Source organism: Tamandua tetradactyla, chromosome 25, assembly GCF_023851605.1.
Source record: "Tamandua tetradactyla isolate mTamTet1 chromosome 25, mTamTet1.pri, whole genome shotgun sequence".
Lineage (NCBI taxonomy): Eukaryota > Metazoa > Chordata > Mammalia > Pilosa > Myrmecophagidae > Tamandua > Tamandua tetradactyla.
In genome coordinates, this window is record NC_135351.1 from 29,258,152 (window position 1) to 29,371,478 (window position 113,327).

The window sequence follows — 113,327 nt, forward strand, 5'->3', positions numbered from 1 at the left end:
CAATCATTCCATGCATGCTAACAAGACATTTGACAAAATTCCATATGCCTTTCTGATCTAAACACAGAATGAAGAAACATTAGTAGATAAGCAATCGATAGATATGTCCTTTTCATGACCATATGTGTATATATATATATATATATATATATATATATATAATGCTTACTGGTGAAATGCACTACTGGAAGCATACCTGTGAAAATCAAGAAGGAAGGAGGGTTGCCCATTATGGCTGCAATTATGTTTCTTAGTTCAGGAAGTACTAGCTAATGGATGCGAACAAGGAAGAGAAAGAGTGGTGCAGTGAGAAGTGACAGTTAACATTTACTGAGTGTTTTTTTATACTCGCAGTCCTTCCCACAATCCTCAATATAGGTTACTGTGCTTCCCTCTCTACAGAAGAAGAATGCAGGTACAGAAAGATTATGTGATTTGTCTAAAGCCAATAGCTTAAAATATGGTAGACCCAAGATGAAATGATTATAGAGTTGGAAAATCAAAGATAATCTAGTAAAATTAATAATTATAATAATAATAGAATACAAAAGCTAATCACAAAATATACAAACCACTAACTTGGCTATAATTAAAATTGAAAATTAATTTTATCTTTAGTTTCTATCACGCACATAGAAACTACATGTATGATAGAAACTAAAGATAAAAAATGTCTAGGGATAATGAGCAAAGCTGAGGAAAGTATAATAACTGCACCAAGGGATTCACTAGTAACTGCATAACATATTACCACAAATTTAACGGCTTAAAACAACACACATTTACTACTTCACAGTTTCCATGGGTCAGAAACCCAGGCATGGTTTGGCTGGGTCCTCTGCAAAGCTGCAGTCCAAGCATCGGATGAGGCTAGGTTCTCATCTGAGGCTTGAGTTGGGAATAAATCTGCTTCCAAGCAGATGTGGTATTGACAGCATTCAGTTCCTCGCAGGCTGCCTTGGGTTTTTGTCCACTGTCAGCCAGAGGCCACCCTCAGTTCCTTGCCATGTAACCTTCTATGTCACAACAGGACTTCAAGCCAGCAAGGAAGAGAGTCTCTAGCAAGATGGAAGTGATAGTCTTATGTCACATAATCACATGCCTCCATCACCTCTGCTGTATCCTACCTGTTGAAAGCAATCACAGGTCCTGCCCACACTCACAGGGAGGAGGTGCATAAGGACGTGAACACCTGGAGGAAGGGATCAAGGAGGCCACCTCAGAGTCTGGCACAGGGACGTCAGAAAAGTTAAAAGTGTACTCCATTTGTTCTATTTCAGGGATAATCTTATTTTAGAACAGAAAGGCTCAGTACAACATCAATATGTCCATCCTCCCAAACGTAATCTAGATATTAAAGGGTTTTTATTTTATAACTTGAAAACATGGTGCTAAAGGTCATCTGGAAAGAAAAACATTTTAGAATAGGCAGAAAAATTCTGAAAGAATGAATTATGAGAATAACCATAACATATTAAAATATGAATATAAGTTCAGGAATCAATGATAGTGGTATAGGAAGAGACAGACGGAGGCCTGAAAGAGAATTGCTGATTTTCATTGAAATACAGTGAATGATAAAAATGGTCAGTAGGGAGATGATGAATGATTCCATCAATGATAGTGGAACATTTGATTAGTAAAAAAATTTCCAGCATAGAATTTCTAAGTGTAAAAACTGAATTTGTTAAAATCCCCAAGAAAAAACAACTTACGTTAAGAAACCAAACCAAATACAACCAAAACAAACAGTAACCTTAGTGTGTAGATCAGAAAGGATAAAGGAACATAAAAATTAAAAGAGAAAAACTCAAATTCTATAGGGCAAGCCACAAGTTGGAAACTCCAATGAAAGTGATGTTGAATCCCCAGGAGAAGCAGACTGGCTGACGTAGAAACAGAAATTCTTTCTGCCCGCTGAAATCCTCAGCTCTCAGTTTACGGCCTCCAGCTGATTGGATGGGAAAGCTCCTCTCATTATTGTGGGCAATCTCTTTTGTGGTTCGTAGGTGCAATCAATGATAGATGCAATCAATTGACTGATGGTATAAATCCCTCTTGAAAATACCCTACGGTAATAATCAGGCCAGCACTTGCTTGACTAAACAATTGGACACGATAGCATGGTCAAATTGATGCTTGAAATTAACCATCACATCTACTTTAGTCTCTTTTTAATTCCTAACATTGCAAAGCCTCATTGGGGGTGAAGGGCAGAATTTCTAGGGTTGCATCATAGAAAGTTTAGGAACACTGGTACCACATTTCAGCCCATGGAGAATTTTGGCACATACAGATCCACAACCTAGATGTACTTTCTCCTTGTCCTCACTTTAGAGGGTGGCAAGGAACGTTCTTTCTCATGTGGATAAGCCTCTCCAGGTGAAGCTTGCTGAAGTCACACTTGGGACCCCATTTTGACACTCCCTGTGGGCACATTTTCTTCCCTTGACATCTTAGCTAATGCTCTCAGAGCTCCATTTGTCCTCAATGTGCTCTACACGATCACAGGTCCCATAATCATTGTTCCATCCAAAAAGTTTTGTCACCTCTATCCTGTATAAAGTTTTGCTAACTCGAACCTGCTGGAGCTGGTTCCTTAAATGGTCCATATGATTTAGAGAACTGACATGACTAGGGTAAGTTTTTGGAGGTACAACTTTTTCTTGCTCCCTCCCTGCCTCCCCGTATTTACTTTCTTTGCCCCCATAGGGCAAACACCAGCACTCATGTTTCAGGAAACGGGCAAGGAAAGGGATGGATCACTGTGGGTAGACCTCATAGCACAGTGACATGAAGGACAGTCTGGTGGATGAGAGGGGACAGAAATTTAAAATTAAGCAATGGAACAGGTTGCTCAAAATTCTAATGCCCAGTGTTTCCTTCATGCCCAGTGATCCCTTCCCATCTCAGCCTTGAGGCTTTTGGATGTCTCCATAAACTCTTCTTCCAAAATCATTTCTATTTATCCCAACAGTGTCCAGGTATCTGCTCTTTCTTTAGCTTGGCTGCCCATAGAAGCCTCCTAAGAATTTTCCAGACCAAATCCTGGTCACTTCACCATTCAGAATGTATTCCTTTTCTTTTCACTTATGCTCTTATTCTCCCCCACCCCCTCCACCCCCCATATAGTTCCTAGGTAAAGTGAATGGCCCCAACAATGAAAAGTCCTGTTGTAGACAGGATCATGGCCAAAGACACCTCTAAGGATAAGTCATCCAGGTGAATGGATCTGAAATGGAATAAGCTGGAGTCACAATTGGTGAGAAATAAAAAGCAAATCCTGCCACTCACTTGACTAAATGGGAATGGAGCAGATTACCATTTTTGCCCCCACAAAATGGAATGTTCTTATATATAAATATGATCCAGCTATTTGCTCAAAACCTTTCAATAATTTTTCATGCCAGTCTTTGTTTTTTCCTTGATTTTATTGAACAAATATTTATTGAGCACCTAAAGTGCCAAGCCTACTTCTAGGCCCTAGAAAATACCCAAGAGAAATAGGGCCCTACTCATGACTTTTCCATGGTTAACAGGACTTCTAAAGCCCTGGGCGTACTGACCTATCCAGCCTCACTCCATTCCTCTCTCCAGTCTGCTTCCTCCCACAGTGTTATGGAACCTCTTTCAATTATGAATCTGCCCATTTCCCTCCCTTTCAGGACGTTTTCACATGCTGCTTCCTCTACATACAATTGACTTCCTCCCATTCTTCCTTTGGCTAATTCTGTCAGATCCTCTGGCCAGCCCTCAGTTTAGTTATTACATCCTCAAAAAGTCACTTCTTTACCCCTGACGCTAAAATAGGACTATGTATAATCCCTTGTAGATCCTTGCTTGTCTTTCTTAGGACCTAGCATCAGATTTTTGTTATGATTGTACTGTATGCCCCCTTCCCCAGATCCTGAGCTCTATGAAAGGGGAGATTTTGTTTATTTTGTTCATCCCTTCACCTATGCGACCAGGCCAGTGTCATACACACAGTACACATTCAAAGGCTACAGGGTTGACTGAGTGAAGACCAGCAAGTTAATAGGACAGATTCATGTCCCAGCTGTGTACAATGGGGGACATAAAACAAAGGCAAACAACCTGGCCCTCTAGTCATACTGGACTCACTTTGAATTCTGATACTGCTACTTATGAGCTCCAAGACTGTGGAAAAGAAACTTAAGTCTGTTTCAGACTCAGTTTCCCTTTCTGTAAGTAAGGGCTAAATGCCTGGAAGGCAGCATGTCTCGGGTTATATGTAAGCTTCCCATTCTGCTTCTCGGAGAGCAATTAGAGAGGAGGGAAGCTGTGGAGAGGTCATGGCTCTGTCTTTGGATGGTGGCTTTATGCATAACCATTGATTTCTTTGCTCTGTGTGTAAAATAAATATCCCTTCTCCTCTGATAAGTATAAAAGGGAAAAGGAATGGGGTTGAGTTGAAGGCCGTTGTATCAACTGAGTGGATTTACATTTCCTCCTTGTAATTCATGCATCCATTAAACAGATATTGATGAAATACCTATGATGTGCCAAGTTGGGGCAGAAGGCTTGATAAAGCACTGGCTCTCTCCTTGAGCAGGCTACAGCTGTTGGAGGAAACAGCACATTTAAATATGTGATTATCTCACAGTGAGATTATTAATACAATAGGGACAAAGAAGGAGACTATGATCCAGACGATAGTGGTCAGACAAGGACGAGGAGATTATGTCTAAATCAAATACAATAAATAGGAAGGAAGTCACTGGTTCAAGAGTCTGGTGAAGATTGTTCCAGACCCAGAGAATAGCAGGCTTGAAGACATGGACCGGGGAGAGAGAGAGCACAGTGCTTACAAGAAACCTTCAGAAGTTAGGTTTCGTAGACCCTACAGTCAAAGGGAGGCACAGGCTGGGTCTTGAAGGACTTTACTTTTCCTTAAATGCTAATATAAGCTATTAACTAAGTTTAATTGGGAAAGTCACACGATGCAACGCAGGACTAGATGGTACCGAGAATGAAAGAGAAAGAGTCTGGGATCAGGGGACCTCGCTTCTCAGAGGAGTGCAGGCAAGTTTATTCAGAACTGTACTTCTTTTTATACTTTTGCTTATCACTTTTGGCAAGGTGAGCTAGTTCTTGCTAGTCTAAGTGTTCTAGTTTGCTAGCTACCGGAATGCAACACACCAGAGACGGATTGGCTTTTAGTAAAAGGGGATTTAATTTGTTAGTTCTTCAGAGGAAAGGCAGCTAACTTTCCACTGAGGTTCTTTCTTACGTGGAAGGCACAGGATGGTCTCTGCTGGTCTTCTCTCCAGGGCCCTGGGTTCCAACAACTTTCCCCGGGGTGACTTCTTTCTGCATCTCCAAAGGCCTGGGCTGAGCTGCGAGTGCTGAGATGAGGTATGCCGAGCTGCTTAGGCTGTGCTACGTTGTGCTCTGTCATTTAAGCACCAGCCAGTTAAGTCAAACGTCACTCATTGCAGCAGACACGCCTCCTAGCCGACTGCAGATGTAATCAGCAACAGATGAGGTTCACATACCATTGGCTTATGTCCGCAGCAACAAAACTAGGTATGCTCACCTGGCCAAGTTGACGACTGAATCTAACTAACACACTTAGCAATCTTGTTTTGTTTCTTTTAGTAAAACATGCTGTGTTAGTAATACTGTCATCTTTCAAGTTCAGCAAGACTGTTTATCCTTGGACTTTAGCACATACTTCCTGATCTTTACTTTTGCCTTTTAACCCTTAGCAGGCTGTTTTTCCATCAATGTAATTTATGATTAACAAATCCCCCAAGTAATACGATGCACAAATCAAAGAGAGAAAGAGTAGAGTCCTGGATATCAGTGAGGAACTGATTCTGGAGAGGAAAAGATGAACAGTTGAATTAAGGCAAAGCAATTAGAATGAAAAGGGCCATTCTAAAAGACATTAGCAAGATAGAGGCTGTAGGATTTTGTGGCTCATGTGGGCAATAAGAGAAAGTCAAAGAGGCTGTACAGCTTAATAATTAAGAACACAGGATCTGGAGCCAGACTGTGTAGGTTCAAATACTACCTGCACCATTTATAAGCTTTATGTTCCTGGAGAAGTTACTGAATCCCTCAGGATTCAGTAACTACCCCCCCACCCACCCCCACCCCAAGTAAGACATTTAGAAGACCGCCCAGAACATAGTGAGCATTGCACACACATTTGCTTATATGAGTTTGGTTAGTGTGTGGTATTGTCATGGTCAGGTTCATGTGTCAACTTGGCCAAGTGGTGGTACCTGTTTGTCTGGTTGGGCAAGTGCTGGCCTGTCTGCTGCGATGAGGACATTTCATAGAATTAAATCATGATCATGTCAGCTACATCCACAACTGATTCCATTTGTAATCAGCCAAAGGGGAGTGTCTTCTGCAATGAGTAATGCATAATCTGATCACTGGAAGCCGTTTAAGGAGGATTCAGAAGAGCAGGCTCTTCCTGTTTTGACTGGTGAGCCTCTCCTGTGGAGTTCGTCCAGACCTTCCATCAGAATCATCGGCTTCACAGCCTGCCCTGCAGATTTTGGACTCTGCATTCCCGCGGTCATGCGAGACACTTTTATACATTTTATATTTGTGAGCGTTCCCTGTTGATTCTGTTTCTCCAGAGAACCCAGACTAATACAGATATCATATCTTGAGTACATACTCTTGTCAGACACTGTACTAAGTGCTTTCATCTATTAACCCCTATAATCCTCGCAATTCCTGACAGAACAAAAAGCCAACTGATTTGCCCAAGTTTATAAAGCTAGAAAACAGCACATCTTATAGAGATTTGAGGCTAGGCAATCTTTCTCCAGTCATGCTGTACCCTCTATGGTCTGGACAGAACCCAGGAAGAGTAGACCTATAGGGCTATGGAAGACTGATAGTTGAAAAAGTTGAGAGTGACGTGCCCGTGAAAGATCATCCAAGTAGAGATGAAAGAGACAAGAATGTGGTAACATACTTGGCTTTGGGAGAATTATGAAATTAACAGTATCCACTGGAAGTTGGAACTACTCTCACCCAAAGAATATAAAGAAAGAGAAGAGAGAACTGAAGACAGAATCCCAGAGGTGACTGACAAAGAAGAAACTTGGAGAAGGGGAAAGTGAAAGTTGATGAAGGGAATTGAGAAGATGTCAGAACAGTGGGAGGAGCACCTAAGGAGAGGTTTGTCAGGGATGTCAAGGGAAGGAGGAGTTTCCTGAAGGGACAGTCAACAATGCTGATTGCTATTCAGGTACAGAGTAAGACTCTGTTCTAAAAATCCTTTCATTCATCACACTCCCCTCATCAATAGTCTGTGTATGGTCTCTTTTCACTCATACATTTATTCAAAACTGGCTCTATGTTGGGACAATGCTTTGATGCTTAACCAGGTCATTTACAACTCTGCCTTAGTCTTCACTTCCTACTTATATGACCCTACAAGTAAAGTTTAGGGCCTTCTCAGGTCTTTTCTGGACATTTGTCCTATCCTAGGCATGTGTGTGGCTTTCCAAGTTCCCTAGTATAGGTTGGAGCCTTTAATGCCCTAATTCCTCAAGGAATCTCTCTCCCAGCTTTTCTTCTGGGGCTTTTGGTGTATTGTAGGCCTCAACTGTAATTTTTTGCCCCAAGTGAAAGCAGGTTGTTCATTTGCTTGTTACTTCTTCCAAGGAATGCCTTCTGCATAGCTGCTGTTTTGCCCTGACAGAATTTTGAGTTAGTCAAAAGAAAGGCAAGAACCTGTGTCAGTCTTTCGGGCAGCCCCTAGACAGATCAAAACAGACAAATACAATTATTTGAGAACGAAGTCTGCTGTGCTCCTTCCAGAACCAGGGGTCATGGTCCCCCACTGGAAATGTGGATTCATGAAGGCTGCTGAGCCCGGAAGGGGAGCAGGGCAAGGGCAAATAAAAATGCCATAAAGTACTCCTCCTGTTTTTCTCTTCCTTTGATTCGTCATTCATTTGATTCCTCTAAAACTTTGACTATTTTTCAGAGTTCTAACACAGTTGATTCTGACAGTTTCTGCTCCTTGTGTGTGTGTGTGTGTGTGTGTGTGTGCTTCTGTGAAGGCATGGGCCCTTGGAAATGAACTATCTACTTGTATATTTTCACTGACATCTGCCTAAATTCACTAACTTTTGGATCAACTCAGTATTATTAACACTGAATTCAAAAGGGTGTTATATAAATTGGAAAACAACTCTAAATTTGTCAATGTCAAAAGCATTCCCTCAAATTTTCCTTTATGGTTGCAGCTAGTTTACATGATGCTATTGATTACAATTAAAATGTTCTGTATATTGAGTCATATAAGAAAAGGTGTACAATTATTATTATTGCTTTGCATTATTAAAAATTTCAGTTTTGACATAAACTGTCATGCTTCTCTAGCTAGGTAACAAATAAGCTTTTCCTTTCTTTGACGTTTTAAATTAGTTTGTTCATATTCAGTGTGATATCAGTGAGAAAACGTAAATCACATTGCCATGTTTTATCTTGAAACAAAAGCAAGCAACAAAAGGTTGTTTCAAGGAAATATTGGAGTTAGTAGGTTAATAAATCTTAGGAAAATTCCACCACAATTTAACCAATGAAATTTGCAAAGTACACAAAATCATTAAGTTCATTCTCATCAGTGTTTTGTTGATAAGTCCATAAACTGACGATGATTCATACACCTGCACATATAAACATGATTTTAACAACTGTATACATGGTACATTTCATACAGTGTGCTTAAGAAAATTGAACATAAGTTTTAAAATAAATATTAAACACTTGAATGAAACAATAAGGAAAATATTTTCCCTTGTTTTAAAATTACAATAAATTCGGATTTTTTTTACCTAAACTAACTGAAGTACATTCCATCATGGTAGAAACTAACTTCTTCATATCAAGCTGAAAATTTTCCTTGATGAATGTAAGAAATTGAAAAATATTTATGCCACAAATTTGATTTTTTAAGTTGCAAATTGACAACATTTTTTGTAAATTTGTTAAGCCTTTGAGGAAAAAATATGTACCCAAGTGTTAAATGGGCAATATTTCCATACCTCAGGAATACTTCAAAGCTAAAGAAAAACAATTGCAGTTTTTCAAATTTTGAATCAATTTATCTTTACCATTGTTGGAAAGGTTGTGTATTCTTTAATAATTGTTTGGTAACTTAACAGATGATCTTTCACTTTTTATAAAATCTTATTTTTAGTTGGTCCCGTATTTTTAAATAAAAATTGGATAACTGAAATAATTTCTCTTTACCTTCTTCCTTCTTTCTTTTTGTGAAAAAATGTAAGTCCACTTTATAGCTTGCCAAAATTACAAACTCAGATCTTGTTAAAAACCAATAATATTTTTTTGTTGGACATTGAATTTTATTTTAGGCAATGGATTGTTATCTTTTCGACTGCTGAGAGACAATTTCCTATCAAATTCACTATATGTTTGCTGAAAATGTCTCTTAATATTGTCCATTTAATCTTATTAAAATATTTTCCACCACAACAGCTTTGTAATTTTGTTCTGCAGCAGCATATTATAGCTGCCATTCATGATGAAATCTGTGATATACTTTCTTCCAGTCTCCTTTTTATATTTAACTGTTCTAGTTGTGATACTAGCTTTGCATCTCCACTTAATTCTGTGTCATAGTATGCTTTCATTTAAAAATTTTTAAGTTCATCCAAATAAGAACCATTTAAACAAATTAAATTATCAAATAAACATTAACTTTTATTAGTCATTAAAGAATTAAAATAATCAGTGTTTCTCTTTTATTTCCAATTACAATTCACATAGTTATCACAAATTCACTATATAAAATATTCAAAAACACACTTTAATGTTATATAGGAAAAAAATCATTGGAATTGAATTACTACCCTGAAACTCACCAATAACTTCATGAATATTCCAGGAGTTTAATTCTCAGAACCTGTCCAAGAGTCCGTACCAGAACTTCAGGGTGTCATGCCCCAGGTAGCATGCAGGAGGTAGAGCTAGGTATTCTTCCCTTTCCACAGGCCTAACACCCCAACTCAGAGTCACACTAATCTCCAATAGCAAACTTGGTGCTGGGACATGCTAGGTACCTGGATCCTAGGTGGGTGAGAGGCTAATGCCACCCAGTCACCCACTGAATGTGCTGTGGTGCTGCCTCATTTCCATCTAGAGCTTCATCACAGGTAGCTTTAGAGTCCACATTTCTACCAACAGTTTCTTCAAAGCATTCTAGGCCTTCTCTATCAGGCTTCTCACAACTCCTCCAGATTCTTCCCCTTATCCATTTAAAAAGCCATTCCAACATTTGTTTGTTATCTGCAAACTGCAGCAGCACCCCACTCTTGGTACCAAAATATGTTCTAGTTTGCTAGCTGCTGGAATGCAATATACCAGAAATGGAATGGCTTTTAAAAAGGGGAATTTAATAAATTGCTAGTTTACAGTTCTAAGATCAAGAAAATATCCCAATTAAAGCAAGTCTATAGAAATGTCCAATCTAAGGCATCCAAGGAAAGATACCTTGGTTCAAGAAGGCCGATGAAGTTCAGGGTCTCTCTCTCAAGTGAGAAGGCAGATGACTAATAGGGTTAGGGCTTCTCTCTCATCTGGAAAGACATGTGGCAAACACAGCATCATCTGCTAGCTTTCTCTCTGGGCTTTCTTTCATGAAGCTGCCCAGGAAGTGTTTTCCTTCTTCATTTCCAAAGGTTGCTGGCTGGTGGATTTTCTGCTTCTCATGGCTATGTCGTTCTGCTCTCTCAGAAGTTCCTTGCTTTCTCTCTTGTCATTCTCTTTTATAGGATTCCAGTAAACTAATCAAGACCCATCTGAATGGGTAGATACATGTCTCCACCTAATCCAATTTAACAACCACTCTTGATTGAGTCATATTTCCAGGGAGATGATCTAATTACAGTTTCAAATATACAGTACTGAATAGGGATTAGAAGAAATGGCTGCCTTCACCAAATGGGATCAGGATTAAAACATGTCTTTTCAAGGGTACATACATCCTTTCAAACTGGCACACTCAAGGTGGGAGGACCAACTGCCATGACTCACCCTACAAAGGCTCAGAACCCAACTTTGACCCTGCCAGCACCCAGGTCCCTATTCTCAAGGCACCATAAGGAATCAAGGGCATAGCAGTTGCTGGAGAGCCATATGTCTGCCAAGTGTTGGGGCATTGAGGCCTGCTGTACAAGAACGGAGACTTATGATGGGTATCTGGTATCTGTTTGGGGGGTATAAACGTCAGTTACCACAATTAGCCAGATAACAGAAATGTGTTGTTCCTATGAGAACTCTGGGCTCTGAACCTGACTGTGCCTCTCTGGGCAGAGATACCTCACATGTGTTCCTGTGGCTCCCAGATGGAGAGAAACAGATGAAGAGAAAGCCTGACTTCTCTGTACTGCACCAGAATGCATATCTTTTTCCTGCTGATTATAAAGTGTGCCATTTGCTCTAATAAACTTTAGCTCTGAGTATAACTTGTTATTGAGACCTGTGAGTTGTTTTAGCAAATCATCAATACTGGAGGTAGTCATGGACCCCTGAAACAGCATAAATACTAATATATTAGTGAAATAAATGAGGGCTATGAGGGACAAACTATTTTTTTCCATAGTTTCTAGGGAAATGGTTGGGAGGGCAACAGATTGTTGCTTCGTGAGTTACTGACTGAGTCTAGGCCTAGAACCAATCAAAAAATCAAAGAAACAATTTTTAAAAATTAACATAAGATAATGAAACACGAAGCCCTGCAAAAAGAAGTTATGCATGTTCCTAAATATCTGCAAAGGATTAAGGAAAATGTACTGAAAGCAAATATTCTATTTACTACAACAATAAAGTGTAGAATATTTATTAATGCACTAAAAATTCTAGGAAACTGTCAGAATGGAAATAGATAAACCTCATAAGAAAAAATGGAAATGCCTGAAAAAATAGAAAATGAAGATCTGTGTAGATGTTACTCTTCACCCTAATATTTTATGAATTCAGTACAATTCCAATGAAGTACTGGGAAAGTTTTTCTGAAACTTCACAAAATTATAAATTTTGCATGGAAGAATTGATGCACATTTTGTATAACTTTTTCAAGGAAAAAGGAAGGAAATTTGCCCAGATTGGATTGCTAAACTTTTAATAACTGCATGATAATTAAAATAGGAGTAAAAAATAGATAAAAAGAAACAAATAGTGAGTCCCGAGAAATACCCATAGACATAAACTTTCGTGTATTTATACTTGCATTTCAAAGTTAGATACTATTTGACTAACTGATAAATGGTGTTGGAAAAATTAGGCATCCATTTCTAGAGTAATATAGTTAGATAGCTCTGTGTCATACATTCTATATGAAATTTATTTGGACTATCAAAAAGTAAATAAAAATGCAATTTTAAAACTAGGAGAAAATTTGCAGACAAGGATTTGAAATATGAAGGCCGGAAAGTCCCTCTTCAGTAGAACACAAACCCTGAAAATCAATGATAAAATGCAGTCAAGGTTGGGAACTCATCCTTGAGAAACAAAGAAATCAGGGTCTAGAGATGGAAATGATAAACGCAAATGAGAAGGCCCAAGGTCCTATTACCACTTCACCACTTTGGTTTGCTTTCTGTACAATGAAGATACATCTGTTTCAGGGTTGGGGTAAGGGTCTGCTGCAGAAACCAAACAAGGGTTGCGTAGGAAGTCTCTTGAGCGTGTTTATGAAAGTATTATCTGTGAGGAAAAACAACACTTCATATTATTAAAACAACAAAAGAGGAGCATTTTTCAACAATTAATACATATTTAATTACCAATGAAATACTGCAACCAGATAAAAGAAAAATGTTTAAAGGGCTAACATGGTTAGACTATTCACAAAATAGAAAAGAAAATTATTGAAATCCAAGAGGAACAAGGGGGACGGGAGGGGAGGAGACAGGAAGGGAGGAGTGAGAAGAGAAAAGGAAAGGGAGCTATTCATATAAGCATCAGTTAGTCAATACATAGGCAGGCACTGGGAATCGAAACCAAGTTTCTGGCATGGCAGGCGGGAATTCTGCCATTCAGCTACTATGGCCCACTCTAGTTAATACATATTTTTATGCAAGTCATGACACATATTATAACAGCAGTAGAAACTGGCCTGAGAGTACCACTAGTAAAGCAGTGTTGAAAATGTAAATTGGAATATCCTCTATGGCTAGAATGGCAATCCTGTTTCTGGCCCCTCCAATCTGTCATATCCTTTTGCATTTAGGTGTTCCCTCTTCGTTCCAAACAACAGGCAGGGTCTTCAGTCCTCAGAGCCCCCTCCTCTTTCCAGTTGTCTTGCACCTCAGCCATCCTTTCCGAGTCTCCTGAACTCCTTTCCTTTCACTCCTGAACACCCTGATTCACTGAAGATTTTATGTGAACTTGAGAAATAATGATAAAATTTTCACCTTCCTGCAGTATAGCAGGCCTATGACCAATTTCTGATTTAACACTTTGTCATGGTTAGGGACAGCTGTCAACTTGGCCAAGTTGTGGTACCTGTTTATCTGATCCGGCAAGCGCTGGCCTGCCTGTTGCAATGAGGACATTTCATAGGATTAGGTCATGATCACGTCAGCTGCATCCACAGCTGATTCCATTTGTAATCAGCCAAAGGGGAGTGTCTTCTGCAATTAGTGATGCTAAATCTAATCATGGGAAGCCTTTTAAGGAGGACTCAGAGGAGACAGGTTGCATTCCTGCTTTGGCTGGTGAGCCTCTCCTGTGGAGTTCATCCAGGCCATCCATCGGAATTGTCGGCTTCGCAGACTGCCCTGTGGATTTTGGACTCTGTGTACCTAAGGTCACGTGAGACACTTTTATAAATTTTATATTTGCAAGTGTTCCCTGTTGATTCTGTTTCTCTAGAGAACCCTAACTAATACACACTTTATCAGCGTGAAAGTGGGTGACACTGCCCCCCTGGGTTTTGTTTCTTCACGTGTAATATTGGGGCAATAATCTGGGGCTGTTGTGAGAAGTGGTAGGCCCAAAGCTCTAGGCCTAACAATGTAAATGGGTGTTTTTGTTAATTTATATAATGACTGCAAAGCTCAGACATATACAGGAGGAATTCTTGGGCCACCATCATTTAATGTTTGTTGGATTCTGGGTAGATGAATTCCTTCTGTGGGCCTCCAGTACTCCAGAAAAGTATCCTGCCATTGTATTGACTTCTTAAAGAAAAGTATTTATTGCTGTGTGGGACATGGCTGCACATTTTGGTTACATAGAGAGCTTTTAATAACTACTGATCCCCTGCCAGATCCAAATTAAAAAGGGATGTAAATGAGGGAGTTCCAGAAGGAGGGTTGACATCCTATTCTGGAGTGTGACTGAAGAGACTTCTTCCTTGAGGGTGTCATTAGGTCCAGTCCATACTCCAAATGAGTTTCAGGAATGACTTCAGCATACACCTCTCCCTCCAACCTCACCAGCGTACACCCGCCTCTCCCTACTCGGGGTCCTGGGGGCGCTGCCACTCCTGCCTCTGATTCTGTGCTGGGACCTCCCACAGCTGGGCAGGACTTGGGGTCAGAAGATAGAGTCAGGACCTTTGCCATTCGGGTCCCCGCTCCGGGAGCTGAGGGCAGGCTCCCGGCCGGGCAGCCTGGGGGGAACTCGAGGCACTGCCAATAAGTTACATACCCTTTCCCTGCTGTTAGGTCGGGGGAATAGGAGAGGGCTCTGCGACCAGAATTGTGCCATGGCTTCAGAATGAGGAAGTGGACTATTACAACCAAAGCATTTGCAGAACAGACATCTGACCAACTCATTGCTCAACGGACACCTGACCACCCGTGACCCAACCCCCTTGCATAACGATCCCTTGCTTAATGTGCCGCCCCTTCCTGCCATCACCTGACCCTTGCCCTTAAAAGCTGCCTGCGCCAAAGCCCCCGTGCAGACTCACCTCACTCCATTTTGAGTTCGGTGAGCTCTGCCTGGGAGCACAGCCAATAAAGAGCACTCTCACTTAAAGCCATCTCAGTTTACTTTCTCTCCTTTGTTTACTCCGTCTGCTAAGCTTTCATCTTGGTGCTGAAACCCGGGAGAGGAGCGCGGGTGCTGCCTGCCTGGCCAGGGCGCCCCAGCTTCCTCTCTTCTCCTTCCTCCACATAGCCAGTGACCAGGGACCCTTCCACCCACAGCCACATCCACCACAGATTGGGTAAGTCCCTCCCCTCCCAGCCCTGCTGCCTGGTCTCACCATACTGAGAGAGAGCCTGTCCTTAAATTACTCTCCTAAAATCGTGAATTCACGTCAGGTTCTCTTCCGAGGGCTGAGGTGAACGGGGACGCCTGCAAGCCTCACACCCTTTCCCTGGACTCGAAAAGTTGTGGGGACGCCCCGCTTCTCGTTTCCCTCTTTCATTCAGGTCCAGGACCTGAAAGGGGCTTCAAGCCCGCTCATAAGAGCTCTAAGGACTCTCTCAGGGCGTTGGGATGCCAACACCCCCTGAGCCAGTCCTTTGTTCTTTGGGCCATTTCTTTATTCTTCGAGACCTCTCAGCATGGGCAATAAATCTTCTAAAACCAGACCTTTTACTCCTGAGTTGCCTACTGGCAAATTTACCCACACTAAACTTACTTCCTGACATCCGCCCCAAACGCCTCACTTACTTTTGTAAAAAGGCTTGGCCACAATATCAATTGGACAATGGTTCTCATTGGCCTGAGGGGGGAACTTTCGATTTTAATGTTCTTACCAACCTCCGTAACTTTTGCCAGAAAAATGACAAGTGGGCCGAAATTTCTCATGTCCAGGCTCTTATTCTTCTGTGCTCCCTCCCTCTCTTTGTACTCGGTCTCCTAAACCTTTCACCTGCCATTGTCATTGCCATGATATTTAAGTTAATGGGGTGGAGTTCCGAAACTCCTCGGTGACGAGTTTCCTATAAAAGATATTTCTCACGTTTGTTTTGTACCTCTGAAAGAGGAAGGCCGCAGCTCCAAGAAGCAGGACAATCCACAGGGTCGCGACAGCCAACCCAAAGTTGCAAAAGTCTCCCGCAAAGGATCGGGCGGCAAGGGACAGAGACCTCCTGAAGTCCAACTACCGAGCACAGCTCACCCAGCACCCCTCAGAGCCGCCCACCCCCAGCGCTGGCCCCGCCCCCAGCCTCTGCCGTCACCGCTGTGTCCAATGGCAGGGCGCGCGACCCACCCTTTGGCTTATGTAGTAGCGCCTCTGATTGGCTATCTGTCTGCTGCAGCACTGCCTTTCATCGTCCTTTCACCTAATTGGTCACTCCTCCTCCCTCAACGTGAGGGTCTGAGCGCTATTTCTCTGGTTTCATTTTCTTGGGTGATGGAGATGGAGACTAGGGTCTGATTCCGCCTGGGAGAAAGGAGTGAAGTCAGTTGAGAGATCGCGGCGCGGGTGGAGGGAGTACGCGGCTGGCGCTCGGGCGCGGTTAAGAATGTGAGGCCGCTGCGGACCCCAGCCCTGGCCTTGGAGCCGTGGTCAGCGCAGATCCCGAGCTCCCCTGCCAGAGGTCTAACGGAAAAATATACAGAATAATGTGACGGAAACCTGCGTGCTCAACCTCCAGGTTTTTAAAGGTTAGCATTGGACTGTATTTGGTTTCAGGTTGTATTTAAAGAGATAAAAGGGCTACGATCTTAACCGGAAGAACTTGTCTCCCAAGCCTGGCAGGGGCAAGGCAGCCACGCTTCTGAAGATGGGTTGTGTTCTCCCAGTGAGTTTCCATTAAGATATTTATGAAGTATTTTCCAAAATGTTAGATGCGGCATGACATCAACCAAATGAATTTTTAAGGGCAGTCAAAACAGTACAAAGTCCTCTTGCTACACTAACCCATTGTACCTATCCTTTGTCATGTGTACTGATTTCATTCTGTCTGTGTAGATGCATGTAGGTGAATCTATTCCACTGAAAGAATAAATCATGATGTATTCATATGTTCTCCTATTGACACACGTTTACTAACGTGTGTCAATAAATAGTTGTTTACTAACACAAGGTGGATTTTGGAGAAGAGCTGGCAGGGACTCTACCAACGTAGTGATCATACTGTTTCTTATTCCTGTGATTCTGTTTTTAAGACCCTTCCTTTGGCTGTGTGTATCTGATTTACCAGCTTCATATATTGGCTGCAGAATCTTCCTCTGTGGCGTGTATCTGGCACCCTACTTCCGTTGTACCTTTTCATTCTCTCAATGAATGATTCCCTAATTCCAACAACTACTGAGTACTACCAGTTACTCGCGAGTGGCTTATGCAGCAGCGGCTGAGAGTTTTCGTGTCCCACATTCTCCCTAACCCTTGGCATCTTCTAGCTTTATAATATGTGATATTTGTTGTTTTGTTTTTTCTTTTTTTAAACTAATAAACTGTAAGTTTCTTTATGCAATTGTTAGCATGCATTTTCTGTTTCCTCATCTGTAAAGTGCCAAATCATAGCTTTTGCCCATTTTTCTGAGGCTACTATATATCCTTGTTGATTTTTCAGATAATGTAGTTTAAACATTCATCATTTATTGGTTCTCCATATTTTAAATCTTCTCACAAATATATTAACTTCGTTGTAGCTTCCTTAATTGAACAGAAAACCTTATTTTTAATGTAATCTAAGTCATAATTTTTGCTTTAGGGCTTGTACTGTATTGAGTTTAGTTCAAGAACTTCTCAGTACCTGGTATGCAGGATGACCTCCTTTATTTTCTTTTACAAACTTTAGAGTTTTACCTTACACTTTTAGGTCTTTAATTTTTTTATATGTGAGGGGAAATCAGGGTCCAGTTTAATTTTTGTTATTCTGTGAGCCAGTTTTCCTGGTGCCATCTACAAACTATATGTTCTTTCCCCTTGATGTGTGTTGCCTCCTTTTCATATATTAACCCCCAGTCCACCCGAATCTATCTCTGAACGCTCTATTAATTTTCCAGTGTTCTCTTTTACAGTATGACACTCAGTACTATGACATTGTCATTTGGGAGGGATATTTTCTGTGTTACCCTATATATTTTAAAAACATTTTTTTATTAGAGAACTTGTGAGTTTATGGAAAAACCATGCAGAAAATACAGAATTCCCAAAATGCGCTCCTCACACAGTTTTCCTTATTATTAACACTTTGCATTAGTTGCAACTGATGAAAGAATATTATTGTAATTGTTAAATATATATATAAAAACTATAGTCCATGGTTTACATTAGGGTTCACTGTTTGTGTTGTAAAGTCTTATGGTCTTTTTTTTTAATTCTAGTAACATATATATGACCTAAATTTCCCCTTTTTAATCACATTCAGATATATAATTCAGCGGTGTTAACTACATTCAGTGTTGCTCTACCATCACCACCATCCACCACCAAAACTTTTCCATCAGCCCAAATAGAAATTCTGCACCAATTAACAATTAAGCATTAATTCCCCATTCCCTATCCCCACCCCAGCCTGTGATAAACTATCCTAATCTGACTCTGAATTTGCTTATTCTAATTATTTCATAAAAGTTAGATCCTACCCTATCAATCTTTTTGTATTTGGCCTATTTCAGTAAACATGATGTTTTCAAGGTTCATCCATGCTGTCACAGATATCAGAACTTCATTCCTTTTTATGGCGGAATAATATTCCATTGTATGCATATATCACCTTTTGTTTATCCATTCATCTGTTGTTATGGACAACTTGGGTTGCTTCCATCTTTTGGCAATTATGAATAGTACCACTATGAACATCAGTGTCTTATCCTATATTTTGAAGTTGATTTAATCATCTGTGAGCTTTTCTGTGTGAATTGTTCCCCATCACCTCAGTTCTAAGAGGGAGAGATTTTCCTTTCCTCCCAGACTTCAGGGTATGACCACAGTAGGTTTCAGTCTACCTAGAGGAACAGGAAGAACGAATACAAATGATTTTCAGGACATAGTAATCATAATACATATGCAAAAGAATCAATAAAAGTTAGGAATAAAAAGTTGGCCCCTCTGAGGAAGAGAAGACAGGCCTGAGCCAGAGTGATAATCAGGAGAGCACCTATGGTGAGACTTAAATGTTTCCTCCAATCCTTTCTTCTTCCTTCTGACTCAAAGTTAGACTCCTGCTAAGCCCGACTTATCACTGTTCATGACTATATGACTGAGTTCTGCTCAGTGGATTGTGGGCAAAAATGATGTAGTCCTTTCAAACCTGGCCCATACCAACCTACCATTCACAATACTCAAAATCTTCTTTCTGTTTAGACCCCTGAATTAGAGATCATCGCCAAAGCAACTTAGCCATGTACTAAAGATGTTCAAGCCACAGGATGGAAGGAGCTACATCCCCACGTCACCACTGGAGAACAGTTTTCCGCCAGTGGATTTGGAGACAAGCCTTCTCTAATACCCACTTTTAACTTCCAAGTATAATCCATTTCTTTGATTCTCTAAGCCTTTGTGATTCGGAAAAATTGTAAATTTTGGTCATGGGTAAATAAGGAAAGGGCCTTCATATAGATGAGACAAAGTAGATCAGGACAAGCATAGCGGCTGGAAAGCAGCAAGACTCTGAAGAGTAATGAAGGCCCTGCAAAAGAAAGAAACATGGTGCAGAAGGAGGCAGCTAAGGGAGGTGAGCAGTACAGGGATTCTTGGGGGTATGCTGACATCTACCAAGGACTGGCAGAGCTCTTCAGAGAAACTGATAAAAAAGGATCTATACATTCACAAAGGATGGAGTTCAGAAAGATGGGTAAATCAGGCATTAACATCTCCATTTTATTAAAGAGGAAGTTAAAGTTTATAAAGGTTAGAATGTTTGTCTGTACATAGCACAGTACTTAATTCATATTATATGCATAATATATATTTGTTGAATGAGTGAATGATTCACCAGCCTAAAACCTTTAAAGTAACATGAATATGCTCCACCAGAGGTTGTGAATGTGCCTATTTGGTGGTATATATAGGGGTGTGATGCTGGTAGTGAATCCAAGACAGACATGATATAGTTAGGTACCGTGTTTTAAAAAGTTTGAATGTTAGTGTATTCTCTCATCACTCCCTGACACCTGATACTTCACCCAGGTCACACATTTATATCTCCTTCCGGCCTCTTAATTATATGCGACCCCTTCCTCTTCACAAGTCTCCTTTCTGTCAGAGCCTACTCCCAACTCTATTGTTTTGCCTCTTCCTGCCACCATGTTCCCATCCTTTCCCTCCCATTGTCTATCCACATATGATCCCTGTGTTTTCTCAGTTTTTTTTAATTTGATTTTGTTTAATGTTATGAGCGTGAATCCTTAGGCAGCTATGCCACTTGTATAATGAATTAGGGAATTGAAGGAAACAGGAACAGAGCTGTGTTCAGATATACCTTCAACAAGTTTCTATTACACATATTTAATGATATATATATATATATATAAATGTGCTATATGGTTATCAGGTAAATAACCATAAGCAGTGCTCATAAATATTGACTATAACCTTTATTAAATGTCATATCTTAGTAATTCTGTTTTTACTAGCTACTATTAATTACTGGGCATCTTGTACAAGTCATTTTATTGTAATGTTTCTTCATCTGCTGAATGGGGGTTAGAAGACATCATGTTTAAGGAGGTTTACAGGTACGTGTCTAAGATCTGCAATTTTAAGATTACTGCACTGACAGATGAAACCTAAGCAAAGAAAGAGGGGAGAAATGTAGTGCGGGATAGAAGTTGCCTGAATTTTAACTGTGGCAAAATTCCCCCAGAAATATCTGTAAAAGAAGCCTAAAATCCTATATCTATGAGAAGATCAGTAGGACCAGTTTCTCTAGAAATCCTGAGGCCAGATAATCAATTAAAGCTTTATATCCTGTTCCTTTCTGATCACCATTCAAAATGTCAGCTTCTTGTCCTTATCTTCTCCAAAGTTTGCTTGCTGTGTCCTTATCTGTGACCCCAAATCCTGAGGGTCATCCCTTCAACCAAAAGAGATACCTGCAGTGCCTGGGGGATACTGTGTGGTGTGGTAAAGAAACTCCCTTATAGCTTTATCTCTTCCTGTATGCCTCAGACTCACCGCTGAGAGTGTTGCTTTCCAAGGAGGTCTCTCCTAAAGGATAAATAGTCTCCTTGGTTCCACAAGTTGAGAGGTGAGGATATGCCTTCCTTGTTCCCCAGTGTTATTTCCACACTTAAACTCGCCCACTGTTGGGGGAAATCCCCTCAGCTTAGGCCATTCAGTCTGACACCATGTTACAGTCTCACTGTCAGAACAATCTGGTCCTTCAACTGCATTCAGTAGCTTTGCCTAGTTCATGATGTTCCACCCCATTCTTGAACTCAGATGCTTGATGAACTCGGTGCTTATGTGGAAAATCCACCTAATTACCTGGAATATTGTTCCTCTAAGCTCCTGAATCACTTGCAACAGAATCACCTAGGATACCTGTTAAAAATGCTGGTTCTGAGGGGGAAAATTCAACTTCCCCAAGTGGAGAATTCTTTATATTCCCACAAGTAGTGAAGAAATTACAGCAACAGTCTGAGCCCCAATCTTGGGGTTTGTTTATATGAAACTTAACCCCGCAAAGGATAGGCTAAGCCTACTTAAAGTTAGGCCTAAGAGTCAGCCCCGAGAGAACCTCTTCTGTTGCTCAGATATGGCCTCTCTCTCAGCCAACAAGACAAGCAAACTCACTGCCCTCCCCCTCTCTATGTGAGACATGACTCCCAGGGGTGTAAACCTTCCTGGCAACGTGGGGCAGAAATCCTAGAATGAACTGGGACTCAGCACCAAGAGATTGAGAAAACGTCTATCAAAAGGGGGAAGAGAGAAATGAGACAAAAGAAAGTGTCAATGGCTTCAATGTGTCAATGCATCAAGTGTCAATGACAAAAGAAATGTCAAATATAGTTGAGAGGTTATCCTGGAGGTTATTCTTACGCATTAAATAGATATCACCTTTTTAGTTAAGGTGTAACAGAGAGGCTGGAGGTAAGTGCCTGAAAATGTAGAGCTGCATTCCAGTGGCCATGTTTCTTAAAGATGATTGTATAATGATATAGCCTTCGCAATGTGACTGTGTAATTGTGAAAACCTTGTATCTGATGCTTCTTTTTTCTACCTTATGGACAGATGAGTAAAACATATGGATTAAAAATAAATAAATAATAGGGGGAACAAATGTCAAAATGAATTTAGTAGATTGAAATGCTAGTGATCAATGAATGGGAGGGGCAATGAGTATGGTATGTATGAATTTTTTTTCCTGTTTTCTTTATTTCTTTTTCTGAATTGATGCACATGTTCTAAGAAATGATCATGAAAATGAATATACAACTGTGTGATAAAAATAAAGAGTGTTCATATTGTATGTTGCTTGGTTTTATTAATAAAAATAAAAAAAACTTTCAAAAATACATGCTAGTTCTGAAAGAATATATAAAAATTCTTACACTTCAAAAAAAGGACAAGAGACACAGGTAAAAAAAAATGGGCAAAGGACTTAAAAAGACATTTTCCCAAAGAAGATACACAAATGGCCAAAAGCTTATGAAATGATGGTCAATATCATTAGCCATTAGGAAAACGCAAATCAAAACTGCAATGAGCTCATATCCACATGAATGGCTCTTATTTAAGTAAGTGAAAATAAAAAGGAAAGGAAAGCATCCGGGTAAAATGGAATCCTTTGTGCATCATTGTTGAGAATATAAAATGGTCCAGCCACTGTGGAAAGCAGTATGGTGGTTCCTCAAAAGTTTAATATGAATTACCATATGACCCAGCAATTCCTCTCCTAGTTATAGTTAAAAGGAATTGAAACAGGATCTCAAACATATTCTTGTGCACTAATATTCATAATGGTATTTACAATAGCTAAAAGGTGGGAACAACCTAAGTATCCATCAATAGATGAGGGATATACAAAATATGGTATATATACACAATGGACTATTATTCAGCTGTAAGATGTAATGAAGTTCTGAGGCATGCTGCAACATGAATGAACCCTGAAAATGGTGAAATAAAGTACATAAGGACAAATACATTATGATTTCACTTTTGTGAAATATCTAGAATTAGGAAATTTTCAGTTAGAAAGTAGATCAGAGGTTACCTGGGGATGGGAGGAGAGGGAAGGAGGCATTGTTGCTTGGTGGGAATAGTGTGTTTGTAAACTGAGGAAGAGGGTGCAATGCAGGTTCTTGGGCCTCACCCTCCAGATTCTGATGCAGTAAGGTCTGAGGTAGGGCCCATCTGATTATTTTGCACAGTGGCGTGTGAGTATTGATCTCTTAGATGATAATTTCCCTGTCACTGCAGTGTACAACTGCTGCCATAGCCATGACTCATGGTGCTGCTGGAATCCAGCCATCAGCTGGAACCGGCCAAGCTAACATCTCTGAAATGGTAAATCCAACATTGCATTTTCCTCTCTACAATCTCTTCTTGTCCACTTCTCTCGCTCCATTACTCACATCATTTTGTGGTTTGACCTCTTCCAGCCCAAAGACACTTCTTTCTCTCAGCCCCATCTCTGCATTCTCTGCTATCCTTACTTCCTGGTCTGTCCTGCAGAGATTGCCCAGTCCATTTGTCCAGTGTATCTGTTGATGATATCCTCCTCTCCCTTGTTTACTTATCCTTGCATTTCACCAGTTGAAATTTTAAAAAAACTTTAAATTTTGGTCAGCTCTACCCCCAAGCAGCTGAGCTCTGCTGGAGAAATACCATTCAATATCCCAGATTCATGATCTGCAATTAGGACTATATCTCTCCCTAGAAATCCTACTGGGTTTTTGTGATCAGTTCTTTCCCCATGTTCTATACCAGACGTGCAATCTTCCTCCCTTCTTCTCATTTATGTTTTGCTGCCATGTCAGCCATTACCCTCATCAGAGGACCTTTGCCGTATTCATAGATAAAATCCAAGCCATTGATAGAAACTCTACAAGCTTAGAATCAGATTTTTCTATTCTTAGGCTCTGCTGAAATACAGGAGACAAGGCAGTGAAAGTTTTATCTTAAGTGGGGAGGTTTGTTTTGTTTTAATAACTAGAGAACAGAGGATGACAGAGATACATGAGAAAGAAACTTATTAATAAGCTTGCTTCTGTTCACCTGATAATGTGTGAGCTGCCAAAATTTCAGATTAGTCATTGTCTTGTCACTCATGTAATAATCCAAATATTATTTCACAGACCTGAAAATTAGTTTAGCCTAAGGGATCATTAATGCGTTATAGAACAAAACACATTTATAACATAACATATGGAGGGTGCTTATGTTTTCTTTGTCAGGAATTTAGAGAATGTTCAATAAAGTATAATAGAAAAATGTATTTGCTTTAGTACTTTTAAATATTTAGTCTTACAAATCTAGCCAACACAAAAATCTGATTAAATGCTGGTTCTACTAAAGTATACACTTGCATTTCTAAAGGCGGGGGAGAAAAAAAAGGAGGAAGGTGTCTTAGATAGTTTATTTTTATACTTGCATACAATAAATAAAATTTAAAAAAGCTTGAGAGGAACACTTTATTTCTACTCAATTAGCCTTTAAACATATAAAGTGATGGAAGTTGTATTAATCTTCCAAATCAAATAGAGTTTATTGCTTTATACATTAAGAAATTCTGGGCGGTGTGACAGTGGATCAGTGGCAGAATTCTCACCTGCCATGCTGGAGACCTGGGTTTGATTCCTGGTGCCTACCATGCAAAAACAAACAAACAAACAAACAAACAAAAACCTAAAAATAAATTAAGAAATTCTGATACAATCAGTACAGTAACATGATGAAAACAACATAAGTGGTCATTACCTTACAATATATTTAAAGGAATGAATTCTAAAGAAGGAAATGCCTAATTTAAAATATATATTAACTGTATTTCATGGAGTAGACTTTGGGAGAGGAATTATTAACTTTTTCATTTATCTTTATTTAAAATGTTAGTTGTAACATAATTATAGCTGCCAAAGTAATCTGCAGTTCTCTCTAACAAAACACATGAGTGACTTTGTAAATTTAATCATACCAACAAGTCTGAAGAATTACATAGTATTTAAATGATTATTATGAACATAGAGAAACCTATTTAAAATGTTTAGATAAAAAAACCAAAATATGAAATTGGAGAAATAATATGACAAAGTTTGAAAAAACACAGATTTGTAATGTAGAAAAGTAAGTAATCATTTTGGTTTGAATATTTTAAAAAACATTTTGAATGGATAACCTTTTCCCTGAACACTTAAGAACAGAACATGGTATTTAAAGGCCACCAACTTTCGCCTTTCCTGAAGTTGTCAGGGGCCTCCCTCTGCTGGGCAAATCTGGGAACACACTGAAAAATCCTCACTAACTCTGTACCAGATGAACACGTCCCTCTTGGAAGATATGTACCCTGATTTTGCCTATCCTTGTTTCACTTGTAGTCTAGAAGTATTGTGTGTGGTTTCTAGGAGGACTCCCTTTAGTTGCAAATCTCATCCTTGAATATTACCTTTTAGAAACATTTTCTGCGTCTATCCTGGAGTAGACTAGGTGCCCTGAGTACGGGTGGGACAGGCTCTCTGGTTGGTGGAGATTGAATGAGAGACATGGAAAAGGAGGAAGCCTAGTCAAAGGGAAACTGGAAATGCGGAGGTTGGAAACTGAAAAAATCAGCATGTCTGAGTCCGCACAAAAGGGTTTTAATCTCTTATAATATAATAAAGAAACTCCCTCAAGCTATTACAGTCTCTTTACCTAAGATAGGTTTTCTCTTTTTGAATAAGATATTTAGCAGCTATTTCAACGAAGACATTGAACTTCATAGGCTGGAGGAAGACGCTGCCTTCTCAATTTCTTCCAGACAAGTTCTGTACTAAGCAGCGTGGACCATAAGATAAGCCTATGAACATTTCAGGATGAACAAAGACGTTTCATCCTTGAATAATTAGTTGGGCATCTTCCCTGGTTTTCAGACTGTCAGGATAGGAAGAAAGAGATGCTGTTTCCCCAGGTCCAAAGGAGGAATAATCTAATGAGCCAGTGACATTTCTAGCCTCAGGGTTGTTCATGCTACAATTTCTTTAGTCTAAAAATTGAAGGCAATGTAGATGACTTCTGCATTTGCAGCTCAAAATGTGGTGGCTTCTTAGTTCTTGGTTATTTGTATGATCACTTGCAAAAAATAATGAAAGTTTATTGTGGGTGTGGAAAACATGACCCAAAATTGAGGTACAAAGTTTTAACGATTGTTGAAAGTGAACTAATGTATGATGTGGGAATATACCCAAGGAACATAGACAGGGCTGTTAAAAGAGCATGTCTCTGTCTCGTTCCATTGCCACTTCTTTCTCTCCCTGGCAGCAAGCTTACATTGCCCATTACTTCAACCACTTGTAGTTTCTCCAACTCTTCCCTCGTTGTCTTTCTATTGTACAAGCATGGCTGTGTCTCAACCATGAGTAAACTTGTCTTTTCTGCACTTGTACCCAGGTGGCTGAGTGTGGCTGGAGAAAAACGCCAAATTTTGAAGTTCGGGTCAATATAAATCCTGGCCACAGACCTCACCCAAGTCCTCTTTACTGCTCACAAGACTGTCTGAGTTCCTTAGTTTTGTTCCATTTCTACTCTACTCATTCAACAAATATTTGTTCAGCACCTACTTTGTATTAGGCACAAATTCAGGCATTGAAGATTCAATGATGAATAAAACAGTCTCTGCCTTAATACATAGTATATATTAATTTTTTAAAAAGTTACCAAAAAAAAACCAGTCCCGGCCCTCATGGACTTATATTCTATGTAGAAGCTGTTCCAGACATTTCCTCTCTCAAACTCTGAGCCCCTCATATACTCCTCCTAACACCCACATTCACCTGCTATCTTACCTCCTCCTTCAGGGGGACAAGAGAAACCTGTGGTAGAATTCCAACTTTTACTGATTGTGTTTTGCCATCTTTTACTCTTTCAGTCCTGTAAAATGGAAGAGTGCTGTAGTAGGGTTCCAACAGGAAAAATTTAAACCAAAAGGTTTAACTGATGAAAATATAATGAGGGGATTGTTTATTAAGTTGTGTATGGGGTTTAAGGGAACAACTAGGGGTGATGTGTTAGTCAAAGACCAGCAACAGTGGCAATTAGATTCCATCTTGTGCAGGTTATGAAGCTCTAGTCTCTTCTATCTGTGGAGTGATGACAGAGCTGGGACTTGCAAACCACATTTTTGCTTTGCCAGCTGCCTTCCTACTAGGCTCTGCCAGTAGAAGGCAGTAGAGGAAGCCCGCAGGGCTGAAAGAGTGAGGAGGAACTTTGTGCTTTTGTGTTTGCTTTCATGTTTGTGGGCATCACCACAGTAAGGGTTCTTTACCCTGGCAGTGACAATTGAACCCAGTAATAATGGGGAGTTCCAGTTGCCATATTTTCTATGCACCTAAAATCAGGCGCATTATGCCCCTACAGATATCCCCAGACCAGTTGGCCAGTGCTCCCTCAAGAAGTCTGCATCCTCGTTCTAGCTTTGTTAGAGGTGTAGCTTTTTCCTGCAGTTACTATCTCTGATATTTCCATCCCCTTTTTACCTTTTCAATTCTCTAATAACCAATCAGCAGTCATCTATGTAAAGCCCTTTTTGCTAAATTTAAGTATGATTTCTGTCTCCTGATTGTACCTTGACTGATATACCATCAGGTCTGAAGAGGCAAGGGGAAAGGTCCATGTACCCAGATCCTGGTGAGACCTGGGGCTGTGGAGGAAGGGCTGCCCAGCAGGAACTGTAGCTGCAAAAGAAGATATGTACTGTCAGAACCTCAGAGAGCTGAGGAGAAAATGAAGACTGACTTCTCTCTCCTTTGGCCCTTTAAACTCCTGTGGGGCCTTCTGTAGGAACCCAGCTGGAGCCAGAGGGCAGGTATACCTCGCTGCCCTCTGGCTGGAGAAGCTAGTCTGCTGGGGCACAGGGCAGATCAGAGAAAGGCTGTACATGGATCTGGGTTGGGAGCAAATACTGAATAACCAGATTAAGGATTCTCCTATCACGACAAATTTATATAGTTGTGGCTTGGATCCCATCACTTTCCTCTTTCTCACAATTTACGCTTTTTTTTTCCTTTCCACTCTCCTGTACCTATACTGTCCTTCTGTTGACTTATTTCTCAGATTATTTAGACATAACTCAGTCTGTCCCAATTAAGAACAACAACAAAACAAACCTTGAACCAAGGTATCTTTCCCTGATGCCTTAGATTGGACATTTTTATAGCCTTGCTTTAATTGGGACATTTTCATGGGCTTAGAACTGTAAACTTGCACCTTAAAAAATTCCCCCTTTAAAAAGCCATTTCATTTCTGGTATATCACATTCTGGCAGCTAGCAAACTAGAACAGTCATTATGGACATTTTTTATTTCTGAATCTAAATCTAAATGCTTTTGTAGTTATCATCTTCCACCCCTACTGGACTCCTCGTTTTTGTCTCTCCTCTTGACTTCGGACTTTCCTATATACTCCTGCTTAGAGAGAGTAGACCTTGCATTTCTTTCAGCTGTAATCCACTGCTTTTACACTAGATACTGTTGGTACCATGGTTAGGCGTGAGTGATGAGAAGCATCGTATAATCCTATGCCTAAATCTCATCTTTTAGAGGACCTGTGTTCTGGGACTGTGTTCTTCACAAGTGTTCCTGCAGTGGCAGAGCTTTGCCCTCTCCACCCCCAGGGCCCTACTCCCTTCTCTGGCTGCAGTGTCCCCAATCTATTTTCTTGAAGCTCTGACCCATGTTGACTAGTGTTTGGATCGGGAAGCCTAGAGGAGGCTGGAGGGAGTAAGATTTCTTTCCCCCAGCTAGAATAAGGCTCTGGCAAAGTTTCTCCTGGAGAGTAGGCCTTTGTTATAAAGATGGCTCTGGATGTATTTCACTATGATTAGTCCTCCCATCCCACTGCTAGAACCACAAAAGGTCTTTTTCAGATCTTCATTGCGAGAACCTGGGGGAGTTCCTGGTAGTAAAGTCCCCAAGAGTGTGGAGCTCACCTAAGATTGGCCTCCAGGAGTTTCTTGCTCTTATAGTCCACACTCAGCCTTCAGCAGTTTGTTAAAATTAACATTTAAGTGTTGTTAACAATTTTCTCAACTTCTGGGTTTTCACACACTTACAGTTTCCACCACCCTGCTACTTGTGGTCTGTAGCAGATATTGCTCCCTCTATCTGCGCCATGGATATTGGGTTTCTCAGAATTTGTCTCAGCTCCTCTACTGTTCTTATTTCCTAGGAAATCATATCCAACACAGGATCTGACATCTCCCATCGGGAGCTCTGCATCAGCTCCTCTTTCATTGTTCCATTCTTCATAAAGGATACCTCCATCTACCTCTTTACTCCAGCTAAAAAACATAGTTTCACCTTTGATCATGCCACCTTTCTCATTCCCACATCTAAGCTGTTGATTCTACCTCCAAATTATCTCTTTAACCCATTGCTTTTTCTCTAGTTTAACTGCTTTCCTGCTCTAATCATCATCTTTCCTAGTGCTGCTGTGACGTGTTCTTGCCTCCAATCTTTCCTCATTCAATCCATTCACTCCACAGCTGAATTGTGGACCTATGCCATAGCAAATATGACAAAATATATAGGTAAATATAAATTTACAGTCCCAACACTAAGGAAACATACTGATCAGTACTTAACTGGTGAACAATAAAAGATGATACGTAGCAAAGTGATCAGTAGTTTTAAGCTTTGGGTTCAGTAAAAGCTTGTTCATGGCCTTGAAATACATAGCATTTGGGGCTTTAAGAAAGAGGAGAGGGAGGGCCATGGTGGCTAGGCAGGCAGAGTTCTCGCCTGCCATGCCGGAGACCAGGGTTCGATTCCTGGTGCCTGTACAAGCAAAAAAAAAAAAAAAGAGGAGAGAGGGAATTTCATATAAGAAGACAAAACAAAACACATAACACAAAACAAGACTTTGTTGTGATTGTTTCAGCAGGATCATCACGTGAAATCTCCTAGCATGGACAATTCTGACTCAAGTGTTGGGATGGGGAGTGTGGGGGACGAGGAGTTGGAGGAGCTGAGGAGTGGAGACACTGAGGTCATAAACTTGGTGCGCAATTTCAGTGAAGGCCTTGTAGACTTTAAAACAAGTGCTGAGGGACAGCTATGCTTTGGGTTCCAGGGGTCCAAGGCAGAGGAAACAGCGCTCACTACTTTAAGGAATGTCCCTCAGACAGCTAGTTTCATGTTTTAGGGAGTCAGTTTTTGTGCTTTGGAGAAAGAGATGCTTGATTGATGAGCAAAGCATTTAGGAAAGGAATTGCTACACATCTGGACATGAAGCTGGAGGACTCCTTGAGGGCAGGGCTAATACTCTCAAAGACTGTCCAGGAAGAAGGTTTCCAGCCTGTACTGTAGACCTTCCTCTCTACCACATTCGTGCTGAAGTGGAGATCCAATTTGAGATCCATTTTCCTCAAGCTAAAGTAGAATACTAGACTGCTTCCCATGCTTTTTTTTTTTTGTCCCAAGCTCTTAGCTCTTTAGATAGTCTTCCTTCTCTCAGGGAGCTTTTAGGGCTCCCTGGTGTACATGGATAAATTTCCAAACTTCTGGGAACGAAATGACATCTCAAGATATTTGTAAGCCTTCCCCAAGCCCCATGCCAAATTATTTTTTGATCCTCTGTTCCTATTTTTGAATGGTATTAAAATTAGTGTGTATGGGCAACTGTTATTTGAACTTAGATAAGCTAAAAACCTTATAAAACTACAAATCATAATAAACTTTAAATAAATTTTCCAATGAAGCAAACAGAGCCAAATGATGTTTAAATGACATTAGTACCCATTAGAGACTCTCCCTCTGGGAATCTATTCGACTGGTTTAACCCAGAAATCTCATCATGGAGCTTTGAACATGGAGATCATGGCAAAAAACCTTGGTGAGAAAGTGCCCAGAAGTGGAAAGTAGAGTACTGATATTTAATGAGAACGTTCTCTGAAACTAGTGATGAGTTGGTAAATGTTCAACAGTCAGCTTTTGGGGAAACAAATTAGAAAGTATCCACATGCCACCCCCAGAGAACCTCTTTTGTTGCTCAGCTGTGGCCTCTATCTCTCTCAGCCAACACAGCAGGCAAGCTCATTGCCCTTCCCCTCTCTACGTGGGACATGACTCCCAGGGGTGTAAACCTCCCTGGCAACGTGGGACAGAAATCCTAGAATGACCTGGTACTCAGCATCAAGGGATTGAGAAAATCTTCTAGACTGAAAGGGGAAAGACAGAAATGAGACAAAATAAAGTGTCAGAGGCTGAGAGATTTCAAATAGAGTCAGAAGTTATCCTGGAGATTATTCTTATCCAGTATTTAGAGATCCCCTTTTTAGTTTATGGTGTATTAGAGTAGCTAGAGGGAACCTGAAACTGTAGGGCTGTGTTCTGGTACCCATGTTTCTTTAAGATGATTGTATAATGATAAAGTTTTCATGATGTAACTGTGCAATTGTGAAAATCTTATGTCTAATGTTCCTTTTGTCTATGTTATGGGCAAATGAGTAAAAAATATGGATTAAAAAATAAATAATGGGGGAACAAAGGTTAAAATAAATTGAGTAGATTGAAAAACAAAGGGATTACATTAGGTTTCTCTAGAGAAAAAGAAGCAACATGAGATTTTTTTTCTCTATACATATATCTGTGTAAATACTAGGAGATTTATTATAGGAATTGGTTTATGCAAACATGGGGATTGGCAAATCCATACTCCATAGGGCAGGCCACAAGTTGGAAACTGATAAAGGTGAAATTGAATTCCCCAGGAGAATCTGGCTGGCTGAATTAGAGACAATAATTCTTCTTTCTGACTTCTGAAATCCTCAGTTCTGGTTTTAAGAGCTCCAACTGATTGGATGAGGAGACTTTCTTGATTGCTGAAGGAAATTTCCTTTGTTAATTGTAGATGCAATCAGCCTAAGATGCAAATCCACCTGCAAAATATCCTGACTGTAACAATCAGGCAAGAGCCTGCTTGACCAAAAACTAGATACCATAACCTAGCCTTGTTGATACATGAAAATAACTCACAGGGACTCCCCAGGATCTCTTGAGAGGGAAATTTGTTTATTTGTTCATTCATTCAAACCAAGCATTTGGTAGGTAACTAAAAAAAAATGTACCCACATACATATACACACACACACACACACACACACACCTAAACCCTGATTTGTCGCGTTTGCCTGTTTCTGTATTGTAACTGCTCCTGTCCTAACTGATTTTAAACTGCCAGTATGAAAACATGGAATTGGGAAGAGATCCACAGTAGCACATCATATGGTATTTCCATTGTACAGATATAGGAAATGTAAACTATTTTCTGAGCAAAGGTATAGTAAATGTGATAGTCAGGTTCATGCATCAACTTGGCCAGGTGATGGTAACTAGTTGTCTGGTTAAGCATGCACTGGCATATCTGTTGCTGTGAGGACATTTTGTGGATTTAAATCATGAGCGCACTGGTTGCATCCATGCTGATTACATCTGCAGTTGGCTAAGAGGAGTGTCTTCTGCAATGAGTGATACTTAATCTAATCACCTGAAGGCTTTTAAGGAGAATTCAGAAGAGAGAATCTCTCTCTTCACTTCAGCCAGCCAGCCATCCTCCTCTGTAGAGTTTGTTTAGGACCTTCATTGGAGCTGTGCGCTCATGGCCTACCTTACAGAATTTGGACTCTTACGTCTGCACAGCTGCATGAGACACCTTTATAAATCTCATATTTACAGATACCTCCTTTGCTTCTGTTTCCCTGAGAACACTAACTAATATTCTAACTCGTAAGTAGAAAGGTTTGAGTATCTATTAACTTTTTTTGAAATAAGCTATGAAATTATATAATTTGGATTTTTAAAATGTTTATAATGGCTGAAGTTAATAACTGGCTCACAAAATGCCTGAAATTTTAGCAGTCTGCTCTCTCAAGCCAGTATGATCTGGTTCTAGCACAACACTGTGACCACCACTGTGCCAGGAGATATTTTACAGCCAAGAAAACCTAGTCTCTGAGTGTCTTTGTTTTCGAGGCTGCTCAAAGCAAATACAATTAAATGGGTTGGCTTAAACAATGGGAACTTGTTAGCTTACAGTTTTGTGGTCAAGAAAATGTCCAAATCAAGGCATCATCTAGTTGATGCTTTCTTGCTAAGAACCGGCTGTCAGCAATCCTTGGCTCCTCTGCCATATGGCAAGGCACATGACAGCATCTGCTGGTCTCTCCCTTCTCTTCCTGGTTTCCTTGATTTCAGCTTCTTGCTTCTATGACTTTCTTTCGTTCTGTGTATTCATTCTGTTTATAAAGGACTCCAGTAAGAGGATTAAGATGTACCCTGAATAAGGTGGGCCAAACCTTAACTGAAGTATCCTCACCAAAAGGTCCTATTTATAAAGGGCCCACAACCACAGGAATGGTTTCACTCTGAGTACATGTTTTACAGCTTTGAACCATCACACTGAGACATTCAGCAGACTGCACAAATCCATGGCCATGAAGTGGCAGAGCAGATATTTGAACCTAGAGCTTGCTACCCTCAAGGCCTGGACAATTTCTGTCCCCCCGCAGCCTTTCAACTGGCCTGCAGTATCTCCTTCAGGACTCTAATTCCATATTGTCACTGAGCAGCTGTCCTCTGGGTACTTGATCTCTCAAGTTGGCCTCCCTCCTAGAGAATGCCTAGACCAGCCAGGGTGCAGAGCACGGTGAAGCCAGTTACTTTTTCCAGGGCCCAATACTAAATAGATTTTCTAGGTCAAACCGCTTTTGGGGAGGATGAAATATTGTATATCTAACCCCTGAGTAAGCAGAATAATGATGTGTATGGTAGAGTGAGCTGAGGAGCAAACCTAGGAGTCTCGTGGTACAGTAGCAACCTTTGGGCTTGTTTGAGCATCAGTGGGTCCCCATCAGCACCCCATTACTCTATTGTGTAGCCCTTCCTCATATTCATCTTCAATTCCTGAGCTACTTCACTTAGCCCTTACTTGGGCCTTCTATCCCTAGGCTTCTCTGTTTGTGACATTTACTAAGGAAATTTCAGACTTCCTTATCATGTTAATGTTTGAATTTCATTCAGTGTGTTGTAGCTGGGCAAAGTAAAAGCCTGTGACATATTACTTTACTCTTACTTAAGGAGCTCTTTGTTCCATCTTTGGCCCTAAGAGTATCCTCTTCTCACAGTGCACTGATACCATCTTCTCCCTTTGAAAGGAAATAGAGGAACCTTGGATGATGAAACAACAAGGACATGAGAAGCAGTAATTAATTGACATATATTTATTGAGCACCTACTGTAGTTACTGTGCCAGGTGCAAGGGGTACTGAAATCAACCAGACAGACACAAATCCCTGCCCTCATTTAATTTACATTCTAGTGAAGTGTGTTAGTTTGCAAGCTGCCGGAATGCGAGATACCAGAAATGGAACAGCTTTTTAAAAGGGGGAATTTATTAAGTTACAAGTTTACAGTTCTAATGAAGTAAAAGTGTCCAAATTAAGGCACCAACAAGAGGTTACCTTCACTCAAGAAAGACCGATTGGTCTGGAATACCTCTGTCCGCTGGGAAGTCATGTGGCTCGCATTTGCTGGTCCCTTCCTCCTGGGCTTGCTTTCAGTGTCTGTCCATGTGGAGGTTCCTCACTTTGCGTCTCTGGTGCTGGCTTTCAGCTCTTGGCTTCCCTTTGCTCTCTTGAGGCTCTGACTTGCTTAATATCTCATGGTAATGTCTGCCTGGCTCCAAGCATCTCCAAACATCTGTGTCTCTCTTCTCCGAAACAACTGTTCTCCAAGCATCTAAATCTGCTGTCTGCGTCAACTCTGAGGCTTCTGTTGTTTCTGTAGGCTCTGTTGTTCCTGACTCTCTCCAAAATGTTTCCTCTTTTAAAGGATTCCCGTAAACTAATCAAGCCTACACAGAACGGGTGGAGTCATATCTCCATCTAATCAGAATGCCACACCCACAATTGGGCACACCACATCTCCATGGAGATAATCTAATCAGAGGTTTTCAGCGTATATTGTTGAATCAGAATTGGCTGCCTCCACAAAATTGAATTAGGATTAAAACAAGGCTTTTCTGGGGTACGTAATACTTTCAAACCAGCACATAGAGGATGAAAGACTATTAATAAACAAGTAAATACATATACTTATCTCATATGCTAGATGGTTGAAAGTGCTAGAAAGAAAAATAAAGCCAGGAAAAGAGTTGGGGTGTGCCTGAGGTGAGGCCTTGACACTTTTAAATAGGGTAATTAGAGAAGATGTGGCTGATAAGATGATATTTGAGTTATACTTGTGTGATCTTGGGGAAAGAACATTCCAAGTAGAGAGAATAAAAGTGCAAAGGCCTTAAGGCAAGCTCGAGTTTATGGAGAGCTCAGGGAACTGCCAGGAAGCCAGTTATGGTCAGAAGTGTAATAGGACCAGGAAAGTAAGGATGGGTGGGTGCAAAGATGCAGATTATATAAATCAGTATATTTTAAACTGCTGGTCGTGACCTATAGTGGCCATTAAATCAATATAATGGGCTGCTTCCAGCATTTTCTTTGTAATAGAATAGAAAATAGCACATAAATTTTTCAAGGGAAAGAAAGCATTGTTTAATGAAATATATATTTTTTTGTTTTGTTTTTGCATGTGTTTTGCTGTGCCATATATTTCTTATTCTAGGTTGAGTTTTATTCTGGGTGAGAAGGGACACTGTTGGCAGGGTCTGAGCAGATGAATGACATGCAGGATTATTCTGGCTGCTGTGTTGGGAACAGACTGAAGAGAACTGAACAGACTGAAGTAGTAGCAGTAGGAAGGCCAGTTGGGAGACTAGTACCACAGGTCTAGGGGAGAATTAAGGAGCTAGAGTGACCATTTTATAAAATGGGGAAGCCTGCAGGAGAAAAGAAGCTTGGAAGGAGATCCAGTATTTGATATAAAGAATGCCAGGTTTGGGATGCTTTTTTGACATACAAATGATGTTGTTGGAATTGGCATTTGAGTATAGGAGACCAGACTGAAGATGTATATATGGGAGTCATCAAAGCACATGGCATTTAAAGCCATGAGACAGGATCAGGTAAGATCAGATTGCTTAGATAAAGAAGAAATCTAGGACTGAGCCGTGAGGTGCTCTGAAGTTTGCAAGTCAGAGAGAAGAGAAGCCTGTTAATTTTCAAGCTGCCGGAATGAGATATACCAGGCTTTTAAAAAAGGGGAATTTAGAGTACACGGGTGGTTCACTGGTAGAATGCTTGCCTTCCATGCAGGAGACCGGGTATGATTCTCGGACAGGGAATTTGTTAAGTTGAAAGTTTACAATTCTAAGGCTATGAAAATGTCCAAATTAAGGCATTGAGGGAAAGATACCTTAACTCCAAAGAAAGGGCTGATGAAGCTCTGGGTTTCTCTCTCAGCTGGGAGGGCACATGGTGATGTTTGCTAGCTTTCTCTTCTCATTTCATAAGGCTTCCGTGGGGATGTTTTCCTCCTGCTCCAAAGGGCTCTGGCTGTATGAGTTCTGTTGGTTCTGGTGGCTCTAAAGCTTTTTCCAACATGGTTCCCTCTTAAAAGGTTCCAGTAAGCAGCCCCACCTTGAATGGGTAGAGATATCTTCATGGCAACCATCTGTTCTAGTTTGCCAGCTGCCGGAATGCAATATACCAAAATCAGAATTGCTTTAAAAAACGGGAATTTAATAAGTTGCTAGTTTACTGTTCTAAGGCTGAGAAAATGTCCATTTAAAACAAGTCTATAGAAATGTCCAATCAAAGGCATCCAGGGAAAGATACCTTGGTTTAAGAAAGCCAATGATGGGTGGTCCACGGTGGCTCAGCAGGTAAGAATGCTTGCCTGCCAAGCCCGAGGACCCAGGTTCAATTCCCGGTGCCTGCCCATGTAAATAAATAAATAAATAAATAAATAAAAAGAAAGCCGATGATATGATGATATTCAGGGTTTCTCTCTCGTCTGGAAAGGCACGTAGCGACCATCAGCTGGAAGGGCACATGGCGAGCAAGGCGTCATCTGCTACTTTCTCTCCTGGCTTCCTGTTTCCTGAAGCTCCCCGGGAGACATTTTCCTTCTTCATCTCCAAAGGTCACTGGCTTGTGGGCTCTCTGCTTCTCGTGGTTTTGTCGTTCTTCTCTGCTCTCTCTGAATCTCCTCCTTTCTTCAAAATGTTTCCTCTTTTATAGGACTCCAGAAACTTATCAAGATCCACCCAAATGGGTGGAGACATGTTGTCACCTAATCCAGCTTAACAACCACTCTTGACTAAGAGTGGTTCATCCAGGGAGATGATCTGATTACAGTTTCAAACATATAGTATTAAATAGGGATGATTCTACCTATATAAAATGGGATTTTGATTAAAACATGGCTTTTCTAGGGGACATACATCCTTTCAAACTAGCACACCATCTAATCAAAAGTTACCACCCACAGTTGGGTGGATCATATCTCCATGGAAACAATCAAAAGATTCCGCCCAGCAATATTCAATGAGGAGTAAAGGACAGGGCTTTTCTGGGGTACATAATAGCTTCAAACCAGCACAAGAAGTTACCAGTTTTAGTTTCCTTGGATGCTCAAGCAAAAACCATGCAATAGGTCAGTTTAAACAATGGGAGTTTAATGGCTTATGGTTTTGAGGTTAGGGAAAAAAGTCCAAATCAACGCATCATCAAGGCCTGGAGACTGGTATTCCGGGGCTGGCTGTCCGCAATCGTGCTCCTGGACTCTGTCACATGGCATTGCACATGGCAGCCTCTTTGGCCACTCCCTTATTTTCCATATTCTGTTGATGTTCAGCTTCTGGCTATTTCCTCTGTGGCTTTCTCTCCATCTGTTTGAATTTCATTCCCTTGTAAAGGACACTGGTAATAGGATTGAGACTCACCCTGATTGAGGTGGGCCACAACCTGAACTGAAATAACCTTATCAAAAAGTTCTACTTAAAATGGATTCATACCTACAGGAATGAATTAAGTTTAAGAGTATGCTTTTCTGGGGTACATACAGTTCCAAACCACCACAATACCTGAGGAGCAGTTATGAGGGTGATGGAGCCAGGACAGGGTAGAGTCTTGGAAGCCGGGTAAGGAAACTTTTGAGGAAGAAGTAATCAGTTGTATCAAATCCTGCAGGAAGGGCCAGTAATGAGAATGTGGACAGACCCTGTATGTATTAATGTGGAGATCACTGGTGGCCTTGCTATGAGAAGTTTCTGTGGCATAAAGGAGGCAACTGCCTGGTTGGAATAAGGAGGTTTAAGAGGTAATGTAGAAATGTGAGAGGAAGAAAGGCAGGGAAGAGTTTTTGCATCTCAAAAAGAAAGCAATGGGGAGGGTAAAGAATAATCCAGGGACACTCCAAACATTTTACAGTATCTTCCTCATAGTCTTTTTACCTGCAGAGTCCTCCATTATAGACCTGAACTATAGTTCACTCACTCAGGCATTTTCCTGATTATATTTTGGTTGTTTACCTAAATTTTAACTATTACAGATAGTGCTTCAGTAAAACAACCCAATGGACCCCTCGGTTAGTATTTCTGCTAAGGTATCTTTAGAATCAATTCCTAGATGTGGGAATTCTGTTTTCAAGGCTAACTGAATATGTCATTTTATTAGATGCTGCCAAATACCCCTCCACGGGAACAGTACCAGCAGTGAAAGAGAGTGCTTTGCTCTCCATAGGCTCACTCACGTGGCAAATTGTCAGACCTTGCAATTTTTGCCAATTTGAGAAAAATGCAGATTAAAACTGCACTGAGATACCATTCTCAGTCTAGTTTTAATCTGCATTTCTCTTACTATGAGCAAGACTGAGATCACATTTATTTTCCTTTTCTGTGAACTGTTGTCATTTCTTTTGCCCATTTTTTCCCTATAGGTTGTCTTTTCTGAGTATTTAGAAACTACATATTTGTGATATTAGCGCTTTATCTGTGATATGAGTTGCAAATTTTTTTCTCAGTTTGTCTTTTCCTTTAATGCTGCTAGGTTTGAGTCAGGGAAATTTTCCCCATCCTCCAAATACGAGGTTATTCACCCATATTTTCTTCTAGTAATTACAAAATTTTGAGTCATTTTAGACTTTATCCTGGTGTACAGTTTAAGGAATAGATAAAATTTCAGCTTATCTTTTATTTTTTAAAAGGTTTCTCTTACTTGGTTTGATTTGCTGCCTTAATCGTACACTAAATTTTATATACACTGGGATTTTCTGTGCTGATTCATAAGTCTGTGTATTCATTTATCAATACCGTATTATTTGATTTTCATTCCAAAGCATGAATATATAATGCAAATTGACACAATCACTTTTAAAAGAGTTTGACATTATGATCCAGCAGTTCCATTCCTAGGTATACAAACAATGGCTATGTGTGAAGATGTGTACCAAAACACATGCCCAAGAAAGTTCACACATTGTTTATCATAGTCCCATAAGGGAAACAATTCAAATTCCACCAATAGTAGAATAGATAGCTAAATTGTGGTATAGTCACTCAATGGAATACTATACAACAACAAACAAGGAGTGAGTCACAACTGTACACGGTAGCAAAGGTCAGTCTGCCAAAACTAATGTTGAATGAGGCACAAAAGACTACATATTGTTTGGTTTTTATTTTATATAATTTTGAAAATGGGAAAACCAAATTACTGCGTTAGAAATCAGGACAGTAGTAACATTTAGGGGACATGGAGGGGTTAGTTATTGGAAGCAAGTATGAGGAGGTTCTGGGAGGTCTGGCTTATGTTCTCTTTCTTGACTAGTATTTATTTCTTGATAATTTATTTATTATTATAATTTATTTCTTGAATGTTCACCCTGAGACCATTCATTGATCTTTACAGTTCTGTTTTGTGACTTTGTATTGATATATTATTCTTCTGAATTAAAAAAATATATTACAGTCTTGTACTAAGGAAAAGTTTTCAACAAAAAGGGTTTTAAGCATTCAGTTTGCCTTCTGTATAGATGTTAGATCTGATATAATTCTGTGGTCAGAATCTCAAGAAGTTGGAAAAAAAAGGGAGCTTTTTCAGTTTTCAGACTTTTTTTTTACTGTAATCCCCAATAAGAAATGCATTCTTCCTCATGACCCAGCACATGTCATATATATGCCTGTTAAAAGAAAAATTTTTCAAACAATTTAGGATCTTGCAATTTTATTGAATGATTCATAAACAGGCAGCATCCCATTCAGGAGTAGAAGGGAGCTCTGCCAAAGGTTGGATAAGAAGTGCCTATATAGGGCAAAAGTGGTAACAAGTAAGGAAATGTTCTAATTGGCTGACATTAAGTTTCCATTTTACATAGGATGGTCTGGCAAAATAGGGAGCAGATATACATTGATTATTAGGTATTCTTGTCCATTCTGATAAGCTATCTCTACTGGACTGAAACTGGTTTATTACCAGGTATAACTTATCTGTAAACCTGCAAGGTACATTCCATTTTCTTAAAAAAGCCCCTGCTTGGTGTGACGGTGGCTCAGTGGCAGAATTCTCACCTGCCATGCAGGAGACCCAGGTTCAATTCCTGGTCTCTGCCCATGTAAAAAAAAAAGGGGAAAAAAAAAACCCTGCCTAGTCAATTTTTTTTGTCTTCTGGAAAATCTTCTGGGAAAGGAGTCCCTCCAGGCAATGTCCAATGCAGGGAGTCATTTTATTTTACTTAACAGTCCTAATGACATAAGTGTCTGAAACGTAAGTTCCAGCAAGCCATATTTAATTTAATAATATGGCACACACTAACATGATCTTTTTCTAACAGGTTATCAGCTACAAAAGCATTGGTCTAATCCAACCTTATTATAAGCAAATGTTAGCACAGATTTGTCCATGGGAAATGGTCAGAGCCAGGTCTCCCGACCTATGATGTTGAATCCCTCAGAACTCAGTCCTTTCTTATCTCTCTAACATCTTCTGTACCTCAGTGACCCCTTGTTTCCCTCATCCAGCCTCAGGCTTTAAGTACCATCCCATATACCAATGACTTCTAAGTTCGTAACTCCATCTCAGCTTAGTTCTGTCTCACCAAAATTACTCTTGTCAAGGCCACCCTCAAAATGCCAAGCTGTTTTTACCATTCTTAGATTTCTACTCAAGTTGAACTCCCAGCATCATTTGACTCAGTTGATCACTCCCTCCTCCATTTGGTCATCTCACAGACCCCATAAACTTTCTGATCCACCCTTCCCACACTCAGTCACTCAATTTTGTAGATGACAATCTTAGGAAAACTCCTTTCATCCTCTAGTTCTCTGAGCTACATTGAGTTTGAGGATTTACCATCTAAAACAGCCCAGAAATGAAGGTATAAAAACTATATGATCATATTATACATGAGGAAAACCTAGCAGTCATTCAGTTTTTTTTTTAAAAGTAAAGCAAAACAGGAATAGAAGGAAACCATTTAAATATAACAGAAATGCTGAAGATTAATAATAAACATTGTTCTACGGGACAAAACACTTCATAACATGTACTTAAAACCAGGAACTAAAGAGGAATGCTGTTTAAATCATTATTATTACACTCTTTTTGGAGATTTTATAAGTGCAATGCAAAAAGAAAATGAGATGTTTGGTATCACACTGAGGTGTGGGGGGTTAGAAGCAATAAATCAGACCCGAGCAAGGAAAAGGTATCCAGAGTCGCAAGATCCAGGGTGGAAAGTCCCCAAGAGTTAAAAATTAACAATGATCATTGTTAAGAAACTAAGAGAATGGGATGTATTTTACAAGAGCTAACGGCATTTTTCTGCTTCTGTAGATAAGCTTGCTTGCTTACAGCTGCAAACCAAGATGTGGCTCTAAAAAGATAATGCCCCTTTCCTGCTTCTGTGGATCAGCTTGCAGTTTTTGCCTTTATAAGCCCCCCTTGAGAACCTCTCGGGGCTGCTCTCTGAATCTCCCTTCTTGGGGGTTTCTGATGTAGCAGGCAGGCCTTTCCATCTTTCTGGTTTAGCTGTGGTCTCTGTGAAAAATCCCCAAACCCCCTCTCCTTGCAGGCAAGTGAGATAAGGCACATCTCCTGGTATAGAAACCCCCTCCCCCAGCCTTCAGGAACTGGTAAAGATGCATGTAGGCAAAAGAAGACATTTCTGGGGTGGGGGCCCCTCAACGGTTCTCAACTTAAATCAGCCAATTGTGTACCTTGTCTTTAACATGTCAAAAAGTCTATAAAAGTTAAGGTTGCCTTTTGTTCGGGGCTCAGACTTTTGAGGTGACTTAGCTGGGCCCTCGTGCGCACGAGCTAATAAAACCTGCTTCCTGAAACTACGGATCCTTAGTCTCAGCCTGTTCTAACTTCGCGGAACATTCCTGAAGGCCTGCGGCCTCGTTCCTGGTTTTCGCGCTACATTGAGGCAGTCGCCAGCCAGCTAATAAAGACTCCAAATTGGCTTGCAGTTTTTTTTTTGAATTGTGTGGTCTCTCTTTTGGTGCGTCCCACAACAGAGGAAAACAAAAAAAAGGATAGAATTATTTATTTTGCTCATGACAGAAAACTGAACGAGTTATTGTTTAAAGAGTAAAGAAAGAAAACTAGAATTAGTTACAGAAATTGTAAGTTAACTGTACGTTTCTTTCCTCTTAGCAATTAGATCTAAAAAGAAATGAGAAGAGTATTTTATTCACAATAGAAATAAGTCTATAAATTAGTAATAGAATATGAAGGACATATGAAGAAACCATAAAAACTAAAACAAGATCTGAACAAAAGAAAATTTTTCTTGGCGGGGGAGGGGAGAATGGAAAGAAAATAATGTCACAGCTCACAAAAATAAATATAATAAATTTAAATGCAATTACAAATTAGAACCCAACAGGGGTCTTTTGGATATTGGCTGTGTGAAGTTAGAACGGTAAATAGCTTTATTAATCATCTTAATTTGCTTAAACTTCCATTTCTACTCAGGAAAATACAAAGAAGAAAAAAGCAACGGAGGCAGGCTGACATACCAACAATTCTTTGCAGTGCTAATTAAGACCCCTACGTCCATGGGAAAGGAGGAACTGTAATAAACAAGTCTAGCCAAGTCTGCTTATCTTCAGGCAAGCTCACACCTACAAATACCTGGCAAATGGTCCTTGAAAATTTATGACCCAAGGATGTTCGGCTCCGGACAACTCACATAAATTCACATACTCCTTGCCTCCACCTTCTTGTCCCTCCATCCACTTTCTTTGTTCTAAGTAGCTATATAAACTGTTTTCCCGTTGTAAGTAGTATCCTGCTGGCAATGGTGCTAGCAGAGCCCCGTGCCAGATTTAGGTGTCTTGCTGCTAAAAACAAGAGGGCCATTTGGAAAACGTAGTAAAGTTTATTAAAGAAAGCAAGAAAGCATACACATTAAAGAGATAATGCATTTGTATTCAAGGGAAAAACATGCACTGGGTAGACTGAGTTACCTTGCTTTAAAAGGTTTTTGTTAATGGCAGGTTTCCATAGTAACCTTTGAATACTAGGGGCTTACAAGGTTTGTATTGACCAGGTGCTAACAGGGCTAGCATTGTTTCAGGAAGCGATATCTACTGATGCTTGTGGCCAGCCCATCGTGTATCCAAAATTTTGTCTTTGGGCAGAAGTTTAACAATTTTACCATCTCAGGCTTTCTGTAATTAACTAAGAGTTTGCTTTGGGCCCATGATTTTACAAGCTTTTATGGTTTGGGGAGGTTTCAAGGGTTGTGAGAGCTTTGGGGGCTTTAGGGGAAATTTTTTGTCCCATGATGTTTGCAGTTTGCATTAATTAAAATTCCTTTGGAGCTAGATAAGAAACAAGGGACTTACAGTAGTCTATTAACTCTTTCAGAACTGGATAGGAAACCAGGGACTTGCAGTTGTCCTATTTTATACTGCTGTTCTAGTCTACCAAAACTGCCAGAATATAACACCAGAGATGGATTGGCTTTTAATAAAAGGGGATTTATTTAGTTAAAAATGTATAGTTTTTCAGAGGAAAGGCAGCTGTGCTGGTTTGAAAGGATGTCCCCTAGAAAAGCCATGTTTTAATCTAAATCCCATTTCGTAAAGGCAGAATAATCCCTATTCAATACTATATGTTTGAATCTGTAATTAGATCATCTCCCTGGAGATGGAACCCAATGAAGAGTGATTGTTAAATTGGATTAGGTGACGACATGTCTCCACCTATGTGGGTGGGTTTTGATTAGTTTCTGGAGTCCTATGAAAGAGGAAACATTTTGGAGAAAAAAAAGGGAGATTCAGAGAGAGCAGAGAATGCTGCAGCACCATGAAGCAGAGAGTCCACGAGCCAGCGACCTTTGGAGATGAAGAAGGAAAATGCCTTCCAGGGAGCTTCATGAAACCAGAAGCCAGGAGAGAAAGCTAACAGATGATGCTGTGTTTGCCGTGTGCCCTTCCTGCTGAGACAGAAGCCTTGACTGTGTTCGCCATGTGCCTTCTCACTTGAGAGAGAAACCCTGAACTTCATTGGCCTTCTTGAACCAAGGTATCTTTCCCTGGATGCCTTTGATTGGATATTTCCATAGACCTGTTTTAATTGGGACATTTTCTCAGCCTTAGAACTGTGAGTTAGAAACTTATTAAATTCCCCTTTTTAAGAGCCATTCTTTTTCTAGTATATTGCATTCTGGCAGCTAGCAAACTAGAACAGCAACTAATTTTCAACTGAGGTTCTTTCATACATGGGAAGGCACAGGGTGATCTCTGCTGGCCTTCTCTCCAGGCCTCTGGGTTCCAAAAACTTTCCCCAGGGTGATTCCTTTCTGCATCTCCAAAGGCCTGGGCTGAGCTGCGAGGGCTGAGATACATGAGCACTCTCATTTAAGCATCCAGCCAATTAAATCATACATTATTCATTGCAGCAGGCACATCTCCTAGCTGACTGAAGATGTAATCAGAGACAGATGATCTCCACATGCCATTGGCTATTGTCCACAGCAAAAGAACTAGGCATCTTCACCTGGCCAAGTTGACACCTGAACCTAACTGCCACATGTCCACCCCTTGTCAGCTTGGCAATTACACACATCACCTTAAATATCAAAGTGGCAAAAATTCTCTTCGGGTTGTGGCCCTTTGAATCTCAAAAACAAGTTATCTGGTGCCAATATGAAAAGGAGGACAGTCACAGAATACATGTTTTCATTTCCATAGGGAGAAATTGGAAGGAACACAGAAGTCACAAGACTCAAACAGATCTGAAAACCTACAAGACAAACTCCATTGGATTTCAAAGTCTGAAAGTCATTTATCCTTTGGCTTTAGATAGTGGCAGACCCACTCTTCCCAAGGGCCTATACAGTGGCCCACCTCTTTCCAAATCAACCTCAGGGACATCGAGGGGACCATCTTTTCCTCAGCTCCACCCTCTCCAGGCATCAGGGCCACACCTGGGTTCTCTGCCATTTCTGGGGCACACGCTCAACCCCTCCATGTGGTGGCAGCCAGGCTCTCCCTAGTCCCCAAGGAGTGTGCTATACATTTTCCAAGGCCTGAGGTGGCAGAACTCATCCACTGCAACGAGGTGAGAGACTCATCCTTTGCCTTCAGGGCAAACTCACCCTCTCCATGTATATGGGTGGGTCCACTATCCTGGCCGAGGTTTCTTGGCTTCAGACCCAAACTTCCATGGTTCTCACTCTGCAAACTCCAATTTGTCCCCTTTGCGTCCCCCTTTGTCCACATTGGCAGTGGTTCCATTTACACCAACACTCTCTTCAAACACTCCAGGACTTCTCCACCTTTCTCTTCACAGTTCCTCCAAAATCTTCCCCTTATCTATCCAAAATACTGTTCCAACATGCCTGGTATTTGCAAAGTGCAGCAGCACCCCACCTCTGGTAACAAATCTGTTCTAGTGGACCAAAGTTGACAGAACGTAACACACCAGAGATGGATTGGCTTTTAATAAAAGGGGATTTATTTAGTTAAAAATGTATAGCTCTTCAGAGGAAAGGCAACTAACTTTCTACTGAGGTTTTTCCTTACATGGGAAGGCACAGGGTGATCTCTATTGGCCTTCTCTCCAGGCCTCTCTGGGTTCCAAAAACTTTCCCCAGGGTGATTCCTTTCCGCATCTCTAAAGGCCTGTGCTGAGCTGTAAGTGCTGAGCTGTGAGTGCTGAGATGAGGTATGCTGAACTGCTTGGGATGTGCTACATTGAGCTCTCTTATTTAAGCATCCAGCCAATTAAATCATACATCATTCATTGCAGTAGGCATGCCTCCTAGGTCACTGCAGAAGTAATCAGCGACAGATGAGCTCCGCATGCCATTGGCTCATGTCCACAGCAAAAGAACTAGGCACCTTCACCTGGCCAAGCTGACACCAGAACTTAACTACCACAACTGCTTTAATGCCACTTTTCTTTTAGCAGTAATTTTCTTTTAGTTCTACTTCCATGTGTGTCACTTAGTTCAGTCAACTTATTCTGCACCTTGGTTTTCAGAGTCTTTTCGACTTTACAGCTACAATGATTTAAAAGCTTATATGGAAGTACAGATATCCAAGAATAGCTAAAAAATTTTACACAACTATGAATGGAACTTCTTTACTCTGACATGAGAGCCATGGTACTAAAATTAGTATGATTTTGACAAAGAAACAAAAAGAAAACAGCTCAAGTAGTTGTGGAGCTAAATTTTTACATATGTCCATACATAGAAGTGAGTAAGAATGCAGAAACAGATCCAACTGTATGAGAATTTAAGAAATAAAAATTGTACATTTCAGGTCAGTGGGAAAATAGATGTATTTTTAAATAAATGATGTTAGAACAACAGGCCCTCCACCTGGGTGAATGTAAATTTGGGATCTTAAATTACATTTAAAAGATTCTAGATGAATTAGGGACAAAAAGTTAAAAAAATTAGAAAAAATATCTAGGAGACTGTGTAAATAATGGAGGGGAGTGGGGATAGCTTCTTATCCAAGAATGAAAATTAAGAAGCTATAAAAGATTGTGAGCCATTGATTGTATACTTTGGATGGACTGTATGTAGGTGAAGATATCTCAACAAAAAATATTTTTTTAAAGCTGTAAAAAAAGATACATTTGTTACTATGACATTTTTATATTAAAATATATATTGTACATAGATCATTGAAATCTAACATATGGAAAATACACATTAAACAAAGAAAATACATTTTAAAAATACCAATACTATCTGCAACACAGGTTGTAATATAAAGTTGGATATTAACTTTATAAAATATATTAACTTTTAACATATAATAAGCACAAAGTATTAAGAAAAAGACAAACAGCCCAATAAAAAATAAGAGGTATAGGCAGGCAGTTCTCTGAAGGATATATTCAAATAGCCAACAAAGAAAGGATGCATTGGTGGCCAGAATAATGCAAATCAGTAACAATGAGAATATTGTACTCTCTTTAGTCTGGCAGAAAATAAGACCACACCTACTGGTTGGAATGGAGCAGAGGAAGGTATCTCATTCATGGCTGGTGGAAATGAGTTATTCTTAAGATAAGACATCTATTAAAATTTAAAATACATTTTGACCTAACAGTGTTAGTCCTGGGTCCAGGTCAGCAGCAGTAACTAAATAATGTGAATGCCGATCAATAGGAAAAGAGTGAATAAATTATGGCGCTCCATGTGAAGGACACTGGGGGGAAAAAAGAAAAAAAGATACCAGTTGTTCTAGTTTGCTAGCTGCCGGAATACAATATACCAGAAACAGAATGGCTTTTAAAAAGGAGAATTTAATAAGCTGCTAGTTTACAGTTCTACGGCCGAGAAAATGTCCCAATTACAACAAATCTATAGAAATATCCAATTTAAGGCATCCAGGGAAAGATACCTTGGTTCAAGAAAGCCAATAACATTCAACGTCTCTCTCTCAGCTGGAAGGGCATGTAGTGAACCTGGAAGCGTTTGCTGGCTTTCTCGTGGCTCTACAAGAAGGGACTCTCCAAAATGTTTCCTCTTTTAAAGGATTCCAGTAAGCAACTCCACCTCCAATGGGTGGAGACACACCTCCATGGAAATCATCTAATCAAAAGTTACCACCCACAATTGGGTGGTTCACATCTCCATGGGAACAATTAAAATGCTCCCACCCAGCAATATTGAATGAGGATTAAAGAACATGGCTTTTCTGGGGCCCACCACAGATTCAACCGGGCACACCAGTTAACTTGAAAGGATTTTTTAAAGTTCTGTTGAAAGAGAAAAGCAAAATGAGGAAGTATAATTAACACCTCTTGCTGATTGAGTGGGAGGAGGGGAAGATAATCGAAAAATAAAAATTAAATCGTGCCCGCGTATAAGTAGGTGTATATAAGAGACCAAGTTCATAGGAAAACATAGATGGCTGCAAACCAGGTTGCTTAAGTGGGTTGGGGGAAGGAGGGAGTAGGGTTGGAGGGAGCCAATCATGAGGGGAAAAAAAACAAAAAGCACTTGAAAAAAAAAAAATCAACCGATTAAGAAATATATGCATATGTAACAATTTAGTTCCACAATTAATTGAGCCATTCTAAGCAAAAGTGAGTAATCTTGCTCATAATATATATTCAAATGTGGAAAAAAAATAGAGATCATTAAGATGTGAATATCAGAATTAAAATTGCAAAAGCTTAAAGGGGCAATTCTGCCAAAGGGTTTCCAATGGTACCACCAAGTGTTGAAAATCCTGCAAATGAAATATGATGCGGTTGGACACAAGAGTGGGATTTTCAAGTATTACCCAATCAGGGCAGTTCTGCTTCTAAAAACATTCTAGAGAACCCAGGTAAAGGCTTTTTGGCCTTCAGCTCTAAAACTCCATCGCAGCCAAGCTCCTTTGTCCCAGTCATGGCCTGAACCAAGCACTTGCACACAAACTCACCCACCGCAAGGCGGGTCACAAGCAACACCCAACTGCACTCCTGGAGCTTCTCCATGCTGGGGCTGCAGGAGGTGTGCAAGTCCTACCTGGGGCAGCTCTTCAAGGTCATCAACTTGTGCGCTATCCACACCAGGTCAGTCATTCCCACGACAGCTAGTCCACAACACCTGCAGAGGATTTGGTTAAGCTGTGGGCTTAGCTGATAACCCAAAAGTATTTTTTTTCAGGTCCATCTTCTGGTTTCAAAATTTTCCACCGTCAACAACAGCCACGAGAAGGAATACTAAACCATAAGTGCTGCGATACACACACATCCAGTCTGGGCCAGGAGCTCGACCATGAGACACTAAGTAGATTTGGGTTTGGGGTTTCTGGGAATGTATAAGTTACCCCAGTGATTCTAATGTGAAAGCAGACCTGCAACACCAGAGAAACTAATTAGGTTAAGAGCAGAACATTGCTGCACACCTGGAAGCATTCAAGAATTTTTAGAAATGCTGGTTTGATCTCAATTAGGACTAAGTGAATTGGCAGCGTGGCCTAGGTGCCAGAAATGTGACTGGGGAGCAAAACTTGGTTTGAGACCTTAATATGGTGACACAGCAAACCCCCTAGTTTACAACCGACTGAAAGGGCCTTTGCGCGAAGCCCTTTTTTTGAAGTGTAGGTGGCTCTTAAAAGAGCCGTTGGTTTAGTTGAAATTTTACTTTTTCTTAGGTGCTGTCTTCTTGGGCTTGGCAGTCTTGGGTTTAGTCACTTTAACCTTAGCTCCTTTGGGTTTCACAGCCTTAGCCTTAACTGGACTCTTTGGTAGTTTCTTAGCTTTCACAACTTTGGGCTTCTTGGGACTCTTGGAGGGTTTTCTTGCCGCCGCAGGCTTCTTAACCTTTTTCGGAGTCTTTACTCCTTTCTTGGCAGCAACACCAGTGGATTTTCTAGGCTTCTTAGAGGTGACTACTACCTTGGTTTTTGCTACTGCCTTTGTGGTGTTGGGCTTGGCTTCCGCCACCTTCTTGTTGAACTTGAAGGAGCCCGAGGCACCCGTGCCCTTGGTCTGCACCAGGGTGCCCTTGCTCACTAGGCTCTTTAGGCCCAGCTTGATGCGGCTGTTGTTCTTCTCCACGTCGTAGCCAGCGGCCGACAGCGCCTTCTTGAGCGCAGCCAGGGACATGCCGCTGCGCTCCTTAGAAGAAGAAACTGCCTGCATGATCAGCTCCGAAACCGAAGGCCCCACGGGCTTCTTCTTGGGGGCGGCGGAAGCAGCCTTCCCAGGCTTCTTTGCCTTCTTCCCAGCTGGCGCCTTTTCTAGAGCTGTGGAAGCAGCTGGAGCAGGTAGGCCGGCCTCTGACATTCTTGCAATAGAGTCGACAAAGCACGACAACTAAAACCTGATTAGCAGGAGAACGCAAAAGGCGCGGGCGCCGAGTATTTATAGGTCGAGGTCGCGCGGTGATTGGTGCGTGCGGACGCCCGCCCCCTGCAGCCCCAAAGCTCTCTGCACCATCGCGGATTCTCACCCGGTCTTTCCGCAGGCAACAGGGCCGTTCGAGTAGTGCCCTCCGTGCGCAGGCGCACCCGACACCGCGCCAGGCACCCAGCGCCCGCCGGCACTACCACCTTGAGACAGGGTAGGTGGGGCAGGGTTGGCCTCTTTGCTGACAACTAACATCAGAAGCAGCACCTTCCCTCTCTAAAAGCAAATATTTATATTCTCGGTTTGGTTGGGTTTGGAAATAGAGGCAGGCAACCTAAATTCCAATCCCGTAAGAATCCAAGGAGTTTTCCATCAAACACCTAGATAAAGCGCTGGAGAGCAAGAGGCTCGTTTCTAGCTTGTAAGAAATGTAAAACATAGTGTCTTCAGGATCAGTTCGAATTGGTGGAGGAAAACAAGGGGCGTAGGCCTTGTCTGCATGTGTCAGAAACTGTTCTCATCAACAACCTTACTAATTTATTCCAACATGTTGAGGAGTGAGGTTAGAGTGAAGACCTTTCATGTATTTTGGCCAAAGAGATCAATCTCAGAAAACAGAAGTCTGTCATCGCAATGAAGACAAACTGCAGGTGAGGAAAACTAATAGCGTGAAGGCAGTTTCTGTAATTGCAAGTTATTTCTGCTTTCCAACGCACTTCATTTCTGAGGCTCGTCGGTGACTTTCATCCTTACAACACACTTCAGGCCGCAACATTTATATCCCTGCGTGCTCAGTGTCAGCACGTGCTATTACCACAGTTGCAGGATCGGTTCATTACCTAGCAGTTATTGAGCGCTCAATACCGAGGATACGAGAGGCGTTAAGTAAGCGCACAATGGACAAAACGGTACCCTAACAGGTATTGTGCCCTGGGTTTATGTCACTTTGGTGAAAAAGCGAGGGCAGAGCGTTGGGGTAAGATTTTAGGGCAGTAATTCATTTGCAAGGACCAAGGTACTAAAACGATCTCACCTTGCTAATCAGAGACTAGAACATAAAATTAAGTCGCCGTTCGACCAGCCTCGGCTTCCACTTTCCGGGGCGGAAAAACCGCCGGGAGCCCCAGGAAAGACGCTGTGACGTCACTCCCGCGCGGCTGCGGGTCCCAAAGAAGTCCGCAGGTTGGCCTACGTAAACCGGAATTTCATCAACCTAAATTTATCAGTAAGCTTGTTGCTAGCAACATCAAGAGCTTTGGAAGATGTAGTAGTGCCCAGTGCTTTCAAGTAGTGAGCCTAGGCACATCTCCTCTAGGTTCTTTTTCCTCCCCCAATTTTCTTAAGAGCCTATATTTTCTAAATGCACTAGGAAAGTGTTAAAAAAAAAGGGGGGGGGGGGAGAACAAAGGTACATTTATTTGAATTTAGTTCATTGGAAAGTATCCGGATATACGTCTCTTCCAAGATTAAGGAATTTCGCCTAATATTTTTAAAATAAAACGTTTAGCAGTATAATAACCGAGGCATCCAATAAAACGTAGTTTACAAGATAAAACACTTCTAATTAAACTGACGAATGCCTTCTATGCTATTTTTCATGTAAATTAGGTTTTCTGCCATCTGTTTCCTTTGGACTAAACTCCGGCCTTACATGCTCCACGCAAATAAAGGACGCTATATCTGCTTTTTTATTGGCTACTGTGTAAAATGGTCTATAGACCAATGAAAAGGCAGGATTCGTCCTACTTCCTGTCAGTACAAAAGTCCCAGTCGACGCTGCTTTTCTTTAACTGTTACCTTGTTAAAAATCTAGAGTCATATTTGCACAATGCTGATCTTATGTCCTCATTGCTGGGTCTCATGTTTGTGTGGGTTTTGTCTGCCGATTACTGTGCAAACGCTGTTACACCGAGAGAATTGGGAGGGTTTAATAGCATTCTTGGCGGACTAGAGTCCTGGAGCGAATGTATGACGGGATGGCGTGCTGGTAAGAAAATTGAGGTAGAAAACACAAAGGGAAGATAAGTCTGATAACTTCTCGCACTCATTTCTACGTTTCCAGAGAGCTATGAAAAGGTTAGCACGTTTTTTGAGCCGTCCGTTCTTGTCCATAACTTTTGCCCTTCTGAGACTTTGGATTCTGTTTGTACCGTTAACGGCCGTTTTGCAACTGGCGAGCTGCCCTAGGTTTTTTAGAATATTGGTTGAGCCTTGTATTTATGAAAATTAGGAAAGGATATATAAGGAGTGTCATGACAAATGTGAGCGCTAATATAACTTACATTTGTGCTCTTTAGGTTTAAATAAAAGTTTAAGTTCAGTCAATGTAAGCATCCCAAAGGAATTCAATTTCTGTGAAATGTTGAGACGCTTCTAGCAACGGGTAGACGATGAACAGGGATATGTAGAGGGTACCTTTCACGGGGGAGGGGAGAAGGCAAGATTTCTTTTTTTTTTCCGAGAACTATAAAAGATGTTATAGAATTGGGAGTACTACTAAACCATTGAAATCAAAGTCTTCAGTTTTATGAAAAGATCACCATCAAACTGGTGAAAATCAGATGGACAAAGGAACAAAAGGAAAAACAAGTTTGAAAATGCTCTGGTAGACTATAGTAGCCAATGAAACCGCCATTTCTGTGCAGAGAGGATTAAAAGGTAGGCCAATCAGAATGGTCCATGGTATTTAAAATGTTCTCTCATCCAATCACTACACCTCCAGTTCTATAAATAGTAGTCAATCTCCCATAAGTGTTCGTTCGTTTGTAACTGCTTTTTTAGCATGGCTCGAACCAAGCAGACCGCTCGCAAGTCCACAGGCGGCAAGGCGCCACGCAAACAGCTGGCTACCAAGGCCGCCCGCAAGAGCGCGCCGGCCACGGGCGGCGTGAAGAAGCCGCACCGCTACCGGCCCGGCACCGTGGCGCTGCGCGAGATCCGCCGCTACCAGAAGTCCACCGAGCTGCTGATCCGCAAGCTGCCGTTCCAGCGGCTGGTGCGCGAGATCGCGCAGGACTTCAAGACCGACCTGCGCTTCCAGAGCTCGGCGGTGATGGCGCTGCAGGAGGCGTGCGAGGCCTACCTGGTGGGACTCTTCGAGGACACCAACCTGTGCGCCATCCACGCCAAGCGCGTCACCATCATGCCCAAGGACATCCAGCTCGCCCGCCGCATCCGTGGGGAGAGAGCATAAGTTTATACCTAGCGTTACTACGTGCAACCCAAAGGCTCTTTTCAGGGCCGCCCACGTTTTCAAACAAAATGGCTGTAGAAGACACTTACCTTACCCTTGAAATAGATTGCAGGGTGTATGCTTAAGACGTGTGCAAACGAAAAACCAGTTCTTTTGCTGGGTTAAGCGGTTTTTTTGAAGCACTTAAAGAGCTAGCCAGCAAGTTTGAGGCAAGTGAGAATTGGTCTTTAATGGCACTAAATGTAGATCCTAATTATGAAAACGGACAAATACAAGTTAAAAGGGTTGGGATAAAAGGGCAGGAAAACGTTAAAAATGTCCAATTTGATTATGATAGTTAATGCTTATGTATTTCTAGTTCAGATAGTATCTTTGGAATCGGGACGCGTTTACTTTTAAGTCCCTAAAACCCCACACAGAACAATGTAGCTTGTTAAAAAAACAGAAGCCAGCGGAGCTGAGTCTGCTCCACTTCCGCCAGGTCCTAGCCGACTGTAGGCGCTTTAGGGGCGGGGACTGTTGGCGTCAGATTTCGCGCCTGCACGCTGGCAGTTCTGTAAGTCGCTGGGAGAAGGGCGGAGAGAAGGGAGGGGAAAGGAGGAGAGTTGTTATATAAGGAGCGCCTGACTGTTCTTCTCTCATTCACTTGCTGCTCTTCTCCCAGCAAGTCATGTCTGGGCGCGGTAAGGGAGGAAAGGGCTTGGGGAAGGGTGGCGCTAAGCGCCACCGCAAGGTGCTGCGCGACAACATCCAGGGTATCACCAAGCCCGCCATCCGCCGTCTGGCCCGGCGCGGCGGCGTGAAGCGCATCTCCGGCCTCATTTACGAGGAGACCCGCGGGGTGCTCAAGGTGTTCCTGGAGAACGTGATCCGCGACGCCGTCACTTACACCGAGCACGCCAAGCGCAAGACGGTCACCGCCATGGACGTGGTATACGCGCTCAAGCGCCAGGGCCGCACTCTCTACGGCTTCGGCGGTTAAGCGTTCCCATTTCGTTACCAGTGTTATGTATTTTTCAACCAAAGGCCCTTTTCAGGGCCATCCAAGTGCTCAAAAGAGAAGCTGTTAACATCACTGAGGCATGTGGTTGGAGTCTTGGCAGGTAAATGGTGTAGAAATGGTTAACGCATTGGCGTATATCTGATGAACCGCGTGTGTTTTTAATGAAAACATTCCTCATATGTACACATTCGGAATTGCTTAAGGCTAAGTCTCCCAACCTAGCAGTTTTGCCCCCACTCACTGAATAGGAAAAAATTTCTCCAGTAATTCGCTGCGGTTACCAGCGGACAAAGAAACACTTCGTCCAATCAGCGAGCGTCAGCCCGAGCTGTCTTCCAATCAGGGTTGATGAGGTAATGCAGCGGTTCCCTGCTGAGAATGGGGGCAGGGCGCAAGGGGGAAGTCCCGATGAGAAAATGCCCGGACCGGGTTTAGAAAAAATTTTAAGCTTGTCATTCACGGATTATGAAATAGATCCAGAAACATCTAAAAAGGCCCCACCGTCACCGTGAGCATAGCGCTGAAATTGTCACTAGAACGATAATTGTCTCTAGATTTTAAAAAAATCCGGTGGTAGGCAGAGGAGGAAAATAAGGATTCCGCAGACTGCTAGAATCCCGAGGGCCACTGGGGTCAGGACCAATTAAAATCTGGTTTAAGGAAGAAAAGACGCCTCCCTTTCTGCGCCAACACAGCATTCCTTCACAACCGCAGGGGGACGCCACGTCGCTTCTTCAACTTTTCACCCTTCACGGGTCACCGTTGAACTACCCGCTGCTCGTTCTCTTCTCGCCGACGCCCAGAAATCCACTTGCCAAATGCAGTGGACACTGCTTTTTTCTCGACTACTGGGGTTTTAGTCTCCATTAAACATTCTTCCCTTTGATCCTTAATTTTATCATGACTCCACTTCTGATTTTCCTTTCTTTACTGCTCTCTCTCGCTATCACTACTTTTGTTATCCCAGTCTCTTCCATAACATTACCTGAATTTTAGAACATTTATCTAGTACTAAATGTACTCCATAACATGACTTCTATAGAGATCCCACCCTCATCCATGGCTTCCATTTTTTTCTGACTTCCCCTGGAACCATTATCTGTTTATCAGAGCATCCGAAGCAAACTAATCTCTCCCAACCACCCAATCACTAGAAATCATCTCAGGCTAAAAACCCAACGAGTTCAATCTGTCTCCCAAGTCCCACACCTTCTGCCTTCTAAATCTCTCTTGCATCTGCCCACCTCTTTCCCCAGTCCCGTTGCCACTACCAGGACTCACTTGCACAGAGTCTTCACAAAATAAGAACAAAACAAGAAAAATAGTGATGTATAGGTATTATCCCAACTAATAAAATGGAAAAGCAAGTTCAAAGAGGATAGTTGATGACAGGTCACAAGGGACAAAACTAGAAATACTACTTAATAAGTACTAAGTATTACTTATAATAATACAGTTGGGCACTTTTAAGATGTTTTCCTGCGTTTTCCGTGCTCCTAAATATATACCTAAAACCAAAACCAGTTATGTCCTTCCTCTTTCCACTACTGCTTGAGCACCTCTCTTTTCACTTCGCCCAACACTGGTCCTCTTCTATATAAGGTAAGGTTGAGGAATATCTGAGGATTATGGGAATACTTATGTGGAGTGCTTCAGCGGGGTCCACAGCTTTGGCTTCGGCTCAGGCCTACACAGAGGTTCCGTTTTGGGCCCCAAGGGCCCTTCTCACTCTTGCTCAGAAACCTAAGTGCTTACTCAGAACCTCCCACGCAAGTTACTGCTCCATCTCCAGTTCTGATTGGCACTGGGGACACCCAAGTCCCTTGGTGACTTTCTCTCTCTTTCTGTCGTGCAGATGTGTGGAAGCCCCGCCTCTGATCCTCAGAGATCCAGTATAGGCCCCTGAGCTGTGGCCCCAAAGAGTATTCCCACTCTTCTATTTCCTTGTCTTCTCCTTCCGTATAATGGGGTCATCAGAATCTATTCCTCCTAAAGACACCTGCTTGGCTGCCTATTGTGCCACCTCAAACACCTGGATCTACAGGGCAACATCAAACCTAAAAAGTCTTATGGTATTCTATGTCGGCATGGCCTCAATACCCTCTGGAGAACCAAAATCGGTGGCCAGAAAATGGTACTTTTGATCACAAAATTCTTGCAGACCTAGACAATTTTTTGCAACAATCTGCAGAGTGGGATGAGGTTCTAGATGTCCAAGCCTTTTGGACATTTACATGCACCACTGATATATTTCCCTTGGTAAGAGTAGATTAATTAATACTTTTTTATTAATTCTCCATGGACTAATTCCTTCTCCTTGCTATTAATTAGTCTCACTTCTTTCCAGATTTTTCCAAAGATGTGGACAACCCCAAAGGCATACTTAGAGTCAGTGTAGACTATGCCTTTCTTTTCTTCTAATAAATGTGAGGGCTTGGTTTAATGCATACAACTCACAAGTTTGAGTTGACCAATCATCAGGCAATCAACTAGCTTCCCTTCCTTCATAAATTAATCCACCCACAGTTACATAACCCTTGTGCCTCTTTCCCCCCACAACCCTATAAGACCCATCTATGAACAATTTTTCCCCTGAATGTAAGGGGAGATTCCCCTGGTCAGGCCAAACTTGGGTTTGATACTCAATTAAGTCCAAACAGTCATATTCAAGGGCTTTCACCTGGTCAGGCCCTTTCCAAAGAAAGGAGACAGGATTTAAGCTGTTGTCTATGATTAAAACCAAGTTATCCCTCTCCATTAAGATTGTCTCATACTTCAGGATTCCTCCCCACCTTTTGGGATAAAATAATCCTGAACTGATAAGGCATGCTGACCACTAAAGTTCTTCTCCAAAGGTTAGTTTCCTATTTTCTTATACTAAGAGAGCAGTTGCTGAAACAGCCTGAACACACCTGGGCCATCCTCTGGAGACAGGGTGCAAAAATTTAGAAAGAAAGTCTGTGGGTCTCTTTTGGCTTCCCCAAGTTTGGGTTAGTACCCCTAATGTCATTCGTTTATCTACCGCAAATGATGGAAAGGCTTCTCAAGGAAGGGGAGAGCTACAACAGGAGCTTGTACTAGTGCCCATTTGAGACCTTCTAAGGCTCCTACTTCCCCCTCCCTCTATTCTAAGTTGTCAGGCTCTTCCTCTAACAGTTTTTGGTGTAACCCTTTAGTTTGAGAGGCATAACAATCTATCCACAATCTACAGTACCCCACTAATCCTAAGAACTTCCTTAGTTCCCTCTAGGGAACTCCCTTAGATCCCTCTAAGGGAGTTCCCTCCAGGGAAGAGGCAATCTAATTATGGCCTGAATTCTCTCTGGATTTATTCTCCTTTTTCCTTCACTTATGAGATGGCCTAAGTATTTAACTTCCCTTTCCACAAACTGTAGTTTATTTCTTGATACCCTTAGTCCTTGGTCCCCTAGGAAATTCATCAGGTCCTTTGTCATCTGGGCAACCCCCTGTTTTTCTTTACCCGATATTAACAGATCATCTACATACTATAAAAGGGTAATTTCAGATGGGATTGAAAACCTTTCCAACACTTTTTCTAGTTCCTGCCCAAAGAGATTGGGGGACTCTGTGAAGCGCTGTGGGTAGGACTGTCCACCTATATTGTTGCCTCCTTCCAGTAAAGGGATTTTCCCATTCAAAGGAAAATAAGTCCTTACTCTCCAGATCAAGGGGACAGGTCCAAAAGGCATCCTTCAGATCTACTACACTGAACCATTTATGATGGTAGGGAATTCTGCTAAAGAGGGTATAAGGGCTAGGGACCACAGGGTGTTTAACTGGAACAATTTGATTGATGGCTCTCAGGTCCTGTACCATCCTCCAGCTGCCATCTGCTTTCTGGATGGGAAGAATGGGAGTATTGAAAGGGGATATACAGGTTTCCAAGAGCCCATCCTGAAGGAGACCTTCAATAATGGGTTGAAGTCCTTGTCTCCCCCTTCAATGTGATGGGATACTGTTTTTGAAAACAACCTCCCCTTCCTTTTTCATTTTAACTTTTATGGGGGAACTTGCAACCCCACCCCCCACCCCATTTCCCTTCCTCACCCATACTTCTTCATGGATGTCTTTCTCATCTTCCTTGGTAAGCAAGGCTAAGACAACTTCTATTTGGCCATCCCTTACCTCCAGGCCCAGTCCCATGGGTACTATCAGGTCTTTTCCCAATAAATTACTCCCAGCTTCTAGAATGTACAACAGGGAACTTATAATTTGGTTCCCTTCCCAATAGATATTAGTAGGTTTGAAAATGAGGACTTTAAATCCTTCCTCTTTTACTCCCAAATCTGTGAAGGAGCTACAGAGAATTCAGTCCCCTTTGGGATGTGGTTCACAGAAGATTGATCTGCCCTAGTGTCTACCCAAACTGTAATTTCTTCTTGATATGGGCTCACCTTCAGATTTACCAAAGGCCCCCAGTGGGTGCTTGAGACAAAATTCATCAGGAGTTATCATCTGACCTTCGTTCTTCAAACTTTCTTTAAACTCGGGCACTCCCTTTTAAAATGACCAGGTTTCTCACAATGATAACACCCTGCTGAGTTCCGTGTCCACCTCTCTCCTTTATTTCCTCTGGTCTGAACACTTTCTCTCTCTTGCCTCTCCTTGTCTCCTCCCTGCTTTATCTCTAATCTCTTCTTGACTATGTGGTCGACTGTGCTTATCATGACTTTAGCTTTCTGTTTCTGTCTCTCCTCCTCTTCTCACAAATACTTTCTGGGACTCTCTCAATAGCTCTTCCAATGGTTTATCCATCCACCCATCTATTTTCTGAATGCTAGGCCAAGACTCCTTCACGCAGTTGACCTTTAATATTCCTTGGGCCCATATCAGGGTCCATTCCTGAGTGCTTCCTTGCCTGGTCCCTCAACCTTTCTAGGTAAGCAGGAGTCATGTCTTTTTCTTGGGCCACCTCAAAGGCCTTATTTAAGTTCTGAGATTTCAGTACCACCAACTTTATCCCTTGTATAATGAGGGCTCTAAGATGTCTCATTTCTTCCCTGTTCTCCTGATCATTATTATCCCAACTGGGATCTACATTAGGGAATTTCTGCTCTGCTGTCATCACCCCTTGTCCAGGTGGGTGCTGCCTCTCCTATTCTCCCATAGCTGCCCTCCTCACCATTCCCCTTTCTTCCACCATGAAGAAAACATTTAAGATGGACATAAGTTTAGACGAGGTATATAAGCTGGGCCCTAAAAATTGGTCCAGTTGTTCAGCTAGCCCTGCTGGATCATCCATTGATGATTTCATTTCTTTCTTAAAGTTCCTCACTTCTGTGCTCTTCAAGGCAGCGTTTATGTAACCAATTTCCTCTGGTACTTCTCTCAGAGGCTATAGAGACTCAGCAGGCCTATGTTCCCTCACCCTTTTCCCTCAGGAGCCCCCAGAAATGGAAAATCCGATATATCTTTCTTACATTGTTCCAACTCCTTCCTCAGTGGTTGCTGGGTTGTTATGGGTGGAGCAGTTGGCCCTGTTTGCCCGTCCTGCTCCTGGGGGTGGGGGGAGATATGGGTTAGTTTTCTTGGGCCTTCGGGCTCCAACAGTCCCTAGCCCAGGAGAGGACAGGGTGGGGGAAGGCTCAATAAAGGATCCCAGGCTTTAGCTTCTAAAGATTTAGCTTCTGGCTCTGGGGTTACCTCTACAGGATAAGGAGGAATCCCCTCTCCCTTTAGCCAAAACACAACATAATCCAACTCATCTTTAAAGAAGGGCTTCTCATCATTAACATGAAGTACATGGTTGGCACAAAGCCAATCATCATCTGCTCGGTTTTCTGGCCAGAATATATCAGGTACACAATGCTTTCTTTGGTCCAAATTTAACAACAATATTTAACCATTTCCTTTTTCTCCTTCCCCATTGTTTGATCATTATTGGCCCAATATTTTAACATTCTCCCTAATGGACTGTCCTGGGGAATGTCCCAGGGGGGCCTCTACCAGCACCCCTGCCCTTTCTTCCCTGGCCAGCAGGCTGTCTATTCCCCATTCTGAGTCTTGCCTAAGTCCCTTTCCCTCAGCATCATTTCACTCCATCCTTCAAAAGCCCCCTTTTCCTTGAGGAGGTGGTTTGGGACTTGGTGGTTGCTTAGTGCATCTCAGACACACACACTCCACCTCAAACTCATCAGTATCCTTCCCAACCACCAAGACAATAGTTAATAGCCATTTTCTTACCTTGATCCATGCACAGAGTTTCCTGGTCACTATGAGGCAGCCCTTCCTCTTTCTCATCCACAATCGATTGATCCAAGCATCTGGTCTTGGGTGTTTCTAGCTATTGGAAGTGGGCCCCAAATGGCGGAGTCTGAAATCACTTAATCAATGGAGTATCACCTCCCACTGACGTTCTCTTATTTCAAATATGGCACCACCACTCACTAAAAAAAGTCTACTCTCCTTTCTAGGCCTAGTTAATTTTTTCCATGTAAGGATTCCTAACTTTGCCATCCTAACCAAACTCCTGTATCAAGCATCCACAGGATCACTACTGGAGCCAAAAAACTTAATGGCAATGCATCTCAAAGCATTCAACCAGCTAAAATAAGCCTTAGCCAAAGCCCCAAGTCCTAGTCCTACCTAACCCTCAAAAACCTTTCACTTTATACACACATTCCAAGGATGGGTTCACATTAGGAGTCTTAACCCAACAATATGGACCCAATCACCGTGTAATTGCATACTTCGATGGCCTGCGTGCCTCAGGGCCCTTGCAGCTACAGCCAATTATCAAAGAAAGCCCTAAAAATGATTCCATATGTTACTATTACAGTTGCATCAAGCCATGCTGTTGCTTCCGTACTAACCCATCAAGCTATTAATAACTGTTCCCCCTCCAAGCTGCAATTCCTATATGTACAACTTCTACTAAAGCCTCAAATACACCTTCAAAATACCCCCACAATACCCCAATCCTTCCACTTTATTACCTGTAACCAGTGAAATCCAACATAATAACCTCTCACACGATTGCTTAAAAATAGTTGACTATGACTTACACCCATTTCCCAATATACAGAGTAGTCCAATATCTCATCCCACTGACACCTGATACATTGATGGTAGTGCCTCAAAGGGCCCCACAAACACTGCTGGATATGATACAATTTCCTCCACTAAAGTCATAGAGTCTGGCTCACTTCCACCAGGAACCACCTCTCAGCAAGCTGAACTCATTGCTCTTATTCAAGCCTTGACCTTAGCTGCAAATAAAACCATTAACATATATACCAATTCCGTTCCATATCATACATTCACACTTACCTATCTGGCAAGAACAGGGTTACCTCACTTCAAAAAATTCAGTCATCATCAACAACTACTTAATTCTAAAACTTTTATAAACAGCATGGCTTCCACAAATGGTGATAGTAATCCATTGTAAGGGTCACCAAACAAAAGACAATCCATTAATAAAGGCAACCATCAAGCTGACACCAAATCCAAAGCACAAGCTAAACTTCCATATTCTATACCGGCCCTAACACACTTCTCCATGACCACCAACACCCCCAATACTCACCACAGGAGCATAAGATTTCCCCCTAATGGGCACCTCCCTAACTCAGGGATGCTACGTCCTAAACAACAAAATCATACCGCCTCACAACTAGGCATGAAACACTCCAACACCTTCATAATCAATTTCATTTTGGTGCCAGTATGGCCACCCTCCTTTCTCAAAACAAAAACTATCTATCTCTCACTCCACTCCACCCTAGAAAACATAACGAAACAGTGTACAATATGCAGACAAACCTCCCCTCAAGATGCCATGAGTCCACTATCCTTTCCTACACGTCAGTTTCAAGGACAAATATGAGGGCAGGACTGAGCAAATAAACTTCACCCACATGCCCCGTGTGTGATCCCTCAAGTACCTATTGGTACCCATAGACACCTTCACAGGGTGGGTAGAAGCTTTCCCCACCTCCTTCAAAGGAGCACATAAAGTTGCAGAAACCTTAATTAAAAAAATCATCCCCTGTTTTGGAGTTCCCTCTACCCTACAATCCAATAATGGGCCTGCCTTTATCTCTCAGATTACCCAACAATTTACAAAATCCCTTGGGATAACATGGAAACTGCATATCTCCTACAGGCCACAGTCTTCAGGAAAGGTAGAAAGGGCCAGTTGTGTTATAAAACACCATCTAACCAAATTAACCATACAAACCCAACTGCCTTGGCCAAAACTACCTCCACTGGCTCTCCTTAAAATACACTGTCTTCCAAGAAAACCCCACATGTTAAGTCCCTTTGAAATTATGTACAGAGACCCTTAATCCTTAGAGGCAGCCCTTCCACTACTTCCAACATGGGAGACTACATCCCAGCCTTCTCCATAATTAGAACTTCTCTTTGAGACTGTGCTAACCAGCATCTACCATTACCATCGCAGGAACCCCCTAACACCTCCGTCATACCAGGAGACTACGTTTATCTTAAAACACTCATAGCCAAGTCCCTACAGCCCAGCTGGAAAGGTCCATTCCTAGTTATCATAACTACCACAACTGCAGCAAAATTTATGGGAAAAAGCTCTTGGTTTCATTTGTCATGTTTAAAACTTCTACCACAACTCCAAAATACACATACAAACATAGACAAACCAGAAACAACTGCCAAACCCACACCATCTTATTTAGCTACTCGGACCCCACCTCCATAAAATGGCCTCACCTCCATAAAATTTACAAAAACAGCTGAAGAACATGAGCCTTCCAATTCTCCCTAACTCCTATGCTTAACAATACAACCCTCACAAATTTCCTTACTTCCGACTACAAAGGACGGAATCAATATCACCCGAAAACACATGGAGGGGAGCCATGTCTTAGGATGGAACCTCCCACCAGCCTTCTCTGCTGTGTTTATTATACATTCAACCCTTATACTTTCATTCCTCCTACAGATCACTGTTGTAACCTTCTTAGAAATACTTCAGCTATCATATTTCCCTAAAACTAACTTTACCCTCCTCTGGTGGCACCCCCATCTAAAACAAAATACTTCCATCCTACCTTAATAACAATCCCACGAACAACTTTTCCTCTCTCCCTTCTTACAAACAATTTCCAATAACTTGATCTGGATACCCCTGGATGAACTCCCCACGATACATAGCCTTTTAGAATATATTTCTGATCTTTGGTTACAAAAAGATCTGCAGAAATTCATACCCATTCACATTTACTTTTACTCTATCATTCTCATTCTCCTGACACTCAACCTGTTAGCTCCCTTCTCTACACAATGAAACTCCAGGCAATACGAATATTTTTAACCACTATAACCACTGCCGTACTCATGCCCCAATCAATTCTCTCTCGCCCCATAATTTCTCATAAAGATCTTTACTTCTTTCTTATTCTCAATCTAACCAATCACTTACTGGAAGGAAAAAAAAACTCTCCTTACGCTGATAATTGTTGGCTCTGCTTCTCTTCCCAGTCTGACTCTTTTGACATCTTGCCTGCTATACCTGCTTCTGGGTCTCCACAAAAACCTTTCTACAATATGACCTTAAACCAGACTATGCTAGCACCACGAGCACCCTAAAACTCATTCAGGAACTCCGACAAAACCTCTCCAAATTTTCCAAAACCCCATCCAGTTATGTCCCTATACTCGGACACCTTACAAAACATACTCCAAAAAACAACCATTAGGCATGAAAAACAGCTGGAGGCCTATAAAGGCAATACCATTATAGGCCTTGGTATTGATATGAGCACGCCTGGAACTTATAGCTAAGCCATGGTGTTCTTTGGTTGATCTTAAACTATTTCACAGAACACCAACATCACACAAGATTATTCTGTCACTGCAATAGATCAAGACAAATATAAGACCACTCCATCATCATGTTTCAGCACAGTCAAAAACAGGAACATTGTTCATACCAAAAACATGACCAAACGTCCTTCTATCCACTTCTGCCACTTTGCAAATCACATCTTTAGTCTCACTTCATTCTGCTAAAAAAATAAAAATTATTAAGATAATTGCAAGGGGCCCCAACTAGCCAAAACAACTTTGAAAAAGAATAAAGTTGGAAGACTCACACATTGCAATTACAAATTGTCCTACCAAACTACAGAAATAGTGTGGTACTAGCAGAAAGACAGACAAATAGACCAATGGAACAGAATTAGAAGTCCAGAAATAAATCCACACATTTATAGCCAATTGATTTTCACAAGGGTGCAACAAGTGTATGCAATATTCTCTTCAACAAATGGTGCTGGGGAAAGTGAATATCCACAGGCAAAAGAATAAAGTTAGACCCTTACATCACACCATACACAAAATCGACTCAAAATGGGTCAAGGTCCTAAATATGAGAGCTAAAGCTATAAAACTCTTAGAAGATAAAATAAAGGGGCAAATCTTCATGACCTGGGATTCAGTAATGAATTCTTAATATGACACCAAAAGCACAGTCAACAAAATAAACAATAGATAAATCTGACTTCAAAATTTAATACTTTTGTGCATTAGAGGTGATTACCAAGAAGGCGAAAGGCAATCTGTAGAATGAGAGAATACATATACAAATATATGTATTACAAATACATACATTGGATAATGACTTAATATCCAGAATACATAAAGAACTTTTACAATGCATTCAGAAAAAAAAAATCTAATTAAAAAATAGGCAAAAGGACTTGACTAGACATATCTCCAAAGAAAATATACAGTCAATAAGCATATGAAATAATGCTGAACATCATTAGCCATTAGGGAAATACACATAAAAATTACAATGAAATAACTGCTTCACAGCCACAAGGATGTCTATTATCTAAAAAAACAAATAAAAATAAGAAGTGTTAGAGAAGATGTGGGGAAAGTGGAACCCTCGTGCGTTGTTGATGGGAATGTAAGATGATCCAACCACCATGAAAAGTGTTATGGCAGTTCCTCAAAAAGTTATATATAGAATTATCATATGACTCAGCAATTCCATCTCTAGGTATATACCCAAAGAACGTGAAAATGGACTCAAACAGACACTTGTGCACCAATGTTTAGAGCAGCATTATTCATAATAACCAATAGGTGGAAACAACGCAAGTGTCCATCAACAGAAGAATGGATGAAGACAATATAGTATATGCCCACAATGGAATATTACTCAGCCATAAGAAAGAATGAAGTTAGGAGATATGCTACAACATAACAGAATCTTGAAAACCTTATGCTCAGTGAGATAAGCAAGGTACATAAGGATGAATATTATATATGGCATGACTTAAAAAGAGATGAGGAGAAGTAGCAAATTTCCCCAACAGTGCATTCCCAGTTCAGCAGTCAGATTTAAAAAGCAGTTAGTGTGTCACTCCTCCACCCCAACAGCTTCTGGTTCCATGTCATTCTGGTAGAAGCCATGTCTTTAACTGTGACCCTTAAGGCTCTGTGGGATCTGATTCCTGTTACCATTCTGACTGTATCTATCATTCTTTAACAGTTCCAGCCACACTGGCCTCCTCCTCTTCCTGAAACATTCCACATGTTTTCCCACTTCAGACAATCCCCTCTGTGGGAATGCTCCCCCCTGAGATATCTGCAGAGCTTACACCCAACACCTCCTTCAGGTTTGACTGAAGCCTGCTCTTACTCCCCTATCTAAAACCACACCTGTTGTCTGGTTTAGGTTTCCTCTCAGCACAGCTATTTTCTCTATTTGTTTATTGTCTGCATTCCCTAGAACTGTAGTGCAAGTAGAGAGGTATCCTCTTCCCTGCTGAATCTCCACTGCCTGAGTGAGTTCTGGCACATGGCGAGTACTTGCTAGAAAAATGGTTTTAACAAATGACTGAATGAATTTCCAAGACATATTATTCTGTTATTAGAAAGACAAAGTATAGCACTGTGCATATAGATACTAATATTTGTAGGAAAAAAATGAAAAGGTAATGCAATAACTAGTATATACAAGAAGGATATATAAAAAAAATTACATAAATTGCGTGGGGGGGTAAACAAAGGAGACAGTAGCTAAGGATAGAGGTGAGAGAATTTTTTATACCTTGGAATTTTGTAACACCTGACTATGCTATCTATTAAAAGAAAAAGAACAAAGGTTTACAAAGGGAGGCCCATGCTGGCTCCTTTGTGTGAGGACTGATCCTTGTGGAGCAGAGGCAGGAAAACTGGCTGAAACTCTTGGCAGAAGTTCTTGTAGGAGATTATGGTATTTTGTGGCTGAAACTAAGGTGGTAGCAGTAGAGATAGAGAAGTATATGGATTATATTACATGTGATTATATTATACTATACATGTTTGCAAATACATGCTACTTTTGAAAATACGTTATAAAATGTATAATACATGTGTATATGATTGTGGCTTGGACTAGCCATGGAGTTGATGAGAGAGAGAATTGGAAGATAGAGCTGTTAGAATTGGATGACAAATTGACGGCAGAATATGAAAGAGAGATGCAAAGGATGCATGAAAGATTTTTGGCCTGAACAAATGGAAAACCAAAAGTGTCACTTAATGAGATAGGAAAGATGCGAACCACATTTTGTAGGGAAAGGGGAATAGAGATTAGTAGTTTGGCTTTGGATATTTCAAGTTTGTGATACTCATCAGACAATTAAGAGATGTTGAATAGCCAGTTGGAAAAGTGAGTTTCTTCAGTTCAGATCATGTTTAGGAAATGAGCAGAGACATTCTTGAGAGTACATACAAAGTTGCCCCACTCTTTCGTAAGGCTGCATAGCATCCCAATATATATATATATATATATATATATATATCATATCCCTTCTAAGTAATGGACCATTTATGTGCTGGTGACTTCAAATGTTTTGTTTAGCCCAGAGACCACTCAGCTGAATTCAAGAATTCCACTTTACTCAATTGCCTATTCAACATCTCCTTCACTATTAAAAGGCCAGATATGAGTAAAAAGACAACGAAGTTGTTTTTTTTTTCTCTCAATCAAACATCAATATATTTCTGAAGCACTAAATTCAAGATACTGAATATTCAATTCGCCTATTTCTCAACTGGGGGGCATAGCTCTTGTGTATGATCCTTAACTCACCACAACCTTTATTGCCATTTTATCCCCATCCAATGGCCAAATATTGCTTTTGGCTGAAGCGCCTTTAGTTTCTTTTAGTCCGGATCAGTCCCTCACTGTTTTTACTTGACATTGACCATTTGAAAGAGTACAAGCCAGTTGACTCGTAGAAAATCTGTGTGGGTTTCTTTCATGCTTCCTAATATTTAGATTCAGGTAATGAGGTTTTTTTGTTTTTTTGGGGGGGCAGGGGTGAAGATATGAGAAATTGGCGTCCATGGTCACATTTCTCGGCAAACGGGTGTGAATAGAACAGGCTCGGGGGCGCGACCGGAAGGAGGGGCCCGAGAGTGCTGTATGTGAGGAGACCAAGGGACAGAGAGCTCTCCTGACGTTGCTGAGGGACAGTGAAACAGGAACACACCCGGCGTTCCTATGCAAAACCTCTGCGAGGAGCTAGCACAAATCTTTTTAGGCCCGTAGTACCTGTACACTCCCTTTTTAAATCTTCTTGGTCAAAAAAACGGCTTTGACGTTTCAATTGCAGCCACCAGCCGCAAGCAAGTCCTGCAACTCGCAGGTGGCGCCGCGCGGGTTAAATGGCCCCTCAGGGAAATAGTCGCGGGAAGCCAGGAACCCGAGACCGCCCAGTTACCTCCCACCGGAACATGGCCTTGCTATTTACTACCTCATGGTTGGAGACGGTTAAGCGCGGAGTACACCGCACTACACTGGCCGCGATATCCGCCACTCAGGGAAAACAAAGCCGCCAGCTTTTGTTTCTTTTCCGCCGACCTCGCCGGAAATACTAGGCGCCTAAAAACTAAAACGGTCAGCTCTTCCTGTGAAAAGGTGGGCGGCCCTGAAAAGGGCCTTTGGGGTAAAATTTGAAATATGCGAAGCAATTTCTAGCCGCCGAAACCGTAGAGGGTGCGGCCCTGGCGCTTGAGCGCATAGACCACGTCCATGGCGGTGACCGTCTTGCGCTTGGCGTGCTCGGTGTAGGTGACGGCGTCGCGGATCACGTTCTCCAGGAACACCTTCAGCACCCCGCGGGTCTCCTCGTAGATGAGGCCGGAGATGCGCTTCACGCCGCCACGCCGAGCCAGACGCCGGATGGCGGGCTTAGTGATACCCTGGATGTTATCACGCAAAACCTTACGGTGGCGCTTAGCGCCGCCCTTTCCAAGACCCTTCCCGCCCTTACCGCGACCAGACATGGCTTCAGCAAAGAAGCTGGCAAGTCACCGATGGGAATGTGCTTAGAAGGCAGAACACGAGTAATTATAAGCTGAATTCGGACCTCATTGAGAACTGAAGGAGCAGGCGGGAAATGGAATGTGGCCGCCAGTATTCTCTCTGTTTAGCGCCCCCTCTGGACAGTGGGTTATAATCCTGTAATGCAAGGGTTATAGGAGAAAGAATATAACTTCTCAGGTTTTTGCTACCTTTCACTGCACTGCTTTTTGATTCTGAACCATGCCATCGGCTGAGCACTTTAATAGATGCTTATGTTTTAATGGCAAAGCACTATCCTTTTTTTTTTTTGGATGAAGGAAGGGAATGACTGTATTACCTGGGTGATTTTGGAAAAGTCATTGTAATGTGCATTCGTTTTCTTCATCTGTAACCCACGGACGACTTTTTAAGGATTTCAACTAGCGGATGTAAGCAAAGCTTTAAAACAGAGACTGGCACAGATAAGTCCTACATAATTTGGGGGGGGGCTCTTTTTATTGTTAAAGAATGCCTGGGACAGAGAGAATTTGGCCGTGGCTCTTATTTTCGACTTTTACAGTAAATACGTATATGTTCGTGAGAATTGTTTTCTTTAATCACGGCATTTAATAAAGTACAATATATCGACAGTTTCTGCGTTTTGTTTTTCGTACCTGACCTGTTACGCCCTCCCTGCAAGGTACTGTGACTATCTTGGCTTAGGGTTTTCTTGTAGCCAAGCCTACAGCGTATTATTCCAATCTTCAGGCTGCTTTCTCACTTCTGTGTTAATCTTTTAAAAACCCTTGTTAATTAGTGCATCACTTCTACTGGGAAAAGAAGAGGCAACTGCTAAAAATGTTGGACCTAAAAAATGTACCCAAAACTTGACTCCCCCCACCTCTCCTCCTGGAGTTTGGGTCTTTTGGTCCGAAAGTGTCTTTAAAAAAACAAAATTGATTCTATACTCAAAGGCTTTAGCTGTAAACCTCAGCCTGTGGAGTCACAGCACTCTGTGGTGCATGGGGAAGAAAAATATTTATTTAACCAGAGGTCCTTGAGACAGCAACATTTAATAGATGTAATCTGTGCATTAAACACCCCCCTTTTGTCTCCAGGCTCACCTTAATGACTCCCCTAATTCTAAATAATAAATGATTAATGCAATGATATTTTTAAAACACTGGCACTCCTACCCAAAATGCTCAGTAAATTATTCACCAAGACATTCTCCAATGTGACTGTCTTCCATTTTTAAAATTTTCAAATATTTGCAGAAGTCTCATGTCTAAACTGAGAAGAATGTGCAATTAATTCCAAGTGAGAAGGAAAATCAGAGGCTAAAGTTTGTTTTTTTAATGCAAATTTTTTTTAAAAATCCAAGAGTAAAAGGAAAAATGGTACATAACACAGAAAATTTATTCATACAATCCTATATGTCCAAAGATCTACTCACATTATCCCAACAATTTGAGGTTGTGTTACCCACATTTTTTGTGTTAATGGAGGGAATTTGTTTAGAATCATACAGATAGTAGTAGAACTGGGATTTGAACTGGGGCAGCATAGTACCCAAACACTATTCTATGCTGCCAATTTCCAGAATTCTACAGAGAGTGAAAAGGATCATGAATTCAAAGATGGTGCTAAACTTTTTCTTCTTGATACTGGGAGGATGTCCTATTGAAGGGTGCAAATAAATGATGCAGAATTCATGTTCTGTGACTGCCACAGGGGCTTGTCAGGCTGGCCCATGCCCCCCATCCATCTATCTGACCCTCAGACAATAACCAGCGTTTTACTGGGTAGGTAGCCTAATGCTATCCTGCAGTTACCTAAAATACCTCTTCTACAGAGACAGGAAATACTAAGGCAGGGAAAAGGCCAAACAGCATGCATCAGAGCCAGGACAGCTATAATGAGAAAAGCAAAAAATACTTGCACTTCAGCTAGGGCCAGGTGGTGGGAGGCAAAATAGTCTTGCTATTAACCAAGACCAGTGCGACTGCTAGAGACTTTCCATTCCATAGGTAATAGAAGTTTGTGCCAGGAAGAACTGTTTGCAACACTGCTTGAAATTAAATGTAAAAGAATAAAAATGAAAGTCCATTTCCATCATTTCAAAACCACAAGTATTTCGTAAGCCTAGTTGCCTTATAAATCCTAGACTGCGAATAAACTACAACAGCTCAAATTTACTCCCCTTGTGTATTTGCATGTATATAAATTGACAGTCCAATCTCAGATTAAGGACTTTTCAGTGTAAGTAATGACAGGTGGAAATGTGAAAATAGGCCTTAGAATTAGTGATTGTGCGGCTCTTCAACATTTTGTGAAGTTGTTTTAAAGTATAAAAGTAATTAGCAAAATACGGGGTAACAGCTACAGTAAAGAACATCAATCTTTAGGTGAAATGTGAAAATTCACCTAGTTTGTCTTTTACAAAATACCACTTTCCATTCTGCCCGCTTTTCCTTCCTCACCGAATCCTCGATTCTCTATAATGAAAAGCAAGGTGAATACAAGGACAGTGGTTAAGTTTAAAACCCTCAATTTAGTCCTAGAACAGGAATAGCAAATCAACCAAGACTTTAGAACATGTACCAGTGCAGTCATGGTAAATCATTTAAGCCATTTTAAGCCAAAGGCGAACACTTCGGATTTAAGCATATCCAGGTTACAACAAGGATTTGCTACAGCTACCTTCTTTGTAATAATTGGGTGGCTCTTAAAAGAGCCTTTGGGTTGGTTGTGTACGAAATAAATGTAACTTAAGCTCTCTCCCCGCGGATGCGACGGGCAAGCTGGATGTCCTTGGGCATGATGGTGACGCGCTTGGCATGGATGGCACACAGGTTGGTGTCCTCGAACAGCCCCACCAGGTAGGCCTCGCACGCCTCCTGCAGCGCCATCACGGCCGAACTCTGGAAGCGTAGATCGGTCTTGAAATCTTGCGCGATTTCACGCACGAGTCTCTGGAAAGGCAATTTTCGAATTAACAATTCAGTGGACTTCTGGTAGCGGCGGATTTCGCGCAGCGCCACGGTGCCGGGCCGGTAGCGATGCGGCTTCTTCACGCCGCCCGTGGCCGGCGCGCTCTTGCGGGCAGCCTTAGTGGCCAGCTGCTTACGCGGCGCCTTGCCGCCTGTGGACTTGCGAGCCGTCTGCTTCGTACGAGCCATGACAAATCAAACTGAAAGCGTCCTCAAAGGTGACTGAAACCCGAGAGCTAACTACCCTTCTTTTATAGACCCAGACGAGCAACTATTGGACCGAAGAATATTCAAAAATTCCCGCGCCCTCCCAGGATTGGCCTATTTACGTACCGGACTGGATTAAGAGTTGCTCTTAGGTTGGTGAACGAATCCGACGCGGCCCCTATTCCGGGCTACTCTGACGTCACCTTATTCACAGGTTCGCGTCTGGAGATTCACACAAATCATGCTCTGCAACCTTCTGAAATCTTTTAAACTGAAAAGAACGTACCAATTCAAAGCAACATAGAAGCCTCCAATTAATTCCACTTAAAAAAAAATTTAAAGGCATTTATCAAAAGGCATTTGAGGTGGCTGGGGATGTTTGAAGAGCTTGCAATTTAAATAGACTATTTAGGGGTGAGGCACTACTAGTATTCATTTTGGAAAATACAGGATTAAGGGAGGGTGTCAGGATGTCTCCCAATTTAACTGTCAATTGTTACAAACAATGAGGATGTAAACCCCTCCCCCTTCCTGTAAAATGCAAAATCGTTTTAGTGTATTCTCATGTTGTTTTTCCCCGGCTTCTTAAGGACCCAGACTTAATTAAAATTGTTAGTTAGGGAAATACTCAAAGGGCAGTTGATTTACAGACGTAACAGCTCTATTAATGAAATCAGTGGGTGGCTCTGAAAAGAGCCTTTTTGTTCTAAACTCCTTTACTCGCTAAATGAGGACGTGCCCGTGTAAAAGCCAATAAACACTTTATTTGCCCTTGGCCTTGTGGTGGCTCTCGGTCTTCTTGGGCAGCAGCACGGCCTGGATGTTGGGCAGGACGCCGCCCTGCGCGATGGTCACCTTGCCCAGCAGCTTGTTGAGCTCCTCGTCGTTGCGGATGGCCAGCTGAAGGTGGCGCGGGATAATGCGCGTCTTCTTGTTGTCGCGGGCCGCGTTGCCCGCCAGCTCCAGGATCTCGGCCGTCAGGTACTCCAGCACCGCCGCCAGGTACACCGGGGCGCCGGCCCCGACGCGCTCTGAGTAGTTGCCTTTGCGGAGCAGGCGATGCACTCGGCCCACCGGGAACTGAAGACCGGCCCTAGAAGACCTGGTTTTGGCCTTGGCGCGCGCCTTACCTCCTTGTTTCCCGCGACCTGACATACTTTAACGGAAAGCTGAGAGAAATAATGCACACAGAAAAATAATAGGTAAGAAACCAGCGGCAAGAGAACTATTTATACTGACTGAAGGTATGCTGTAAAGAGTTTTCCTATTGGGTACAATCGACTGTCCAATGGGAAATCTGAACGTGAATCCTTCATTTACATATCCCTGCATCTGGAGTGAGGTTTCTGTTTGATCCAATCACCACCCCGAGCTGATGAGCTTGTCCTAGGATATTACTGAGAAGTGAATCATTTTGGTTCAAAATACCCTTCCTCTAATGTAATCAGGTTATGCGCGTGTTTTAGGGAAGGGAGGGGCGGGATTGACTTTTGTCTTTTAGTCACTTTCGTGGTTTAGGGGTCTAGAGATTGGAAAAGTATGGACTCAGAGCAATTCCTAAATGATGTTTAAGAGGTATTTCTATGCTGGGCATTGTTTTAACTCTTAAACTTCACAGCGATGGAAAAGAGAGAACAAGATTCCTTATGGTGCCTCAAATCTTGAACTCTGGAAACAATGAAAAGTGAGGGCAAGGATTGGATGACATAGCCTCCGTCCTATTACATGTATTCGATTTCACTCTTTAATCCGTAAATTTTAGGGATCATCTTTGTAGGTAGAGTGAGTGGTGGCACCATTTTAGAAATTGCAAAGCTGAGAGACCCAGGAGGGATATTTAACTTTCCCAAATAAAAATTCAGTTGAAAAGTTTTATTCTCTTGTGGCATTCCCAACCGTCCCACCCTTTTCTTTTGTTGCTTGGCTACAACACATAGGGTTCTTTGAGATTGAGAAAACTCCCCATGAACTTCCAAACCCTGAGGCACTCCTGGTTAAAGAACCTGGCACATTAAAGTACACTAGTACAAGGAGTACAAGAGTCTTTGTACTCTTACCAAAGGAGTTCAAACCCTCCATAGCACAGTAATACTGGAAATTAGATTGCTGCTATATTCTAAGTAATTATATTAATGTAATATATTATTACAGAATAGCTGCCTGGTGTGAAATTCTCAAGTCAAGGAACATAAAATCAAGACAACTTTCCAAAAGGAACTTTGCTGTTTTTATTCTTTGCTTTTTTTTTTTTTTTTTAAATAATCATAAGATAGAAGCAGATGGGATCCAGAGGCAGGTAGATAATTGTTTCAGGAATTTCTGAGGGCTCAGCCCAAGAGTTTACTTATTCGCACAGGGTGGAAGAAGGAACAAGACCTCGGGCAATCAGAAAATCTCCTCATAATCCAACCCTATCAGAGAACCATGATTTGATTTAGAGAACCTTGAAGGAGAGTAAAGATACTCATTTTTGTTGCTCATTTTACCTTTCTACAAGCCTTCTGACGCTTTTGAATTTTTATCTTAACAAAATTGAACCACCTTTTAAAAAATTCATCTTCACCATCAACAGCAACAGCCAAAATATATTAATTACCACTGGATCAGTGTCTGAAATGTTGCAAGACCCATGATGGAAATGTAAAAAGATATCTCAGACCCTGCCCTAAAGAGTTTATACTCTTTTTAAGAAGGGAGGACTTATATACATGGAGATTTAAAAGCAGTGCATATTCTGTATGTAAAATGAAGATTTTTGACAATAAATATTAATCGCTTTGAAGTTTCCTCCAATAACCCTCAGTATACACAAGCATCCACTTTCTTTCATAAATCTCAAAATGTGTGCCTCAACATAACCTCTAAATATAAGCACTCCATATATTTATGTCTGCATTACCTTTATATATGAATATGAACCTCATCAATAGTATCCCCCCACCCATTCTCACCATCTCAATAATATGATATGATAACATCCTCTGCTTTCCTCCTAATATACTTTGGAATCTTGTGGCCTTTGGGCAGAAATGGGTTTTGGGGCACCTTTATTTTGAAAAGCTAGAATATAATTGAATGAAAATGAATAGTCTCTGTTACGTAATATGCTCTCTGCTTTATGACACACCTTCCCAGTTGGCTCAAGGTGTGATGTACTTTACCTTTTAGTCACTGGGGTGCCTCAAGTGTGGTACCACTTATCTTATTCATAAAATTACAAACAGTTCTCTTCCTATCTTGTTTTTCTTTCCCATGATAACTGACTATTCCACAAGAATCACTTTCAAACATGACTATGCCATTCTGATATTAAATGGTACCCAACGTTGGGAGAATAAAGTACAAATTTACAGTTTCTCACTCAACGTGATTTAACTGATCTCCAGCTTTCACAGCATGCCCTCATTCATTCTATTTTTCAGTCATATTTAGATGCCCAGAAATTTCTGAATTTTTTAAAATTAACCTCATGCACTTTACACCGTAAGTTCTTCTTAAAACCCTGCTTAAACCTCATCTCTTCCACAATGTCTCCTGATGGACTAACTATAACCTCTTCCTCCTCTGCAGTACAATGTCATTTTCCATGTGCTAGTTAATTAATTTATGATATGGGGGATCCTGAAAACAATCCAAGTATTGTTTTATAGTTAACATATAAATATAATAGGCAATAACAGGTCATAGCTTTGAAAAGTAAATAAGGACCAAATTATGAAGGGATTTTCTTCTGTTCCTAGGGAGTTTCAAATTACCTAATAGGTGTAAAAGAGTTTCTTGCATTTCATAAGGCCTTGGGATCTAGAGTAAGACCAATCTGTGTTCTAAATCCCAGGGCAAGTTATTTCCCTTGAAGATAAAGTTTCTAAATCTATACTGAGTGGGATATGAGTACAAACTGCATAGGTTGGGGAAAAATAAGTGAGAAAAAGCCTCAGACATGCATGGCAAAATGACTGGCACCTTTAAGAATGCCCAGTGCACATTCGTCCATGCACATGTTAACAACAAGAATACTCATGGCGTGTTATTAAGAATACAACAGTAGCTTTATTCTCTTTCCATGTTGCTCATACCAAAGACTGGCTTGTTTCTTTTCTTACATTTCCTTGTCTAACTTCTTCATAGTGTCTCATAATTTTTTAATCTGGTTATTTCAGAAGGCAAAAATGCCCACTCCTAGTATCATTAATACAAATATTCACTCCATGAAACACTTCAGTTATTGTTTTAAGATTACAATTACCTACTTTAAACATTAAAATACATCTACAGGGTGGGCAATGGTGGCTCAGTGGCAGAGTTCTCACCTGCCATGCTGGAAACCTCTCCCAGAGCCTGTGCATGTAATGAAAAAAAAAAAAAAGTTTATATATATATATATATATATATATATATATATACACGCATACATCTACAATTTGAACTTTTTCAGAAAGGAATAGCTCCCTATGTATTAATTTATATGTTACCCAACCTTTGTAAGTAGAAATCTAGTAATTAACAACTTTGTAATTTGCTATTAAATTTCAAAGTTACTTAATCTAATATGATATTAAATTCGGAAGCAGCTTGAGAAATAACCTTTTAAAATTTTTAGATTTTACAAAGGAGGATAACATTAATGTAAAATCTGATAAGTGTCCTACTGACAATCAGAAATGAAAAAAAATAATGTAATTTATCTTTCCATTGCAATATTCTAAATTATTTTTAAAACTTTCGGATTACAGTGAATCATTCAAGGAAGGCCTAACTACATCATACCATTGTTTAATATCATAAACATTAGTATCAAGCTATAGCATTGTAGCTGAGAAATTAGGATTTAAGAGATGATTTTTAATTACTGAATTGTTATATAAATATTCGTTTTTGCTTTCTGGCATATCGGAGTAGACAGGGTAATACCTGAAATCTCTAAATTGTAATCCAGCTGCCTTGATCTCTGATAATGGTTGTATAGCACTTATCTTCTGCCCCTGTGATTGTAAAAACTTTTGACTAACCTTCATCTGTATCTAGTTATCCACTTTTCCAATTTTAGAGTCTTGTAATCACTAAAGACAGCCTCCAATGGCTGTTAATGAAGGGTCTTGAGTCCGACCAAAACTAACCCACAGCAAGTCCCAAATTATCTTGATAATTGAGACTGGATTTAACCTAAGTGGCCTACCTGATATGCAAGTCCCAAATTATCTTGATAACTGAGACTGGATTTAATCTAAATGGGCCCACCTGATATGCACAGTAGCTTAGACTTTGACCTACAAGTCACTTATACCCCATTCTGCCATTTTTTTCATGCACTCAGTGACTAAGCATGTAATCAATCTTCACATGCTCAATAATTAGATCACATCTAATTACATCATCTGGGGCCAATGTGATCCTAAACCCTGTCCATCTTTTCTCTAATAAATTATCAGAATACTGCAGTTCAGGGAGAGAGATTTTGGGCCACTAGGCCATCTGCTCTCCTCCTACACACCTAGTAATAAACTCTTCCTCTCTTTGAAACCCCCATGTCTCAGGAATTGGTCACTGAGTGCATCAGGCAAAAGAATCCATGGCCTTTGTCTAGTAGCAACACTATAGAAAAAGCAAATTAGAATTCTTCTTTAAAAGGATTCCAAAAACCCAAAGGAAGACAGGAAATTGCAAAAAGAGAACTGAAAAACAGACAGAAAATCAGCAAAAAATAAAAAATAAAAAAATGTCAGAAAAAAAAATGTCAGGAGACAAAAAATAAAATAGTAACGATAAGCCTTAAAATATCAATAATTCATTAAATGTGTATTGTTTAAATACCAATTATAAAATAAGAGATTTACCAAGTGGATAAAAATACAGGATCAAACTGTATTTTCTCTACAAGATACTCACTTCAAATATAGCTACTTTTGTAAGTTGAAGTTAAAAAATGAGAAAAGATATACTATATAAACATTAAACAAAAGGAACCAGAAATATCTATATTGATAACAGGTAAGTAGACTTTAGATCAAAGCACATCAACAGAGAGAAGAAAGTTATGTAATGATAAGAGGGCCCATCCATCAAGAAAACCATGCAATCCTAAATGTGTATGCACCAAACAACAGACCTACAAAACACCTACAGCAAAAATTGATAGTGAGAAACAGACAAATCCACAATTATAGTCAGAAAATTTAATACTCTCAATAATTGATGGAACAATTAGACAGAAAATCAAGGATATAGAACTCAACCAGTAGCTATGCCACTTGTTTTCTTTTATAAAACAGAAACAGTATTTGCATCTCACTAAATTGTTGTCAAGATTAAATGTATTTACACTTGTAAAGAGCTTAAAGAAATAACAGACAACACAAGCCCTCAAGCATAATGTCCTTCTAATAGATAGAAGCCGTCTATTAAAAAGATTGTAAATAGACCAACACCTGCAAAAGAAAAATGGGTGAGGGAAATTGTAAGCAAATCCCAATAAAGGAAACATGATTATCAAAATGTACAACCTCATTATGAATAGGTGTTTTAAAAATAAAAGCAATATGGGATTTAATTATTCATATCTCAGTTGCAAAGACTTAAAAGATTGACAACATGTACTGTTCAAGAAGATTTGTGGAAGTTAGCAAAGTAATAAAGGGAGAGAGGAAACTAAGTCTGCCTTTTAGGAAGACAACTTGAAGATATGTATAAAAAATAAAATATGTGTATCATTGGAATCTTACCTCAAAAATTCCCCCTACAGCAATCTCATAAGTGCGAAAAGAAGTATCACAGTGGATCTTCACGGTAACCTCATTTATAATTTTAAAATGGGAGGATCAATCAATAAAGTAAAGTGAGTTAGAACAGGGAGAAAGGGGTGAGAGAAAAAAAATGGTGAAGGAGTCCTTGAACAAGGACAGTTAATCAAGGTCAGGAAAGTCCCTGTCCCCACAGACACCCTGCCTGGGGGCTACCCACTTAAGGGAAACACCCAGTGGCTGCCCACCTCAGTGAGTCATTGATGGAAAGGGTGGAGCCAACCCACCCACTCAAATGCACTATCTACCACTAGGAACTGCCCTGGAGAGAAGAGAGAATAGGGGGGAAAGCCCTGATCAAGGAAGGGGAAAAGGGAAAAAGTAAAATTAATCTATAAAACCCAATGGCCCCACATTGCCTACTGCCTCTCACCTCCCTCATCTCTGTCTTTGCAAGACGCCCTGCATGTCCTCACACATGTATATCTAGTAAAATTTCTGCTTGCTTTCTCTATGCTGTGTCCTTGAATTCTTTATCACAGCCTGGCTAAGAAAATAGACCAAATCCGTAAACAAAAGAGCAGTTATCTAATTCCCTAAAATGGAATGCAGACAAGATAATGATCACTAGCATCTGTTTATCCAGTTTAAGTTACAGAAAATAAAAAATTTGATCTTGTTGGGGAAATAAAAACCAAATTTTTCTCCCAACCCAGAAAAACCTCTCATCAAAGGGAGCAGAAAAATATAAACAATTTTACTATTGAGTAAGCATTAAAGTAAAACGTGATGTATCACGGGCAATCTCTAAAGGGACTACAAAAAAACATAAAAAGAAAGGCATCTCACTCTTTAATATAGCCAATAAGAAACAACCCATTACATATATTTTCTCAGGTTAAATGATAACTAGTCTTCAAGTATAGTAACAGGACTTCACAGCACCATTTGTCAAACAGTTAATCATAAGTTCACTTGTTAATTGGTACTTGTGTTTACTAGTTGCCTGTATCCAAAGGGATCATAAAATTTCTCATATTTCTATGACATTTAGATGGTTACAATATGGAGCCAGGTGCTTAAATTAATTTCCCATGGAAATGGGGAGATAAGGGTGCTTTCTTGGTGTTTATATTTCAGAAAAATGGCCCCCAGCCCTTGAGAAAGACATTCCTGGCTTGTAAAGAAGGCAAAGGCTTATTTAGCTTGTAGAAGATTTACATACTCCTTAAAGGGACAGAGATTGGTCAATTACAAGTTTTCTAAAGAACGTTGCACCAAGGAAAATAATATAGATATGTTTTTCTTTATTCAGTGTGTATTAACTTCATAATAGCATTTATATAATGATGGAACTAACAAACTGATCTAACCAGTCACGGCTGATTGAACTTCATCCACCCTGGAGAACTGGAGAGCCCCACCTGCCTATTCCTAACAATCTCCGAAGCATATCAAACATTTAACTGCAGACGTGTAACCACAAAATACATTGTTCCTTTGTTTTTTTATATTCTTGGTTTTAATAAGCCCTGTTCTATAAATATGCCACTCTCCCTCCCCTTAGCACAACTCTTGGTTCAGTCAGTCCTCCAGACTTGACTGTTCCTCAGGCCATCCCTCTCAAGCTCTCTAATAAAACTTGCCATGATCTGTTAAGGTCTGTCCCGTTCCTTCTTTTCGAGCAGTCTCCTCTTCTACACTCCTTCACTTTCCTTTCATATAACGTTTGTATATCTGGGTGTATAGATTTGCATTAAGTAAAATTTCTGGAAAGCTGTTCACCAAAATATGTAGGAAATAGAATTTCGATTGATTTTTATTTGCATTTATATGTCATGTGTGTGTTTCAATGAAGGGCAGGTATTTTTCCAGGAAATCTTTGAAAACCTCAGACATATATCATGTATATTATTTAATGGAAATGAAAAGCACATCTGGTATTTCTGGGAGACAATTCTGCTGAAGATAATATTGAGAAAATCTATGCCCTCTCACCTGCCATGAGGGGGTGGAGTATTTCTTTCTTCGCAACCTTCTCCCCTCCTTCCCCAAATCTTATCCCCACCTTTCCCAAATCTTGAACTTACTCAGGGCCTCCTCCCATCTGTCTCTTTGCAGGCCTTTCTTCTGTTTTCCTAATTCCCAGTCAACCTCTCGCCAAATCAACATTCTCCTGAACCCCCTCCACCTATTTCCAGGCACTCACAGCTCAGCCAAGGGCAATTCCTCCTCTCTGGCCCCTGAGGAGTCGGATCTTATCTTCAGGTCATCTTTTTTGGATAGATAGCTCACCACTCCCCAATGCAGAACCCTAGAGCACAGGCATCAGACTTTCTTCTTTTTTTTAATTCCCCATTCACTTATAAGGACCAGTAAGGTGGCCTTAAAATGGCAAAAAAGGTCTAGTTTTCAGGCTTCGGAGACCCATGTTTTGGTCTAGGCTTCTTAACTAAGTAAAGCATCAAATATTCTCTTCTAATTTGAAGAAAAAAGGAAAAGAGAAAGGGATACAACCGATGGACGGACAGAAGAAAAGGAGAGAGGAAGGAGATAAATTCTGAATGACAAGATAGGGAGATAATAATCCCTCCTCAAGAGATCACTTTGAAGATGTTAAAAAATACTACTCAGGTCTCACTGCTACAGGGGAAAAACCTAAAGAACAATGATTCTTAAACTCAGCCTGTTTGCTAGTAATTGAGGAGCAAAGGGTTCCGACGACATGGTTATAATGTTAAAAAAAAATTAACAATTATAAGACAAAGGTATCTTTCGCGATGACCTGTTGCAAAGTCCTTCTCATATTGCTGGCTGGTGACATCTTAGGAATCTAAGACAAGGTAATTTTTATTTTCCTCTAAAATAGATAAGTTTGAGAAATTTTGCTTTTTCTTCCAAAAGCACTGCCGTATTTTACCCAAATAAAGTGCTGACTAAAATTAAGATATCTTTGTTTCTTTTCAATAGGCAGTCACGAATCTTTTTTCTCAGCCTGCATTCAAGGAGGTGGCGCCAGAAAGCGCGGGAAATTCAAATCCCCCCCACACACCCCCAGGATTCAAGCCATCATCCCCGCCCCATTTTGCTGGCAAGGCCGAAACAGCGTATGCCCCAGTAAAACTGACCGAGGTTTCTAATATGCAAGAAAAATCTAAAAGGCTTTTTGTTGCCATCGGTGACCAATTATAGCACGATTAGAACAACCTCATCTCATAGCACTCCAAAACAGCTCGAACATGTCACAGGCGGCCAGAAACGGCTCCAGTACTCGCACACACCACCCAACCCCCAGGAAGACTATACGGCCAACTATGGCTCTCAATTTCCTTATGCTGAAATTCCTAGCTGCTCCGTAACCCACACCCACAGAAAATTAAAGAATTCCCCCCAGCACATTTGAGCAGAAATATAGGAATTTACCTAATCCTGGGGCTTACACGCGGTAAGTACAGAGATGTAAAACACCGCAATCTTGCGGTGTGCGCAAATGGGCGTTAGAACAAACCTCACCTCCCCGCCAGCTTCAAATTATCACGGAAATAATTTCCTAGAAAAACTAGCTTGACAGTTTTGTTGGTGCCGCAATTACAACTCTCTCTGGAAAAAGTGGGTGGCTCTGAAAAGAGCCTTTGGAGTAGGAGGCACATATACAGGTGTTTACTTGGAACTAGTGTACTTGGTGACGGCCTTGGTGCCCTCGGACACGGCGTGCTTGGCCAGCTCCCCGGGAAGCAGCAGGCGCACAGCCGTCTGGATCTCCCTGGAGGTGATGGTCGAGCGCTTGTTGTAATGCGCCAGGCGCGATGCCTCGCCCGCGATGCGCTCGAAAATGTCGTTGACGAACGAGTTCATGATGCCCATGGCCTTGGACGAGATGCCGGTGTCGGGGTGGACCTGCTTCAGCACCTTGTACACATAGATGGAATAGCTCTCTTTGCGGCTGCGTTTACGTTTCTTACCATCTTTCTTCTGGGCCTTAGTTATAGCCTTCTTTGAACCCTTCTTAGGAGCTGGAGCAGATTTGGAAGGTTCAGGCATTGTTATTTCTTAAAAGCTACTCGCAAAAACAATTACGATCTCCACAACTAAAAATAGTGGAACTATAGCAGCTCAATTATTTATAGTTGCTTTATGTAAATGAGGGTTGAAGAACACTTACTGCTGATTGGATAAAAATAGCACACTTCCCGAAAGGGAGGTGTTTATGCAAATAAAGGATTCACATTTTCTTTTCCTATTGGACAAATACTACAGAACCATTTCGGCCAATAGGGTAGCTTAAAGTCTGAAACCTTCCATTGCCTATAAAAAGCTTTTTTTTTAGTAGCATACTTAGTTTTCCGCTTTGCGCGTTGGCTAGCTGTTGCACTTAATAAGTTCAGAATGTCTGGACGCGGTAAACAAGGAGGTAAAGTTCGTGCTAAGGCGAAGACTCGCTCATCGAGAGCGGGTCTGCAGTTCCCAGTGGGCCGTGTGCACCGCCTGCTCCGCAAGGGCAACTATGCCGAGCGAGTCGGGGCCGGAGCCCCTGTGTATCTGGCAGCGGTGCTGGAGTACCTGACCGCCGAGATCCTGGAGTTGGCAGGCAACGCGGCCCGCGATAACAAGAAGACCCGCATCATCCCCCGCCACCTGCAGCTGGCTATCCGCAACGACGAGGAACTCAACAAGCTGCTGGGCAAGGTAACCATCGCGCAGGGCGGCGTCCTGCCCAACATCCAGGCAGTACTACTGCCCAAGAAGACCGAGAGCCACCACAAGGCTAAAGGCAAATAAAAGCCCAGCTCAACAAGGTTACTTCAGGCTTATTTTAACAAAGGCTCTTTTCAGAGCCAACCACATTCTCACGAGAAAAGCTTGTAACTGTAGAGTTGTTTTTATTGTGTAAAGATCGATCTGGGCTTTGGAAAAACAGCCTTACTGGGATGTCCTTTAAGTGCTGAATACGTGTAACAGGAATTTTGTTCAGCAACTGGGTTGCGGCGAGGTTAATAAACTTTCAGTTAACAGTCAAGCACGAATTACAACCCATTTTTACACAGCACACAAAAGCAACTCTCCGCTATAGAACACCTGTCTGGGCGCTTTACTCTCTGTAAGTACTGCACCCGGATACCCTGCTTATATACGTCAAAGATAGAAACACCCAGGAGGTAAATGTAACCGCAGTTAGAATGAAGGAGAGACAATCCAGGCACTTTGAGGTATAGTTAAAAAAACAAAAGAAACAATAATGAAATTGTACTGGGAATGCACAACAAGCAGCATTGATATAACCAGTAGATTATATGCAGAATGTTAGGACAACCCGATTTACTGAATTCACATTTTAAACTAGATCTAGGTCTCTCCTTATATACATTATAGTTGGAGACAGGCTGAACTAGAACTTCCTAAAATTCTCAGATCTCTGAAAGTAAACAAAAGGGTAGAGGATCCGGAAGTAGAGTAATTCATTAAGAGTTCCCAGCAAATAGCCAATCATTACAATCCCTCATCAGCCAATGGCTATCTCGCGCGGGATTTTTGAAAATTCAGAAAGCCAATCAAATTGGTTCTGACTATATTTAAAATCAACCTCACCGCCAAACTCAACATTGGTATCTGTTGTGCCCAGCCTTTGTAGATGGCTCGCACTAAGCAGACGGCCCGCAAGTCCACGGGCGGCAAAGCACCGCGCAAGCAGCTGGCCACTAAGGCGGCTCGCAAGAGCGCGCCGGCCACGGGCGGCGTGAAGAAGCCGCACCGCTACCGGCCCGGTACCGTGGCGCTGCGCGAGATCCGCCGCTACCAGAAGTCCACCGAGCTGCTGATCCGCAAGCTGCCGTTTCAGCGGCTGGTGCGCGAAATCGCGCAGGATTTCAAGACCGACCTGCGCTTCCAGAGCTCGGCGGTGATGGCGCTGCAGGAGGCGTGCGAGGCCTACCTGGTAGGACTCTTCGAGGACACCAACCTGTGCGCCATCCACGCCAAGCGCGTCACCATCATGCCCAAGGACATCCAGCTCGCTCGCCGCATTCGCGGGGAGAGGGCGTAAGCTAAACCTTTCTCATTTGACAACGGCTCTTTTCAGAGCCACCCATAGATTCACTTAAAAGTAGTTGTACTCGTCTTTAGGTAACGATTTTCTTGCAATTTTGCCTTGCCTCCAGCGAAATTGACAATAGAGTTGAACTTGGTATATCTGCCTCATTCCCTGGTTATAGCTCGGTGTGAAGTGGATAGGGTGAGTTAATGTGTAAGGCTTTGGGGATCCCCTCCTTTCTGAAGGAATGGGTCAGGATAATTGAATACATTTGTATTCAGCTCAGAGCAAGTGTTCTCTTTACTTCGGTTGGGTCACTATCACAAAACAGATTGGAGATTAGGTACTTGGATTACAGGTAATTAAAATGGATGTCAAATTTGAAAATACATTCCAGATTTTAATGTGCTAAAAACATCTTAGAATTTCATTAAGCTTTTTATTTTAAAGTGATAGTTTTGTATTACAGTGGGTTAAAACATTACAATGAACTACACTTCCGTTTACTTTTTGTTAATGTGCTTTCTAGGAAGCTTAAAATTAAATACAGGCTTTCATTGTGTTTCTGAGGGGCAATGCTTGTATATAAAAGATAATACTGACTGGCAGATCAGAAGCATGAGTAACTGACCTTGAGCATTTCCCTCAAGTCTCCAAGCCTCAGTGCTGTGACAAGAATGTATTTGAAAATAACCGTAGAGTGCTCACACTTGAGAGCTCTCAGGGCCTCATCTTTGCTGTTGCCATGGTGCCCTAAATCCCTGTTCTCTTAAATTTCTCTAGTGAAGTAATCTTGTCCTGCACTGAATTTGTTCATCTCTGGCATAGATTTAAACTACAAAGACATCTACACTTCCCTCAGACATAGCAGAAGGACCTGGGGCCTTGCCTGAGGAGATAAGAGGGCATTTCATTCTCAGTCATTAGAGCACTATGTATGTACAAAAAGGAAATTTTGGAATATGTTACAAATAACCCTTAATTTGTATTGCTGACACTTCTATCATACACGGTCCGTTTCCAGCATTTTCACAATCAAATAATTCAGTGAACAATTTAGTTTATGCAGCATTCATGGCCATTTTTTACTTCTTTAGGGTTTAGGTATAATTATTGGAGTATACTATTGCTGTTGTCCATACTGTTTTATGTAAGTTAAAACTTGCAAGTGATCAATATGAATATTAAAAGTATAGGTTTCATAAACTAAAAAAATTGATACAAGCATCTTTTTGTTTGTTTGTTTTTAGGTGCACATTTCACAGTGGCTCATTGTATCAAAGCCAGCCAGTTTATTAAGAAAAGTATGAGAGAATGGAACATGAAAAAAATTGAAGAGACATAATGTTGAAAATCGTATATAAAGCCTATGTAAAATCAAAGATTTTCTTAATAATTTCTGAGTTTCTATGAATGAACTCTCCCTTCACTAGATAACAGTGTACACATGCAGACCTAAATATAGTGAGGAATGCATTTCATTTGAAGGTAAGGGACATGCTATACAAATATGTTTGCAGAAGACATTTAACGGTAAAATTAATTGAAAGTATAGAAACCCAATAAATTGAAACCCCAAAGGCATTCATAAAACGTTTGAAGTAAAATTAGAGAATTGAGTCCTTGTTTACATTGATTGTTCCCCTGCCTAAATTTTAGAGGTAATCTGGAGATCAAGTAAATGGATGGAATTGAAAGGATTTGAAAGAAAACAGGAACTTAGAAATGTATGGTGTCATTTACCATAAGGGCTCTAAACACTAATTGTGATCATATTTGGAGCGTCCTAATTAAACCCAGTGGGTGTTGCAACTTGACTCAAGCTGAGCCAAGTGAGGTAGTCCTAGGAACACTACGGCAAGAATTCAAATAGCCCCAATGACCAAGAACTCAAATGTCAGGAATCCATATAGTCCATGCAGCTCTGTGCATCACACATCTCTGCTTTTCTCTGTACTTTTGTCCCACTTACCCTTTTTGCCGACCAGATCTTTCGGTTTCTCCCACCTGGTATCTAAAAAGGCAGCCTACAGCACTGAGATCAGATCATTGGAATTTCTATTACTCAATTTCAGTTTTTTCAAAAAATTCAGGCCAAATTGACCAAATGACCTCTGGACCAATCAACTCTTGTTTAAGGTCAGTTACTTCTCCTTGCCTGAATTTTCAACACAGAGCACAGTATATATTAGGAAATATGTTAAGCACTGAACCAAAGATGAGGTCGGAGAAGTCCAGATATTTGAGACCATGAGGCATTCTACGGTTGCACTGACCTACTGTGACCACTAGGCACACGTGGTTAACTGAGCACCTGGAATGGGCTAGTGCAAATTGAGATGTTCTCTAAGTGTAAAATGCACACTGATTCTAAAGACCTAGTATGAGAAAATAAGAGAATGTTAAATATTTCGTAAGTAAATTTTACCTCAATTTTATGTTACAATGAGCATATTTTGGTGATAGTTAAATCAATTATATTGTTCTAATTGTTTCTTTTTTTCTTTTTAAATGTGTCTTGTAGGAGGTTCAAAATTGCATATATGGCTCACATTTGTGCTCACTCTATAGGATAGGGACAGCATTGTTCTAGAGATTACCAGTCACACTTACATAGATTCTTTCAATAACAGATAATTCTGATGTACACCTTATAGGATGCTGACAAGAGTTCTAAAATCTCATAGGTCCAAATTCCCAGCTATAACAAAGGAGATAAAATATCTGGGGATAGAGATGATAAGAAATGTAAAGATCTATTTGGAGAAAATTTAAAACTCTTCTGATAGATACAAAACACTTTTAAAAAATGGAAAGACATAAAATGTTCTTACGTAGGAAAACAGTATCAGAATGTGTTGATTCTTCCCAAATTAATTTATAAATTTGAGATTCCAACAAAACTTACAAGGTGTTGAGGAATTTTTTTGTTTTTTTAAAATATGAGTGATGGAGGTGGGAGCGGGAGACAGCTTAAAATACACACAGAAAAATAAAATGAACAAAAACAAATAAAATAACCAGAAAAAATTCTGAAAAAGAGCAATGAAGAGGGGTTTAATGCCAGCAACCAGTTTATTAACCATACAATTTGTAGTTGATTACCCACTATGTGTCAGGCATTCTCAGCATTGAAGGTAGTGCTATGAAAATACTTAAAAGTGTGGGCCTACCTTAGGAATCATCAGAGAAAGCAAAGTTAACAGTATAGAAAGCTGAGAATTACTCCAGCTTTCCATGGAATTTAGCCTTATAAAATGATGGCATCTCAAATTGAGAGGAGGAGGGGGGAGTAAGATGACAGAAATGTAAGAGTTCATAAATAGCCTGGGGGGGGGGGATGGATCCATAGATTAAACCTTACACCAAACACTGAGGTCTGTTACTTCAAATGTAAAATTAATAAACCCAAATTACTGGAAGAAACCATGGGAGAGGATGAAGATGATGATGATAATGATGCTGATTTTGTGTAACAATGACAAAGAATAGGTCTTTCTGTTCATGCTTTAAAAAAGAAAAAAGAATGAAATGTTTCAATTCTGTTGCGGTGGGAAGGAGGTAGGGGAATGGGGGGGGATGGTCAAGACCATTACTAATAAACTCACACTAGTTTGGTCCTTGAGGCAATGAATGAATGAAGATCTTAGTTGGAAATCTGTAGAAGCCCCTGTCCTTAGAACTTGGGTCTCAAAAAATGTGTCTATGACTATTAAAGAAACAAGTAGAAGTAAAACTGCTGGACTTTCTGTATCCAAGAGCAATAACATGGGTATTAAAGAATCCACAAAAATCATTGGTAATGAAAAGAAGCCTTTATCAAAGACATACACACGTTCAGTAGCCATCAATACTTTTTTCTCCTGAGCTGAAATATTTGTACCCCGCAAAATATGCGTTTAAAGCAAACTCGATTTTTACATTAAGTCTTCAGTGTCAATCAGTGACCTGACAGGACAAAATGGCTGCTTAAAAGTTGTTTGCGACGCATTCGAACGGACCACACCTTGACTGAAAGCTGCACTGCACGAGGGAATAAAAGGTCCGCCCGTGTTCCCTCACCCTCCTGTAAGCGATTTTAAGCGCGTTCCTTCCTTGCTACAGCAAAGAATTCGCAGCCAAGGAACATACGACACAGGCAGCCGCTGAACTTTTAAGCAATATTACAAGATATCGACTTCTTCCGAGATCACATTAACAGTAAGACATATCAAACGCATTTAAAAGGCACATTCTCCACCCCAATGAAACAACACCTCCGTGAGGATGGAGAGGAGGAGGCCCACCCGCTCCAAATACACTATTAAAGGCTCACAGCCGAGTGCGCCAACCCGCGCGCAGGGCGGGACCTTTGAATGACTTCCGCAATAACCCAAAGAACTTCGACAATGAGCTTTTCTTTTAAATTCGGGCTGCTGCCCAAATATGAAGCGAAGCTGTCTAGTTAGTACCCACGCGCATCGGGAACCGGGGACGCCTTGGAACAGCTGACAAAGAAGTGGCTAAACCAAGAGTGCGGGAGTGCGGAAGGACAGCCCTAGCTCGGGTTCCCAGCGGCCACTGCAAGATGCGCCTTCGGGGACGACCGACGGGGGTGCAAAGCAGCAGCCTCCAGTAACACCCACCGAACTACCTACAATAAAGAGAAAAACAAGATTCAACTCTTTTGTTGAGACCAGTGGTGGCTCTTAAAAGAGCCTTTTGGGTGTTAGAAGCAGGGCGTTAGCAACCTACTTCTTCTTGGGTGCCGCCTTCTTGGGCTTGGCAACTTTGGGCTTGGCTGCCTTGGGCTTCACAGCCTTAGTTGTGCTCTTGACGGCCTTTTTGGGCCTGGCAGCTTTCACCTTCTTTGGGCTTTTGGGCACCTTCTTGGCAACCGCCGATGCTGCCGGTTTCTTCGCCTTCTTCGGAGTCTTCTTAGCGCCTTTCTTGGGGGTGGCCGCTCCCGTTGCCTTCTTGGCCTTCTTAGCCGCCGCAGTGGGCTTCTTGGGCTTGGCCGCGCCGGCCTTCTTGGCTTTAGGTTTGGCCTCCCCGGGGGCAGCTTTCTTGTTGAGCTTGAAGGAGCCGGAAGCACCAGTGCCTTTGGTCTGCACCAGAGTGCCCTTGCTCACCAGGCTCTTAAGGCCCAGTTTAATACGGCTGTTATTCTTCTCCACGTCGTAGCCAGCCGCCGCGAGCGCCTTCTTGAGCGCGGCTAGTGACACACCACTGCGCTCCTTGGAAGCAGCCACAGCCTTAGTGATGAGCTCGGACACGGGGGGCCCCGACGCCTTGCGGCGCGCCCCAGCAGGCTTTTTCGCAGTCTTCTTCTTCACGGGGGCTTTCTCCGCGGGTGGAGGGGCGGCGGGGGCGACAGGAGCGGTCTCAGACATGCTGAAGAACTAGAGCTCAGGTACTAGGAGCAAAACGCGGCTGGAACAGCGGTTGCCGGGGCCGCGGTATATATAGAGCGCAGGCGCGCGCTGATTGGTGCTCCCGCCGCCCGCCTGGCTGGCAACCTCCGAGCCGCTTGCTCTGCGCCCAAGTTGTGTTTGTTCCACCTCACAAAAGGGGGAAAATATCAAAATGCCCCAAACCAAATTAACCGGGTTTGGTCGGGAAAGAATCCGAAAGGCCTCAGGCTTCACACTTTCCTTTTATTTTCTCCGCAATCCCAAACACAGCGCGTCCAGGCGTCCCCAACGCCCCCAACTCTGAGCGAAGTCCAGGGCAGTCGGAGACCACTTTCTGTTTTTCTTCTAAATTACCTGTTCGCTCCTCTGCCCCTGGAAGTTCTTTTTCCCAGGGGTGGTTGGGCACATCCTTCCCTTCTTTCGGGAACAAAAACGGAATGGTTTCCACCTAGGTTTTCACAATAATTCTGTTTCTTCGCAAGAGAAGTAACACAGGTCCTCTGTGAATTCTGCGTACAGACCCGCAGGAACTGTGGACTGGGGCAGAGATTCCGGGGCAAACCGAAGTAATTAGGGAGCGATGGGAGGGGGTGCATACGCCTTGAGGGGTCATGGCCAGTGGGGGGTTAGAAACGTAAATCTTTGACTTGAAGACTTTTAAACTTTTCTCAAATCCTTCTTTTCATAGATGGGGGTGGGGCAGCCTTTTCACTTCTCCAAAGGCCAGAAATTGGGCTGTTTTTAAAAAGCTCGCAGGTTCCCCTCTGGGCTGTGCAAGGCAGGGGGTCTGACCTCAAAGAATAGGAATAAGAATGGAGACCCCCCCCATCCCCTCCAAGCCTGCAGAGAACCCGCAACAGATTTGGCAGCTAGAGACATTGAGATGATTTGTTTTCAAGAAAACAAATATTTATTTATTTTTGTATGCTACAACATAAAGATGAATTTCAACCGTGAAAATCCTAGGTTAATTCCAGTAACAATTTTTTACACGTCATAGTACAGCAACACACTCTGATTGGGAACTCAAAGATACAGATGGAAATAAAACTACTGACTTTAATAAAATAAATGTTTGGTTTATAAGGCGAACTAAAGACTTGAAATAGGAAAAAAAAACTGCAAAATTTTAGACAGATACGGAGGAAAAGTACTAGAAGATTTGAACTATTATACCATCTGCTGATGAGCTTAATATCACCTGTTTCATCCTCTAAAACTGGACATCTGTATTCTATTCTGAAGTTTACTTTACTACTTTAAGGATTGCTACTTTATATTTCCTCCTATGGTTCTAAGGAATTGCAGTTTTTTTTCCTTGAGAGAAAAGGCTGAGTAAACTTTCTGCTCATGTATTTAATGTAATTGTATACTTGTATTTAGAGACAAAAGCAGTGTTACAAACTCACCAGAAATTCCTGTTCAAGTACACATCTATAGGAGAAAATAAGGATTAAAGTCATCAGCCTTAGATTGTAGTAAAGAACTTTACAAATTAAGCTCAGTGATGAATCAAAACTATGGCAACTTCTGTTAGTCTAAGGATGACCCCATTCATTGAAAACATTTGTAAACAGTAGCTGCTACTGGCTATGCCCTGTGGGAATTAACAACCTAATAAGATTAGTGACAGATGAATTAGCAGCTGTAGCAAACCACCTTAGACTGGGAGTCTATGTTTTTATCCGTCAGTTGAACTTTGGGTACAGGAATTGTAAGAAATTACTGAAAGTGTGCAGATAGTGAAAGTACCTGCACACTAATATGTTTTGCTAAAAAACAAAACAAAACAAAATGTCACTTTGATTCCATGTCAGTAAGCCCTTCTCATCTGAAGTTCAGCTAAATACGTCTGGAGTGCTGATTACCAAGTAACTGGCTCTCCCATGATTTTGACTTATAAATCAGTGGCACAAATTTCATTACTGTGATTCAGTTCTCTAATATGATCACTCCAATTGAATCAATCAAATCACATCTCTCTATATGCAAGTCTGAAATACAGACATCAATTCATCAGGACAGTCAGCCAACCCAGTTTTGCCCTCCAACCTCCTGGCTGCATGGTGAAGTTTAGAAGGCAGAGAAACAAGTAACCCTTCAGATTTCTTTAATTTGTATTAAGGAAAATTATCCAAAACTTAAAAACAAGCCAAAAATATTACCACATGTCCTTTCAAGTCATGCTAAAGAATTGTTTTAAAAGCCCACTTACAGATCATCTGATGCTTTAGGGCAGGCCTATACAATAAAATAGAGTGTGTGTCATATGTAACTGTAAATTTTCTAGTAGTCATATTGAAACAAGTAAGAGGAAATAAGTGAAATTATTTTTAGTAATACATTTTCTTTAACTCAATATGTAATCAACATTTTAAAGGTGAAATATTCTGCATTTTTCCTCTTCTTTTTAATGCTAAGGCTTCAAAATCCATGGTATTTAACACTTAGAGGACACTTCAGTTCAGACTAGCCACATTCGAAGTCTTTATTGGCCACTGGATTGAACAGCATGACTTTAAGGGAAAGTACTTTGGTTTGACTTAATATTTACTTCTGATCGGGTGCAGATTTTATAAAATTAGTGGTTCACTTATAGTAGATGGATAAATTAGTACGTATTTTTGTCCAGGAAAGATGCAAATGAATTCTTTCCAGTAGAAAAGAAAACCCTAATGTTTATAAGTTGTAATACTTAATAGGACATTAACCAATTTTACATCTAGTATTGCAATCTTCCTCTGGCATCCTTTCTTCCAATGGCTAGATACATATTTCAGTCTCCTGTGTCTTCCTTTGACCTAGCTCTGTTACCCTGCTTGTTCCCTCATTGATAAGTTAACTCATTCTTTGACACGTACACAAACTCACTATATTGTTATGTAGTCAATCATGTTTTTAACCTTTTGAAATTTATACCCTGACACTTGGTTAATTAGTTTCTCCTACAGGCTCATTTCCGAATCAGAACCCTTCGAAGCCGTTCTGAAAATCAGACGTTGCAAAAGTTTTTGACCATCAGATTGAAGCAACCTTGGATCAGGTATAAGCCCTAGAGTCTCAGGCTTTGAAATAAGATTAAACCCACCTGTTTAACAAAAGGCTTAATAAATTTAGCCCCAAGGGAAAGTTCAATTTAAGGGTGTGGTCATCCCACTCAAAATTCATGATCTCAAGATAGCCAGAAATAAATCTATGACACTGTTAAAATGTTGCAATACACAATATATTATGTATCCTTGTATTTACACACATCCTGAACATTATAAGTTGATCAATTTTATTTCACACCATATTCTTCAGGCTCTGGAAACCCTGGTGGACAAAGTTAAATATGCAAAACAGAATGTGAAGTCCAAAGGCTATAATGAACCTGGAGAGTTACTCCAAGAGAATGAAATATGCAGAGGAGAATGAGATGCTAGGATGGGTGGATCCAGCTGGGATTGTTGCCACAGCAGGGTTCTACCTGCTTCTGGAGGTAGCTAACTTAGTGTTAACAAGCCCCTGCTACAAGCCCCAAATGACTGTGATAAAAAACCTGCTGCTTTCTGACATACCAAGGGATGAGGCTAATAATGAGGCACTTTGGCAGCACCTTCCTTGGAATATGAAGTGTTAGTGGAGCAGCCCATGGTGACACTCGCAATCCGGGATAGCCTGAGAAACTAGCAGGAAGGGAGCCTAAAGAAGGTTAGCATCTTGCAGAAACTCTTGTCTGTTTTCTCCCTTCAGCCCCATGAAGCATCCTTACAAATAACTTAGAGCAACTTTTCTGTTCTCTTTTTAATCTTTACAGGCAAATGGCCAATGATTAAGTCATTAGACCTGAGCTGTTTCCCCTCCCTCACCTGGACTCCCCAGCCTGTGAGCCCCTCAAGGATCAAAACCCAGGTTTCTGCATCTTTATTCCCTGACATACCCTCAAAATGCATGTGGGAAACCATCAGAGCATGTAGTAAAAGCTTAGTCAATGCAGAAAGTGCTAGAAAGCAAATGATTCATTGAAAAACATTTCTCTAACATTTTGAAATGCCATCTGAACGGTACAAGTGACATAGGGAAGCTAAGTCATTAATTGCTACCTTATTCATCAAGCTTGTTTTCAAATGACTTTAAACTGTTTAAAAAAATCAAACCTGCCCTCAAAAGATAAGGATTTATCACTGGAGAGAATATATAGAATTTTACACCTTCCCAATCTATGCCTATAAGGAAAGCAATTATAAAGCACAAGATCCAAATATGTATTATGCAATAGCCTTAAATTGGAGTATACAGTCTCCCACAATGACGATTTGGGAGCAAGCACCACATGAGTTTTGATAGATGTGTTAAAACATATTATCATTTCTTTTTTATTCCTAGTCCATCACTATGCTGCATATTAGTTTTTCACACATTTACTGGGCACCCATAAAGCATAAAACAGCAGGACAAGTAATAAGAGCAAAGCAGCCAAGCAAAGCGTCTCCTCTTAAGGACTTATAAATGAGGGGACTGACACAGCCCATCATAACTAAGGTAGAGTATGATCATTCTGCAGGAAAGACACAAACCACTGAACAGACAAAAGAATAAGAAATAGAAAATCACTGTGCCGGGTAAACCTCTGCCTTGAAACCCTTACCAATCTAGTTGGGAAACAAGACATAGAGTGCCTAGAACAATGGTTCTCAAACTTTTAGGTTTCAGCACTCTTTTCCACTGATAAAAATTATTTGGGATCTAAAAGGCCTCTTAAATGTAGCTTATATCTATCAATATTTACCTCTTTGGAAATTAAGCCTAAGAAAGTATTTTAAACCATTTTTAATCCATTAAAAATAAAAGTAACTACTATGACATTAATATCTATTTTTATGAAAACAAACATCTTTTCCAAAAAATGTAAAGTGATTAAAGTAGGCTTGTTTTCTATTTTTATAATTGAAAAAAAAAATTCCTAGCTCATGAAAAGGCAACTGAATTTGCATATCTGCATCTGTATTCAATCTGTGATATCACATATCATATAGGTTCTGGAAAACTGCAACATACACTCCTGAGAGGAAAGTGAAAAAGGCAACTAACATCTTCTGCATATTATGATGAAAAGGTTTTAGATATCCTGAGGGGTCCCGTGACCTCACTTTGAGAACCAATGGCCTTAACCAGAGTCCCTCACTAAACAGGGTGATGAAGAAATCTTTGTTAAACTGTGAACTCTAGTTAACAGTAAAACAAACAAACAAACAAAAGACACAGGTAGAGAGACATCTGATGACATTTCTAATTGGCACAAACTATCTCCCTGCCTAGAAATGCCACTTTCTTCATGCTTACCTACCCGGCTCAAACATTATAAATTCATTCCTTTGACAAAGAGACTGTTCTGAGAAGGAGTCCCCTCAAAATGGCAGTTTTCTTAACATGCTAGTGTTGGTTCAATAAAGACAAGCTAAAGGTAAGAAGGCAGGAATGAAGCAGATGAGTTGAGTCAAGACACACAATGGGAGCCTTGGCTCAAATAGAATTGAATCACATTGATTTCCTGACCAAGAACCCTCCATTCTATTGCCTTATTGGTGACCTCCAGCCAGTACCCAAAGCACAATCAATTCTCCAGGGAAAGAAGGTTTCAAGAGACAATCATTATCATCATCACCATCAAATATATAAAGTCTTATTAATGAAAGAGAGGCTTAATGACATCAAAAAGAAGATGTTTGTATGTGCAAACAGGAAGGAGAACAATTATTTATCACTTCAATCTTCTACTTAAGTGTAAATAAAATTTAGTTGTTTCCCAAAGCACCACCACCCCCGAAAAACATCTTTGTTGAATGAGTGATGACAAAAATAATAATGTAGACCATAATGAACACACCATGATACAGCCTCACCCCTCACTTTACCACACCTGATCTCTGGGAATTATGAGATCATGAACCCGTGTCTTTGGGAGGTCTCTGTATGCCTGGGAATAGGGCACTCAAGCTCTGGAGAGGTAAAAAAAAAAAAGTGGAAGGTCAACTCAAAAGTTCCCCATTCACCAGTCCACTCAAAACCCTGGCAGCATACCACTTCTCACCCACTAGGATGGCTAGAACTTAAAAATCAGAAAATATTACCTGTTGCCAAAGTCGTGGAAGAGTAGGAACACTCATACATTGCTGGTGGCATTGTAAAATAGTACAGGCACAGGGAAAATCGGCTTGGGTGCTCCTACGAAGTTGAAAATAGCATCATCACATGACTTGACAATTCTTCTTGGGATATGCCCAGAAGAATTGAAAGCAGGGATTCAAACAAATTATTTGCACACCAGGGTTTATAGCAACTTTATTCATGGTAGCCAAAAGGTGGAAACAACCCAAAAGCCCACTGACAGATGAATGGATAAACTAAATGTGGTATATCCATATAATGAAATATTATTCAGCCATAGAAAGGAATGAAATCCTGATACATGCTACAGCATGGATGAAACTTGGAGACATCATGTTCAGTGAAATAAGCCAGCCACAAAAAAGACAATTGGTGTATGATCTTGCTTATATGAAATAATTAGAAGAAGCAAATTTCATAGCAATGACATTGTTACCATGCGCTAAGGGGAGAAGGAGTTATTGCTTAATGGGTGCAGAGTTTCCACTTGAGGTGATGAAAAAGGCCAGGTAATGGAAGCACACTGTTGTGAGCACAATTAAAACTACCAACTGTACACTCGAAAGTGGTTAAAATGGGAAATTTTGAGTTATACATGTGTTACTGCAACAAAAAGTTTCTTAAAACCCAGTTGAGGGACATTCTACAAAATAGCTGACTAGTAACTCCTCAAGATTGTCAAGGTCATCAAAAACAAGCAAGTTCTGAGAAACTGTCACAGTCGAAGCCCATGGAGAGATAACGAGGAAATGTGAAATGAGATTCTGGACAGGAACCAGGGACAGAGAAAGGATTTTAAGGTTATCACCAAGTAAGAAAATATGACTACACTGTGGACTCTAGTTAATAATAATGCATCAATAATTGTTCATTCACTGTAACAAATGTACCATACGAATGAAAGATGTTAACAGGGCAAAATCAGTGCTGGGGATATGGAAAAATCTCAGTATCATTGTTTCAGTTTTTCTGTAACTATTAATATGTCCTAAATAAAAATTATATTTAAACTGCATCTCTCCATCTTAGAGGAAGGACTATAAGATAAACCCTGGGCAGCTCCAGATCAATCTGAAGTTCATGAGGATAACAGCAGGTGGAGAACACAGCAGAGCTGGCCAACCCGTGGGGTGGAAAGGCAGCAGCTTTGGAGCAAGCAGGCTTGTTTGCAATTCCAATTTTTCCGCTCACCACCTGTTTGACCCTACAAGTTCCTCAGCCACTTCCAAACTTCACTTCCTCTTCTGTAAAATGAGAAAACACCTCCGCCTTAGTTTTATAATGAGGATGACATTAGGCAACGTGTGTTCAGGTCCTGGCATGGCCCTGAGCACAGAGACTTGCAGTAGAGGTTTGCTGCCCTCCGTCCTTGCACTGTGGTCACGCCTGCTTTGTGGGTTACCCTGAGAAAGCTGGTGTGCTCTCTCATTCGGAGAGGTGGGAGGGAATAGACCAAGTCCAACACACTGAGCACTATGCCCAGTTGCGTGCTTCTTCCTAGTGTGCTCTGCCAGGTGTCAGGGAGACATGGATCTAAACAAAAAGAGATGGACCTGGACCCACAGAGAAGGGATGTGTGTGTGCCTACGCACACCTGCTCTTGTATGTGTACACTGGCAGATGTGAAGGGGCAAATGACCGGGGAACCATCCCTGTCACTCAGGATCTTCCCCCACCTCACTGTCCTGGGAGCACCTTCTGTGCCCACCACTCAAGCTTAGGAAGCCACACAATGGCGACGGGGCATATGACCTGCAGCCCAAGGGTATGCAGACTTGCGTTGGGGGCAGAGGTGACTGACACTCCCCATAGTCTCCCGGGGAGTAAGTGACAGAAGCAGGATTACCTGTCACCCTGAACTTTTTGCTACTGAACTCACCTCAACCTGCTTAAGTTAAACAAACTTTGGATTGGAACCAAATTATCATTATGTTATGTTACCTAAGGATTTGTAGCTATGTTTCCATTATTACAGTATAATCCTTATACTTTTTCATGGTTAATGGTAGTACTGGAATTTTCCTTTTAATTTTATAAAATCCTCCTGGAATAACACAGAGGTCAAGAGGACTAGCTCTGAAACCAGACTGCCTAGGTACAAATTCAGCTTTGCGGCTGTCCAGCCGTGTAACCTTGGGTGAGTTAACTAACCTCTCTATATTCAAGTTTTCTCATCTGTAAAGTGGTGATAATAATAGTACCTGTTTCATAGGTATGAGGATTATCTACTTAACATTTATATAATGCTTAGAACAGTGAGTGGTATACAGTAAGTGCAAAATTATATATATATATATATACATTTTATTTGTTGAATGAACATTATTTTTTAAAAAGTATACATATATTCTTATAACCACAAATACTCCTGCAACTGTTGGTTTAAGAATGCCAAAGATAATAATAAAAAAGATAGTGGTTAGGTATTTTAGACACACTATTTTCATTCTGTCTTCACCACCATCCTAAAAGATAACTACTATTATTGTCAATTCTCCAATAAGGAAATGGAGATTGAAAATTCAAATTTTGTCTAGGCCGGCCTGGCTGCCCATGATCATAATTAATGTAACCTAAATGCACACACACACACTACATACAGGTACACGCCATAAACAAATGTATTAAAATACCAATTGGGTTGAAGTGTACTTTGAAAATCATTGCTTTTTCTTTCTTTGGTTTGTATATATGATATATAAGAATAAAAAACTTTAAAAAAACCACAATTGAACCGAAGTTGAAAAAGGTAAGTGACTTTTGTATCCATAAAGTACAGGAAATGAAACTATACCCCTAACTTTTAACTACTTACTGATACTTAATGAGTTTTGAACAGAAGGCAATTTCAGCGCTAAAGTCTCCCAGGCCCTGGTTTTAGTTAATATGACACTTTCCTCTAGAACCAAAGGCATTTACATGACGTCATGCCAATGGACATTGGGTGGCGATGGACACTGGGTGGCGATGGACACTGGGTGGCCTCTAAATCAACCAGAGCCTATTCTGGAAAATAATATGTTTCCATTTCTCCTGGACTCTGAATTCTAAAACTCTAGCTGTATATTATATCTCTTAAGAGCTTCCCGTCTCCTCTGTTGAGCATAAATTATTATCCCAATTTGACAGATGAGGGTCTTTGGGCACTGGAAAGTCATGAGGCTGCAGTAAATCCACAGGCAAGCAAATTATGGGAGGGCACAGATAAATGGCTTTGACTCTTGCTTAGCTACAGTGGAAAAGGTAATTATCAAATGATTTGTAAAAGTCATACTGACTGATTCATTCATTCAGCAAAGAATTAATTAGCAACCTTCCATAGGCCCAGAACTGTGCTGGGTGCAGGACTTAAGTAGATGGACAGACTCTCCCTCATGGTTGAGGTTGTAGGATAGGGACCTGGAAGGAGGCAGGTAATGGTGGCTGTGATAAAAAATCAGACTGCACAGGACAAGGAGGGGACAGTCAATTTTACCTGGGGCTGGGGGTAAGAAATAGGGTCTTATAAAGGGGAATTTTAAAATATTAAACTAGTTCTTTTCAATTCAAAAGTAGAAATAATCACAGTAAGGAGAAAGATAGAAGAAAACACTATTGAACAGAAATGTTGACACGGGTCCCGGGAGGTACCTAAATAGCCTTTTCCTTTGTGAGGAACACAGAAAGCATTGACAGGGAAACCAGGGACTAGAGAGGGTGTTGCATATTCATTACGTTAGGCATCAACGCTCGTGCTGTTCTGAATTATTCTCTGATTTGGGTCTATAAGAATTACTTTTGTTTTCAAATGTAAATTGTGCTCGTCTCTAATGCTAAAAATTTTTATAAATTATAGGTCAGTTCCACTTAAAAAAATAATAATAAAGTTAACTCTGGACCTGGCTCTTGCTTGATAGGCAGCCGAATTATGACATTCCTGGTTAAAGTTTATCAACAATAACAATCATGATGATTATAACAACGATGGTAATAATAAATGTATTAAACTCTATACGAATGAGGATGTCGAATATAAGGGACATGTGACTTTATAATATGCTTAAACCCGACCTAGCAACCTGATTGCAATCCACAATTCCTTAAACACACACTTCCCAAATGAGACCCCAAAAAGCAGATGGTAGTGAAAGTGTATAAAAGTCCCACAAGAAGCGTTTCCTCCCACTATTATTTTCTCATTTGTGAAACACAAAGCATAAATAAACCAAATTTAAAGCACTCCAATTGCTAACCAGCACTTTTAAAGAGCTTTAGGAAAATAAACGAATATAGAGGTTACTTTTTACCTTTAGAGTTTCCAAGGCTAGTAGAATAGCTGAAAGATAAATGGACCTTGCCTGGGTCTCAACCCTTCCCTGCCCAGATAAAAAGCATTTACAGTTCAGGGTGCCATTTGTGACAAATGACACCAGATGGCGCTCCAAGTTAAAAACTGCCTAGGAAAGGTCAGCTGCTGTCCAGACCTGGCCTAATTTTGGATTCACCCTGTATAACTCAGCAGATTTCAAAACTCATTCATATACATTTCTTTTGGTGGAAAGAAATGATTATTACCCACAACTGACGATGACAATATTGAGCAGCTGAGATTAGAGTAAGAACCCAGGGCCATCAAGGGAGGACGGCCAGCCACTGGGTCTTCTGACCTGTACTTTGGGGTCAGGACCATTTATAAAGAGAAATAAATGGTCCAGGAGCCAAGAAACTCACCTTAGTGGATTCATCAACTCCCCCAAACAATTACCAAGCAGGGGATATAAAGAATAAATAGTTTTTCAACTTTGGAATCTAGTGATCACTAAAGACAGCCCCTAATGTTTATTAATGAAGAGGCTAACCCAACCCAAGTCCAAAGTTATCTTGATGACCGCGACTGGGTCTAACCAAAGTGGGCCTGCCTGACATGTGCAGTAGCATAGACTTTAACCTACAACTCACCTCTACCTCAATCATAATGCTAAAATCACACTCATCATCATATCAAGGCTGCCATTTTCTTACAAATGTTCTGTGATTAATCATGTAATCAATCTGTGCATGCTCAATAATTAGATCACCTCTAATTACATCTGGGGCCACTGTGCTCATTATCCCAAAACCTGCCCATCTTTTAATAAGATATAACTATCAGAATTATTGTAGTTCGTGGAGACAGATTTTGGGCCAATAGGCCGTATGATCTCCTGCTTCGCACCTAACAATAAATGCTTCGTCCCTTTGAAACCCTGGTGTATCAGGAATCGGTCATTGGAGCACATCAGGCTGAGAACCCACCGGTCTTGTCTGGTATGGATTTGGTGACCCAGATGGGAAGAAAGGTCTTCAGAAGTAAGGAGGCTGCCTGCTCAAGCTTCTGGAATCCCAGTAGGACAGGTACATGCAGTAACTGAGCCTTTTGTGGCTGCTTGACATTCTTTAGTATAAGGCTCGGCAATCAGATTTTTCTCTGTTCGGCCAGCACTCCAGACCCTTTTGGCACCTTAAAAAGTTCAAAGAGAGAAACCATTTCTATTTCGAAGTCGGGACATCTGAGAGGGTGAGTGGGTCATCTAGTTAAAAGTGAAACATCCCCCTTGCTCAGACCCTACACCCTTCTGTTTTCTGGATACAGGGTTTGAGACCCTGATCTGAATTAGTACAGGGTTAAAGACTGTGCCTTCAGTTTGTCTGCTGAGTAACTCCTGGAAAATACGTCATCCAACAATTAATTGGTATTTAATGAAATAAATTATGCCCTTTTAACTGTTAACTGGTGTATATTAAGTGATTAATGTCTGTTTAATTGTTAATTGGTATTGTTCGGTCTAGTTATTAATTGGTGTGTTACTTAAATATATAATAAGTGTTAAGTGTCTTTAAATTTGTTGTTGTCTTACTGTGTTTGTTTTGCTCAAGTGTTCCTTCTTGGATACTGATTATGGAAATTCTTTAAAATAAGAACTTTGAGCTGTATTGAAAAATTAGAAAAACTTTAGTTCCTAGGCAATGAAAAAAAAGTTTGTTTCTATAACACAGTCTGGCTTCAATATGATTTAAAACCAAGAAGGAAATTGCCTGAAAAATGGTTCTATAGAAAAGGACACTATATTACAGCTGTTCTGCAAAAGAGAATAGAAATGGGTTGAGACGAAATATATTCAATCCTTTATTTATCCCTCTCAAAAGTATATTTCTGGGTGGTGCGACAGTGGCTCAGTGGCAGAATTCTCGTCTGCCACGCCAGAGACCCAGGTTCAATTCCCAGTACCTGTCCATGCAAAGATAAAAAATATATTTCTATGTTTGTTTGTTTTGTGTATGACTTTCTATTTGAGTCTGTCTGCTTTTTGAATGTATATTTTCATACCTCCAGATGTTAATAGCAAATTAACAAAAATTTCTTAAAGAGCTCTACTTGACTTACTTGAAGATAAATAACTGCCTATTATAATTTATATATAAATTAGTATTCCTGGAGTCCCAGAGGGAAAAAACCCTCTGGGCAGCAGGGTTCAAAGACTTAGTTTTTTAAATTACTGTAAACAAACCTGGGCATTGGGTAAAAAACTGCCCCTGGAATTTCCCTAAGGCAGCAGAGGGCTACTTTTATCCCTGATATCTTAGAGTAGAAAGGCTAAAGCCTTTTCCAATTGTCCTGGTCACAACCTTAAGTGAAATAGAACTAATAGCTGGAAACAATTAAAAGAAGGACGCAGGTACTCTCGAACTCCACCACCTTCATTTAAAACTTTTAAAACCAAGTTCAGCAGAGTTCTCGCCTGCCATGCCAGAGACCTGGTTCGATTCCCAGAACCTGCCCATGCCAAAAAGTAAACAAACAAACAAACAAAAAAATCCACAAAATTTCAACAGACTAGGCCTCATACTTTCTATCTCACCCATCCCTGCCCCCAGGGCCTAACCGTCAAAGCAGCTATGGGGCAGAGGCTGGGTGCACAAAGATGGGGGAGGTGTGGTTTAGAATTCTTTCTACTGAGCCTGGAGATTAGAAATGATAGGCATAGAAAAATGCTATGAAATGGGCCATGTTTGTTAAAATCATTTTTTTCCCAGTAATACCTTTGCAACGGTAACTACATAAACAAATTATTAAAATATAAATAGCCTTAGGATAGGAGTAATCCAATAAGATCTAATTGCCAAATTTCAGTAAAGTAAAATGAAACATTCTTGAGAGTTATGTAAAAGTTTTCCTGGATTTAGGCTTTGGACAAATTAAACTATTGCAGTATATTTTCCAGAGCTTGGCAGTCACTATACTCTTGAGGCTGTTCATAATCTTAGGATATTGTGAAAACAGAGATTTTTTTTAACCTACAATACAAGGAATAAAAAAGCAAATACAGCTGCAAAAACTGCAGTGACAAAGTCTAGCCCGATTCCTGTTTTTATGATGACTTTTTGCATCAATTAAATGCAATTTTATTCTACTTAAATATGTTTTCCCTAAATTTATGCAAGCTTACTGATGAAATAAGCTAACATTATGAGTACATTCTCAAAATTCCTTCTAAAAACTAGCCTAACTAGACAGGTAACATAAACTGAGCAATGTACTTGAATGACAGTTATGTAAAATATAATAAAATGATGCTTCAAATATATCCTATTTAAGGAGTTGAGTTTAGTAAGAAATATAAATGAGATTACTGTAACTTTAATTGCCTTGATTTCAAAGAACCAGGCTTCTCAATTACTTTGCCATCTGTTACCCCAATATGTGGAAGAGTTTGAATTTGTTGTGTAGTTAATGTCAATCAGTATATTTTTGATCAGTATATTACATAATCAGGTTAGTAAGTGCTGTCATGAGTGGGAAAGACATAATTCTTAGCTTCAAAGAGTTTATTATATTCTAGTTAGAATATACTTGTATCAGGGCATAGTATAAGACAGTAATATTTAAAGTACCTGCTGATTATCTTAATAAAGAAGTAAAAATGCTGGAAAAATGTTTAAAAGCAGATGAATAAACAATGCCATAGGGGGGAGACCTCATAGGCAAGATGATACCTGAAAGATGTTTGAATAAGAAAGTAGCATTTGAGTAAGTAGATCTCTGAATTAGTTTTTTAAAGAAGCCATAACTTAATTTTATGAACGAACATATTTCTGGTATTATTTAGTATTTGGGAATAATGTTGAAAAGTTTTGAGTTTTTTCTGTATATAAGTCCCTTAGTTATTGAAGAGTTGATTATATTTCAAATTTAGGGCTCTTGTGATCTTTAAAGGTAGTGTTGGATTGGACTGAGAGAGTCTAGACATATTGTGAAGTAATTGTGTGTTGTGAGTATAAAGTAAGTAAGTGCCTGGCTATATTCCAAACTCAAGCATTAATTTTTTTCTTCTTCCTTTATGTTGTAGTACTGTAACTGAGAAATCAGGATTTAAGGGATGATTTTGATTACTGAATCATTTTATAGATATTCCTTTTTGTTTACTGGTATATTGAAATAGACAGAGGGAAATTCCTGAAATCTCTAAATTGTAATCCAGCTGATCTCTGATTATGATTGTGTGGTCTTTATCTTCTGCCCCTGTGATTATAAAAGCCTTGTAACTAACCTTATTTGTACCCAGTTATCCAGTTTTTCAACTTTAGAGTCTTGTAACCACTGGAGACAGCCCCTAATGTTTATTAATGGTCTTGGGTCATCCCAGAGCTAACCCACCCCAAGTTCAAAGTTATCTTGATATTCGTGGCTGGATCTAACCAAAATTGACCTGATTGACATGCACAGGAGTTTAGACTATAGCCTACAAGTCACCTATACCGCGTTCCACCATTTTCCTTCATACATTGTGTGGCTAAGCATATAATCAGTCTGCCCATGCTCAATAATGAAATCCCTCTAATTGCATCTTCTGGGGCCACTGTGCTCATTATCCTAAACCCTGCCCATCTTTTTCTGTAATAAAACGATCCATTTGGGGAGACAGATTTTGGACTGCTAGGCCATCTGGTCTCCTACCACAGGCCTAGTAATAAACTGTTTTTTCTTTAAAACCCAGTATCTCAGGAATTGGTTATTGGGCACAACAGGCCAAAGAATCCACAGCCTGTGTCCAGTAACAGTATCTCTGTCTCTTCTCCCCTTCATGAATACTGTTATTGGAAGGTAATATGCATGCTCAAAGAGCTTTGTAAATTTACTATCAAATTTATTTCTAATTGTATGCAGACTGGATAAATATAGGAGGAATAGATAGTATTTTTATTATTTTCCATACTAAGATGGTCATATTTTCTCATTAAAGTGAATTTTGTTTGTTGCAGTCATTGACTACTACAAGCCCTGAATGGATATGGAAAGTTGTAGATTTGTGAAAGTGAATTTTGCTTATTATAGTAGTGCTGACCAAAATTTGATAAGGCTGTTTTTGATATTTTCTCTTAAGAAAGAGCTTTTGTGTCAAACTGTATATTCATACAAAACTAAAGTTCAGTTTGTTCTCTGTAAAAATAACGTGGATTGTTAGTCTGCTCTTAATGAAAAGCTATAGAGTTTTCTTAATCATCTGAATCTCTGTCTAGAAGAGAAAGATTTTATACCAGAATAATAACCTTGTGATGTTTATGTTAACCTTATCATCCTTTATTTCAGAAGACAAGTTTTAAAATTTTCCACTTTTAATGAAAAGCTGTTACAAAGGATTTGGTCTTTTACCTTGTAAAAGTGAGGCACTATAATAGTTTAATATATTACATAGGAGGTGTTTGGGAAGTATGATGGTAATTGAAAAGGATTTTCTGTCCTTCTATTAACTAAATTTTTGTGGGTGAAATATTATTCATATATTTCAAGACTGTATAAAAATCCCTAAAGATTTAACCATGTTCTCACTGTCCATGTTATATCTTGATAAAGACAACATTGTGACACTGTTAGTCCTGCTTTTAGTTATTATTAGAAAAAGGTTACAGATCACAAAACAACCAGATTTACTTGTCAGTAACACCACGTTGCTCTAATGCTTTTGAAAAAATATATATGGCTTAAAATGATAGAGGGAATATATGAAAAACCCACAGCTAATATCATCCTCAATGGGGAAAAATTGAAAACTTTCCCCCTAAGATCAGGAACAAGACAAGGATGTCTATTATCACCACTATTATTCAACATCGTGTTGGAGGTTCTAGCCAGAGCAATTAGACAAGAAGAAGAAATACAAGGCATCAAAATTGGAAAGGAAGAAGTAAAACTATCACTGTTTGCAGACGATATGATAATATACGTCAAAAACCCGGAAAAATCCACAACAAAACTACTAGAGCTAATAAATGTGTACAGCAAAGTAGCAGGTTACAAGATCAACATTCAAAAATCTGTAGCATTTCTATACACTAGCAATGAACAAGTTGAGGGGGAAATCAAGAAACAAATTCCATTTACAAGTGCAACTAAAAGAATAAAGTACTTAGGAATAAATTTAACTGAAGAGACAAAAGACCTATACAAAAAAAACTACAAAAAACTGTTAAAAGAAATCACAGAAGACCTAAATAGATGGAAGGGCATACCGTGTTCATGGATTGGAAGACTAAATATAGTTAAGATGTCAATCCTACCTAAATTGATTTACAGATTCAATGCAATACCAATCAAAATCCCAACAACTTATTTTTCGGAAATAGAAAAACCAATAAGCAAATTTATCTGGAAGGGCAGGGTGCCCCGAATTGCTAAAAGTATCTTGAGGAAAAGAAACAAAGCTGGAGGTCTCACGCTGCCTGACTTTAAGGCATATTATGAAGCCACAGTGGTCAAAACAGCATGGCATTGGCATAAAGATAGATATATCGACCAATGGAATCGAATAGAGTGCTCAGATATAGACCCTCTCATCTATGGACATTTGATCTTTGATAAGGCAGTCAAGCCAATTCACCTGGGACAGAAGAGTCTCTTCAATAAATGGTGCCTAGAGAACTGGATATCCACATGCAAAAGAATGAAAGAGGACCAGTATCTCACACCCTACACAAAAGTTAACTCAAAATGGATCAAAGATCTAAACATTAGGCCTAAGACCATAAAGCAGTTAGAGGAAAATGTAGGGAGATATCTTATGAAACTTACAATTGGAGGCGGTTTTATGGACCTTAAACCTAAAGCAAGAGCACTGAAGAAAGAAATAAATAAATGGGAGCTCCTCAAAATTAAACACTTTTGTACATCAAAGAACTTCATCAAGAAGGTAGAAAGACAGTCTCCACCCATTTGGGTGGGTCTTGATAAGTTTCTGGAGTCCTATAAAAGAGGAAACATTTTGGAGAATGAGAGATTCAGAGAGAGTAGAGCAGAATGACAGCCACTAGAAGCAGAGTCCACCAGCCAGTGACCTTTGGAGATGAAGAAGGAAAATGTCTCCTGGGGAGCTTCATGAAACAGGAAGCCAGGAGAAGAAGCTAGTAGATGATGCCTTGCTCACCATGTGCCCTTCCAGATGAGAGAGGAACCCTGACCATGTTCGCCATGTGCCTTTTCAGATGAGAGGGAAACTGTGACTGTGTTCACCATGTGCCTTCTCACTTGAGAAAGAAACCATGGACTTCCTTGGCCTTCTTGAACCAAGGTATCTTTCCCTGAATGCCTTTGATTGGATATTTCTATAGACTTGTTTAATTGGGATATTTTCTCGGCCTTGGAACTGTAAACTAGCAACTTATTAAATTTCCCTTTTTAAAAGCCAAAAAAAAAAAAAAAAAGAAAGTAAAAAGACAGCCTACACAATGGGAGACAATATTTGGAAACGACATATCAGATAAAGGTCTAGTATCCAGAATTTATAAAGAGATTGTTCAACTCAACAACAAAAAGACCGCCAACCCAATTACAAAATGGGAAAAAGACTTGAACAGACACCTCTCAGAAGAGGAAATACAAATGGCCAAAAGGCACATGAAGAGATGCTCAATGTCCCTGGCCATTAGAGAAATGCAAATCAAAACCACAATGAGATATCATCTCACACCCACCAGAATGGCCATTATCAACAAAACAGAAAATGACAAGTGCTGGAGAGGATGCGGAGAAAGAGGCACACTTATCCACTGTTGGTGGGAATGTCAAATGGTGCAACCACTGTGGAAGGCAGTTTGGCGGTTCCTCAAAAAGCTGAATATAGAATTGCCATATGACCCAGCATTACCATTGCTAGGTATCTACTCAAAGGACTTAAGGGCAAAGACACAAACGGACACTTGCACACCAATGTTTATAGCAGCATTATTTACAATTGCAAAGAGATGGAAACAGCCAAAATGTCCATCAACAGAGGAGTGGCTAAACAAACTGTGGTATATACATACGATGGAATATTATGCAGCTTTAAGACAAGATAAACTTATGAAGCATGTAATAACATGGATGGACCTAGAGAACATTATGTTGAGTGAGACTGGTCAAAAACTAAAGGGCAAATACTGTGTGGTCCCAATGATGTGAACTGACATTAGAGAATAAACTTGGAATATGTCATTGGTAACAGAGACCATCAGGAGTTAGAAACAGGGTAAGATAATGGGTAATTGGAGCTGAAGGGATACAGACTGTGCAACAGGACTAGATACAAAAACTCAAAAATGGACAGCACAATACTACCTAATTGTAATGTAATTATGTTAAAACACTGAATGAAGCTGCATCTGAGCTATAGTTTTTTTGTTTGTTTGTTTGTTTTTGTATATATTTTTTGTATTTTTATTTTTATTTTTTCTCTATATTATCATTTTATTTCTTTTTCTGTTGTTTTGCTAGTTCTTTTCCTAAATCGATGCAAATGTACTAAGAAATGATGATCACACATCTATGTGATGATATTTAGAATTACTGATTGCATATGTAGAATGGAATGATTTCTAAATGTTGTGTTAGTTAATTTTTTTAATTAAAAAAAAAATGCATTCCCCAAAAATGTAATATGCATTCTCAGTAGACTTAAGCAATTATGATGTGAAATAAAGTGACTCTTATTTGTGTCCTTTTAAAATTCCAACTTTTCATATGGTTACTTGTAACCTAGGTGAGCCAGTGAGAGAAAGTCAGATATGCTTGTTGGTTTTAAGAGATATAAATGATGAACAGCTCTTAATACATTATTATGCTCCATCTTTCACTTCCATTCTATTATCATGACAAGCTATTTGTGTCCATGATTTAAACATATGGTGTTAATTTTGTAAGACAAAGGGTAATAATGGAAGAATTGTGCTTTGGAAACAGAATAATAATTATGAACCCTTAATTGTCAAATTTTTCTCATTGTTAAAGGATAACTGTGTGCATTTTGCTCTAAAACCATGAACTAGATGCATAACTATACCAGTTTGAATTTATTATGTACCCAAGAAAAGCCATGCTTTAATCCTAATGCAATCTTGTGGTCACAGCCATTTTTTTTAATCCTGATTCAATACTGCAGGTTGCAAACTTTTGATTTGATTATCTCCACAGAGATGTGACCTTTTGATTAGATGGAGATGTGACTCTACCCATACCAGGTGGGTTTTTCTTAGTTTACCAGAATCCTTTAAAAGAGGAAACGTTTTGGAGAGAATCAGAAATGACAGAAGTCTCAGAAAAGACAGAGCCAACAGAAATTTCAGAGCAGAGTTGACACAGATGCTGAAACTTGGAGAACAGAGACACAGATGTTTGGAGATGCTTGGAGTCCAGCAGATGTCACCATGAGATGTTAAGCAAGCCAGAACCTGGAGAAAGCTAAGGGAAGCCAAGAGATGAAGGCCAGCCCTAGAGAAGCAAAGTAAGGAACCCCCCACACACACACACAAAAATATATATATATGTATATATAAATATATGTATATATGTATATATATACATGGGGTGGGCCATGGTGGCTCAGCAGGCAGAGTTCTTGCCTGCCATGCTGTAGACCCAGGTTCGTTTCCTGGTGCCTGTCCATGTAAAAAAAATATATACACATATATATACATATATACACATATATATATATATATATATATATGTGATCACCTATAAATCGGAACTTCATCTTCAACAAAAAGGGGCTTTAAAAGAGAAGCAAGACAAGTATACAAATTATATTCTACTTGTTAATTAACATAACCCTGGTAACAGTGTAAAGGTGAAACAGGACAAAACTTCCACTGTGGTTTGTGGTTGATGACTAAACTGAATGTAGGGGCTGGGAAGACCTGGGCAGGGGCTGTTGGAGCAGGAGACTCTGAGTTGGGATGCGGGTTGGATTCAGAAAATATCAGGAAAGGGGCAGGTGAAGGAAAGAGAGGGGAGGGAGCCAAAGGGAGGAGCCCCCCATCAGGAGAAGGGGGTTGGAAAGGATCAGGGAAGAGGTTCAGAGTGAAAGAAGATTGCTGATGGGCCCCAAAATTAGCCAGAGGGAGGCATCAGGGCATTGCAGGAGGGTTGGGGTTAGCTAGGGGTCAGATAAGGGATAGGGGTAGGAGCTGGGTGAGGATGGATGGATGGAAAATGAGGAGAAAAACGTTATCCTAATAATTTCAGGTGTCCTTAGAAATTCATCCTGGGTTTATAGGTTAATCTTATGTTGCATGATGTTAAAAAAATAAAAATAAAAAGGCAGAGTACAATAAAAAGCAGCTTCTGTTGAAACTGTCATGGTTCCTCTCTGAGGGTACCACTGGAGGCAAAAAGTTCATCTCTGAGTTCGCAGTTACTCATCTCTGTGAATTGGGTAAACCCTTAACTTTTCCAAACTCCAATCTTCTCATTTGCAAAGTTGGGGTAAATGTTTTTCAAAAGATGTTGGAATCTTAAATAGGATTCTCACCTGTAAATTGTCTACAGGATCTTTGATACAGAGCTAGTACTCTCAAATTATATTTAATTTTCCATTTCTTTCCTTGAATGATGATCAAGACTTGGAAATTTTGAGGTTATAATTGAGGGAAAGGCAAAGATGCAATGATAGAATCTTGGAGCTGGAAACCCTTCATTTGTATGAGACCAATCTACCCCTGTGGAGCCATAAACTTGCTACCAAACAGTGTCAACACCTTTCAGTCAATGAGAGGCTGTGGTTTTATTGGTCAGAAGCAAGAGACACCTAAAGAGATGTCAGCCCTCTCTAGAGTACAGGTGTTGGGATGGCCAGCAAAAGCTCCACCCACACAGGTTCTGATGGGAAGATGGTTTACTTACATAGAGAAGAGACAGATCAAGGCCAGCTCCACTAATGGGCTGCAGTTCCCCTTACCCAAGGGTCTCAATCGTGGCTACGCACCTTGTATATTTGTGTGTCATAGTGGAAGAATCCGCTCTCTCTCCACCAAGAATAGACATACCACCAGCGTGTGAGCTGGATGTCATAAAATATGTTGTGTACCCCAGAAAAGCCAAGTTCTTTAATCCTCATCCAATATTGTTGGGTGGGAGCTTTTTGATTACTTCTGTGGAGGTGTGTCTCCACCCATTCAAGGTGGGGTTGCTTACTGGAGCCCTTTGAGAGGGAACCATTTTGAAAAAAGCTTTAGAGCCCACTTAGCCAGAGACCTTTGGAGAGGAAGAAGGAAAATACCCCCAGGGAAACTTCATGAAATAAGAAGCCAGGAGAGAAAGTTAGCAGACTTTGCCATGTGCCCTTCCAGCTGAGAGAGGAACCCTGAAGTTCATCAGTCTTTCTTGAGTGAAGGTAACTTCTTGTTGGTGCTTTAATTTTCACAGTTTTAGAACTGTAAACTTGCAACTTAATAAATTCCCTCTATTTTTAAAAGCCATTCCATTTCAGGTATATCACATTCCAGCAGCTTCCAAACTAAAACAGAACCTAATACCAACTGACCAGTGGACCGGATTTCATTTTTTAGCTTGGACAAGGCATTCATTCCCGCATAGAAATTCAGTTTGTAAAACCAAATTATTTTTGTGAGCCATTTGATGAGTTAATGAGCTAGAACTAGGTGAATTTGATAATTTTAACTAAGCATCCTATTGCCTAAGATAATTTATGACTGTTGGGAGCCAGGGCACCCACTGCCACTCACCATTATTTTATGTGTCTCACGACTCCCTCTTGAGTCTTCACTGTTCACCCCCTTCCTTGTCTTGTCACATTCTTTCTTTAGACATGTTTTGAACCTGTCACTTAGGCTGCAGCTTGTATCACATCATCAGCAGATTGACTTCGGAGAGTATTGTCAGGCCAGAGAAATGTTAGTCTAGTTGGAGGTCATTTGCACAACCAAGCCCTGCATGTAGGTAGTTATGAGAGACAAATGGGTAAAGAGCAGCTTGGCCTTCAGAGATCTGGCCTGGGAGATGCCCACTCAGACAGACACTTAGTAGACTAATGACCTAGAATTATAAGAGCCTGGCTGTTGCAATCTAAGGTGTAACCCTAAGTAATCCTAAGTATCTGTAGCTTTAAAACACACTTTCTGATCAAAAGTCTCTGGTTATTATGCAATCGTACCTAGCTGAGGAGATGTCCTCAAAGATTCCCCTGGGAAGTTGCTGACCCACAGCTGTTTGGGGAGACACTTATTAGGAGATGTTCTAGTTTACTAGCTGCCAGAATGCAATATACCAATAATGGAATAGCTTTTAAAAGGGGGAATTTAATAAGTTGCAAGTTTACAGTTCTAAAGCTGTGACAATGTCCAAATTAAAGCAAGGCTATAGAAATGTCCAAGCTAAGGCATCCAAGGAAAGATACCTTGGTTTCAGAAGGTTGATGACATTCAGTGTTTCTCTCAACCAGAAAGGCACATGGCAAATGGCGACGTCTATTAGCTTCCTCTCCAGGCCTCTTGCTTCATGAAGCTCCCTCTGGGGCATTCTCCTTCTTCATCTCTGAAGGTTCCTGACTGATAGACTCTGTGGTTCTCTCATCATTCTAAAAGACGGGCTCTCTCCAAAATGCTTCCACTTTTAAAGGATTCCAGTAAACTAATCAAGACCCACCTGGCATGGGTGGAGTCACATCTCCCTCTATTCAAAAGTTAACACCCATAATTGGGTGAGTCACAACTCTGCGGAGATAACCTAATCAAGCTTCCAACCCACAATACTGAATAGG

At 40.7% G+C, this 113,327-nt stretch overlaps 10 protein-coding genes and 1 long non-coding RNA gene across 11 annotated transcripts; 5 read left to right on the forward strand and 6 right to left on the reverse strand.

The window, feature by feature from the left end:
• Nucleotides 1-13,689: 13,689 nt before the first annotated feature.
• Nucleotides 13,690-22,337, forward strand: LOC143669203 (uncharacterized). Its single transcript, XR_013168779.1, has 3 exons — nt 13,690-13,831; nt 14,694-16,593; nt 19,244-22,337. It is a non-coding gene; the product is annotated as an uncharacterized LOC143669203 (long non-coding RNA).
• Nucleotides 22,338-49,385: 27,048 nt separating this feature from the next.
• On the reverse strand, nt 49,386-50,292 carry H1-1 (H1.1 linker histone, cluster member). The gene has a single exon (XM_077143825.1). It carries the CDS (start codon nt 50,223-50,225, stop codon nt 49,578-49,580), a length of 648 nt encoding a protein of 215 aa, XP_076999940.1. The 5' UTR covers nt 50,226-50,292; the 3' UTR covers nt 49,386-49,577.
• A 2,513-nt stretch (nt 50,293-52,805) lies between these two features.
• H3C1 (H3 clustered histone 1) lies at nt 52,806-53,925 on the forward strand. Its single transcript, XM_077143827.1, has one exon. The coding sequence runs from the start codon at nt 53,071-53,073 to the stop codon at nt 53,479-53,481; it is 411 nt and encodes a 136-aa protein (XP_076999942.1). The 5' UTR covers nt 52,806-53,070; the 3' UTR covers nt 53,482-53,925.
• A 110-nt stretch (nt 53,926-54,035) lies between these two features.
• Nucleotides 54,036-54,524, forward strand: H4C1 (H4 clustered histone 1). The gene has a single exon (XM_077143828.1). It carries the CDS (start codon nt 54,152-54,154, stop codon nt 54,461-54,463), a length of 312 nt encoding a protein of 103 aa, XP_076999943.1. The 5' UTR covers nt 54,036-54,151; the 3' UTR covers nt 54,464-54,524.
• A 13,882-nt stretch (nt 54,525-68,406) lies between these two features.
• H4C2 (H4 clustered histone 2) lies at nt 68,407-68,826 on the reverse strand. Its single transcript, XM_077143537.1, has one exon. It carries the CDS (start codon nt 68,771-68,773, stop codon nt 68,462-68,464), a length of 312 nt encoding a protein of 103 aa, XP_076999652.1. The 5' UTR covers nt 68,774-68,826; the 3' UTR covers nt 68,407-68,461.
• Nucleotides 68,827-71,350: 2,524 nt separating this feature from the next.
• LOC143669207 (histone H3.1) lies at nt 71,351-71,996 on the reverse strand. The gene has a single exon (XM_077143829.1). The coding sequence runs from the start codon at nt 71,951-71,953 to the stop codon at nt 71,543-71,545; it is 411 nt and encodes a 136-aa protein (XP_076999944.1). The 5' UTR covers nt 71,954-71,996; the 3' UTR covers nt 71,351-71,542.
• Nucleotides 71,997-72,648: 652 nt separating this feature from the next.
• On the reverse strand, nt 72,649-75,005 carry LOC143669208 (histone H2A type 1-D). The gene is made up of 2 exons (XM_077143830.1): nt 74,923-75,005; nt 72,649-73,140 (listed from the first exon to the last, which is right to left on the reverse strand). Exon 2 carries the CDS (start codon nt 73,124-73,126, stop codon nt 72,734-72,736), a length of 393 nt encoding a protein of 130 aa, XP_076999945.1. The 5' UTR covers nt 73,127-73,140; nt 74,923-75,005; the 3' UTR covers nt 72,649-72,733.
• A 7,310-nt stretch (nt 75,006-82,315) lies between these two features.
• Nucleotides 82,316-82,821, reverse strand: LOC143668920 (histone H2B type 1-B). Its single transcript, XM_077143538.1, has one exon. The coding sequence runs from the start codon at nt 82,747-82,749 to the stop codon at nt 82,369-82,371; it is 381 nt and encodes a 126-aa protein (XP_076999653.1). The 5' UTR covers nt 82,750-82,821; the 3' UTR covers nt 82,316-82,368.
• Nucleotides 82,822-83,050: 229 nt separating this feature from the next.
• LOC143668922 (histone H2A type 1-like) lies at nt 83,051-83,946 on the forward strand. Its single transcript, XM_077143541.1, has one exon. It carries the CDS (start codon nt 83,095-83,097, stop codon nt 83,485-83,487), a length of 393 nt encoding a protein of 130 aa, XP_076999656.1. The 5' UTR covers nt 83,051-83,094; the 3' UTR covers nt 83,488-83,946.
• A 375-nt stretch (nt 83,947-84,321) lies between these two features.
• On the forward strand, nt 84,322-84,772 carry LOC143668921 (histone H3.1). Its single transcript, XM_077143539.1, has one exon. The coding sequence runs from the start codon at nt 84,338-84,340 to the stop codon at nt 84,746-84,748; it is 411 nt and encodes a 136-aa protein (XP_076999654.1). The 5' UTR covers nt 84,322-84,337; the 3' UTR covers nt 84,749-84,772.
• A 3,764-nt stretch (nt 84,773-88,536) lies between these two features.
• LOC143669209 (histone H1.4-like) lies at nt 88,537-90,161 on the reverse strand. The gene is made up of 2 exons (XM_077143831.1): nt 89,467-90,161; nt 88,537-89,365 (listed from the first exon to the last, which is right to left on the reverse strand). The coding sequence occupies exon 1, from the start codon at nt 90,106-90,108 to the stop codon at nt 89,467-89,469; it is 642 nt and encodes a 213-aa protein (XP_076999946.1). The 5' UTR covers nt 90,109-90,161; the 3' UTR covers nt 88,537-89,365.
• Nucleotides 90,162-113,327: the final 23,166 nt, after the last annotated feature.

Coding starts and splice junctions, on each gene's coding strand:
- LOC143669207 (XM_077143829.1), bottom strand. CDS start 71,953: ATGGCTCGTACGAAGCAGACGGCTCGCAAGTCCACAGGCGGCAAGGCG.
- H1-1 (XM_077143825.1), bottom strand. CDS start 50,225: ATGTCAGAGGCCGGCCTACCTGCTCCAGCTGCTTCCACAGCTCTAGAA.
- LOC143669208 (XM_077143830.1), bottom strand. CDS start 73,126: ATGTCAGGTCGCGGGAAACAAGGAGGTAAGGCGCGCGCCAAGGCCAAA.
- LOC143668920 (XM_077143538.1), bottom strand. CDS start 82,749: ATGCCTGAACCTTCCAAATCTGCTCCAGCTCCTAAGAAGGGTTCAAAG.
- LOC143669209 (XM_077143831.1), bottom strand. CDS start 90,108: ATGTCTGAGACCGCTCCTGTCGCCCCCGCCGCCCCTCCACCCGCGGAG.
- H3C1 (XM_077143827.1), top strand. CDS start 53,071: ATGGCTCGAACCAAGCAGACCGCTCGCAAGTCCACAGGCGGCAAGGCG.
- H4C1 (XM_077143828.1), top strand. CDS start 54,152: ATGTCTGGGCGCGGTAAGGGAGGAAAGGGCTTGGGGAAGGGTGGCGCT.
- H4C2 (XM_077143537.1), bottom strand. CDS start 68,773: ATGTCTGGTCGCGGTAAGGGCGGGAAGGGTCTTGGAAAGGGCGGCGCT.
- LOC143668922 (XM_077143541.1), top strand. CDS start 83,095: ATGTCTGGACGCGGTAAACAAGGAGGTAAAGTTCGTGCTAAGGCGAAG.
- LOC143668921 (XM_077143539.1), top strand. CDS start 84,338: ATGGCTCGCACTAAGCAGACGGCCCGCAAGTCCACGGGCGGCAAAGCA.